Source organism: Notechis scutatus, chromosome 15 (genome assembly GCF_049901735.1).
Source record: "Notechis scutatus isolate UNSWTSFEM ecotype Mainland chromosome 15, rNotScu1.2, whole genome shotgun sequence".
NCBI classification, from domain to species: Eukaryota; Metazoa; Chordata; class Lepidosauria; order Squamata; family Elapidae; genus Notechis; species Notechis scutatus.
Genome location: NC_142023.1, coordinates 162 through 128,797, shown reverse-complemented (window position 1 = coordinate 128,797; position 128,636 = coordinate 162). Strand labels below are relative to the sequence as shown.

Here is a 128,636-nt window from a genome sequence, read left to right as displayed (position 1 = left end):
AATTAACCCGATTAAGGGTGCGGTTAGAAGTTACAATATAAGGAAGCATTAGAAGCTGGAAAGCTTACTGTGACTAACTGTGAATACTGATTGTACTGTGCCTGTGACTGAGATGATCCTGTCTGCTACTGTTTGCTGATTTACTGCAGAATTCAACTGTTCTACTGTTTGAGCGTCTTGCTGAATATCCAGCGATTGTTCCTCTGGAGAGAGAGGCACCGGAGGAGGAGAAGATATCTTTATCGGCTGATAAAGATATTGTAAGGACTCTTAACTTAGACTGTAATAGTGAGTCTTACTGGATGGAAATATAGTGAATGACAAATGGACTGAATGACAATGCTTTAAACTCTAAATGGATTAAAAACTATTTAAACTACAAACAGTGTTTGTGTTCAGTGTGTGTATACTCTGGGGCCCTTCCACTCTCGTTTGGCTGCCTGGCTTGACTACTGCTGCAATACTCTGCTAGGGGTTAATCCCCAAACACTAACATTGGTTATGGGCCCAGCAGCATAGTCTAACTAACCAGGATATAGCAGAGAGAGTTGGTGTGAGTTGCACATTACTGTAAAAACAAACTGTTTTAATTAGTTTAAAATAGTCAAAATATCTGAAGAGTAATGGCACAAGTAAATTTGTCACAACTGTCCATGATATCCAGGCTGGATGGAACAAACTATGTTTCATGGTCAATGAAATGTAGTTTACTTCTACGCAGAGAAGGTTTGTGGGACATTATAGCAAACCCACCAGATGTGAGTAGCTGGGATCCTGCTGATGATGATGATAAAGAAAAGTTACAAGACTTTAAACTGAAAAATGAGCAGGCTTTATGCATCATAGGACTGACTCTCTGTGATCAGCAGCTTGTCCATATTCATGGAGAAGAAAATGCTGCAAACTGCTGGGAGAACCTCAGGAAGATTTATGTTCGGGACAGTGTAGGAGCACATATAAATCTTACACGGAAGCTTTTCGAACGCATCTTCAGAGGAATGGAGATATGTTAGTTCATTTAAACTGTATGAAGAGCATTTTTCAAGAATTGCAAGAAAAAGAGCTTATATTTAATGAACTGCAACAAGTCTACATCATATTATCTTCATTAGATCAAAGCTATGATGAATATGTGACTTCGTTAGAGGTATTGCCAAAAGAAAGCCTCTCATTAACCGAGATTACAGGCAGGCTACTAGAAGAAGCCAGAAGAAGGCGTGAGCGTGACGAGCTGAGAGAAGATAAGAAAGAAGAGAAATTATCTTCAAAGCTTGAAAGAAACCAGATTAGCAAAGTACAGCACCTGGAAGAAGAGAATTTATCTTCGACGGCATACACAATTAAAAAGTGTTTTAATTGTGGAAGCAGAGGACATCTGGCAAAGTTCTGCAAAAAGAGAAAAAGCCAGAATATAAAAAAGCCAAAGAAAGCATTTGAACTAGCCACGTTTAACAACTCTGATGTGAAGAATGATCTATGGGTGGTTGACAGTGGCGCATCCCACTGCATCACAAGAGATAAGACAAAATTTATAAAAATGTCTAAAAGCTCTCAACATATATCTCTTGCTAACGGCTGGAATCTTAAAGCGAAAGGTGAAGGTCTTGCACATTGTCCGTGCATAAACCAGGATATAAAAATGTTGTATGTACCACAACTAAAGTTTAATTTGCTTTCAGTAAGGGTATTAGATAAATTAGGTTATGTAATTACTTTTAAGGATAATAATTGCATAATTGAAAAAGATAACAAAAGGGTAACTGCAGCTTTAAATGGAACATTATATGTCTTAGATAATAGTAAGAAAGGGGAGGCACAGACTGTATTTAATAATATAAAGCCTCATAATGAATGTATCCATTTATTGCATAGGCGTTTGGGGCATGTAAATTTTAAAATGCTAAAACGAACAGTTGAGTTATCTGAAGGAATAAGGTTAAAACCTTGTGATAAATATTTGCGTTGTAATGTTTGCTGTGAAGATAAGAGCAAAGTATTGCCTGCAAATAGGCTAAATGGTTTCAAAACAAAAGAACCTTTAGAAGTGGTATTTGCAGACATCATAGGTCCAAAGAAACCCAGTATGGGGGTGCTAGATATATACTGAGCATTATGGACCATTATTCTAGATATGGGTTTTGCTATTTAATGAAAAGCAAAACTGAAACATATCAACATTTTTTCAATTGGCTTAAGTTTGCTGAAAGAAAGTCTAAACGGCAACTGATAACCCTGGTGACAGATAATGGCACGGAATTTATTAATAACAAATTCCAGAACAGACTTAAGGTAGCTGGAATAGAGCATAAGAAGTCTGCTCCATACAGGCCAGAACATAACGCTTTTATTGAAAGAAGAGGCCAAACACTACAGGCAATGGTTAGAACAATGTTAAATGATTCTGGGTTACCTGAATATTTGTGGGGGAGGCTACAATGTGTGCTAATAACATATTGAACAACGTTGTTAACACAACAACAGGTGAAATACCATTCACCAGGTGGCATGGCAGGAAACCTGACCTAAGTTACCTGCACACATTTGGTGCACCAGCATGGGTGCATATTCCTGCACAACTCAGAAAAAAAGGGCAACATAGAGCTAAAAGATTTTTCTTCGTTGGTTATCAGGCAAACCATAGGGCATATAGATTTTGGGAGAAAGGCACATCTAAAGTGTTATGTAGTGCTAGTGCCCAATTTCTAGAACATGAAGGATGGGAGAAATTAGAACAGGATACCAATAAAGATGTAATTATTGAATCCTATAGAAATCCCATTAGTTATCCCTGTAACTTTAAAAATAAAGTAAAGAGACAAATACAGGATGAAATAGTGCCCATAAAGGAAGAAACAGATTCAATAGCTGAACAGGATGAGGAAGATGAACAGGTAGTAGTTCAACAAAGTCCTCCTGTAAGCCCTGTAATTCCCAGAAGAACTACACGTGTATCTAGACCGCCTGATAGGTACCAGGCTAACACAGTGTGCCAGATTAATCAAGTTCCTAATTCTGTAGAAGAAATAAAAAAGTATCCTACTAAGGAAAAAGAAAGTTGGTATGCAGCAATGAATAAGGAACTGAATTCATTAAGAGATATGAAAGTGTATGAGAATGCCAAATTACCTGTAGGTAAGAAATCCATTGGCTGCAAATGGATTTTTAAGGTAAAAATAGATAAAAATGGTAATTTAATCCATAAGGTAAGGTTAGTAGCCCAAGGTTTTAGGCAGAATGCCAATGACTACGATGAGGTGTTTGCACCTAGTCTTAAGGCAGCAACCTTGAGAGCAGCTTTAGTGTGGGCAGCTAGTAAAAACTATATAGTTAACCATCTAGATGTGGAAACTGCTTACTTGCACGCCCCATTAAAACATATTATTTATATGAAAAAACCTGTTGATATTAAAAGTGAAAATAAGGATAATAATGATTGTTGGTTGTTAAAGAAAAGCCTATATGGTCTAAAACAATCAGGCTATGAATGGAACCAGTATATTGTAAAGGAACTAGACAATATAGGATTTAAAGCTGGTTTAGCCGATCCATGTTTGTTTAAGAGGGAGACAAATGGGAAAGTATCATTATTATTACTGTTCACAGATGACATTGCATTGATAACTGAAACTAATGATGAAGCAAATAAAATAATAGCATCATTAGGAAAGAGAATAAAGATCAAGCAATTAGGGGAGATAAAGAAGTATCTCGGTTTAAATATAAAGAAAACACGGAAAGGTTTTAAGATATCTCAGGAAGATAAGATAAGCAAATTGCTAAAAGATTACAAGATGGAGCTTTGTAAGCCGGCTAAGACTCCAATGAGTCAGGAGTTTAGCAACACTGATGAACAAAGCCCGGAGTTTGATAAGGTGATTTATCAATCTTTAATTGGTAGTTTGAGTTATATTAGCAATTGGTCTAGACCAGATATATCGTACTGCGTGAATCAGTTGGCTAGATTCAATTCTGCACCATGTGAAAGACACTGGATTGCAGCTAAGAGGATATTAAGATATCTTAAAAAGACAATGAATTATTCATTGTATTTAGAACCAAAGGGTGATTTAATCCTGAGTGCTTATGCAGATGCTAGCTTTGCATCAGAAAGAGACACTAGAAAGTCGACTTCAGGAACAGCCATAATGCTGGGTAAGACATTAATAGGCTGGAAGTCAATAAGACAACAGCATATAAGTTTGTCTACTATGAAGGCAGAATTCTCCTGTTTATCACTGTTATGTACAGAATTAATAATGTATAAACAAATGTTAATTGATATAGGTATAACTGTAGATTATCCTATAATTATACATGAAGATAATCAGGCAGCAATTCAAATGGCCACAAATATTGGAGTAAAAACAAGGAGCAAGCATACAGATCTAAGATACCTAAACGTGAGACAATCTGTAAGAAATAAGATGATTCAGCTAGAGTACTGTATGTCGGAGGACAATTTAGCCGATAATTTTACTAAAGCCCAAGGTGCCAGTAAGCACCAGGAGAGTTGTGAAAAATATGGGGTTAGATTGTAAAGGTATTATATATTTATTTCACCCAAAAGGGAGTATGTTAGGTATAACATTGATACCAAATATGGTTTGGGTGAATAAATATATAAAACTTAGATATCATGGTTTAAGTGCTTATCACTTTAAGCACAATGCTGCAGGCAATTAGCCCGATTAAGGGTGCGGTTAGAAGTTACAATATAAGGAAGCATTAGAAGCTGGAAAGCTTACTGTGTGTTACTGCGACTAACTGTGTCTTACTGTGACTAACTGTGAATCCTGTCTGCTACTGTTTGCTGATTTACTGCGTAATTCTACTGTTCTACTGTTTGAGCGTCTTGCTGAATATCCAGCGATTGTTCCTCTGGAGAGAGGCACCGGAGGAGGAGAAGATATCTTTATCGGCTGATAAAGATATTGCAAGGACTCTTAACTTGGACTATACTAGTGAGTCTTACTGGATGGAAATACTGTGAATGACTTAATGGACTGAATGACAATGCTTTAAACTCTAAATGGATTAAAAACTATTTAAACTACAAACAGTGTTTGTGTTCAGTGTGTGTATACTCTGGGGCCCTTCCTGGCTTGACTACTGCTGCAATACTCTGCTAGGGGTTAATCCCCAAACCCTAACACTCCATTTGCCCTTCTTTTCCCCAGGGGAGCGAACTTTGCTGGGAAGGGATCCAGGCAGCCCTGATCTTTAAGGAGGAGAGAAGTTCAAAGTTCTCAAATTGTTCAATGAAACTTTTTGCCTGAAGCCAAGTTCTCCAGCAGGGAAAGTTTCCATCCAGGGGAGAAGAGAGAAGCTGCCACAGACTCCTGTCTCTGCCCAGAGTCTCCCGGGAGGATTCGGCCACAGAGCAGAGCTGAAACTTTGATCATAATTCTCCCTCTCAGGAGGGATCCCTGGATAAGTCAGCTGGTTCTTGCACTCAGAGTTTGTTGGGCCTTTCTCTGCAGGGAAATGAAAGGGAAATAATCCCATGTGGTTCATAATGACAGGGTCAGAGATTGAATTAAATCCGTCATCTGGAATTGAGAGGTTTGGGAGCTTCATTCTTGAAATTGGCCCCAGAGGGAATACACGGCACCTGTGGATGAAGACAAAAAGAAGTGTGACATTTGTTGGCATCGTGGTTAAAGAGACAATCCCGGGAGACAGTTAATGTCTGAGCATGTCACAGGTGTGAAATGGAAGCAACATTTTCTTTATTTTGAAAACAGATGCTCAGTGACACCTTCACAAAGGGGTTGATGTAATAGTGTGGCCAGATTCCAAGAATAACATGAACTTTAATGAAAAACTAGTTATCAGAACTTTGCATAGTTGAAAAAATTCACACCCAAAAACAAACACATGCACAGAGAGGGAGAAGTCAGAGACAACCAAGTGAAAGGAGATGGAGAAATCAAGGCAGCCTCTCACCCCATGTGGGGAAGGGAGGGAGGAAGGGGAGCTCAGGAGCTTCGTGTTGCAGATGGAAAACAGACATGCAAAATCCTCATTCAACCTCCTTAGAGACCTGGGGATGCAGAAACCCATATCCCATGTTCCCCTGCCTCCCTTTCTTTTGTTTTAATATTTTTATTTTATTTTTATATTTTAAAAAAACATCTCTTGGTGAACAGCGTGGTTCCAGGTTTTTACATTTCAATACAAAATGACCATAGTTAGATATTCATCTTTCGTGTTCAATTTCATATCGTATTATTACTTATTCCATTTTCCTTTAAATATTCTCAAATATTCTTATATTCATTACACTTATCCAATTCCAATTTATATCATAACTTATTTCATTTTTCTTTAAATATTCTCATATCTTGTTTTACAGTATTATCTAAGGTTCTTATTTCATTTCTATATTCACTACATATATTTACTTTTATCTGTCACATTTGCAATTTCATCACATGCTATTATTCCATTCATTGTTCAATAGGTTCCATCCTAATTCTAATAATCCAGATGTCCCCTTTAATTGTCAATTCGAGCTTTCCACCCCTTTGCCTTATACACTCCACCAATTTATTCCCTTTAAATCATTATAAAGTTTTACCATAGTATAGTCATTTTTTAATTATCACATTTTACATTAATAACAATCTAACTACTATATATCACATGTATGTATATATATGTATATGTATGTATATGTGTGTGTGTCAGATTCCGCGTGGTATTTTTTTTCTCAATTACATTCTAAATCATCTATTTCAAAAATATTTATTCAATTTTAGAAACTGATAATAGTCTTTCCATTACAATTCTCATCTCATTTTAACTTTATTCATTGCTTTATTAAATATAAATTAATATTCTTACAGTAAATTCCCATTTCCATATCTATTTCAATTAAATCTATGTCTGGTTTAACTATAATCCTTAAAAGAAAAATATCAGTTCCATTCTTTTCCATTTTTAAATCTATGTTCTTATATGTCACGACACGTTACCTTGCAGAATCTCCCTTCCTGTTCTTCTTCTACCCATTGTCTCTCATTCTCCTGACTGTATAATTTTTTTCATTGTTGTTTGCTTTCTACTTCCCATCATTTTCTGGTCCTTTCTCTTAATTCCCCCTTTTCTCCTTTATAATTTCTCTCCATTTCTTATTCCAATTATTTATTTTATCCCCCTCCCTCTCTTGATTTCTCCTCTGTAATTCCCTCTTCTGCTGTTTCCTTTTCCTTTGTTTAATTTTCCAAACAATTCCCCCTTTAATTATCACATCAAACCTCACATTTTTAACTTTAATTCTTTTTTTCTTGTTTTAATGTTGTTCCACTTGTTCTTTAGGGCTGGTTTCCTCTTTATTTCACTCCTCCCCCTCTGTTTCTCTTTGTTCTTCTTTAATCTGTATTACCATTTCTAATTTTTGTAGTATAATGCTGTACATTTCCAAGCTTTCTTTCATCATTTCCTTCCTATTTTGTTGTTCCAATTTTATTTCCACACACATTTCTCCCATTTTGTACACTACTTCTTCTTTTATTTTCCTTTCTTTAATATTTATGTCCAATCCAATTGTCTAGTAGTTTATTGCAACCAGCGTCCTTTATATTAAATTTCAACAATCAGTGTCCATAAATCTTTGTTTCCAGCTTCTTTCTGTTGATTTCTTTTCCAACTTTTTCCCAAAGTCACCAAATAATCCCAGGGCAATTTCTTCATGTATCTTTTTTCCCTTGTAATATTCTAGTGTTTTACTTTTCAGGGTTTTTATTTTATTATAATGGAATTCCTTTTGTTTCCTTTCAAATTCCAATTTTAAAAAGACCAAGCACTTTTCAAAGAGTCACTGAAATTTTCCCTTTGCCATTAAGTGGCGGGCTCAGTTCTGTTTCCACGTTCCACCCTTTCTTTTCCCTTTTTCCCTTTTTAAACTTTCATTAATTTCATTAATTCCAGTTATTAGCTATTCTTTCTTTTTAACACGTTCAACTTCAGCGTTTAATTATGCCTATTTAGTGCCAAAATCCAAATAGTTCCCCTGCCTCTTTTTCCGATGTAGAGGCCAGGCAAGTCCTGGGAAGAGGGAAGCCCAAGTCCCATGTTCCACTGCCACTTTTTTTCATACATGGGGCACTCAGGGGAAAGCAAAGCCCAGATCCACAGAGAGGGCTAGGAAAGAGGAAGGGATTTGAGGGAGGCCCCCACTTCTGGGAAGAGACTAACCTGGTTTATGAGTCCCTGGTTGAATGCTGGGGGGATGCAGCCCCGGGGTTTCTCCAGCCTCACTTGGGCTCCGTGTCTTTTCAGGAGAGGCTCCTGTCAGGAAGAAGCCAAGCAGGGCCGGGTCTTCAGAGGGGGATCTGGGGTTACCTGGGAGGGAGAGTGGGAGAGGGAGGGAGGGAGACAGAGAAAGAAAGAAAATAGATTGAGCAACCTGTGAGTTAGCCAAGTCTTGGTGCAGGGCTTTAACTCCTCACCTAAGGGAAAAAGGTAGACATGCATTTTCCAAACTTGGAACTTGAAGATGAAGGGACTTTAATTCCCAGAATTCCCTGCCCAGCATGATGAAGTCCATGCATTATTGGGTGGGGAACTCTGGAACCCGTATATATTGTCCCCCAGAATGACCCGTTGGTCCGAATTCTTGGCGGCCTACAACTACACCTTGCAACACCGCCCGGGGAAATCGATTCTCCACGCTGATGCGTTGAGCAGAACACCGCTTCCAGACTCTGTTGTGGATCCAGCCCCAACCATCTCAACGCTCCAGATCGAAGCTCTACAGGCACCACCCTTGACGGCTAGAGACATTCCTTTTGAAATGAAACGCGACCCAGTTCTGCGACACATACTCCGCTGGGTTGAACGGGGGTGGCCGACGGACCAAATAGCACCTGAATGGGCGCCTTTCAAAGCCCGCCAAACTGAGCTGTTTTCCCAAAAAGGCTGTATCTTGTGGGGCGATCGAGTCGTAATCCCTGACAAATTGCAACAGACTGTTTTGGCGGTATTGCATGAGGGACATCCGGGTATTGTGCAGATGAAATCACTCGCACGCAGCTAAGCTTGGTGGCTGGGAATCGACAAAAGAATCGAGGCCTGGGTCGCTACTTGCCAACGTTGCCAGGACGTCAGCAACGCCCCACCTAAAGCAAGCCCAACAGAATGGGAAACGCCGAGGGGACCGTGGTCCCGTATTCATATTGACTTTGCGGGGCCTACCAAAGGGCACACTTTCCTGATTACTGTCGACGCCTATTCTAACTGGCTCGAGATTCATCGAATGCACACAACTACAACAGACTCAGTTATTAATAAATTAAACAGATTATTTGCCACACACGGGTTTCCGGACGTGTTGCTCTCGGACAACGGCCCTCAGTTCACTGCATTGCCCTTTGAGCAATATCTTGCCGATCGGGGCATCCGCCATGCGTTAACCTCGCCCGCGCACCCTGCGGCGAATGGACGTGCAGAACGCATGGTACAATTCGTAAAAAAGACCCTTCACAAAATGGAATTTGGCAACATCGACGAGAAAATCAATCGAATTCTCTTGTTGCAACACATCACGCCTCACAGCGTGACCAACAAAACGCCCGCTGAACTTCTTATGGGGCGGAAACTCCGATCGCACCTTGACTGGCTCCACCCCGCTTTCGCACCAGAAAAGTCTTTCAGTTCCAGCAGCAAATGCCGGGAATTTAAGGTAGGCAATTTAATCTTTGCCAAAAACTTTTCCGGCGACCCGCTATGGATACCCGCAACCGTTACCCACCTCACCGGGCCTAGATCTTACCGCCTGCTTACAGACGATGAGAGGGTGTGGAAACGCCACATAGACCAGCTCCGGTCGAGATTACCACCCAGCGGTCATGGCCCCCTGGTTTCTCCAACTCAAGGGGGAGGAAGCATCGAGGAGGGTGACTTTGATACAATTAATAGCGGGCCAACGGAGGCCCTATAGCCCAGCGAAACACCAGAGCGTGAAGCGGGAAGGGAGTTGACTTTTCCTGGGAACTTTAATACGGGGGAAACTGAACTGCTAAACCCCGAAGAAACACGGAGTAGCAGAGACAACCACAGCGAAGGCAGCACGGAATCGCCGTGCAGCGAAATAGAATTTAATAAAGGTCATCCAAACGCTCCACCGGAACCGGACATTAGACAAAACCCGGTGGAGCCTCGGAAATCATCCAGGCAGACCAAACGGCCTGCCTATCTTGAGGATTTTATTACAGCTCCCCTCAAACGGAACCCAAGGGGGAGGGGTGTTGTGAATCAATAAAAGTTGATGCTCTAAATGCAAATCAGGGGTTGAGAACCTGCAGACTTGATTGGTCCTTGTACAACAACTTGGGATTGGGCCAGAACTAGACCCTGATTGGCCACTTTGGGAACACTTCTTATTGGTTAGTAATTTGAACCTGTTGCAAGTTCATTGGTTAATAAGTTAGCAGCTAACCCTATAAAAGGGTTACTGCTGCCCATAGCTTTTCTCTGTTCCATTCTGATTCCTGTTATTATTAAAGAGTTGAAGTCACTGGTCAGATGTCTGGTCTCCTTATTCTCCAAACATAACAAAAACTGCTGCAGAAATGCCTGGAAACACCTGGATGCCCCCAGCAATAGCTGGGAACTTGGCCCACTCAAGGCAGCCCAGGAAAGAGGGTTCCTTCCTTCCCAAAGCAGGTGAAAGAGGACTCAAACTCCCATGATGCTCAAAGGAGTTGGGCTCACTCAGCTCAATGGAACTGAGCCCATGAAGCCACCTGGAGGGACCTTCACCCAACCCCCTTGCAGGGACTCTGCCTGGGGTCCTGCAACGGGGACTGAGGGGCCCCACCAGTGCTGGGCTTGGCTGGAGGGCCAGGTCCAATCCTGAGCCCCCAAAAGGCACCGGAAGCCCCGTGAATCTCCCAAGAGACTCTCCTCCGGCCTCGGCCCTTCCTTCTGGCCTGGACCAAGCTGGGTCGGCTTCACACAACCCCTGACCCCTGCGGGAACAGCAGCCCCCACCTGCCAGGTGCAAAGCTGGCACACCAGACTCGGATCCTGGCAAGAGATGCAACCTGGGCCCCCATGGAGAAGATTCCCCCACTTGCCCTGAAAGGCCCGAGGGAGCCCTCTCCACGGGGCGCCCCACTTCCCAAGGCAGGAGGAGGAAGAAGCCCCTGGCTGCCCCAGGGGGAAATTGGCAGCAGGGCCCCAGGCTGACCTCCGCCTCCACCTGGACCCCACCAGCCCCACCTGGCCTGCAGGTGCCCAAGGCTCACCTTGGAGCTCTACCTGTCCCCACCTGTGATGTCAGAGCCACTCTCCCTTTCAGCCAATCCCAGGGAGGGCCCCTCCCTCAGAGGTGGGCTTTCTGACAGCACCTCAGCTGCCCAGACCAGATTGGGGGCTCCCCTGCCTCCCTCTCCCCAGCCCCCTCCCTCCCTGCCCTCACTAGGGAGGGGCGGACCCCTGCAGACCCCCCAGCTCTGCAGGACCCCTCCATGCCCCCTCCTCACAGCACAACCCCCCTGCCAAACCCTCCCCAAATCCAGCCCTTTGGAGGCTGCTTGACCGGCAAGGAGGAAGCCAGGCCCAGAGAGGCCCCCCAGCCTCGGCCAGATGGGTGGGAAGGTGGTCCGGAAGCCCCCAGGGGAGGCCGGCCCAGAGATCTTGGCCAGGCTGCTCAGAAGCCGTTGCCATTGCCTCTTTCCCAGGGCTCCGAGAGAGCGGCTGGCCCAGAGCCTCCTAGCTGGCTTGGCTCCCCAGGCAGGACTGGAACTCAGCTCCGCCCCCCCCCCCCGGATTGAAGCCCCACTCACCCAACCGACACCACTAGCATCCATACGACCCTCCGAACCTGGTCTCTTCCCCAGGGTCTCGGCCCCAGAAATTGGGAAGGTCAGAGGGGTCCCTCCCCCCTAATAGAAGATCTCCACAACAGAGGAAGAGCCACCAGATGTCCAGAAATCCTGTCGCTAGAAATCAGGTTGCACCATCCACCACACTGGGCATCACCGCCATCTTTGTAGGGTTTCCCTGTGATAAGATGGGTGGCCACTAAATTGGATCGATGGATGGATAGATGGACGGACGGACGGACGGACAGACAGACAGACAGATTTGGATTGATAGATCTCAGCTGCAGACTTTACAGTCCATTCTTTATTTAAAAAACTAAGAAACATCACAATGCAAAGAATCTTGGTGTATTGTAGGAACATTGTAAGATAACACAGGAATGACAAGAAAATAAAAATAAAAAATTCCATCCATTCTATAATTTTCTCCCTATGTATGCAATGATCTAGTCCACAAGTTGGCACTTTCCTGCTTCTTAATGAGCTCTTATCCCAAAATTAATATTGCTAGAAAAGATGGGAAATGAAATTTCACTTCAGGCACAAGCAATTTTAAAATCAGCTGCAATTAAGATCAATATATAGGATTATGACATAGAACAAAATTCCAAATACTCTTAACACTGGGCAGAGATCAAGGGTGCCGATTGTCATTAGAAGACAGGCAACACTACAGTTAAATGGCATTAACTTAGAAGTGGCACCAAACTCCATAGCTCTGGGTGACCTTCCCCAGCAATCTCTAGAGACAAGAGGCCATGTTGAAGGACAGCAGAAGTCAATTCCCTGGGTGCTGAATTCTCTTCTCCAGCATCACTTTCTGGACTTGCCCTGACTGGGAGGAAGGACCACAACCACAACAGAACAATGATCCCAGGGGTGTATCTGTAATTTTTACTAACATGGTTTATTCCAGCCTCTCCTCTGCAGATGGAGCCCAGAAAAAGTTGGATCCCAAGAGGAGAAGTTGCTTCTCACTGTAATTATGACCATCTGGGCCTTTGAGACCTGTGATGCTATATCTCCAGTTTTAGACTTTGATGTAGACATCAGATTGAAGCCACATGAAAAGGATTTTATATCAGAAAAGGATAAATTCCTTGGATGAAGCTCTCTGGGACCAAGTTTTGGGACAGGTATAGACTCTGCTCTTGATTGCACCTTTCTCTCCTTTGCAGATGAAACTGAGTGGTTCTCTGTTTAGATCAGGAAAGCCACTGGCACTTCTCAGAGTCTTTGAATTTTTCCAACTGTTCCTATTGTTTGTGTTAGAAACAGGAAGTGGATTGATTAATGCCACGAATGATGGACTTTCTGCTTCTGCTTCTGCTGCTGGTGGTGTCCCTATCAGTCTGTGGGAAGCTGAGAAGGAAATGCCCATTGAGTTTGGAGCACCAGGATGGGAACAATCCATGGAGCTTTTACAGGCCTGGAGACCATCTCATTGGTGTGGTCAAATCTGAAACATATGTGTCGCCTATAATGTGGCCTTTCAACAGCCCTCCTATACCTTCTCCTTCGTAAGTCATGCAGGGTGATGGAGTTGCACTCCCTCCATGTGCAATTCTAACACTCTCCTTTTCTTCTTATTTCACTTATTTTTGTACCTCAGGACCTGTCTAAATTCCTGAATGATTGTTATTTCCATGGCTTCCCTCTTTTGCTTTATTTTGCTTTATTCCTGTCAAGCAAGAGACCCTACACCATTTCTGACAGATGGCAGTCCAATCTCTTCTTGAAAGTCTCAAGTGATGGTGCTCCCACGACTTCCGAGGGCAATTTCTGTTCCATTGATTGATTGTTCTCACTGTCAGAAAGTTTCTCCTTATTTCCAGGTTGAATCTCTCCTTGTTCAGTTTCCATCCATTATTCCTTGTCTGGCCTACAGGTGCTTTAGAAAATCGCTTGACGCCCTCCTCCTCCCTGTGGCAGCCCCTCAAATATTGGAAGACCTCTATCATGTCTCCCCTGGTCCTTCTCTTTACTAGACTAGCCAAGCCCAGTTCCTGCAACCGTTCTTCATATGTTTTAGTCTCCAGTCCCCTAATCATCCTGGTTGCTCTACTCTGTACTCTTTGTAGAGTCTCAACATCTTTTTTGTAATCTGGTGAACCAAACTGGATGCAGTACTCTAGGTGTGGTCTTACTAAGGCTTCATAGAGTGGTATTAGTACCTCACGTGATCTTGATTGTATCTCTCTGTTAATTAGCTTTTTTGGCTGCTGCTGCACACTGCTGGCTCATATTTAACTGGTTGTCCACTAAGACTCCAGGATCCCTCTCACAGTTACTGCTATTGAGCCTGGTTTCACCCAGTCTATATGTGTACTTTTGGTTTTTCTTGCCTAAGTGTAGGATTTTACTTTCCTCTACATTGAATTTCATTTAGTTAGATATGGCCCAGTGTTCTAGTCCATCAAGATCCATCTAAATCTTGAGCCTATCTTCTTGGGTGTTAGCTATTCCTAGATCATTGGATTTGGATCAATGTTGGCCTAAGGCTGAGCAGGTTTGTGAAGGATTATATATTATAAAAGTATTTGTTGTTGCTGTTCACTATAACATGAACATTATTTTTACAATAGGGAGATTTCTGATTTTAAAAGTGCCCTACAATTAATTTTTGCAATTCAAACGGTCAACAAGAATTCCCAGCTCCTGCACAATCTCACACTTGGCTACAACATCCATGACAACTATATAAGCACCTTCCTCACTTCAGATGCCTTGCTGGACCTTCTTTCCAATGGAGAAGCCAATGTCCCCAACTACGGCTGTGGGAGGAAGGACAACCTCCTGGCTCTGATTGATGCAGCTAGAAGCGACATCTCCATCCAGATGTCAATGTTTGTAGGCACCTACAAAGTCCCACAGGTTTGTGTGTGTTTTTCTATATCTAAGGTGAGTGGGGTGGTGGGGATAAACAACAAATCCAATATCTTCATAGAATTTAAGAGCTGTTTTTCAGAATATTAGGGAACATAACAACTATGTCTTAGCCTACTATGTTCATCTTCAAGTTCACCATTAAAGATCTGAAGAGCCATAAGGTCCCTGTAGAGGATATTCTACTGAATATTCTACTATTGAAAAACTATCCAGGTTTTGAGGTCCTCCATTACCATATTCATTTTCACATATCAATAATATCTGCCTTATCAAATTGGAATCAAGTTGGCAATAGTCCTGTCTATGTATAAAAAATATTCAGACCAAGAAGAGTATCTTTGGGATGGATAAAAGGAGTTCAGCTCCTGCCCTCATAGATAATTGTTAATGTACACAATTTCTGCTTTGTATAAATTCAGGGTATATCATTATTGGGTTAAAATTAAAGTGATGAAACAGACATAGTCCCCAAACAAACAAAATTTCAATTAAACATTTATTGGATTTTACAACTGTCAATTTGTGTTAGCAGTTGTGGTCTCTTAGTCTCTTGTAAAAAGCTGAAAAATTGCTTCACAAAGAATTTGGGATATAGAAGCTGAGAAAGAGGTTTTACTACTCAAAAATAGCATATAATACAGCCCTATATCTTAGACCCAGGCATTTTATCTAACATCTGCAAATTTGAATCTAATTGTTGAAATTGTATGGGTGACACAGAATATTTACCGTATTTGCCGGCGTATAAGATGACTGGGCGTATAAGACGAGCCCCCAACATTTCCACTCAAAATATAGAGTTTGTTATATACTCGCCGTATAAGACGACCCCCTCACTTGGAGGCATGTTTTTCAGGGCAAAAACGTCGTCTTATACGCCGGCAAATACGGTAATGACATCTAGGAAGCAGACAAGAAGGAAGCAAGTGTTCCCAAGCAGTTTTTCTCAACCTCAGCAACTTTAAGGTGTCTGAACTTCAATTCCCAGCATGCAGGCTGGGGAATTCTGGGAGCTGAAGTCCAGACATCTTAATCTTGCTAAGGATGAGAAGCACTAAGATAGAAAAGGCGGGGAGAAGAAGATGATTCAGCCTGTGTGCTTTATGCAGAATATATGATATGCTGGGCAACAAGGAAAGGAAGGAGTGATTCAGTGGAAACAACAAGGAACTTGGAGAAGCCTTCTAGGATTATGGAAAGAATGTTAAAGTTTCCTTACAATTGTAGCAACTCTATTTTCCAGTCTTCATAAGGCTTCCTAACGTTTAAGTCTTCATAACGTTTAAGAATCGCCGTTGAATTCAGAGCTTTTGCTGAAACTCACATGTAGTTCTACCTACTAAAAGGGCAATCAATGGCTGGAATATATTTGAATCCTCTGCATGTTAAATGGGGTTTGGTATAATAGGGTTAACTATGATTTCTGTAGTAAAAGTTTCTGTGAGAGGCATTGGCAAAAGTATGGAAGTAGTGACTCTGTTACCACGCCAGTGAGTCATACAGCATGACTCACTCGACACAAAGCCACATACTGATTTCATTATTATATTCATATAATACTTGTTACAGTATGCCTATGCCACAACAACACTTGCGATAAATTGATCGAAAGTACCCGATACAACTCTGAATATACAGAGACTGCAAATGATAATAAACACAAGCCTGAAAACTACGAGTCTTGGATCGGCACTTTAATACAAACTTACTCGTACTTCGCACCCATTTAAAACATGCACCGAAGACGCCCCTCCCAATGAGCAACGCTCCAAAGCTCCTCGGAGTTCAAGCTCTGCGGAATTCCGCTAAACGCTTTTCCTGTCAGGAACCGGTGCGAACTTGCGCGAAACCCACAGAGGCTTTAGAGACCGAACTTCGCGGTCTCGCAAGTGGGCTTCCCCGGCTCAAGCGGGTCTCTTGCCTTAGCTCGACTGGCCGGGAAAGGAGCTACTGACCTGGTATTATGCCGGCAAGGTGGGAAGCGTCTTTGTCCCGCAGCTGGCGAGCCCTGCCTTCCGCGCTGCCTAGGGGGCGTCTCTTGAGCCTTCCGAGAAGCTAGGAGGCCCCCCGGCTGCGCGGCTCTGATTAAAGGACGGCCTCGTCCTCGCGGCTTTCCTGCAAGCCTACCAGAAGCTGCGGAGGAGGAAGTGGGATAGGAGCCGCCACCCGGCCAGCAAGTTTCTTTCCTCCCCGCTTGTCCTCCCAAGACCTGGCCTGGGGATTGGAAAAGCCGAGTTGAAACTCTCGCATTCCGCCTCGCGGCTGGCTCTGAAGCGTTGCTGTTTTGGATCTACAGAGAGAGAGAAACGGAATTCTGTTCCTTCTTTAAGCTTGTTTAAGGCTTGTTTAGGAGACAAACTGTGTACCGTATTTGCCAGCGTATAAGACGAGCCCCCAACATTTCCACTCAAAATATAGAGTTTGTTATATACTTGCCGTATAAGACGACCCCCCCACTTGGAGGCATGTTTTTCAGGGCAAAAAAGTCGTCTTATACGCCGGCAAATACGGTACATTGCATTTTTATTGTTTTTTTTTTTTTTAAATATGATTTTGCATTCCATTTTTATATACAATCTTGTTAATATTCTGTCTTAAATATTTTAAACCGTGACTAAGGAGCAAACTATTCTTATAAATTCATCAAAACAAAATTGGGTTTGTCAATAAGTACCGTGTTTCTCCAACAATACGGCCTCCACCAATAGGAAGGCCCAGCATGTTTTTTGGGCATAAAATCAAATTAAGCCCCTCCCCCCAAATTTAGGCCTATTTTAAAATATGCAAAATAAGGGGAAGGGCGGGGAGACTTGCCGTTAGGAGCGCCGGCGGGCAATTCCTCGCCACCAGCCGCTCTAATGGGACGATCATGGCCAAGCACAGAGAGCTCCCTACTCCCACCTTTGCTGCAGACACCTTTGGCACCCGCCGCTGTTGCTTTCCCTTCTGCCCATTACGCTGCCACGTTTGGAGCTGCCGCTTCCGTGTTTGGAGTGCCGTCGCCATTTGGAGCTCAAACGCGGAAGTGGCAGCTCAAACATGACGGCGGCGATCTTTTATTTTGGTCCACGCAAGTTCAAAGCGAGCAAGAGGGAGACTGCGATGCCTCCATCCGAGATGGCAACCTCACTAGTGGATCACAATGTGGCTGGAAGCCCAAATCGGCAGGATACGATGGCGATCTTTTTGGAGCGAGAGGAAAGGGAGATAAGAGTTGCAGGCGTAATTTGCAGAAGGAAGTGGGTGTACCCACGGCAGGAGCCCAGGAAGAAGGGCGTGGCAACGAGAGCGTCCGTAGCTCGGAGCAGCCTAGACGCGCCCGAGAAGAGCGCAGATGCTGCCTTATAGTCCCCAAGCCAACTGCGTGCGCCGCCTTGTTATGTGCGCTCCGCGCTTTGGGCATCTCCATGTGATCGCGACCCTGTCCTTTCCACCTGGTGCCCTTGCTGCTTTCTGGCTCTTTAGCAAGGCATCGCGGTCTCCCTCTCATGCTCGCTCTGAACTTCGAGCGGACCAAAATAAAAAGATCGCCCACCGTCATGTTTGGAGCTTCCGCATTTGGAGCTTCCGCCGCTTGGAGCTCCAAACAGCGGCAGTGCTCCAAACACGAAGCTGGTTGCTAAAGAGCCAGAAAGCAGCAAGGGCGCCAGGTGGAAAGGACAGGGTCGTGATCACACGGAGATGCCCAAAGCGCGGAGCGCACATAACAAAGGAGGCGCACGCAGTTGGCTTGGGGACTACAAGGCAGCATCTGGGCCTCTTCCGGGCGCGTCTCTAGGCTGCTTCCGGAGCTACGGACGCTCTCCGCTGCCTACCAGCCCTTCTTCCTTGGGCTCCCTGCCGTGGGTACACCCACTTCCTCCTGCAAATTACGCCGCAACTCTTATCTCCCTTTTCTCTCGCTCCAAAAAGATCGCCATCGTATCCCGCCGATTCGGGCTTCCAGCCACGTTGTGATCCACTAGTGAGGTTGCCATCTCGGATGGAGGCATCGCAGTCTCTCTCTTGCTCGCTCTGAACTTCGCATGACCAAAATAAAAAGATCGCCCGCCGTCATGTTTGGAGCTGCCACTTCCGCGTTTGGAGCTCCAAATGGCGGCTGCACTCCAAACACGGAAGCGGCAGCTCCAAACATGGTGGCAGAATGGGCAGAAGGGAAAGCAACAGCAGCGGGTGCCAAAGGTGTCTGCAGCAAAGGTGGGAGTAGGGAGCTCTCTGTGCTTGGCCATGATCGCCCGTTAGGAGCGGCTGTTGGCGAGGATGCAAGGGGGGGAATTAAGTCACCCCCCGAAAAGACGGCCTAGCCGTTTTTTCGGGGCTCAAAAAAAAATAAGGCCCGGCCTTATTATGTGAGAAACACGGTAATATTTTGGAGTTGATCTGGACCACATTATAACACAGCATTCTTCATTACTTTTTCAGATCACTACTGGAATTCCTTCAGAGGCTCTGAGAGATAAAAGGAGATTCCCCTTTTTCCACCCATTGCTCCCCAAAGAACGATTCCAATACTCAGCAATTGTCCAGCTGCTCCTCCATTTCAGATGGACCCTGATTGGCCTCTTTGCTTCAGACACAGAAAAGGGAGATTATTTCATGAGGACTTTCCCTCCGATGCTTGTCAGGAATGGAATTTGTGTGGTTGTATCAGAACGATTCACAACAACTGGACAAACAGCACCCCTCAGGGAGGCCCTCTCTAAGTGGAGACAAATCAATGTCTTTGTCCACTTCATAGAATTTATTTCCATCTGGAACAGAATTATTCCTTTCCATGAAGCACTTATGCATTTGCCAGGAGCCATTGAAGGGAAAGTCTGGATCCTCACAAATTTTGCACTGTATACAATAAAGAAGGACAGACTTCTCAAATACATCCATAGTATTTGGAACTTTGCTTATCTGATAAAAAAAAGGCCAACAGATGCTGCCTTTGAACCCCATTTCTTTGTGAAAGATCCGTTTCAAGATCATTATTTCCGCTGTTCCCTTTCCAAGCACGTCTTTTCTGTCAAAGGCCGCAGAAGATGCACCCAGAAAGCCCCACTGGAGACCCAGGGTAAAAGGAACAGGAAACGGATCATAACTAAATATCAATGGTACAGTATCATTCAGACTTTGGCCCAGGCCATGAATGCCGCTTATTCCTCCAGATCGAGAAGGGGAAGGAAGGAGAGAGAAAAGAGGTTGGGGGCTCCGAGATTGCAGCCGTGGCAGGTATGGGGTCCCGATAGGGATCCATTAATCTGAGATCCTTTTGGAGAAGGAACCCAAAGGAGAAGGAGGGGAACATATCAACCTTCTTGTGCTGCAAAAGGTCAAGAGATTTGCACCATCTAATTGCTCCTGTCTGACGCTCCGGAATAACAGGGAGCAGATCTGAAGTTTCTGTCTAGCCTCTGTTGGAAGAAATCTCCTTCTGGGTTCAGTTCCAGGCGGGGAATAAAGATGCTGGAAACATGGTGACTGCTTGGAAGATGGTTTAATGGTGGACAGGAGCACATGCCTTGGTTGAGGAAAGAAGGGCTGAGATGCTGAGAGTGAAATTGTTTGATGCCCTCTGTTGGGATTTGAATTGGAGCTTGTATTCTGATCGGTTGTCAGGCTCCCATGGGGCCATGCAGGGGCAACTCTGTAGGCTGTCCTGAGTCCCAGGCTTGGTTGAGCCTGGCTGGATGATGGTGATGGCTTTGGGTAATTCCTATATAGCTTTACCTGGAGTAGAACTTTGTTATGTAAAATAAACTGGCCTAGGCCAGAGTAATGGTCCATTAGCAAAGGTGGGAGGGGGGCGGAGTTTCAGCCTCTCTGAGTTTCTACTTTTCTTTTTAGGGGAAATATATTCTCCCTTTTTAGTATATCCTAAAATATTTCATTTTCCTAGGAGAGGGGAGGGTTTTAACTACTCCCAACACCTCTTTCAGTCATTGGAAGAATGTTGAATCCTCCCTTGTCCAACTGAGAGATTTTGAAAGTTGGAGAAGCTTCTCTCATAATCTCCTCCTTGTCTTCTCTCAAGACTCAGTTTCAGGTTGCAGTCAAGTACGATTTTGAGATTGTTTTCTTAAACATGTATTTATTTACACATAACTCAAGATGGCAAATGTCTCCAACACAGCTTCCTACTTCATCCAGTCCACTTTTAGTACAGTCAGAGACCAGCATTACAATTAATAATAATAATAATGGAGAAAAATAAAAATAAATGACAGTCAATGGGCAGTTAGAGTCTGCCTAATGCTGAGTCATGTGCGAATATGTGGCAATATAAATATCCTAAATAAATAAAGACATAATTTTGCATTACAGCAGAACAGAATTTCGCCCCATTCAGAGAAACTCCTTCGTACTGATCTGATAACTGCAGTTGCACGTAAAAGAGTTCCGTATTTCCCAGATATTAGGAGAGGTGTCACAAAGTGAATCCCTGAGTCCTGATAGGAGATGCCGCATATCAGGCTGTGAACTCACTGGTGGGATTCAAATTTTTTTACTACTGGTTCTGTGGGCATGGCTTGAATTTGTGGGCGTGGCTTGGTGGTCACGTGACCAGATGGGCGTGGCTTTGTGGCCACGTGACTGAGTGGGCTTGGCCAGTGGGCCATGTGACTGGCAAACCAAATACAATTGGTCCTCGTTTAATGGCCGGTTACTTAGCAAGTGTTCTAATTTATGACTGATCTCCCCAGAGCTACTTGTCCTGTTTTTGACAACCATAAACACAAACACACAAACACACATGCACACACACTCACTCAAACACAAACACACAGAGCTTTCTAACCCTGCTATTTTTGATTCTGTAAAGATCTCCTGCTGGAGCAGGGGGTTGGACTAGATGACCTCCGAGATTCGTTGCATGCAAGCCCTAGATTGTTGTGCTGCTTCAAAGAGTCTTCTGAAGCCAGGGTTTGTGTCCTAACTTCTCCTTTTTTTCTCTCTCCCTCCCTCCCTCCTTCCATGTATTTATCTATCCATCCATATATCTCATTCACTTTCTCCATTCTCCCTCTCTTTCTTTCTCTTTCTCTCCCTCTTTCTTTCTTGCTCTTTCTTTCTTTCTTTCTTCTCTTCTCTTGCCCCCCCTCATTCTCTCTCTCTCTCTCTCTCTCTCTGTCTCACACACACAGACACACAGACACACAGAGTGGGGGAGAGAGAGGGGAAGATAGGGACCCGGACTCTTCGCTATCCCCCACCGTCCCCCTTAACTTCTCAGGCCAGGCGAGGGAGGGGAGGGTGAGGGGCAGGGCCAGCTGCTTCAGGCAAGGTGAAGAGGCGTCGACCAAGCATGGGAGTGTAGAACCCTGGGAATGGCGGCTCCCAGCTCAGCTGGCCTGAGGGGCTCCTGCAGGCATATCGCGACAAGGAAGAAGAGAAGACCCGGGACAATCGTGCACCCACCTGCTGGCTGGCCGGGCCGGGCTGGGCTGGAAAAGGCACATCCGCCAGGAGAAGTAAGAAAACGTAATCTGGGAGGGTGGGCAGGCAGGCAGATGTCCCAGGGCTGCTCCACGCGTGCACTGCATCTGTAGCACACGCACGGCTGCACACACAGTGCGCATGTGCAACAGCCCTGGGACATCTGCCCGATCTGCGAAACAGCCACCACGTGGTAGGGAAAGCTAGGAGAGCGACTGGGACAAGTGGGCGACCCGGTTCAGGGGTGTGGCCAACCAGGGGTGACCACCGGTTCGTCCTAGCCGGTGAGAACCGGTTGAATACCACCTCTGCGTGAGCTGCAGTTCGAGTGGCCCCTTGTCCTCAGGGGCCCAGTTTCAGCTCAGGCCTAGCTCAGGTTTCCTGTCTGGGCTTCCTGGGAGAGGATCACCCTGACAATTTTCTTCTTCAGAAATCCGTATTTCTGATAACCAGCCTGTTGCTTTCAGGGAGTTCATAAATCTCCTTTTTTCTGTTGTTCAACTATATTTTGTCAAAATCTATATTGTCAAAATATGATCGACAAATTTTTGTGAACTTTTTCCCTTCACTTGTAAGATAGTGGTAACACCCATTTTCCTAATGAAGCATGTCTGTAAATTAGACAACTACAGAAGAAAGATGCAAATGTGAAAAAGCGTCTGGGATAAGAAACAAAGTTTTCTCCTTTAAAAATTGCTGCATGTTCCCATTCTAGTTCCATCCTTTCCTGGAGAAGAATGAGTTTCTCAATATTTCGAACTATAAACTCTACATGGACCCAAATGGAGATGTAGTAGCAGATCTGTTCATTTGGGGCTTCTTGGTTCTTCCCAGGGATGATCCCAAGACAGAGACTCTGGCGTATTTTAAAAGAAACAGACTTTCTATCAGGCAAGATGTTCTTTCACGGCTAAAGTTGCTCAACAAGGTAGGAGAAAGTTTTGATGTCCTTCCTCTGTTTTCCAAAGCCTGAGGTCCCATTTCAAGAGGGCTGATGCTATTCCCCAAAGGTGGTTGACCTTCACCGAGAACTGAATCTGGGCAGTAAAAACCGGATTTTTCCCTTAGGCTGCTTGGGAGGCTTTGATATTGTTCCATTTTGTGGACCACGTACAATTAAGGGTCTCCATCAAATGGGTGAGAATCCCACAAGGGCTGGGGAATGTGTCCCTAGTAGCTTCTGGTTGTTTGCTCCTTGTGCCCAGAAGAGCAACGAAGGCGGCAATTCTGCTGACCGGAGCCTGAATCCAGGCTTGGACTGTATCGGATGGGATTGAATCGTGATTGGACGGAGGTCCTTTTGGCCCCATTGGGGGAAAGAAGCTTCTTCTCGTCCTGCTTGGGGAAATGTGTCCCCTGAAGGGGCAGCTCCATAATCTGGGAGGCTCTTAAGGAGGCTGGACCTGGCCAGAGCTCTCCATGCCTCCCTTTCACCCTCCCTGGGATGGAGCAATGGGCCTTCTGCTCCTAGGAAGCAGCTCCAAGGCTTTCAGTTCACCTGAAATTATCAAGATTGTTCTGATATCACACCTTAAAATTATGGGTGTGAGAAGAGGGGAGAAATGCGTGTTAATGGGGTCATACGAAGGAATCGGCTGGTTATCAATTAATGCTGAAATCTTTTCTCAGTTCCATCCAGGGCTGGGATTCAAATTTTGTAACAACCGGTTCGGTGGGCGTGGCTTAATTTGTGGGAGTGGCCTGATGGTCACCTGACCAGATGGGCATGGCCAGGTGGCCATGTGACTGGCAAACCAAATACAAGTGGTCCTCGCTTAATGGCCAGTTGCTTAGCAAGTGTTCTAATTTATGACTGATCTCCCCAGAGCTCCTTGACCTGGTTTTGGAGTTTTGACAACCATAAACACAAACACACAAACACACACACGCACACAGCCTTCTGACACTGCTATTCTTTGATTTTGTAAGGATCTCCTGCTGGAGCAGGGGGTTGGACTAGATGACCTCCAAGATCCCTTGCAACCCAGCCCTAGATTGCTGTGCTGCTTCAAAGAGTCTTCTGAAGCCAGGGTTTGTGTCCTTCCTTCCTCTCCTTTTTTTCTCTCTCTCCCTCCCTCCTTTCATGTATTTATCTATCCATCCATGTATCTCATTCACTTTCTCCTCCCTCCATCTCTTTCTTTCTTTTTCTTTCTTTGTCCCGTCCTTCCATCTATCCCTTTCTTTTTCTCTCTTTCCCCCTCTCTGTATCTCTCTGTATCTCTCTCTCATTCTGCCTCTTTCCCTGTCTTCCCCTCCTCCCCCCCTTTGTGTGTGTGTGTGTGTGTGTGTGTGTGTGTGTGTGTGTGTGTGTGTGTGTAAAAGAGAGGCATGGATAAGTCTGACCAGGTCTGGTCTCTTTAAGAACCTCCCCAACTATGAACCTGCCCTTTCAGGGGACACTTTTCCCCAAGCAGGATGAAGCTTCTCTCCCAAAGGGACCAAAAGGACCTCCACCCAATCATGATTCAAATTCATCTGAATTCAGGCCCTGGTCAACAGAATTCCCTTTTTTTCTTTGCTATTTTGGGCACAAGGAGCAAACCAACCTGAAGCTCTTAGTGACACATTCCCCAGCCCTTGTGGGATTCTCACCAGTTTGAAGGAGATACTAAACCATAGGTGGTTCACAAAATGGAGCAGTGTGAGAAGGTAAGGGTGATGGTGGGGGATAGCGAAGAGGCCGGGTCCCTATCTTCCCCTCTCTCTCCCCCACTCTGTTTGTGTGTGTGTATCTGTGAATGTGTGTGTGTGTGTGTCTACCTGAAAGACGCGGCATGGCGAAGCCAGCAAGCTCTCCTTGGCGCTCTTCGCTACTTCTTTCATTTCTTCTTTTTTGAATCCAGACTGGCTAAACAACGATTGCCAGACTGCGGTGGAAGCGTCCATTCGGGTGACCCTCCTCCTCCTCCTCTTCCTCCTCCTCTTGCACCCGGCAGCTGTGGATGGATCAAGAGGGTGCAGTTGTGTGGGGAGACGCTCACTCCTCAAGTGAGCAGCCACCTGCCCCGTACTTGGTTTTGCTGTGCTTTGGCATTTGCTTGAGGAGCATCTCCCCGTGTGCATGCACCCTCCCAGCCCTGCCACAACGGCCGGTTATGAGAGGACACTGAACTTGTGTTTGTACGAAGAATGTAACCCGGGATTACGCTACTTTCAAAAAAGATGTTTTATTTGTATTTTTTTTCTCTTTGTGAAAACTCAAATAAAATTTACAAAAAAAACCTGACTGGGCACGGAGGGGAGGGGCAGGTGGAGAGGGGTGGGGCCAGTTAGTGGTGATATTTGCCGTTTCTCCGAACTGTGCAGAATCATAACAACCGGTTCTATAGAATAGACAGAACCAGTACAATCCCACCACTGGTTCCATCTCTCCAGACTTTTCTATTTAATAAAGTCCTTTTTTTTTTTTCTTGGCAATGTGAGATGCCAAAAGCAAAAGAGAGGAACTAAAGGAAGAATCTTCCAGAAGTTATATCTCCAAACATTTGTAATTAGTGAGAGATTTTGTATTTACTTAAGTGAAGACCAGAGGCTAATATCTAATATCTTATCTAATATCCATTTTTACCTCCATTTTCCATGGATGGAGAATCCTCACACATTTCCTTTGGCAATCTTGTTTTTTTTCCTGCTCAGTCCTTTCCTCAATCTGAATGTGTGGAAAGTTGTCATCCTGGATTTGTCAAGAGGGCTCGAGAAGGAGAGCCAGTTTGCTGTTATGACTGCGTTCCTTGTCCGGAGGGGACCTTCTCCACTCAGAAAGGTGGGTGACACCAGAGGAAAATGGGAGGCCTGGTGGAACTGGATCCATCCAGAGCATTGTCATGAAAGTGTGAATTGAAACACACTTTGAAGCTTAATTGTTTCTGGTTTATTTCCGAAATGCCTCATTTCTTATCTAAACAGAAGAGCAAAAAGACTGTGAAGGAAGGGCTGGATAGAGAGACGTGGCTGTGGCAGATTGGACAAGCTTTACTACTGCCAGAAAAAATATTTCTTCTTTATAGGTTGGATGTGTCCTTCCTTCCACATACTTCTCTAGGAACACCTGAGTTCCTTGAAATGTGAGGAATTGGTTTAGGTCCATCTCCTGAAAGGAGGATTGCAATGCAGTCTACATGGGTTCACTTTGAGGAACACTGAAAAGGTATTGCTGATGTACGAGATACACAATGTGGTGGCATGGATAGTTATGCCTGTATGTCTCTGCACCCGTAGCACCACTGCTCCAATGGCCATTCCAAATTATTTGCAACAGTCACTTGATCTGCCAGCCACCTGTGAGGCAAGTATGACAAGAATTGCCATCTTCCACATAAGTTTCTCTAGAAAGATTAATTGATTCATTATTTTCCTTTAGTAATGGAGGTTTCTATCGATATTCTGAACATTACAAAGGAAATATTTCAAGTCCAAAGCTTCCCTCAATTTCATAGCCTATCAAAAATATACTGTAGCTATATTTTTTTAAAAAGTGATACACTTATTTTTTGTCTCTGGAGATATTAAGAAATCAATCCCGGAAAATGCTCCTGGTAATCACTTGTTCCCAAAGAATGTACAATATATCTTGAAATGCAAAGGACAAAGAAATATGGGGCTGTTGTTTTTTTCTCAGATACAGAAAAATGCACCAAATGTCCGGATGATAAATTCCCAAATAAAAAAAGAGTCCAATGTATCCCCAAAGTTATAACCTTCCTGTATTATGAAGAACTTCTGGGCATCATCCTGGTTTCTTTTGCCCTATTCTTGTTCCTAACCACAGGCCTTGTTTTAATCGTCTTCATTAAATACCAAGAAACTCCCCTTGTCAAAGCCAACAACCGGGACCTCTCCTACATCCTCCTGGTCTCCCTCCTGCTTTGCTTCTTGTCTCCTTCTCTCTTCATTGGTCAACCAAGGAAAGCCACCTGCCTTCTCCGACAAACGGTCTTCAGCATCATCTTCTCAGTTGCCGTTTCTTCTCTCTTGGCCAAAACCAGCATGGTGGTGCTGGCTTTCCTGGCCACAAAACCAGGAAACCGAGCAAAGAAATGGTTGGGGAAGAGCTTGGCCAACTCCATCATCCTGTCTTCTTCTGGTGTCCAAGTTATCATCTGCTCCATCTGGCTGGGAGTTTCTCCCCCCTTCCCTGACTCTGACCTCCTCTCCCAGCCTGGAGAGATCATCCTGCAATGCAACCAAGGGGCCGTTGTCATGTTCTACATCACCCTCAGCTACATGGGCTTCCTGGCCGCCGTCTGCTTCACGGTGGCTTTCCTGGCCAGGAATCTGCCTGGGGCCTTCAACGAAGCCACGTTGATCACCTTCAGCATGCTGGTCTTCTGCAGTGTCTGGGTGACTTTTGTGCCCACCTACCTGAGCACCAAAGGGAAACACATGGTGGCTGTGCAGGTCTTCTCCATCCTGGCCTCCAGTGCTGGTCTGCTGGGCTGCATCTTCATCCCCAAGTGCTACATTATCCTTCTGAGGCCAGAGCTGAACACAAAGGAGCATCTCACAGCCAGAACAAATGTAAAAACATGAGATATAACATCATTATAATAGTGGAAGAATTGTTCATGTTTCTTTTATTTGATTTCCATTTTGATAGTATGCAGGAGTCAAAGAAAATGATATCTATATGTTTCAAAATGGGGAATTGTTGAACGACTGGAATTCTCCCCTTTCAATAAATATTGCTAAAGAGACCACTGTAAAATTCAGAGGAATTCAGCTGTTCAGCAACAGCTACTGAACATGATAACTTATAAAAAACGATTGACGCACTTGTTCCCACTGACAGCAGCTAAACATGTGGGTGGGTGGTGAGAGAATGTGTAGGAAAAGAGATCAGGAGGAAGCTGTGGGAACCAAACACCAGCCTGGTTGCCTGATCCTCTCCCTTAAAATGCCAGAATGATGTGAAATGCCATGCTTGACTGGCTCCCAGCTGAGGAGGGAAATCTTCATCCCTCTTATATGAGTCTTTCTTGATTTCCTGATAAAATCTCCTTTGCAGAAAGAATTCAGCAGAACAGCTGTCTGGGATTTCAGTTTGGGATTGTATGTACAGCACAGCAAAAAAAAAAGAAGGAAATAAAATAATGAAGTGTGTAAAGAAATTTCCACTGTATATTTTTTTCTTTCATCAACCAGAGAAATAAAATAGCCGTTTTCAGGCTCTTTAATTTTCCAATCTACAATCTGTACCTAAAGCATTTCTCTGCTCCTCCTCCAAGCCTGTCTCGTCTGTTAAGGGCTGGAGAAGATGTCCAGAGAAAGGGGACCTTGGGACTCTTCCCAGAAGGAGGTTACAGGGATCCTGTCTCAAGGCAGCCACATCATTGACACGTCACAAACCTCCAATGCTGCGTAATGTTCATCCAGGTCCAAAAAGGGGTTGAATAAGTGGGGGGGACTTCTAGGTTTCTAGGAAGAGGCACCCATGGAAGCTGCTCTGCTCTCCAACCACAGAGATTGCTGATCAATTGGGAATTAATGTTTATGTCTCATAATGGTTCCTAACTGCGAATAGGATCCCTTTGCAAATTCCATTTGAAGGAGATAAGAAAAGCTCTGTTGGATCAGAAGAAGGTCAGTCTAAGATTCACACAAATCCCTCTGGTTCTCGCACAAGCAGTAGAAGAAGGCAGAGACTTGTGGCTTTGTGCCACATGGAAGAGCCGTTTATCCAGAGGTGGAATTCAGTAGGTTTTGACCAGTTCTGGAGAACTTGTAGTGGAAATTTTGAGTGGTTCGGAGAACTGGCAAATACCACCTCTGACTGGCCTCGCCCCCATCTCTTCTCTGCCTCCCACTGAGTCCCAGCTGATTGGCTGGATTGGTTGCCCTGCACAGGAGAACGGAGCTGGAAAGCAGGTTAGTTGGGAGAGGTAGGAATGGGCTTTTGAAGTAACTTTCCACTGCCACGCCCACAAAGCCACGCCCACAAAGCCATGCCCAGAAAGCTATGCCCACAGAACCAGTAGTAAAAAAATTTGATCCCCACCACAGCGATTATCCCACAATTTCACTTTCCTCCATCACTACCCACAACATTGGACACTCGGCCATCTCACACTCTAGGAATCTCCAATTTTAGTTTCTCACATTAATCTGAGAAAATGTTTCCAAATTTACCACCCCAAATTCAATAAGAGTTAAGGCAGGACTGGAATTCAAAAGTCTCCTAGTGATCCGCTCAAAGTCCCCCAGGAAGTTTTCCTGCCTGAGGGAGGATTAGAACTCAAAGCCTCCCACTCTTCCGGTTTGCTAGCTTTCGGCGGCGGCAGGGATTTGCCATTGTGCGATCCCTGCTGCGTTCATCACAAGGTTCCCCGATCCATTTGGATCTGGGGGATACAGCTGCCCTGTAGAGGCAGCGGAAGATAGGGGGATCCGGCAAGGGGTTTGGGGTGCCGCAAACCCCTCCCCAGCCGGCTAAACTCCCTTTTCCCGAGGCGGAGGAACGGCGGTCAGCAATGGCCGCCATGAAGAAAGCTGCAGCCGGGTAAGCAAGTGCAGGAGGGAGAGAGCTGAAAAAGAAGTGAAAGTTGCTTCTGGCTGGGACAAGACGGGAGAAAGTTATTTGGAACCTTGAAAGCTGTTAAGTATCTATTGTTCCTTGCGAGAGTTACAAGCTGCAAATACCCTAAAGGGAAAAGTTTTTTTCTTTGTTCGACTCTCCTTCCTAAAGTGACACCGAAAAAAAAATCTTTTTGGCTGTGAGTGGGAAGGGAGAGTGAAAAAAAATCTGAGCAAAATTTGAAAATAAGGAGAAGATTGCCTAGAATTGCAAAGAGTTTAAAAACTTCCAAAAAATATATTTGAAAAGGATTTGTGATTACTTTAACCCCAGAAAGAGAAAGTCAAGAAGAAGAAGGTATCTAAAAGAAACAGTCTGTTTGGATTGTTTGGTGATTTTGGAACCTTTGGAAATTATTTCTGATTAAATCATCTGGGTGGTTGTTTGGAAAAACTTTTCTCTACACAATGGCATCATCTATGGATGAATTGGAACTTATATATCAAAAATTTGAAAGAGAAAAACAAGGAGGTGAAGATGGACTTGGCACTATTTTCCAATACTTAGAAATGGCGGTTTATATTTATGTGAAGCAGAATGAGGATGATGGGGATAAAGAAGAAGGAGAAGCCATCTTTGATGAGAAAAGGACTTTGATTGGAGAAGGGAAAAAGCGGAGGTCTTTAAGATCTGGAAAAACAGCCCAAAAAGAGAAGAATAAGGTGGAAAAGGGACATGTTAAGAAACAACAGAAAGGGGGAAAGCAGAATAAGAGGGAGGTGGGGAGACAAGGGGTTAAAGAGTACAAGGAGAAGAAGAAGCAAGGGAGAAAGGATGGTGGGGAGCAAGATATTAAGAAGCAAAAGTTTTTCAGAGATAATGGATAAGTCTTATTGTTAATGGGATTCTAGAAGGTACATAAGATTGCATTTTTATATCTGTATTTAGAAGTAATTATAGAAAATTAGAAATAATATATAGTTTAAAATGTGATAAAATATTTAACATAAACAAGTGAAATTTTTGTTAAGAAAAAGGGAGTATTGTAATGAAATATGATCCAAGATTGTGATGTGGGGGGTGGTAATAATCGTGGAAAGCATAAGTGTTCCCCCAAAGCATGACATTCAATTGAAATGGATAAAATGTTTAAGATATAAATGATTGTTAATATTAATAATTAGAAGATGGTATATTAGCAAACCTTTTGTGAAATGAGATTTGAAGTAGAAGAAGGAGGAACATTTCAATGAAATATTGAGCTATAATATGTGATGTGGGGGGGGGGAATAATTTTGAAAACTAGGGCTCTCATAAAAGCATGTGATATAATTGAAAAGTAATGAGTTAAATATCTAAGATATGAATGAATATCAATATTAATGAATAGATTTGTATTATTTTTGATAATATAGTATAATTTTAGAATGTACCAGACAGAATCCCAATGTAGGTTATGTATTTTATATTAAGTACTATAAATATAGGGGAAAAAGACAAAGGCATCATACTCCATATAGTGTATAGGAGAAGTTCTTCTTTTTTTTAAAAGAAGAAAAATAAATGATTGGCTGGAATAGAACAGACAAAGAATAATAAATATTACGATATGAATTGAGAGGAGATAAAAAAATAAAAATGAAATAAAATTGAGAAAATTTAAAGGAGAGGAGAAGTTATATAGAAAATTGAAAATGTTAAGAAGATATGAAATGGTATGTAAAATGAATATGAAATTGAACTTGTGTCTGTACCAAGAGTTTTAACCCGGGACTAAGCAACTTTCAGAAAAGAGATTTTTTATACTTTTATGTTTTGTGTTTATGTGTATTTATGTATTGTTTGTCTTGAAAAATAAAACTTGTTTAAAAAAAAAAAAAGAACTCAAAGCCTCCCAAATCTTGGCCAAAACAACCAACAAGCGCTAAATCAATTATTGTCAGGAAGCTCACTCAAATTGACCGGCAATTCATGCAAAAAATTAGGCTGTGCGTTTCCCAGAAGATGGGTAGGCTCCATAAACAATGCCATTGTTTCATTTGAGGAATGAAGGCGGAGATGGAAGGTTCTGGAAACGCCATTTTACAGGATGCACCTTCTTTAGGCCGACTGCCCCTGTTTTTCTTTGTACAACACCTGAGCTAAGGAATCTCTGAAACATTGTCTTGGGTTTAGGTCCAGGGGCCACAGGAGAAGTCTCCCATCCTAAAATGTATCCTGATCCCTTTTTATTTTGAGTGCACCATGGTGGGTCTGTCCCCATTCTTGGGAAGGGGACATATTGTGAGGGTGTGTTTGCTGTGTATATTGACAAAACGCAAGTTTTAGGGGAACCTTTGAAAGTGAGCTCAGTCTGCTCCTAAACTGTGAGCCCTATCTGACCATCACAACACCCAAAAGACATCCAGATATACACAAAGCCTTGTTTTTCTATGCTTCAAGCATGGACATCAATCTGATCATCGGTCCACTCATATTTTATCTTTTTGGAATGTGCAGTAAGTTTAACACATAGTAAATCTCACACATGCTCATTTTGCCATTCTAGGCCCTTTTGCTTGTTTTCTATCAGCTGCCTCTTGTCTTTCCGCCTTATTCCTTGGATGGCTCCAAAGACCACAAAGCTAGAACTTCTTGGACAAATCCATCACTTGTTTATACCAAGAACAATCCAAGTTCATTTGCTTAATTTTCATGGTCCAACTCTGCCCTTTTCATCCCAGTTTCATGGTGGGCAACACCCATTCACCAAGGAGACGTAATGGTGTAGCCACTGGATGCAGATATTTGCTTGTTATGATACAAGAGTGTTGCGTTGGTCTGGCGTGAGTGAGCAAAGAGATGGGATTCCCCTGCTTCCTCCCTAAAATATCTTTAAATAAATACTTTTCTTCCTTATCTGCATGATTGGCCTTCAGTGGACATGATTGTAGATGACCAGGGAGAAAAAAGGGAAGATTTCCAGGTTTATGCAGTAATCCTCAGATGTAGCTTTGCTTTCGCTGTGACCACTTGGCTTTAGTGAAAGCATACCTTTTACTAGATGCAAGTTGACTGCAAATGGAGACGAGTCTTTCTTTCCTGAAGGTCCAAGCTGGGCCGGGCCTGATAACGGCTCACCTGCTTGGCTGCAATGCCTTCTCTTTGGCTGTGGGTGGTTCTCTTGTGGATGTCCATGCATCTGGGAAGGGTGAGGAGACAGGAGATATCGGAATATCTCGGAATATCTTGGCTGGGCCGAGGAGTTTCTTGCCACTCGTTGCCTCTTCCTTCTTCTTCTGAAAACATTGTCAGAAAACTCAAAAGGCCAACAGTAACAATGATTTGGGTCTTATTAACCAGAGCTGGGGAGGAGAGAGATGACTGGAGAATATTGGAGGGCCTCTTCTAGAGGAAAGGATGAAAACAAACCAACAAGAAAAGTGAAAGCTTTCAGGCTTTCTACTGCCCACCTCTTCATTTGTGGCCCAAAATGTCTTCACCATCAACGTTTGCTAGGCCAGCCCCTTTTGGCACCCCAGGGACCCCCACAGTTGCATTCAGCAGGCAACTTGGAGAAGAAGAGGGTGTAAGTCCATGAAGGGAGATTGGACTGCCACTTGTCTGACATGGTATAGGGCAGGGGTGGTGTGGTGGTCTCCCATGGAAAGAATGAGACACAAGCGTGTGTACTCGAGATGGGAGTCCAGAGCAAATCCCAGTGCTCCCTTTTATTGAGAATTTTGTACATAGTAAGCATTCACATTGTGGATTACAATAATTAGATATAGTACATAGAATTATTTATACTTGTCTGAGCTGCTTAATTGTTTCTCGTGTTTGCTTTTAATTTCCTTGCTTTATCTCGGTGACCTTTAGGCAGACATGTATGTATAAGGTCTTAGACTAATCATTACCCAATACTCAAGTCAAAGTTTATTCCCACATCTCCCCTGTTTTAGTTTTTTGATGATCACGGATGCCTCGGTAGCTTTTCGCCATCTGCAACAACAGTTCTCCTTCCGTAGGCTTCACCCGACACATTCCTAAAAGTCAAGGGAGACATTGGATACAACAGCATACACAAAGAGAAAGTATAAAAAGCAATATCACTCCAACAATTAGGTGATGAATCCATGAACCATCTGGCAACCAGGACCAAAGTGTAGACCACATGTCCAGTCCCTCGTCCTCTGATTGTAATGGATTCTCATTCAGGGTTTGTTCCATATGCTGTATAGTAGCTGTAATGTTTGGAGAATAATCAGAGATATACATGCAACAATGCGTATGAATCACAGCGCAAACTCCCCCTTGCGCTGCCAAAATAGTGTCCACCGCATATCTGGTTTGCAGGACAAAGTCAAGGATTTTTCCTTGCTCTTCTTCAAGCAGCTTTAGAGTTTTATTGGTGTCTTTAAACATAGTAACTGTCCAATTGTTTAAACGATGTAAATCTCTATAGTTCATCATGACTCCTAAAGGAGGAATAACTCCCCTTGATATTTGTGTCCAGTAGTCATGAGTCAAAACAGAGTTTACTTCCGCTGCGGAACGCACATTGCGGATATGAGCAGTCCCCAAAGATTTTTGAATGAAATGAGATGGGATTACTTTCCCAAAGGTGCAGACTCCTTTCCATCGTGCTGGCATGCGATCATAGGCCATCCGTCCACACAGCAACCATAGATTTGCTCCCAGGAGATGACCAACTGTATTTGGTTCAGCATAGATTAATTGTGCAAAGGATTCCATTAACATAGCCAAATAAGTGGATGATGGTGTGTATTTCCCATTCGCACATTTGTACAACTGGTTTTCTCTCGTGGTGGGACAACATGTGGCAGGAATATATGGACACCTATTTTCATTGATCAAAGATGTGATATCATATCGAGAAATGTTATGTACAAAGTAAGTGAGATTTTTAGTTTTCATGTCATTCGAATAAACCTGACTTCCATTGCTAATAACAATTGTTTTGTTGCAAAACGGATATGTCCCCAAGTAAGTCATATTTTCTACTGTCTCATTGTGGGTCCAACAGATACCCGCCACCTCTTGGATCCGGCTTCCAAGGTGTAAGGTATTTATGTTACTTGTAGTCCAACTGTTAGACCACGTCCCTGAACAACCATAGCATTGTCCCTTATACCAGTCACCTTCATCCAGAGGTACTGCAACCATTGGAAGCCCTGATGTTTTGTGAGTTGGCATGTGCATACATATCCAACAATCAGTTTTATTATGAAGGTTTGCTAGCTTCCCCATGTCCTGGATCAACGTGTTTTTTTTTCCATTCCCCCAAATCCATCCCCTTGCCCCTTTGGCTGATGATAAGGACGCACACAGCGAGCAGGAACCCAAACAACTGTCCCCTCATCTTCAACAGCAGCGTATCCTCTGCCCCAAGTTATCAGCAGGACAGGTCCTCTCCACGTTGGATCTGGTAGTCTCCTATACCGAACTTTTGGTCTTGGCATACCCGCAGAAGGGGAGGAAGCAAAATGCCTATTGGCTGCCATAGCAGCGGGAGATCCTGTCATGTTTAAAAAATTTAAAGTATATAAAGTAATATTAAGAATGTTTTGTATGTAAGGCAAGCCATATCCATCCACTTCCCCTGCTTTTGTTTTTATGTGAAGGAGTGCTTGTTTGAGCGTCTGATGAGCTCGTTCCACAATGGCCTGACGAGTGGAATTGTTGGAATTTTGATGAAAATAGCTATGTGAGTCCTACGGAGTAACGGGAAAGCGAGAGACAGGACATGGCTGAGGCAGCTGCGTCAGCCACGTCATTCCCTTTCTCCCCGGGAAGTGGCTGGTGGCTGCGAATGTGTGCGATATGCAGAAAATGTGTGCGAGAATGAAGACAGCTTTGCAGGGCTAAAAACGAACTCATAAGATTAGCATCAACAGAAGGAGAAAGATAAGCAAATTCAATGTTAAGTATCAATTGATAAATGTAAAGAGAATCTACAATAAGATTTAGCGGTTCTTGTGCAAATTCCTGTAAGGCCAAAATAGCAGCAACTAATTCAGCCCTTTGTGCTGATTGCTGAGGAGGGGTAATCTTTGTTTTCCATACCCCTTCCTGTCTCCATGCACAAGCACCGTAGGTCTTACCACCGTCCGCATAAACGGTCACTCCCTCAACTGGCTGCTTAGCAATAACTGAATTAAAATTTACAGATACGTTTCGAAGCAACTGGAAACGAGGGTCACTGGGGGTGTGGCAAGAAATCTTCCCTGGCCAATTTTCAAGAGCAATTTGCAATTCAATGGATTGACTATACCAAGTTTCCCACAAAGTGAGGGAGATAGGTAAAAATAACTGAACTAGATCTATGCCATATAAATGCATACTGCGATTTCGGCCTTTGATGATTAACTCACTATAAAAAATAGCCATAGTAGAAACTGTTTTTCTGGGAGTGTTTTGCAAATGCAACCATTCAATGATATAAACCTGCGCTTCATGTAATTGAAATAAAGCTGCAGTAGGCAAGGCTGGAGTTTGTATAAAGCTATAAGCTTTTCTTTTGGAAGTGGCCATTGGTCAATCCAAACTGGCTGAGAGGTTAACAATTGTAATTTTTCCATTATCCAATAACAATTTTTGTGCGAAATTGTGATAGCAAATCTCTACCCCACAAGTTTATATGCAAGGGCAACACAAGAGGTTGAATCCTTGCAGTCTCACCAGTTTCTCTATGCAATGCCTTCAACCAATGTACACTACTTCTTGCAAACTGCATACCACCCACTCCACGAACAGCCGGAGAGTCCTCAAGCGCCCATTCATTTGGCCATTCCTTTTGGCGTATCACAGAGACATCTGCTCCGGAATCTATAAGGCCAGAAAATGATTTTTCTTGAATTTCAATTGTCATTTTTGGTTGGTCTGTAGTCAAATTTTTTGTCAGCGCTAGCAATTCTGTAGCAACTGGAGAACTGGCCATTTCAGTGGACCCAAAAACGCCAGTTCGTGGGATCCCAATTAAAGGATTCATAGGAATGTATGGAAGCAATAATAACTGGGCAATAGATTCACCGGCCATTAATGATGTAGGAGTATTAGTGTACAATTGTATCTTAATAACCCCTTTAAAATTTTGATCAATAACTCCTGGAATAACAAAAAACCCTTTTTCTGATGCAGAAGACCTGGGAAGTACCAATCCCACTGTTTTTTCTGGCAGTGGCCCATGCAAATGAGTGTCCTCAATGTACACTTGATTAGGAAAAGTCACATCAATTGAGTTCAACATTTTAAAACTCAAACCTGCACTCCTAGTAATTGCAGGCAATGCTTTTGTGACAGCCTTGGGAGCGGGGCTAGCTGCACGCCCCAAATTTAGTTTCCCGGATTTTGGTTCTGATCAGAGCGACATTGATTTGCCCAATGAAACCCTTTTTTGCATTTTGGACAGACCGATTTCGGGCGAACGTCCCTATTTTTGGTTTTGTTAAATGCCACCCCCCCCCAGGGGCACGGCACTGAGCTTTAAAATGGCCAGGTTTCCCACAATTAAAACAATTCCCTGTAGGTTTCATCCCTTTTTGTAATGCCATAGCCAAAGTCTCCATGTTGTAAGCCTGAGAACCCACCACTGCACATTCCTTTAACAGATCAGCCAGAGTAACCTCACCTCTAGCCACCAAAGGCTGTAAGATACGCTTGCAGTCAGCGTTTGCATTTTCAACTGCTAATCTCAGCAAAAGTTCCTTTGCTGCTTCCTCATTAGAGATTTGTCTGGTAATAGCCAATTGTAGCCTTTCCACAAAATCGTTATAAGACTCAGATGCTGTTTGCTTAATTTGAGAAAAAGACCGTGCCGGGGTTCCCACAACCTGGATGCGGGACAATGCCCTAAGGACAGCTGCCATAACCACTGGAAATACATGATCAGGCAAATTAGCAGCTTGATCAGCAGTGGATTCAAACAAGCCTGCCCCATAGATTTGGTCTGGCGTATACAGCCCCCCTGAATTCCTTCCCCTAGTGATAGCTTCTCTTTGGTATTCTGAGTCAAAGACCACATACTGAGTAGAACTCAATATCATTCTCATTAAATCTTTCCAGTCATTAGGAATCATGCGTGAGGTAGCCAAACTTGTCAGAAGCCCCTTTGTAAAAGGACTTTGAATACCATAATCTTTAACTGCTTTTTTAATTTCTCTAAGAACAGCTAAAGGAATCGGAATCCATTCAATTTCTATATTGCCTTGAGCATTTATTTGCCTATTAACTGGAAACAAATTCATCTGGGTAATCTCGTCAGCCTCTAATTTCTCTTCATTGAAAGCCTGATGCATCATTGCTTGAACTTTCCCCGTTTGTGATTGGATTTTCTCCTCTACAGGCGTAAGCGCTGTTGGGGTTGAGGAGGCATATTCCAATTTAGAAATTGGGGGGTGCAACACAACTCCTTCATAAGCAGGAGGTTCAACTAAAGTTTTTAAAAGAGGTTGCTGCTGTATCTCTAAAGCAGTCATAACAACCTTCCAATATATCAAAATTTCAGCTGTTGCCCGTGGCTCTTCATGAAGGATAGTTCCAATTCTCCTCCATGTGTCTAACTTTAAAGATCCCTTCTCTGGATAGCAGGGACACTGCTGCCAGATCTCTTGCAGCAGCTCTTTCACATTACCTTTTGAAAGAACTATTTGCTCCCCCCAGAGGGTTTAAAGATAAAGAAGTTTGTCCTGACTAACCTCAGCAGCTCACTAACATGCCGTTCCTGTGGCTGAGAGAGTTTTCCCCCCATGCTCCCTGAAAAAAATCCTATTGTCCAGCAATAGTTAAGTACGTACTTTACCTATTCCAGGCGAGGAAACACGGAGGTCCGGACACGTACCACCTGCAGTGGATCACGTCGGGGTCACCACTTGTGGTGGACTCCCATGGAAAGGATGAGACATAAGCGAGTGAACTCGGGATGGGAGTCCAGAGCAATTTCTAGTGCTCCCTTTTTATTGAGAATTTTACACATAGTAAGCATTCACATTGTGGATTACAATAATTAAACATAATACACGGAATTATTTACAATTGTCTGAGCTGCTTGATTGTTTCTGGTGTTTACTTTTAATTTCCTTGTTTTATCTAGGTGACCTTTAGGCAGACATGTATGTGTAAGGTCTTAGATTAATCATTACTCAATACTGGAGTCAGAGTTATTCCCACATGGAACAATATTAAAACAAGAAAAAAAGAATTAAAGTTAAAAATGTGAAGTTTGATGTGATAATTAAAGGGGGAATTGTTTGGAAAATTAAACAAAGGAAAAGGAAACAGCAGAAGAGGGAATTACAGAGGAGAAATCAAGAGAGGGAGGGGGATAAAGTAAATAATTGGAATAAGAAATGGAGAGAAATTATAAAGGAAAAAGGGGGAATTAGGAGAAAGGACCAGAAAATGATGGGAAGTAGAAAGCAAACAACAATAAAAAAATTATATAGTCAGGAGAATGAGAGACAATGGGTAGAAGAAGAACAGGAAGGGGGATTCTGCAAGGTAACGTGTTGTGATATATAAGAACATAGATTTAAAAATGGAAAAGAATGGAACTGATATTTTTCTTTTAAGGATTATTGTTAAACCAGACATAGATTTAATTGAAATAGATATGGAAATGGGAATTTACTGTTAAGAATATTAATTTATATTTAATAAAGCAGTGAATAAAGTTAAAATGAGATGAGAATTGTAATGGAAAGACTACTATCAGTTTCTAAAATTGAATAAATATTTTTGAAATAGATGATTTAGAATGTAATTGAGAGAAAAAATACCATGTGGAATCTGACACACACACACACACACACACACACACATAAATACATGTGTGATATATAGTAGTTAGATTGTTATTAATGTAGAATGTGATAATTAAAAAATGACTATACTATGGTAAAACTTTATAATGATTTAAAGGGAATAAATTGGGGGAGTGTATAAGGCAAAGGGGTGGCAAGCTCGAATTGACAATTAAAGGGGACATCTGGATTATTAGAATTAGGATGGAACCTATTGAACAATGAATGGAATAATAGTATGTGATGAAATTGCAAATGGGACAGATAAAAGTAAATATATGTACTGAAAATAGAAATGAAATAAGAACCTTAGATAATACTGTAAAACAAGATATGAGAATATTTAAAGAAAAATGAAATAAGTTATGATATGAATTGGAATTGGATAAGTGTAATGAATATAAGAATATTTGAGAATATTTAAAGGAAAATGGAATAAGTAATAATACGATATGAAATTGAACACGAAAGATGAATATCTAACTATGGTCATTTTGTATTGAAATGTAAAAACCTGGAACCACGCTGTTCACCAAAAGAGATGTTTTTTTTTAAATATAAAAATAAAAAAAATATTAAAACAAAAGAAAGGGAGGCAGGGGAACATGGGATATGGGTTTCTGCATCCCCAGGTCTCAAAGGAGGAGGTTGAGAGAGGATTTTGTATGTCTGTTTTCAGTCTGTAACATGAAGCTCCTGAGCTCCCCTTCCCTCCCTCCCTTCCCCACATGGGGTGAGAGGCTGCCTTGATTTCTCCATCTCTTTTCACTTGGTTGTCTCTGACTTCTCCCTCTCTGGGCATGTGTTTGTTTTTGGATGTGAATTTTTTCAACTATGCAAAGTTCTGATAACTAGTTTTTCATTAAAGTTCATGTTATTCTTGGAATCTGGCCACACTATTACATCAACCCCTTTGTGAAGGTGTCACTGAGCATCTGTTTTCAAAATAAAGAAAATGTTGCTTCCATTTCACACCTGTGACATGCTCAGACATTAACTGTCTCCCGGGATTGTCTCTTTAACCACGATGCCAACAAATGTCACACTTCTTTTTGTCTTCATCCACAGGTGCCGTGTATTCCCTCTGGGGCCAATTTCAAGACTGAAGCTCCCAAACCTCTCCATTCCAGATGACGGATTTAATTCGATCTCTGTCCCTGTCATTATGAACCACATAGGGATTATTTCCCTTTCATTTCCCTGCAGAGAAAGGCCCAACAAACTCTGAGTGCAAGAACCAGCTGACTTATCCAGGGATCCCTCCTGAGAAGGGAGAATTATGATCAAAGTTTCGGCTCTGCTCTGTGGCCGAATCCTCCCGGGAGACTCTGGGCAGAGACAGGGAGTCTGTGGCAGCTTCTCTCTTCTCCCCTGGATGGAAACTTTCCCTGCTGGAGAACTTGGCTTCAGGCAAAAAGTTTCATTGAACAATTTGAGAACTTTGAACTTCTCTCCTCCTTAAAGATCAGGGCTGCCTGGATCCCTTCCCAGCAAAGTTTGCTCCCCTGGGGAAAAGAAGGGCAAATGGAGCCCCCAAGAAGCCCCTTTTCCATCTCTGCTTCCTTACAATTCAAGGGCTGAAAGTTTCTCCTCCCCCCACAAGTCCCCTCTTTATGCCCAGGAGGGTTGGGGGTCCTGGCTGTGGTTGGGCAACTCCTTTCCCCCTCTTCCCATTGGGGCGATGGCTGGGCAAACCACCTTTGGGGTCCCTGCAGAGGCGGAAGTGGGAGGCCGCTGGGCAGTCCAGCTAGGTTGGTTAGCATTAAAGTTGGACTGATCAATTTGTGGTGAGTGTGTGTGGGTGGGTGGGTGAGTGTGTGTGTATGAATGCTTCATTGGCCAAGTGTGACTGGACACACAAGGAATCTGTCTTGGTGCAAATGCTCTCAGTGTCCATAAAAGAAAAGATACTTTCATCAAGAATCATCAGGTACAACACTTAATGATAGTCATAGGAAACAATAAGCAATCAAATTATACTAGGAAACAATCAAAAAATCATTAGGATACAAGCAACAAAGTTAAAATCATACAGTCACAAGTCTGTGTGTGTGTGTGTGTGTGTGTGTGTGTGAGAGAGAGAGAGAGAGAGAGAGAGAGTCCAACCTCCAATAGACATTCTACCCATCCTATAGAGTCTATGCAGACAGTATATATTCTATACATCCCAGGATTTCTCCTCTCCCCCCAGGGTGGAATCTTGCCAGGCGTGGGAAAATCCGCCGCTCCTTTCCCACGGGGAGGGGCACCCAGGCCCTTTTCCCACCGCCTTCCACACTCCTCCCCCCCCCGCCCAAGGGGGGAACCCCGAAAGGCCCTTTGGTTCCCCCCCAGGAGCCTCTAGGACACCCCTCCCAAAAAAGACCCGGCCCTGCCTGCGCACAAAGTCCCCCACCATCGCTCCAGGGTCCCCACCCGAGCAGTTCAAAGGCGGGGAAAGGGGAGGAGCCCAATCCTGGCCCCGCCTCCCCGCAGGGGAGCAGAGCAGACCCGATTTCCATCGGGTGACCCCCCCCTCCCCCGCGGAGACGCCCCCCCCTTCCCGCCCCGGGGAAGCCTCGCAGCGTCAGGCGCAGAAAGCCGGGAGCAGCAATTTCAGAGGAAGGGCGCATGCGCGAGCGAACGTTGCCCGTAGCTTCTGGATGGAGACCCTCTGTGGCCGGAGCAGGAGAGCCCCCCCGAGGCTCAGGTGGGGGGTCTGAGGGTCCCACTTGGATCCCTTCCCGGCCCCACTGTCCCTGGAGACAGGAGCTGGGTTTGGGGTGGTGGAAGGAGGCTCCTTCCTGGGGTGCAGAGCTGCTCAGGCCCCCCGCCTGTCCTGGGGCCGAGACCGGACGGAGCAAAGGCCTCCCTTCCCCTTCCCTCCTCCCGGCTCAGGGCTGGCCAAAGGGCCACAGAGGGAGGGGATTCCTTGGCTCCCAGGCCAGGAGGGGGAGGCGGCCCTGGAGGAGCAACAGTGGCCTCAGCCCAGAACTCCAGCCTCCCCCGGAGATCCGGGACCACAGAACCCATCACTCCCTCCTAACGCCAGACTCACCCCTCCCCGTGGGAGAATCCACCCCTCCTTTCCCACGGGGAGGGGCAGCCAGGAGTCTCTCCCTCCCCCTCACCCCACCCCCGCTCTGCCAAAGGGGGGACCCAGAAAGGCCCCTGGCGCCTCCCGCAGCCCCCATAAGGTCCCCGGCGGTGCCTGCACGCCAAGTCCCCCAGCGCCCCCAGCAGTCCAAGGCGGGGCAAAGGGAGGGGCCAAGTCCGGGGGAGAGCAAAGCAAAGCCGGATTGCCTCCTGCGACCCCCCCGCCCATCCTGAAGCCTCCGATCCTGGGCGGCTTCAGAGGGCGAACAGAGCATGCGCGAGAGGACGTTGCCCGCAGTGATTTATGTACGGGGAGGAGAGAGAGAATTCCACGCGGAAGTCAGCGGGTCCTCCTTTCCGCTCTAGGATGTCACAACTCTCTGGGCTTAACCCTTGCGCTGCACTCTGCTCTGGCAGGCGGAGATGAGAGAGACGAACTCTCTATCACCCATGAAGTACGACTACAGGGCGTCCCTGGGCCTTTCTCGAGGGCTGAGCTCCTCCGTGTCCCATCATCCCCTCCCCGCACCCGTCTAGGTCTCAAGGCCGCTGGGATTGGGGCCAAAGGCGCGTCCCTCGCCTGCCTCCCTCTCGCAAGGGGAGCTGCCGTGGCTGGCCGGGACCACCAGGGGGCGCCCTCCGCAGGCGGCCTGCGAGCCTCAAGAAAGGGACTGAGCATGCGCGTCTGCCTCTTGCGCGCCTCTGCTTCTCTCGCTCCCCAGCCTGATGGGAAGTCCTGGGGAGGGAGGGGGAAGAGGGGTGGGGGAGGGCTTCTTCATGGGTATATTGTGTCCCCCCCACCCTTTGCACCTAGATATGCGCCCCCCAGCCTCCCCTGGGTCCAAGAGGCTGCAAGAGGGTCTGGCAGGGAGGAGCCTCCCCAGGAAGGGGGTCCCACCAGAGGGCAGGCTGGAGCGGGGCGGGGGGCTCGCAAGGAGGTGGGGTTCCTATCCCCTCCGAGCCCCAATCGCAGCCGCTGCAGGAGTTTCTTTCCTTTTAGGCTTCTTTCCCACTTGATGCCAGGAACGTTTGGATGCTCTTTGGGGAGCCCGGGAAGGAATCTCGCCTTTAGCGGTCTCCCCACAAATGCCAAGCAAAGGGAGGGGGAGTGACCACTGCCCTCTCCTCTCCTCCCCCAGACAATCCAGGACTTCCCTGCAGGGGAGCAGCTGATGGCAGCATTGCTGGGGGTCCCATGCACAGACTGGGAGGGGGGGTGTTTTGGGAGTGAGGGATACCAGACTCCCCCCCCATTCTGTTTGTGTGTGTGTGTGTGTGTGTGTGTTGGAGAGTGCTTGGGGGAGCAGGGGGGCCTTGAAGAAAGGGCGGGAACGAGGGGGAACGTGGCAGGGCGGAGGAAGGGCAAAGCGCCACTGAAAGGCCGGAGAGGAGCCGCCGAAAAGAGGGAGCCAAAGGGGCGTTGTTCTGTTCGACGGCTCGGCTGGCAGTGTGCCTGGAGCCCCCCCTCCCGCCTTCTCCAAATCCCTCCCTTTCCCTTTGCGCTGCCCGACGGTGCCAGAAGTCCGCCAGCTCCGAGGCCTCTGCCGCCCCCTACTGGAGTCCTGCTGCAGTGCTGCCTCGCCCTTTCCACAGGGGGCGCTCTTCTTCCCCATCTTCCAAGGGGGATGCGGGGTTGCCGGGAAGGGAGAGCGGGAGAGGGAGGGAGGGAGAGACCGAGAAAAAAAGAAAATAGGTTGAGTAACCTGGGAGTTAGCCAAGTCTTGGTGCAGGGATTTAACGCCTCACAAAAGGGAAGAAGGGAGACCAGCATTTTCCAAAGTTGGAAGTTGAAGATGAAGAGACTTTAATTCCCAGAATTCCCTGCCCAGCATGAGGAAGTCCATGCACTGTTGGGAGGGGAACTCTGGGGGTTGAAGTCCATTCCTCCTCAAGTTTGAAAAACTCGGATGCAGACCAGCCCCTCTCCACGTCCTGCCTCCACTTTGGGGAAGAACAAAGACCCCTGAAGAGACCCCCAGTCATTGGCTAGCTTGCAGAATGCAGGAACCCTGGTTTCTTATGGCCATCAGAAGTGAAACAACCTCTCCCCCAGGCCCCCCTCCCTCCCTGCCCTCACTAGGGAGGGGGCAGACCCCCTGCAGACCCCCCTGGCACTGCAGGACTCCTGTGTGCCCCCCTCCTCACAGCACAGCCCCCTGCCAAACTCTACCCGAATCCAGCCCGTTGGAGGCCGCTTGACCAGCGAGGAAGAAGCCAGGCCCAGAGAGGCCCCTCAGCCTCGCCCAGCTGGGCGGGAAGGTTGCCCGGAAGCCCCCAGGGGAAGCTGCTCAGAAGCAGTTGCCAATGCCTCTTTGCAAGGGCTCCGAGAGAGCGGCTGGTCCAGAGCCTCCTAGCTGGCTTGGCACCCCAGGCAGGACTGGAACTCAGGGCCCCCTGGGATTCAACTACCACCCCACCCGACTGACTCTTGTGAGATCCACACGACCCACTGAACCCGGTCTCTTCCCCAGTGGCTGCATTCACACCTGCACCTTTTAACCGTGATGACCCAAAGGGGCGTGGCCCAAAGGCAACCCAGTCAGATAATCAGTAGGAGTCCCTTTATTAGCTCCAACTTTGCCCCCAATGTTGTGGTTACCTTCTGGGCTGGAGGAAAACTCTCCCAGGAACAGCCTTGGGCTGCAGAGAATCAAGACCAAAACGTGGTCAACAAACACTGTAACTAGAAGTCCAATCAAGGCAAGAGGAGGTCATTAGTTCGGCAGGGCAGGAGAAGGAATTCCAGACTTGAAGGCATGGCAATAACTCAACACGGTTGGGAAGATGCCAGGAACACAGATAAGCCAAGTCAACACAAGATAAACTCACCTTTGCTCCCAGCAGACACCGCACTCAGCTTGCATCTCTTTTACAACAGTCAATGGGGTGAACCTGCGGGGCCGGCACCTCAAACACCCCCCTGCCATCTCTTAGTGGCAGGAGGATGCTGCAACGGCCATAAGGGTCATAAGTCACTTGGTTCAGTGCCGCTGTAGCTTCTCATAGTTGTAAGTCGAGGACTGCCTCTTTCATGAAATGATCGGTTTTTTCAAACAATGTTTGAAAACCCACCCTGAACAGGAAGTTCTTGAAGAATGGAGACGGTGATTTGCCTGCCCACCAATTCTACAATCTCTCTCTCTCCCCCCCTCTCCCTCTTTCTCTCTCCCTCTCTCTCCCTCCCTCCCTCTCTCTTGTCCAGATGTTGCAGTCAGATTTGCGAGTCAGGAGTCTTTTTGAGTTTGGAGGTCTAGGGGAAGAAGAGGCAGAACCTGGGGATGGAGTTAAAAGAGGAATCGCCTAGAATCTCTACATAGCCACAAGCAAACAGTCCAACTCTCCTTGAATACCTGCTGCAATGCCTCAAATGAGATGCCGTCTCCAATTGTTGAATTCCCCTGTGTGGAAATATGTTGTTAAATATGAGTGTTAAAAACAAAATCCACATTTTAGTCCAAACCCCTAGAAAACCACAATACCGGCATTTGCAGTAGTCAAGAAAAGTGGCAGACTGGTCATGCCATGCTTGCATCAAACTCTGCAGACTTTATCTTGGGAGTCTTCATCACTCAAGTTTGAAGTAAGACATTTTTGTGTAAGAGGGAACTTTTGGGCCCCAGAAGAAAGCATCTCTCTGTTAAGTTTGGAGAGTAATGGAGACCAGACATCTGACCAGTGACTTCAACTCTTTAATAACAATAAATAGACAGAACAGAGCAAGGCTATGGGCAACAGCAACCCTTTTATAGGGTTAGCTGCTACCTTATTAACCAATGACATGTGCAACAAGTTCAAACTTATAACCAATGAGAAGTGTCAAAATAGCGGCCAATCAGGGACTAGTTATGGACCAATCCCTAGTTGTTGTATAAGGACCAATCAGGTGTGTAGGTTTCCAAACCTTGATTTGCATTTATGCTAGTAACTGTTATTGATTCACAACACCCATCCCCCTTGGGTTCCGTTTGAGGGGAGCTGTAATAAAATCCTCAAGATAGACAGGCCGTTTGGTCTGTCTGGATGATTTCCGTGGCTCCACTGGTTTTGGTCTAAGGTCCGGTTCGGTGGAGCGTTTGGATGATCTTTATTAAAGTCTGTTTCGCTGCACAGTGATTCCGTGCTGTTTTCACTGTGGTTGTCTCCGCTACTCCGTGTTTCTTCGGGTTTTGCACTTCGGTTTCCCCGTATTAGAGTTCCCTGAAAAATTCAACTCCCTCCCTGCTTCACGTTCCGGTGTTTCGCTGGGCCGTAGGGTTTCCGTTGGCCTGCTATTTGTCATATCAAAGTCAATTTCTCGATATTTCCTCCCCTTGAGTTGGTGAACCCGGGAGTCATGGGCGCTGGGTGGTAATCTCGATCGGAGTTGGTCTATGTGGCGTTTCCACACCCTCCCATCGTCTGTTAGCAGGCGGTAAGATCTAGGCCCGGTAAGGTGGGTAACGGTTGCGGGTATCCATAACGGGTCGCCGGAAAAGTTTTTGGCAAAGATTAAATCGCCTACCTTAAATTCCCGGCATTTGCTGCTGGAGCCGAAGGGCTTTTCCGGTGCGAATGCGGGGTGGAGCCGGTCAAGGTGCGATCGTAGTTTCCGCCCCATAAGAAGTTCAGCGGGCGTTTTGTTGGTCACGCTGTGGGGCGTGATGTGCTGCAACAAGAGGATTCGATTGATTTTCTCGTCGATGTTGCCAAATTCCATTTTGTGAAGGGTCTTTTTTACAAATTGTACCATGCGTTCTGCACGTCCATTCGCCGCAGGGTGCGTGGGCGAGGTTAGCGCATGGCGGATGCCCCGATCAGCAAGATATTGTTCAAAGGGTAATGCAGTAAACTGTGGGCCGTTGTCCGAGACCAACACGTCCGGAAACCCATGTGTGGCAAATAGTCTGTTTAATTTATTGATAACTGAGTCCGTTGTAGTTGTGTTCATTCGATGGATCTTGAGCCAATTTGAATAGGCGTCGACAGTAATAAGGAAAGTGTGTCCTTTGGTAGGTCCCACAAAGTCAATATGAATACGGGACCAAGGTCCCCTCGGAGTTTCCCATTCGGTTGGGCTTGCTTTAGGCGGGCGTTGCTGACGCCCTGGCAACGTTGACAAGTAGCGACCCAGGCCTCGATTCTTTTGTCGATTCCCGGCCACCAAGCGTAGCTGCGATGCGAGTGCTTTCATCCGCACGATACCCGGATGTCCTTCATGTAATACCGCCAAAACAGTTTGTTGCAATTTGCCAGGGATTACGACTCGATCGCCCCACAAGATACAGCCTTTTTGGGAAAACAGTTCGGTTTGGCGGGCTTTGAAAGGCGCCCATTCTGGTGCTATTTGGTCTGTCGGCCACCCCCGTTCAACCCAGCGTAGGATGTGTTGCAGTACTGGGTCACGTTTTGTTTCAAAGGCAATGTCTCTAGCCGTCAATGGTGGTTCAGTTTTTCTCGGTGTGTGCCGAAAAATCCGGAAGACTGGCATTCGGCCTGTCGGGGTTTGGAATTTTGTTTGCTTCTGCAAACCTTCGCGATGTGACCTCGTTTCCCGCAAATGCGGCAGAGTGCATCGAGGAATTTGCAGTTGGATCATGGGTGATTCGCCCCACATCCTGCACACGGTCGGAATGCGGGTTGTGTGAACTGGTCTCGTTCCATTCGGAGTCGGTTGACCTCTTCCTCATCGCTTTCTGATGGGGATTCTAGGTGTTCGTGGTGAGTCGATACCGAGTGTCTCTCTGAGTGAGGCGAGGTATCTTTTGTGAGTGGACGTAGCGGTGCGTTGGTGCGGCGCATTCGGGCTGCCGACTTCTTGGTCGCCTCCGCTGCCGAGGCTTCTTTAAGGGCATCGGTGAGGCTGATGTCCCCCTTAGCCATAATTTTGCTCTGGATCGCGCCGTCTTCTAGGCCCAGAAGCAGGCGGTCCCGGAGGGCTTCTTCTAAGTCGGAGAATCCGCAGAGGCCCCCAAGGTTTCGGAGGTCCGCGATGTAATTGGCAAGGCTTTCGCCCTTCCGTTGGTCCCTCTGGTAATATTCGTGTCTTCTGACTAAGGTTGGCATGGGGGGCGCGTAGTGAGCCCGTAGCAAAGGTTCGAGGACGTACCAGTCCATCGCTTTTACTTCGGCTGGTTTGGCAAGCGATTTTGCCATTTTAAACACGGTAGGCCCGCAGTGAGTTAGAAAGATAGCTCTTTTTTTTCCGGTTGTTGCATCTTTCAAATTGTTGGTCTCCAGAAACATCTGGAACCTATCCATGTACGCTTCCCAGTCTTTGGTTTCTGGGTTGAAGGGAGCGGGTGGTATGGCACCGCTGGCCATGTTGCCGTTGATGGTGCGTGTTCGACCACGTGCTCAGTTGGTTGCTCTGTAGATTAGTCAGCTCTTCGGTCTCCCAATCCCACCCTCGTCGCCAGTGTTAAGTTTGGAGAGTAATGGAGACCAGACATCTGACCAGTGACTTCAACTCTTTAATAACAATAAATAGACAGAACAGAGCAAGGCTATGGGCAACAGCAACCCTTTTATAGGGTTAGCTGCTACCTTATTAACCAATGATATGTGCAACAAGTTCAAACTTATAACCAATGAGAAGTGTCAAAATAGCGGCCAATCAGGGACTAGTTATGGACCAATCCCTAGTTGTTGTATAAGGACCAATCAGGTGTGTAGGTTTCCAAACCTTGATTTGCATTTATGCTAGTAACTTTTATTGATTCACAACACTCTCCATCACTGCTTCTTTGGGGCATCTCTTTCCTCCGGCATGAAAAATCTGGGCTTCTGGCTCAGCTCCTAAGAAGAGAAAATTAAAATAGCTGTTCACCTCCTTTCAGGAATCTATGAGTATTTGCCTCCAAGTTTACTGAATTTAACACCAAGAAAGTACATAGTTATACAAGATGGCTAGCAAAAAGCAAGGCTGGGAACAGAAGGTAAGAACAGAGGGGTGTCTGTGTGTGTGTGTGTGTGTGTGTGTGTGTGTGTGTGTGTGTTGTGTGTGGCGTGGTAGAATGAAAGGGATACAAATATAAATAAAGAGAAGGAAGGAAAGGGAACATTTTTTACAAAAGAAAACCTCAGGAATGAGAGGAATTCTGGTTGAGACTTTTAGGTGGGACTGTGCTCTTTCCTTTTTCTTTCTTTCTTTCTTTCTTTCTTTCTTTCTTTCTTTCTTTCTTTCTTTCTTTCTTTCTTTCTTTCTTTCTTTCTTTCTTTCTTTCTTTCTTTCTTTCTTTCTTTCTTTCTTTCTTTCTTTCTTTCTTCATTCTCGGTGAGTCTCCAGCTCCCTTTGCTGGACTTGGCCCTTTATTAACCAATCAGAATAGAGCTGGAAGGGTCCTTGGAGGTCTTCTAGTCCAACTCCCTGCTCAAGCAGGAGACCCTATACTGGAGGTGGGATTCTACCGGTTCGGACCGGTTCTATAGAACTGGTTGTTATGATTCTGCACAGTTCAGAGAGCTGGCAAATCGTGCACCTGGCTGGCCCTGCCCCTCTCCACCCTCCCCTCCCAGTCAGTCTTTATTGCGCCTGCCCAACATCACTGACTGCGTCCTTCCCCACCCAGTCACTCCTGAAGGAATCTTTTCAGGTTCTTTTTCCCTTCCCGATGATCAGCTGTGCCGGGATCCCCCTCGCTGTCTTACTGCTTTGCCCAGGATGCTTTCCCTGAGGCCCAGGAGGCAAAAGGGGGTGTGGGATGTGTATGTATGCTGCGCGCCCCACCCTGTGCTCCGTTTTGTGCCTTCTGGGCCCCAGGGAAGACTTCTGGGAGCAAAAACGCCCCCAGGAGGCTTCCCTGAGGACCAGGAGGCCCAAAAACAAGGGGGGTGCTGCAAAAAAGAAGAAGCCACACCCACCCAGCCACGCCCACAGAACTGGTTGTTAAAACAATTGAATCCCACCCCTGCCCTATACCATGTCAGACAAGTGGCTGTCCAATCCCCATTGATGGACTTACACCCTCTTCTTCTTCAAGTTGCCTGCTGAATGCAACTGTGGGGGTCCCTGGGGTGCCAAAAGGGGCTGGCCTAGCAAACGTTGATGATGAAGACATTTTGGGCCACAAATGAAGAGGTGGGCAGTAGAAAGCCTGAAAGCTTTCACTTTTCTTTCTGTTTGTTTGTTTTCATCCTTTCCTCTAGAAGAGGCCCTCCAATATTCTCCAGTCATCTCTCTCCTCCCCAGCTCTGGTTAATAAGACCCAAGTCATTGTTACTGTTGGCCTTTTGAGTTTTCTGACGATTTTTTCAGAAGAAGAAGGAAGAGGCAATGAGTGGCAAGAAACTCCTGGGCCCAGCCGAGATATTCCGAGATATTCCCATATCTCCTGTCTCCTCACCCTTCCCAGATACATGGACACCCACAAGAGAACCACCCACAGCCAAATAGAAGGCATTGCAGCCAAGCAGGTGAACGGTTATCAGGCCCGGCCCAGATTGGACCTTCAGGAAAGAAAGACTCGTCTCCATTTGCAGTCGAGTTGCATCTAGTAAAAGGTATGTTTTCACTAAAGTCAAGTGGTCACAGCGAAAGCAAAGCTAGATCTGAGGATTCCTGCATAAACTTGGTAATCTTCCCTTTTTTCTCCCTGGTCATCTACAATCATGTCCACTGAAGGCCAATCATGCAGATAAGGAAGAAAAGTATTTATTTAAAAATATTTTAGAGAGGAAGCAGGGGAATCCCATCTCTTTCCTCACTCATGCCAGACCAATGCAACACTCTTGTATCATAACAAGCAAATATCTGCATCCAGTGGCTACACCATTACGTCTCCTTGCTGAATGGGTGTTGCCCACCGTGAAACTGGGATGAAAAGGGCAGAGTTAGACCATGAAAATTAAGCAAATGAACTTGGATTGTTCTTGGTATAAACAAGTGATGGATTTTTCCAAGAAGTTCTAGCTTTGTGGTCTTTGGAGCCATCCAAGGAATAAGGCAGAAAGACAAGAGGCAGCTGATAGGAAAAACAGAAGGGCCTAGAATGGCAAAATGACCATGTGTGAGATTTACTATGTGTTCAACTTACTGCACATACCAAAAAGATAAAATATGAGCGGACCGATGATCAGATTGATGTCCATGCTTGAAACATAGAAAAACAAGGCTTTGTGTATATCTGGATGTCCTTCGGGTGTTGTGATGGTCAGATAGGGCTCACAGTTTAGGAGCAGACTGAGCTCACTTTCAAAGGTTCCCCTAAAACTTGTGTGTTTTCAATATACATAGCAAACACACCCACACAATGTCCCCTTCCCAAGAATGGGGACAGACCCACCATGGTGCACTCAAAATAGAAAGGGATCAGGATACGTTTTAGGATGGGAGACTTCTCCTGTGGCCCCTGGACCTAAACCCAAGACAATATTTCAGAGATTCCTTATCTCAGGTGTTGTACAAAGAAAAACAGGGGCAGTCGGGCCTAAAGAAGGTGCATCCTGTAAAATGGCGTTTCCAGAACCTTCCATCTCCACCTTAATTCCTCAGATGAAACAATGGCATTGTTTATGGAGCCTACCCATCTTCTGGGAAACGCACAGCCTAATTTTTTGCATGAATTGCCGGTCAATTTGAGTGAGCTTCCTGACAATAATTGATTTAGAACTTGTTGGTTGTATCGGCCAAGATTCGGGAAGCTTTAAGTTCTAATCCTCCCTCAGGCAGTAAAACTTCCTGGGGGACTTTGAGCGGATCACCAGGAGACTTTTGAATTCCAGTCCCGCCTTAACTCTTATTGAATTTGGGGTGGGAAATTTGGAAACATTTTCTCAGATTAATGTGAGATACTAAAATTGGAGATTCCTAGAGTGTGAGATGGCTGATTGTCCAATGTTGTGGGTAGTGATGGAGGAAAGTGAAATTGTGGGATAATCGCTGTGGTGGGGATCATTTTTTTTTTACTACTGGTTCTGTGGACATGGCTTTGTGGGCGTGGCTTTGTGGGCGTGGCAGTGGAAATTTACTTCAAAAGCCCATTCCTTCCTCTCCCGACTAACCTGCTTTCCAGCTCCGTTTTCCTGTGCAGGGCAACCAATCCAGCCAATCAGCTGGGACTCAGTGGGAGGCAGAGAAGAGATGGGGGCGAGGCCAGTCAGAGGCGGTATTTGCCACTTCTCCGAACCACTCAAAATTTTCACTACCGGTTCTCCACAACTGGTCAAAACCTACTGAATTCCACCTCTGGATAAACGCCTCTTCCATGTGGCACAAAGCCACAAGTCTCAGCCTTCTTCTATTGCTTGTGCAAGAACCAGAGGGATTTGTGTGAACCTTAGACTGACCTTCTTCTGATCCAACAGAGCTTTTCTTATCTCCTTAAAATGGAATTTGCAAAGGGATCCTATTCACAGTTAGAAGCCTTTATGAGACATAAAAATTGATTCCCAATTGATCAGCAATCTCTGTGGCTGGAGAGCAGAGCAGCTTCCATGGGTGCCTCTTCCCAGAAACCTAAAAGTCCCTCCCACTTATTCAGCCCCTTCTTGTACCTGGATGAACATTATGCAGCATTGGAGGTTTGTGACCTGGTCAATGATGCGGCTGCCTTGAGACAAGATCCCTGCAACCTCCTCCTGGGAAGAGTCCCAAGGTCCCCTTTCTCTGGACATCTTCTCCAGCCCTTCACAGACGAGACAGGCTTAGAGGTGGAGCAGAGAAATGCTTTAGGTACAAATTGTAGAGTGGATAATTAAAGAGCCTGAAAACGGCTATTTTATTTCTTTGGTTGATGAAAGAAAAAAAATATACAGTGGAAATTTCTTTACACGCTTCATTTTTTTATTTCCTTTTTTTTGCTGTGAAGTACATACCAAAATAAAAACAATCCCAAACTGAAATCCCAGACAGCTGTTCTGGTGAAATCTTTCTGCAAAGGAGGTTTTATCAGGAAATCAAGAAAGACTCATATAAGAGGGATGAAGATTTCCCTCCTCAGCTGGGAGCCAGTCAAGCATGGCATTTCACATCAATCTGGCATTTTTAGGGAGAGGATCAGGCAACCAGGCTGGTGTTTGGTTCCACAGCTTCCTCCTGACCTCTTTTCCTACACATTCTCTCACCACCCACCCATATATTTAGCTGCTGTCAGTGGGAACAAGTGCGTCAATCATTTTTTATAAGGTATCATGTTCAGTAGCTGTTGCTGAACAGCTGAATTCCTCTGAATTTTACAGTGGTCTCTTTAGCAATATTTATTGAGATGGGAGGGAACTGCAAGAATTCCAGTCGTTCAACAATTCCCCATTTTGTAACATAGATATCATTTTCTTTGACTCCTGCATACTATCAAAATGGAAATCAAATAAAAGAAACATGAACAATTCTTCCACTATCATAATGATGTTATATCTCATGTTTTTACATTTGTTCTGGCTGTGAGATGCTCCTTTGTGTTCAGCTCTGGCCTCAGAAGGATAATGTAGCACTTGGGGATGAAGATGCAGACCAGCAGACCAGCACTGGAGGCCAGGATGGAGAAGACCTGCACAGCCACCATGTGTTTCCCTTTGGTGCTCAGGTAGGTGGGCACAAAAGTCACCCAGACACTGCAGAAGACCAGCATGCTGAAGGTGATCAACTTGGCTTCGTTGAAGGCCCCAGGCAGATTCCTGGCCAGGAAAGCCACCGTGAAGCAGACGGCAGCCAGGAAGCCCATGTAGCTGAGGGTGATGTAGAACATGACAACGGCCCCTTGGTTGCATTGCAGGATGATCTCTCCAGGCTGGGAGAGGAGGTCAGAGTCAGGGAAGGGAGGAGAAGCTCCCAGCCAGATGGAGCAGATGATAACTTGGACACCAGAGGAAGATAGGATGATGGAGTTGGCCAAGCTCTTCCCCAACCATCTCTTTGCTCGGTTTCCTGGTTTTGTGGCCAGGAAAGCCAGCACCACCATGATGGTTTTGGCCAGGAGAGAAGAAACGGCAACTGAGAAGATGATGCTGAAAACCGTTTGTTGGAAAAGGCAGGTGGCTTTCCTTGGTTGACCAATGAAAAGAGAAGGAGACAAGAAGCAAAGCAGGAGGGAGACTAGGAGGATGTAGGAGAGGTCCCGGTTGTTGGCTTTGACAAGGGGAGTTTCTCTGTATTTAATGAAGACGATTAAAACAAGGCTTGTGGTTAGGAACAAGAATAGGGCAAAAGATGCCAGGATGATGCCCAGAAGTTCTTCATAAGACAGGAAGGTTATAACTTTGGGGATACATTGGACTCTTTCTTTATTGGGGTATTTATCATCTGGACATTTGGTGCATTTTTCTGTATCTGAGAAAACAAAAAAAACAAAAAACGTATTTCTTTGTCCTTTGCATTTCAAGATATATTGTACATTCTTTGGGAACAAGTGATTATCAGGAGCATTTTCTGGGATGGATTTCTTAATATCTCCAGAGACAAAAAATAAGTCTTAACACTTTAAAAAAAAATATAGCTACAGTATATTTTTGATAGGCTATGAAATTGAGGGAAGCTTTGGACTTGAAAGATTTCCTTTGTAATGTTCAGAATATTGATAGGAACCTCCATTACTAAAGGAAAATAATGAATCAATTAAACTTTCTAGAGAAACTTACGTGCAAGATGGCAATTCTTGTCATACTTGCCTAAGAGGTGGCTGGCAGATCAAGTGACTGTTGCTAATAATTTGGAATGGCCATTGGAGCAGTGGTGATACGGGTGCAGACACATACAGGCATAACTATCCATGCCACCACATTGTGTATCTCGTACATCAGCAACACCTTTTTAGTGTTCCTCAAAGGGAACCCATGTAGACTGCATTGCAATCCTCCTTTCAGGAGGTGGACCTAAAACAATTAATCGTGTTTCAAGGAACTCAGGTGTTCCTAGAGAAGTAAATTTGTAAGGAAGGATACATCCAAGCTAAAAAGGAGAAATATTTTCTCTGGCAGTAGTAAAGCCTACCCAATCTGCCACAGCCACCTCTCTCTATCCAGCCCTTCCTTCACAGTCTTTTTGTTCTTCTGTTTAGATAAGAAATGGGGCATTTTGGAAATAAACCAGAAATCAATTCAGCTTCAAAGTGTTTTTTAATTCATACTTTCATGACAATTCTCTCAGTGGATCCAGTTCCACCAGGCCTTCCTTTCCTCTGTTGTCACCCACCTTTCTGAGTGGAGAAGGTCCCCTCCGGACAAGGAACACAGTCGTAGCAGCAAACTAGCTCTCCTTCTCGAGCCCTCTTGACAAATCCAGGATGACAACTTTCCACACATTCAGATTGAGGAAAGGACTGAGCAGAAAAGAAATAAGATTGCAAAGGAAATATGTGGAAAATGGAGGTTAAAATGGATATTAGACAAGTTACTAGTCTCTGGTCTTCACTTAAGTAAAGACAAAATCTCTCAATATTTCCAAATGTTTGGAGATATAACTTCTGGAAGATTCTTCCGTTAGTTCCTCACTTTTGCTTTTGGCATCTCACATTGCCAAAAAAAAAAAGGACTTTATTAAATAGAAAAGTCTGGAGAGATGGAACCAGGGGTCAGATTCTACTGATTCTGTCCAGTTCTATCAAACCAGTTGTTATGATTCTGCGCAGTTCAGAGAACCAGCAAATTGCACCACTGACTGGCCCCGCCCCTCTCTGCCCGCCCCTCCCCTCCGCTCTCAGTCAGTCCTTAACGTGCATGCACGGCATCGCCTGCAGCCTGCTTTTGCCCACTCGCCAGTCCAGCCATTACTGCATGCCTTCCGCTGTGGCCCTGCCTGATCTCCCTGGGTGAGTGAGGCTCTGCAAGCTCTTGGGCCCAGTCACCTACCTGCCACTGCCGGTCACCTTTACCCCTCCCGCCCCACTTGCCTTTTGCTGCCACCACCCGCCGCCCTCACCCCCAGCAGGGAAGGCCCAGTATCTGTGGTGAATCCAGGCGGGGGGGTGAGATGCAGACTGGTGGGGACCCGAGCTACATTTCGCTGTACTGGAAGACATGTGGAGAGGCTCTGCTGGGAGAGCAAGAGAGTCTTTCCCGGCACAGCTCCGGGTGGCAGAGATAAACTGGATTCAAGCGGGCTGCTTCTCTGCCGCCCAGAGCCGCCCATTTCCCTATTGGAGAGGAAGTTGCAAACTTTTCGCTGTGCCGGGAAAGACTCTCTTGCTTTCCCAGCAGCAGGAGAACATGAGCCTCTCCACATGTCCTCCGGTACAGTGAAATTACCTGGGATTCACCGCAGGTGCTGGGCCTTACCTGCTGGGGGTTAGGGGTCCAGGTGGCAGCAGCAAAAGGCAAGTGGGGTGGGGGGTAAAGGTGACTGGCAGCCCGGTTGTACCCATGTCGGCAACAGGTGTCACCATTTCGAAGTTGAGGGAGAATGTGGAGAAAGAGATGGAGAGTCCTGCAGTGGCCGGCACAGGAGCGCCATTGAGAAGCAGGGAAGTGGCCTTCTGGTGGTCCAACCTGGTGTTCAGGCTGGAGGCGAGCCACAGGAAGTCAGAGCACTGAGGGAAAGGGGAACTGCCAGGGGGAGCTGCCCTCTCTGCACCGAATTGGGACCATTTGGGGTAGTCCTAGGAATTGGGTGAGTCGAGCCTTAGCTCCTTGCCTTCTTAGCTCAAGGAATGGCCTTTTTGTGCAGGAGGAAGACTGCGGATGGGGGAGGTCTACCTGAGTGACTCCTCCGCCGTCTTCACCAGATTATTTGGACACATACTTCTTTTTGGAATCCAGACTGTCTGAACAATTGCCAGATCGCCGTGGAAGCATCCCTTCGGGCCACCCTTCTCCTCCTCCTCCTCCTCCTCCTCCTCCTCCTCCTCCTCCTCCTCCTCCTCCTCCTCCTCCTCCTCCTCCTCCTCCTCCTCCTCCTCCTCCTCTCATAACCGGCCGTTGTGGCGGAGCCGGGAGGGTGCATGCGCACGGGGAGATGCTCCTCAAGCAAATGCCAAAGCACAACAAAACCAAGTATGGGGTGGGTGGCTGTTCGCTTGAGGAGCGAGCATCTCCCCACACAACTGAACCCTCCTGGTCCATCCACAGCTGCCGGGTGCAAGAGGAGGAGGAAGAGGAGGAGGAGGAGGGTTGCCCGAATGGACACTTCCACCGCAGTCTGGCAATCGTTGTTCAGCCAGTCTGGATTCGAAAAAGAAGAAATGAAAGAAGTAGCGAAGAGCGCCAAGGAGAACTTGCTGGCTTGGCCATGCCGCGGCTTTCAGGGAGACACACACACACACACACATTCACAGATACACACACACACAGAGAGTGGGGGAGAGAGAGGGGAAGATAGGGACCTGGCCTCTTCGCTATCCCCCACCGTCACCCTTACCTTCTCGCACTGCTCCATTTTGTGAACCACCTATGGTTTAGTATCTCCTTCAAACTGGTGAGAATCCCACAAGGGCTGGGGAATGTGTCACTAAGAGATCAGGTTGGTTTGCTCCTTGTGCCCAAACTAGCAAAGAAAAAAGGGAATTCTGTTGACCAGGGCCTTGAATTCAGATGAATTTGAATCATGATTGGGTGGAGGTCCTTTTGGTCCCATTGGGAGAGAAGCTTCGTCCTGCTTGGGGAAAAGTGTCCCCTGAAAGGGCCGGTTCATAGTTGGAGAGGTTCTTAAAGAGACCCGACCTGGTCAGACTTACCCATGCCTCTCTTTTACACACACACACACACACACACACACACACACAAACACAGAGAGGAGGGGGGCGTTAGAGAAAGAGAGAGAGAGATACAGAGAGGGGGAAAGAGAGAAAAAGGGAGAGAAAGAGTAAAATAGAGGGAATAAGAGAAGAGGAAGAGAGAGAGAAGGAAGAAGAGAGAAAGAGAAAGAAAAGAGAGAAAGGAAGCAAAAGGAAGGAAAGGGATAGACAAAGAAAGGGAAAGATGGAAGGAAGGGACAAAGAAAGAAAAAGAAAGGAAGAGATGGAGGGAGGAGAAAGTGAATGAGATATATGAATGGATAGATAAATACATGGAAGGAGGGAGGGAGGGAGATAGAAAAGAAAGGAGAGGAAAGAAGGACACAAACCCTGGCTTCAGAAGACTCTTTGAAGCAACACAAAAATCTAGGGCTGGCCTGCAAGGGATCTCGGAGGTCATCTAGTCCAACCCACTGCTCCAGCAGGAGATCGTTACAGAATCAAAGAATAGCAGGATGAGAAGGCTGTGTGCATGTGTGTGTTTGTGTGTTTGTGTTTATGGTTGTCAAAACTCCAAAACCAGGTCAAGGAGCTCTGGGGAGATCAGTCATAAATTAGAACACTTGCTAAGCAACTGGCCATTAAGCGAGGATCAATTGTATTTGGTTTGCCAGTCACATGGCCACATGGCCATGCCCATCTGGTCACGTGACCACCAAGCCACGCCCACAAATTAAGCTACTTAATTGTACGGGGTCCACAAAATGGAACAATACCGATGCCTCCCAATTAGCCTAAGGGAAAAAATCCGGTTTCTACTGCCCAGATTCAATTCTCGGTGAAGGTCAACCACCTTTGGGGAATAGCATCAGCCCTCTTGAAATGGGACCTCAGGCTTTGGAAAATGGAGAGAAGACACCAAACTTTCTCCTACCTTGTTGAGCAACTTTAGCCGTGAAAGAACATTTTTTCTGATAGAAAGTCTCTGTCTTTCAAAATACGCCAGAGTTTCTCTCCTGGGATCATCCCTGGAAAGAACGAAGAAGCCCCCAATGCCCAGATCTGCTGCTACCTCTCCATTTGGGTCCATGTAGAGTTCCTGGTTTGAAATATTGACAAACTCATTCTTCTCCAGGAAAGGATGGAACTAGAATGGGAACATGCAGCAATTTTAAAAGCAGAAAACTTTGTTTCTTATCCCAGACGCTTTTTCAATATTTAATCTTTCTTCTGTAGTTGTCTAATTTACAGACATGCTTCATAAGGAAAATGGGTGTTACCACTATCTTACAAGTGAAGGGAAAAAGTTCACAAAAATTTGTTGATCATATTTTGACAATATAGATTTTGACAAAATATAGTTGAACAACAGAAAAAAGGAGATTTATGAACTCCCTGAAAGCAACAGGTTGGTTATCAGAAACACGCATTTGTCAAGAAGAAAATTGTCAGGGTGATCCTCTCCCAGGAAGCCCAGACAGGAAACCTGAGCTAGGCCCACTTTGCTGTAATGCTGCACTGACAGGATTTGGGGAGTCAGAAAGTACAAATCTCCCACCGACCCTGTTGTAGAGCGGCGGTTACAGAAGGGAGACGGAGCCAGGATAACGCTAACAGCTTTATTCAGGGAATAAAGGGTCGCCGCGGCTTCAGATGCAATCTGACAGCCAGCTGGCGGCGACAGCTGATGCCGTTTGACAGCTCCCTTTTATAGCCGGCTGTCAAACGGCATCAGCCAATGGGAGCGTTCGGCGCTCCCGCTCAGGCAGCGGACCAGAAGGAGAACTGCTGTCAAGTGCTAAATACATAACACTCCTTCCCCCTGGTCGCGCGCATGCGCAGTCCATAAATTGTAATGGCAGTCTTCGTTCGCGACCGGACCTTCGCGGTTCTGGAGGCTGGGCGGCTGCAGCACAGTCCTTCTTGCCTTCTGCGGTGCCAGGCGTCTGTGGAGGGACGATGGCTGTTCCGGACCTGTCATCTGGCGGCTGCTCTGGTAAGTCTACGCGCGGTGGATGGTTGGCTGGAAAGTCGGGCCTCTGGTAGACCGGGTAGTGCTGCGGGGCGGCTGCGGCAGGCGGTGAGTAGACCGGGTAGTTCGGCGGCGGGTTGCCTAGGCTCTCGGCGGCGGGCGAGGTCCAGCGTCTCCGGAGTTGGTCGATGTGCCTTCTCCAGGTTCTCCCATCTTCCAGGAGGACTTTGTAAGACCTGGGCCCTGTAACAGAAACTACCTGCCCTGGCAGCCATAATGGTTGCCCTGCATAGTTCCTGGCATACACCAGGTCCTGCAGGGCAAAACCCCTGGCATGGCTGTCAGATGCCAGGGGTGTGCTGGAGGCGTAGTAGGGGTGCAACCTGTCCAGGGTTGTCCTGAGTCGCCTGCCCATTAAAAGTTCAGCAGGTGACTTGTTGGTGGTCGGGCATGGTGTGGCATGCTGTGTTAGCAGGTACGTGGATAACTTGGAGTGCCAGTCTGCCATGCTCAGCTTGGCTAAAACCTCCTTGGCTGATCTAACGGCCCTCTCGGCCAACCCATTACTAGCAGGGTGAAAGGGTGCTGTGAGTGCGTGTCTGATGCCAAGGTTGGCTGCGAAGATGGCAAACTCATTTGAGCTGAACTGAGGCCCGTTGTCCGACACCAGGGTGTCTGGCAGTCCATGCGTAGCAAACAGCTGGGTCAGAACCCTTGTGATGGCTTGTGTTGTGGTGGAAGTCAGCATGGCCACTTCGGTCCATTTAGAAAATGAGTCCACAACCACCAAGAAAGTCTTTCCCAACATGGGACCAGCTAGGTCAATGTGAACCCTGGCCCAGGGTGCTATGGTGGACTGACATTCGAAAATGAGACACAGGGAAATGTCTTGAGAAAATGCCAGCCCTGAGTGAACTCAGGTAGCAGTATTTATTGAGAAAAACACAAGCAAAAATACAGTATGCATATTCAGAAAACAATGACCTCAACAGGAGATTACTTCACCAGCATGAGAACACACAATCTTGGAAAGTCCCAGATGTTACCTTACTAGGATGAGATCATACAGCCATGGAAAGTCTCATGGGAAAGTTTGGAAAGTCCCATGAGAAAGCACAACTGTGTACCTTGAACTTTCACCCATTTTCCTATTCCTTCTAAACTTGCAGAATCAAACAGGATGAGACACTCATGAGCAAAGGTACTCCTACCCCCACCAAGAATGCCCACATCTCCCTAGACTTACTGCTAGTTATTCAAAGGCCTTACAGAAAATGATAAAATGATCAATAGATTATATTACCACATTCCCTCCTTTTTTATTTATTCAAAGATAGGGGGTGTTTTAGTGGCATAGTACACAGTTCCCTCATGACCTGATCCCACACGCCGGAAGACTGAGGTACACATTTGTAATAGATTAGGAATACATTGAATAAAACAACATAATAAGATACATATAGCAATAATAATAACAACCCCTTGCAATAAGGAGCGAAACCATGATCCATCAGGAAGCCAGGACCACAGACTGTCCCAGAATGATGCATTAAACCCATCGGCTCCAGATTGATGCTGAGCAATACGATCTTCCATGTCCTGAACAGTCTTTGTAATGTTTGGCTCATAATTATGTATAAAAACACAACAATGTGAATGAATTAAAGCACAAACTCCTCCTTGAGCAGCTAACATAATATCTAAAGCATATCGATTTTGCAAAGTAACTTTACGAATTTCAGACATTTCTACATTAATCATCTTAATATTCTTTATAGTATCATTAAACATAGCAACAGTAAAATTATTTAAAATATGAATATCCCTATAGTTCATAGCAAGAGAGTCTGTATAATGTAACTTAGGCAACTCCAATTGACACTGATATTGTCCATAGTCTGAAACAGAAACATTAAACAGGATCAGAGTTGTTGCACAGGCTGAAGATATAATATCCTTATCAGGTCCCGAGTAAAGAATGTCTTGATCCTTATGCCAGGACCAATATGCTGGAAAAACCAAAGGATACCGCTGTTTGCAGATTAATTTAGTCCGGTTCCCCAAAGAAACCTGCTGCATACAAGTTGGTAATCTCAGGTAAGCAGTCATCTTTTCCCAGTCTTCACAGCGCCGCGTCCGAGCCATCGGCATCAAGAGAATCAGGAACCACAGATACACCATCCTGCTCCTCCGAAACTTCCTTCACAGGTGCCTGCGAATGATCAGGTCGAACACACCGACCAGGAACCCAACGAATTTGACCAAGATGTTCAACTGCTGCATAACCACGTCCCCACGTTATCAGCTCAGCAGGAACCCATGCCGGATCCGGAAGGAACCGCACCAACACCCGAGGTCTCACTGCATCTGTAGAAGGAGAAGAAAAATGCCTGCTGGCCGCGCCGCAGGGGTTACCAGACAAATTTAAAAAATTTAAAGTATATAAAGCTAGATTTAATTGATCTTGAATCGCCGGAAGCCCCAGGAGCTTCCCTCCTTTTTTATTTAATTTAGTTAACATGGTCTTGAGCGTGGCATTATGACGTTCTACAATAGCTTGCCCAGTAGAATTGTATGGAACCCCAAATTTATGTTCCACGGACCATTGTTTGCAAAACTGATCAAAAACGGTGCTCCGATAAGCCGCACCATTATCAGTTTTTAAAGTTTTAGGTGTACCAGCAACTGAAAAAGTCTTAATGCAATGATTGATGACATGTTTAACCATCTCACCTCTTTGAGGGGTAGCCATTAAAAATCCTGAGTAAGTATCCACAGTCACATGTATATACTTCCAGGGTGCAAATGACGGATATTGAGTAACATCCATTTGCCAAATCATTGAGGGTTTCAACCCTCTGGGGTTAACTCCCATAGGTATAGTTGTGCCCTGCTTTGAACAAGTTGGACATTGTTGAATTATGGCAGCAGCTTCTGCAGTAGTAAGTTTGAATTGCTGTGCCAATGCTTTAGCGTTTTGATGAAAATAACTATGACTGTCCCATGGCTGGACAGTGAGAACTGAAGTTACAGCACTGTCAGCTTTGGCATTACCTTGTGATAAAATTCCAGGCAAATTACTATGACTACGAATGTGAGCAACAAAACACACATTCACACGCTGCTCCAAACATCCTTGTAACAGCAAAAGCAATTTTAAAATATCAGGTGATATTCCAGGAGACAAATAAGAACCTGCTACAAAGGGTAACAAATTATACACATACAATGAATCCACTATTAAATTAAAATCCTGATTGTGAAAATTTTGAAAAGCCAAAACTACAGCAGCAAGTTCTGCCTGCTGGGCAGACTTCTGCTCTGAAGTCACTTTTGTATGCCAAATTCCAGATTTATCTTTCCAAACACAAGCACCAAAAACTTTCCCTCCATCAGTAAAAACTGTAGGAGCATCTGATTTGCCCAATGGTATCCTTTCTTACATTTTGGGCACACTGATTTAGGACGAACACCCTGTCCCATTGATCTCTTATTTTGCTGACTTTGACCCCCTCCAGGAGCCCGACATTGTGCTTTAAAATGTCCAGGCTTCCCACAATTGAAACAATTCCCCTTTTGAGCATGTCCTGTTTGTAAAGCCAGAGCTAAAGTCTCCATGTTAAAAGACTGACTCCCAACCTTCCTACATGCATTAATCAAATCCGCGATTTCTCGCTCTCCACTTGCTACAAGTGGATTTAAAATCTTTCTGCAATCTGTGTTAGCTTGTTCTACTGCTAACTTAAAAAGCAACTCTTTCTGGGTGAATTGATTATCAATTTGTCTTTCAATAGCCAATTTCAGTCTGCTAATGAAATTTTCATAGGGTTCATTGTTCCCTTGTTTGATGTTAGTAAAGGTCTTCTCACCACCTTCGCCGTCAGGGAGAGCCCCTATGGCTTGAAAAATTAATTGTGGGAGAAGAGCGAACCCTTCCTCAGGCATACCATCTCTCTGTTGTTCCACTGTTGTATAATTACCAGCTCCGTAAAGCTGATCTGGGGTAACATTTGCTGTTCCCCTCTGGACTGCCAGCTGTCTCCATTTCTGATCTAACACCAAATATTGAGCTGGAGTTAAAATCATATTCAACAGAGCTTTCCAGTCAGCCGGAATCATTTTATTTCCATAACCAACTGCTTCTAACAATGCCTGAGTATATGGCGATCTAACACCATATTCTTTTGCTGCTTGCTTAACTTCCCTCAAAATCCTGAGAGGTAAAGGCTTCCACTCCCGCTGCGGATTCAACGCAGCGTCCATGACAATTTCCACTGGATTAAGTTGAACTTCTACTCCAAACTCCACCAAATCATCTCCTGATAATTCCCCTCTATTCTTTGCTTCTTGAATAGCTGCAGTAACTGCATCCACCTGAACCCTTAAAGGTAAACTCTTATCCTCTGACAAAGTATTTCTAGCGCCGGACAGTCCCCCAGATTTATCTGGAGGTGCCGTCGGCGGCAACAAACGATCCCGCATGGTAAAGCGGCAAACCTTCTTCAGGGGGTGCTAGGAGCGGTTGTTCATAAGTAGCTAACGCATCCATAATCACCCTCCAGGTTAACAAAATTGAAGAAGGGCACGAGGTTCCTCGTGCAAAAATTTCCCTATCTTTTTCCAGGACTCTACTTTAATACTACCTCCCTCCGGATATGACTTAATATTTTTCCAAACATACTGTAGTAAGTCCTCAATTTCTTTCTTTCCTACAGCACAACCCCTACTGCCAATTCCAAATCCAAAACTATTCCCAATGATCCCTCTCAATTCCCTGATGTGCTCTTTCTGAGCCTTCGAGAGATCTCCCCCATACTCACGAAAAGAATCTATCTTCGTCCAGCGAAGAAGATGAGGGCCAGTCGGCGTCCGCGACGATGAGTATAGGATGCGGGAAACGTATAGCCTTCCAAGCTATCACGTCGGGGTCACCATTTATGGTGGACTGACATTCGAAAATGAGACACAGGGAAATGTCTTGAGAAAATGCCAGCCCTGAGTGAACTCAGGTAGCAGTATTTATTGAGAAAAAACACAAGCAAAAATACAGTATGCATATTCAGAAAACAATGACCTCAACAGGAGATTACTTCACCAGCATGAGAACACACAATCTTGGAAAGTCCCAGATGTTACCTTAGTAGGATGAGATCATACAGCCACGGAAAGTCTCATGGGAAAGTTTGGAAAGTCCCATGAGAAAGCACAACTGTGTACCTTGAACTTTCACCCATTTTCCTATTCCTTCTAAACTTGCAGAATCAAACAGGATGAGACACTCATGAGCAAAGGTACTCCTACCCCCACCAAGAATGCCCACATCTCCCTAGACTTACTGCTAGTTATTCAAAGGCCTTACAGAAAATGATAAAATGATCAATAGATTATATTACCACAGGGTGCCCCCGCGTCCTCCCACCTGGTGGGTGTGGCTGTGGGTGGAGCTGCCCTTGTCGCCTGGCAGGCCTGGCATGCGTTGACCCAACTGGTAATTTGGGCATCTAGTCCAGGCCACCAAACGTAGCTTCGGGCCAAGGCCTTCATCCTCACCATGCCCGGATGTCCCACGTGCAGTGCCCTTAGAACTGGTTCTTGCAATGAGGCAGGAATGACTACCCTTGTCCCCCACAACAGGCAGCCCTGAATTTCTGACAACTCCTGCTTGCGGGTCCTAAAGGGAATTAGCTCAGGGGCAAATTGTATATCCGGCCACCCCCTTCCCACCCAGTCCAGGACTTGCGAAATCAATGGATCTTTTTTTGAGTGTGCAGCAACATCCCCAGCTGAAACTGGGAGGTCCAGTCCCGTGCACTCGAAGAGTGCGTGGATGGGAGCTGGGTCCTCGACTGGCGAGGCAGGGGCATCTGCTGAGGGCATCTGCGTGGCTCAGGTTTATTCCGGGCGATGGATCAAGGTATATGAATAAGCGGCCAAAAAAAGAGTCCATCTGGTCATTCTTGGGGAAAGTACCTGTGGGGTTTGCTTGTCTCCAGCTAAAAGTCCTAGAAGTGGTTTGTGGTCTGTGACCAGTTCAAAATGATGGCCATAGAGAAACTCATGGAACTTTTTTACAGCAGCTACAGCAGCCAAAGCCTCCTTATCTATCTGGCTGTAGTTTCTCTCAGCAGGAGAGAATGTCCTAGAAAAGTAGGCAATGGGTGCCTCTGATCCATTTGAAAGTCTGTGGCTTAGAACTGCTCCTATCCCAAAAGGTGAGGCATCAGCTGCGAGTACTAGGGGCAAGTCCTTGTTAAATTGCACCAGAACTGCGTTTGAAGTCAATAGGGACTTCACTGCTCGGAAAGCGTTGGCTTCTACCTGCCCCCAGTGCCAGGGAACATTCTTGTCTAGGAGCCTATGCAGGGGCTCAGCTACAGAGGCTTTGTGGGGTAAGAAGGAAGCATAGAAGTTTAAAAGCCCTAAAAAGCCCTGTAGTTCTACCTTGTTAGAAGGTGTGGGTGCATCATGAATGGCTTTGACTTTGCTTTCAATAGGGTGAATTCCCGAGGAATCAATTCGATAACCCAGGAAGTCTACTTGACTGGTAGCTATGGTGCATTTTTCTTTTTTCAATTTGAGCCCATTTAGTCTAAACCTGTCAAGAACAGACCTAACCCTGAGTAACAACTGTGACTTGCTGGAGGCTGATACTAATATGTCATCAAAGTATGGGACCACCCCGGGTAGGCCCTGGAGGATTCTTTCCATGAGTGATTGGAATATGCCAGGGGCTACGCTGACCCCAAACTGTAAACGCTTACATCTAAACGCACCCCTGTGTGTTACTATGGTTTGAAGGTCAGCTGTTTGTTGGTCCACAGGGAATTGTTGGTATGCCTGGGACATGTCCAATTTAGCAAAGATTAGGCCTGGCTCAAATGTGTGAAGCAGGTGTTGAATAACCGGTACTGGGTATGTGCTAACTTGAAGGAAACGGTTGATGGACGTCTTATAGTCCGCGCAAATTCTCACACTGCCATCCTTTTTAAAGGTGTAACTATGGGTGTCTCCCACCTTGCAAAGTCTACCTGTTCTAAAACTCCTTGATTTATGAGTTTGTCCAGCTCTGAGTCTAATTTGGGCCTAACGGCAAAGGAACTCTTCGAGGTTTCAAACGGACTGGGGTGGCTTGTGGACCCACATTGAAGGATATGGGGGTGCCTGTATAACAGCCCAGGTCACTGCTGAAGACATTAGCGTAGTCGTTAAAAAGGGCATCAACTTCAGAGTTTCTGACAGTGTGAATCCCTGTTATGCTAAGCCCCAGGGCAGGGAACCAATCCAGTCCTAGCAGACTAGGCAGGGCACCATCAACAACTACCAGTGGCAAGTAACCTCTAAAGTTTTGGAATTGAATAAGGAATCTTCCCTTACCCAGGACGGGGATGGTCCTTCCCTGGTAGTCCCGAAGGTTCAGGTGGCAGGTGGTCAGCTTCCTCCTTGGGAACGAAGGCAGCATCTTCTTTAACGTGGACCATGCAATGATGGAGAGGGTTGACCCGGTGTCCACCTCCATATGGCAGGTTTTACCTTCTAAAAGAAGAGAAACGCTTATTTTGTTAGGGTTAGTGGAGACACTGCCTGTGTGATAACAAGTGTAGCAGCTTTTTACTTGCCTTTGGAAAGAGGCAGAGGTTCGGGATCTTGGGACAGGGGCTTGTTCAGCTTGACAAACTCTGGCTATATGCCCTTGCATCTGGCAGTTCAGACAAATAGCATTTCTGAATCTGCATTTGGCTCTAGGATGGTTTCCCCCACAACTCAAACAAGGGGATTGTTGTTTGGTGAACTGGCTGTTGTTTCTCCTTGGTGGAGCTAAAGGTGCTCTAGGGCGTGTGAGGCGATTTATTTCTAATGGCTCCTCTATTTCCTCCTGGGAGGCTTCATCGTAGTGGACTGTAGCCGTCCCTTGTCTAATGGAAGTACCTTGAATCTCAGCTGCAGACACTTCTGATAGCTCAGCAGCTTGAGCTTCTTCTAGGGCTAGGGCTAGGTTGAGATCTTTCTTGGCTAATAACCTACATTGCAGCTTTAGATCTCTAACCCCCCCACCACTTGGTCAAGTAGCATATCATCAAGGTAGTCCCTGAACCCACAGTGGATGGCAGCAGATCTTAAAGCTGCCATATATTGGCTTATGGTTTCTCCCTCAGCTTGAACCCTTCTCCTAAAAGCTAGCCTCCTAGCTATCTGAGAGGGTTTGGGGGAATAATGGTTGGCTAGAATATCCTTCAGCTCTTCCCAGGGGATAGACTTAATGGGTCGTGGTGACACTAATGCTGAGGCAGTGTCAAAAACTGTAGCCCCACAAAAACTTAAAAAATAAGACCTTTTCCTCAGGTCTGTAGCCCTAGACAAGTCTATAGCGTTTAAAAAACATTCAAATCTATTAATGTAGGATTCCCAAGTCTCTGTTCCGGGCTGGAAATGTGGGAAGGTCGGCGTAGATGCCATTTGAGCGATAACCGTGGGTGTGCTAGGTGAGGAAAAATCAGCGGTCGCTTTTAAAAAAGCATTTCAGCAGGGCCTGTCAGCGGCGTTCGGCTCCTCAGCTTTGGAGCTTTGAAGTTCGCGCTCTTTTGGAGAGCGCCGGCGGCGGTGACTTCACTCAGTAATTAGCGGCTTCAGCTCTTTCTCTGTGTGACTTCGGCTCAATTGTTTCGCCTGGACGTCTTTACTGCATCCCATCCTCGTCGCCAGTGTTGTAGAGCGGCGGTTACAGAAGGGAGACGGAGCCAGGATAACGCTAACAGCTTTATTCAGGGAATAAAGGGTCACCGCGGCTTCAGATGCAATCTGACAGCCAGCTAGCGGCGACAGCTGATGCCGTTTGACAGCTCCCTTTTATAGCCGGCTGTCAAACGGCATCAGCCAATGGGAGCGTTCGGCGCTCCCGCTCAGGCAGCGGACCAGAAGGAGAACTGCTGTCAAGTGCTAAATACATAACAGACCCTTTTTTTTTTATGCAGCTGTAGGTGTCCTCCTCTTATCTGCTTCTTCCCCAGGCAGAATCTCTCCTCCACCCCCCAAAAGTCATTCCCTCCTATCACTGCCCTTTCTAAATGGGTTGTGGGAAAGGGGGGGATATAATTTATGTGCTCTATGCAAGTCATCCTCACATATTATTTCATTTCCCAAATACATTATGGAAATACTGCTGATATAACTCGATCTCAGGAAAGAGTAACAAACAATTTTGTGATGTGATCAGAAACCCAGTTAAGTGAGGGGTGGATGGTATGATAATTAAGTGGATAAAAACTGATTTAAAAATGGTACTCAAATAATCTTTAGTTTTTTTTAATCTTTGTCATGAAAGTGGGAAGATACAACATTTTGTCGTTAAGTCAGCAATTTTTCTATGTTGTCATTAATATAATAGGGTTGATAAATTGCTATTATACAAGATTTATAACAATTCTCAGGCAAATATACTTTTATGTTATTTAAACATTACCAACTTTCCAGAAAAATATTTATGATTTCCTCCTAGAAACAACTGTATGACTAAAAAGCAATAGAAAACTATCTGGGTTTTAGGATTTGATAAATTATAGTATCTCATATAAGAACATTAATGATGCACTGGATGAAGGATTGTGCCAAGCTTGATAAGTATGTAAGGGAGCCAGTTTGGTCTACTGGTTAAGCCCCTGAAGTAGAAAGCAAGAAGATGTGAGTTCAAGTCCCGCCTTGGTCATGAAGCAGGGTGGGGGATTTGGGTCCAGTCTCTCAGCCCAACTCAACTCACAGGGTTGTTGTTGTGGGGAAAATGAACACACAACTACTCATTGGTACTCAGCCCCCGTGGCTTCTGCAGAGAAGGGCTTTTAAGGATGGGGGATGAGTTAGTGCACTTAGTGAACTCAAACAAGGTCTCAAAGATCTGGAAATCCAACAAGATGCGGCTGCTCTTCCCAAGAATGTTTATTTGAGCAGCCTTTAGAGCAACGAGATATTTATATCAAATTACCCTGCCAAGAGTCCAAAGGGAATTAACTTCCGAGAGCTGCAACGGAGTTCCCAGAGCCGTTTCAGGGGGCCGATACAAAGAAAGAGCGCCTGAGCTGAGACTGGGCCCCTGAGGACAAGGGCCACTCATACTGCATCTCACGCAGAGGTGGTATTCAACCGGTTCTCGCCGGCTCATGTGAACCGGTGGTCACCCTGGTTGGCCACACCCCGAACTGGGTCGCCCGCTTGTCCCAGTCGCTCTCCAAGCTTTCCCTACCACGTGGTGGCTGTGGTGCAGCCTGGCTTCAGAAGACTCTTTGAAGCAACACAACAATCTAGGGCTGGCATGCAACGAATCTCGGAGGTCCTGCACTTCCCAAGCCACCAAAGGATCGTGCAATCGTAACCAGGATACGCCGAGAACCAAAGGGAGATGAAGGTTCGAGGTGATATAGAAACTTATCGCCTCCTCGTGATCCCCAATAACCATACGCAACGGCTGGGTGGCGAAACGAATGGGCCCAGACCAAAGCTCACGCCCATCCACGGTTTCCACTTTGATGGGTGGATCCACAGCAACCAATGGTACATCAAAATGCGTTGCAAAGGCCCGATCCATAAAACTAGAAGTAGCCCCTGAATCCACCAATGCCACCGCTGGAATCCCTCCTTCTGGGACTGTAAGAAAACTTGGGTGTCCAACAATAAATGCCGAGGAGGGCCAGGGTTCACCTCAGCAACTTGAGGTGTTATTCGGGTTTCTCCCAGTAAAATGAAACAGCCAAGCCCCCACCCAGTCAAGTTGCACTCCCACTGGCAGTTAAAAGAAAAAACAGCTGCAAGCTCACATTACTCCAAGAAGCACAAAGCTGAAGACACAAGCCTGAAGATAATGAATCAGATTTAGTTGAAACGTCACCAAAATACTTCCAACTTTACATGGGAGAAAACCCGAATAACCAAAGATCCACATACAAATACCTGCGAAAACCTCAGAAAACAAATATATATATATATATATATATATATATATATATATATATATATATATATATATATATATATATATATATATATATATATATATATATATATATATATATATATATATATATATATATGTTATGTCCCACCTTCTAAAATAAACAGTTAAGGCTGAAAGCAGCAGTCCTTGTAAAGAAAGGCAGCAAACAGGAAAATGTTATGTCCCACCTTTAAAGTAAACAGATAAGGCTGAAAGCAACAGTCCTTGTAAAGAAAGGCAGCAAACAGGAATTTTCACAGATAGCTCCAATAAGTAAAAGTTCCAACGAACTAAATCCAAGACTCAACAAGATTCTTCAGATCAAAATCCTTCACAAAATAATTCCAATAAGTAGAAGTTCCAACGAATTAAATCCAAATCCCAACAAGATATTTCAGATCAAAATCCTCCAAACTGTGCTCTTCAGTTCTCTCTTGCAAATAGACACTTTGTTCCGGACAAAGTGCAAAGTCATATCTCTCCCTTTATAGAGTAACTAATTAGTCTAATTGCTGGTCTGCCCTCCTACTGTATCCTCGTTGGTTCCTCCTTGTCAGGAGCGTCTTGTCCTGACATCTACCCAGCAATCATCCAAATTATCATCTTCTTCACCTGAAGATATCATCTGTTCCTCAGTATATATATATATTATGCCTCACAAAAAAAAAAAAAAAAAAAATAATATATAATATTATGTATCCACAGGTGAGCAATCACAATTCTGAAGTTCCAAAAATATAAGCAACCAAAAACAAACCCCAAACAAGATAACTGCTGAAGTTTTTCCAGTCCTCAGCAGTAATTCCGATATCTGTTTGGCAAACCTGAAGTGCCTATAAATCACAATGCCTCAGAGAATCTTCATAGGACTTTTGCTCTAACAAGACACTTTGCTTCTGGCAAATTTCTCAAGCCAATCCGTTTCCTTTTTATCCCCTAAGGGGCGTGTTAGTCTCATTAATTAATCATTGGCTCGACGCCTCCTTCCCAATTGAGATTGACGTCTCAATCTCCGTCTATTTCTCACATCAAGCCAGGATCCCTCAAAGTTCTCCTCTTCTCCTGAAACCTCTCGCACGTTTTCCTGATTATCTGCCACCGGCTGCTGCGTAATCAGAGATGGAGACTCAGGGGAGGTAGAAGACTCCGACAGCTCCAATAAATTAGGTTCGTCTCTCATAGCCAAGTCCACCTCCTCATCCTGGCTACCCTCAAAATCACTCAGCAATGCAGGCTCAAATCTCACTGCCATATCCTCTTCACTTGAGCTCACATCTGCCAAAAGAACAGATTCAAAACCCGGAGTCACAACACATTTGGATGTGTGACTGCTTCCAATGTAGATAGCCATAATGGAACCTTTGGGTAGTGGGTTTTTTAAATCTTTCCTCAGATATTGAACAACACATTTCTTACATGGTCCCTTTAATTGACCAATTTTGTTAATTATATTTTCTCTATATTTTCTCAGTGTATGATTGACAATTTTTTCTCAAACTTTTTCATTCATTTATGAAGATAATGGCAGTATTTGTATCTTAATTAAGCATATTTGGAAATTAGACAATTGTAGAAGAAAGATTCAATGTGGGATAAGAAACCAAGTTTTCTCTTCAAATTCCTGGATGTTCCCATTTTAGTTTCATCCCTTTCTGGAGAAGAATGAATTTTGGAATATTTCCAACTTTAAACTGTACTTGGATCAAAATGGAGAGATAACAGCAGATCTGATGATCTGGGACTTCTTGGTTCTTCCCAAGGAGGATTTTGAGACCAGGACTCTGGCATATTTTGAAAGACAGAAACTTACTATTGAACAAGATGTTCTTGCTCAATAAGGTGGGAGAAATTTTGGTGTCTTTTCTCTGTTTTCCAAAGCCTCAGGTCCCATTTCCAGTAGTCCAAGCCTAGAGTCTCCAGTGTTGTTTGCCTTCCATGCCAGTTGGTGTCTTCTAATGGAAGTTCTTCAAGAGACAAGACCTCAGTGGGGTGGCTTTGCAATGAAATCTTTCAAGATCTTACTGGTCAGAGGTTTCTTTCTTCATCACAGTTTAATTTTATATTTAAAAATCTAATGAAATGAAAGTTTCCTAAATCTTTTACAGTAAACGTTATTCTCAGTTTTAATATGACTGTATCATCATACTTAAATCTTTTTCAATTCCATCCCTCCAGACTTTATTAGATAGAAAGTACTTTATTGTAATGTTAAAATCCAAAAGCAAAAGGGAGGAACTAAATGAAGAATCTGTCAGTTGTTATACTTCATGGATCTGTTTAAAAGTAGTCAGAGATTTCATATTTACCTCAGTGAAGACCAGAGGCTACTTGGCTAACATCCCTTTCTCCCACCATTTTCCATGGATGGAGGGTCCTAACGTCTTTTCTTTCGTATTCCTATTTTTTTTCTGCTTAGTCCCTGCCTCAGTCCAGATGTGTGGAAAGTTGTCCTCCTGGATTTGTCAAGAGGGCTCGAGAAGGAGAGCCAGTTTGCTGCTACGACTGCATTCCTTGTCCGGAGGGGACCTTCTCCACTCAGGAAGGTGAGTGACACCAGAGCAAAGGAAGGTTTTGTGGAACTGGATCCATCCAGAACATTTTCATGAAAGTTCAAGTTAAAAGACAGATTGAAACTCCTGCTTTTCTTTTTTTTAACCTGCACAATTTCATATCTAAAAGGAGGTAAATCAAAAAGACTTCGAAGGAGAGGCTGGGAAGAGATAGGAGGAGGGGGTGACAGACTGGGCAAGCTTTACTAACAGCAGAGGAAATATCTCTTCTGCTTTTTAGTTTGGATAGGTGCTGCTAAGTTTACCTTTCTAGGAACACCTGAGTTCTTTGGAACTTGGTGAATTGTTTTAGGTCCACCTTCTGAAAGACCTTGCAATTTCCTATTTATTGGCCTCCCCTTGAGGATCCCTGAGAAGATGTCCCTGGTCCATAATGGGGTGCTGTGGATAGTTATGGGGGGGAACTCATTTCACAAATATTCTGCAAGTCATGTAGATGAATCAATCAATCAGAATAGAGCTGGAAGGGACCTTGGAGGTCTTCTAGTCCAGCCCCTGATCAAGCAGAAGAAATTATACCATTTCAGGCAAGTGACTGTCCGGTCTCTTCTTAAAAACCTCCAATGTTGAAGAACCCCAAACCTCTGAAGGCCAGCTGTTCCACTGGTTAATTGTTCTCACTGAAAGGAAGTTTCTCCTTAATTCCAAATTGCTTCCAGATGTTACAAGATACTGTAGGTATCCTCCAAGTCCAGTATATTAACTGCCATGTGGCATGACTCAGGTTCTTTGCCTAAAAAGATTATATGATTCATTGTTAACTTCTAATAATGTAGGTTCCTATGAATATTCTACACATTACACTGGAAATAATTACCACCCTAGCACTTCCCTCAACTTCATAAACCTAGCTACATTTTTTTTAAAAATTATATCCTTCTTATGCTCATTTTAATGAAATTGTTAAGAAATACTTTTGGAAAATACCCAAGGTAACAGTTGTTATCCAAAGAACGTATTTCTTGAAAGATAAAAGCACAAAATATTAATGAAATATTGCTTTTTCGCTTTCTCAGATACAGAAAAATGCACCAAGTGTCCAGATAATAAATATCCAAATGAGGACAGAATCCAATGTATCCCCAAAGTTATAACCTTCCTGTCTTATGAAGAACACCTGGGCATCATCCTGGTCTCTTTTGCCCTGCTCTTCTTCCTAACCACAGGCCTTGTTTTAATCATCTTCATTAAATACCGAGAAACTCCCCTTGTCAAAGCCAACAACCGGGACCTCTCCTACATCTTCCTGGTCTCCCTCCTGCTTTGCTTCTTGTCTTCTTCTCTCTTCATTGGTCAACCAAGAAAAGCCACCTGCCTTCTCCGACAAATGATCTTCAGCCTCATCTTCTCAGTTGCCGTTTCTTCTCTCTTGGCCAAAACCATCATGGTGGTGCTGGCTTTCCTGGCCACAAAACCAGGAAACCGAGTGAAAAGATGGTGGGGAAGAGCTTGGCCAACTCCATCATCCTTTCTTCTGCTGTCCAAGTTATCATCTGCTCCATCTGGCTGGGAGTTTCTCCCCCTTCCCTGATTCTGACCTCCACTCCCAACCTGGAGACATCATCCTGCAATGCAATAAAGGGGCCGTTGTCTTGTTCTACGTCACCCTCAGCTACATGGGCTTCCTGGGTCCCTCTGCTTCATGGTGGCTTTCCTGGCCAGGAATCTGCCCGGGGCCTTCAACGAAGCCAAGTTGATCACATGCTGGTCTTCTGCAGTGTCTGGGTGACTTTTGTGCCCACCTACCTGAGCACCAAAGGGAAACACATGGTGGCTGTGCAGGTCTTCTCCATCCTGGCCTCCAGTGCTGGTCTGCTGGTCTGCATCTTCATCCCCAAGTGCTACATTATCCTTCTGAGGCCAGAGCTTAAAACAAAGGAGCAGCTTAGAAATGTGGAGGTGTGAGACTGATGAATTTCAGCTCCAAGCTATCTTCCATACATGAGTGGAGCAACAATTTTTATTCAAATAAATAAAGAGTGTCCGGAAGAATATGAGGAAACCAATTTCTTGGAGGAATGAGAATGTGTTACCAAGATAGAAATAAAGAGTTAATGCATGTGCAACCTTTTATTTAGACAACATCTGTTTCTTGAGGATGGTAACAGTGGGTGGGCATGAAGGTACCTTGAGGTGTGCTAATTATGAATATTCTCAGTTATATCATCTATTAGATATTCAAATTGATGGTTATCACTTTATTCTCTTTTCCACAAATGTATAAATATGAGTGTCTCCTTTTGTCTGTGGGAATCTGTCCTGCCATTTTCTAGAGGGAAATTCCTCCAGTGGACACTGAATAAATAATTACACCAGTGAACTTTGATTATTGGGGTTTTTGGGTCCTGCATTTGATTCCACAGAAACTGGTGTCAGGAATGGGACTCACAATCTTCCATCTGCCACCAGGGATAATAGCTAGGCCCCCCCTATAGGGTGAGGGTTGTGAGGTTGATCCCATGTTCCTTCCTGATGCCACATAAAGGCACCATTTAGGACTGTGTGTGAGGCCACAACCTGTGTCTGAAAATCTGTTGTGGTGGGGAGCTTTGTTGAGTCTATGTGGCACCTTCTATCCTGATTCTCAGCCACCCTGGCCCTGCTGCGACCTCAGCCATGCAGTGGCTGGAGGGATCCAAGAACCGAAGGGGAATTTGGCTTTGAGGGGCAAGTGTGACCTTCCTGAGTTGAAGAACGTCCAAGCTCCCTTTTTCCTTTATCTGAATGGAGGAATTGATGCCAGGCAGGGAGGGAAGTGGATGATGGGGCTCAGGCAGACTCTGATTGGGGAAGGAATCTTTCCCCAAGAGACAGCGAAACCTGCTGTAGCCCAGGGCTGGGAGGGGGTCCGATGCCCCCACTGGGGCCCTCACAGGCAGAGAAAGAAAGGGAGGGTGTGAACTTGGAGGGGATCATAGAAATACTTTCCCTCCCGGGTGGGAAGAGAAATGGCCCCAGATGTGAATCCAAGGACCACAGTAACCAGTGCAGGGAAGGAAGAGGGGAGGCCGGCCAGGAACAGCCTCCAATTCCAGAAACAGACAGATCATGATCTGAAGGGGAAACAAGAGAATCTCTGGGAGAAAAGCGAGGTGGTCTTGCAGGGGGATCCACAGGGGCTCTGGCTGGCTTTGGAAACACCAGTGGGGAACTCCGTGTCTGGCTGAATACCTGAAGCTGTGGACAGAGCCAAACTCAGCAGTCCTCTTCTGCCCAGGGGAGTGGACAACTCCTCCTGACCAGGGGTAGGATTCAAATTATTTAACAACTGGTTCTGTGGGCATGGCTAGGTGAGCTCCGTTTTTGGGTTTCCTGGGCCTCAAGGAAGCCTCCAGGGGGCATTTTTGCTCCCAGGAAGGTTTCCTGGGGCTCAGGAAGGCAAAAATTGAGGGGGGGGCATGCAGCACCTCTCCGTGCTCCATTTTTGGGCCTCTTGGGCTCAGGGAAGCCTCCTAGGCAAAGCAGTGAGACAGCAAGTGGGATCCCGGCACAGCTGATCATTGGAACAGCTGATTGTTGGGAGGGAATAAAAAAAGAAATGTCTTAAGGAGTGACTGGGTGGGGAGAATGCAATCAGCGATGATGGGCATGCGCGTGATGTTGCGCATGTACGATAAGGGCTGACTGGAGGTGAGGGGAAGGGTGGGCGGAGAGGGGCATGGCCAGCCAGGGGCACAATTTGCTGCTTCTCCGAACTGTGCTGAATCATAACAACCGGTTCTATAGAACTGGTCTGAACCAGTAGAATCCCATCCCTGCTCCTGATGCCTTTTGGGAGTGGAGAGGGGGTCGCGGTGGGACTCCTCTTGGCTTGAGATGGCTGGAGACAGTGGAGGTCTGGTCCAATGGATCCTGTTTAAAGCAAAATGTGAGAGCTTCCTGATAGCCTTGGCCATGTTTCGTCCACAAAACCTTTAATAGAAGCCAAAGAGGTTTCAATGTGCTGGCAAAGATGCTAGCAAAGATGTAAGTCTAAACTAGGCCTCATTTCAATCTGATGCATCAGGTTTCTCCCTCTCTCTCTCTCTCCCTCACTCCCTCCCAGACTGGCTTTGCTCTACTTTCCCAATGTGCCTGCAGGGCCAGCGCCTCGAACATGGATGGATGGATGGATGGATAGAGACAGACAGAGAGAGACAAATAGGTAAGTAGATAGATCTATTGATAGATAGGTAGGTAGGTAGGTGGATAGGTAGGCAGGCAGACAGGTAGAAAGGCAGGCTGGCAGGCCTTTTGGATGGATGGATGGATAGGTAGGTAGGTAGATAGATGATAGTAGATGTATGTATGTATGTATGTATGTATGGATAGATAGATAGATAGATAAATATATTGGTAGATAGGTAGGTAGGTAGGTAGACAGACAGAAAGACAAACAGACAGACCTTTGGATTGATGTATAAATGGATAAATAGTAATAGAATAGGATAGATAGATAGATAGATAGATAGATAGATAGATAGATAGATAGATAGATAGATAGATAGATAGATAGATAGATAGATAGATAGATAGATAGATAGATAGATAGATAGATAGGTAGGCAGGTAGGTAGGTAGGCAGGAAGGTAGCCAGGCAGACAGACCAGAGTGGCTTTGCTCTACTTTCCCAACTGCTGCTGCATTTGAGACACCGCCCCTGCAGGCACGTCAGGAAAGTAGAGCAAAACCACTCTGGCTATGCTCTGCTTTCCCAACATGTTGCTGCTGCCTGCCCTGGGCTTCCTCAACCCTGAACTGTACTGGCTCTAGGAAGGAGGGAACAGCACCGCCCTCTAAGACGTGAATGCCCCTGGAGGGGAGCAGCTTGGGAGGGGCAGCCTGTGAACTTGCTGTCAGGCACAGCAACTACAAAGAGGGGCGGGCTTGGCTGAGCCTGGATATTGGGCATGTGGTCAAAGCCCCCTTCCTCTGCCTCCCCTAGGTGATCCACAGATGCCATTGACTATTGTACCAGAACGGTGCAACAGTCAGTGGGGTGAGGCTGCAGGGCCGGCACCTCAAACGCTCCCTGCCGCCTCTTAGCACCCCCTGCCACCCCCTTGCCTCTTAGCACCCCCTAAGGCATCCCATTGCCCCCAGGGGGCAGTACCACCCACTTTGGGAACCACTGCCCTATATCACCAGGCTTGAGATTTTGGGCTTGGACAACCTTAAACTACGCCACCTACGGTTAGACTTAAGTGTAGCGCACAAAATTATCTGCTACAATGTCTTACCAGTCAATGACTATTTCAGCTTCAACCACAACAATACAAGAGCACACAACAGATACAAACTCAACGTTAACCTCTCCAAACTTGATTGCAGAAAGTACGAAATTAGGATGCCTGGAATGGAGGCAGGTGGGAAACCCGCTCAGGGTCCCCCAACTCCCAGCAGAGGGGAAGAAATCGGGGGGGGGGGTCAGAGAGACCCACAAAAGAGGTGGATGGGTCTCTCCCCCTTGTCTTTCCATGGGAACTGAGACTCCCCTGAGGATAGTTCGAAGTCACCCATGGAGCTTTTCTTTTGAAGACAGGATTAGAATGGAAATCAATAGGAGGAGGAAAGGAAAAGGAAGAAGAAAAGGAAGATGGGAAGGAACTGAAGTCAATAGATGAGGAAGTAAGGAGGAAAAGGAATAGGAAAGGAAGGAAAGGGAATAGGAAAGGAAAGGAAAACGAATAGGGAAGGAAAGGAAAACGGACAGGGAAGGAAAGGGAAGGATAGGGAAGGGAAGGAAAAGAATGAAAAGAAAGGAAATAAATAGGAGGAAAGGAAAAGGAAGAAGCAGAAAAGGAAGATGGGAAGGAACTGAAGTCAATAGATGAATGGAGGAAAAGAATAAGAAAAGGGAAGGGAAGGATAGGGAAGGGAAGGAAAGGAAAGGAAAAAATAGGAGGAGGAAAAGAAAAGGAAGAAGCAGAAGAGGAAGATGGGAAGGAACAGAAGTCAATAGGTGAGGAAGGGAGGAGGAAAAGGAATAGGGAAAGAATAGGGAAAAGAATAGGGAAAGAAGGAAAGGAAAGGGAAAGAAGGAAAGGGAAGGGAAAGGAAAGGACAAAGAATAGGGAAAGAAGGGAAGGGAAGGAGGATCCCAGAAGGAACCAGCATGGTTGCACAAAGACCCCCGATAACCTGAAAGAAGACAAGAGAGACAAATATCAAAGGCAGAATCAGGGAGACGCAACTCAAGCAGAGCCCCCATTTTGAGGGAAACCAGGAAATCGGAGGCTCCGAATGAACGAAGCCAAACGCTGAAAGGAGGAAAAGAGATTTCTTTCCAAAGGAACGGGGGGCTGGGGGGCGGCAGGGATGGTCGGGCGCCTGGGGAGAAGCGTTCGGGGGCAGGGAGAGCAGGGGGGAGCCTGCCTGGGGAGGGGGAGGGGAGCCCACCCTCTCTTAGGGGAGGGGGTCAAGTGTCACCCCCCCCCCCACCCGCTTCCCTGCCAAGAGCTCCCAACTGCCCTCCCCAATGCTCTGAAAGGACCCCGGCCTTCTCTGCCCCCCAGTCTCTCCTCCGGGGCGGCGGGGCTGAGCAGCCAGGAGGGGCAGCTGAGGGACCCTCCTTCTGCCTTTTGCCCTGGCTGTGGGGCTGAGGGGCCCCTTGGCTGCCCCTCCTCCCCCAGAGTTGGGCCCTTCTTCCTCCCACCAACCCCAGGAAGCAACCCGGAGGAGGCGAGGGAGCCTCAGGGGCGGAGAGAGAGGGAGAGAAGCCACTCCAGGGGAGAGACCTGCCTTGCATTGGGGTTCAGGTCGGCGGATCCCTCCCCATCTGACCTCCACGGGCTCCAGTCACCCAGGCAGCCCCGGAAACTGGCCCATCTGAGCAACAGGAGGACCCCCACCCCCACCACATGAGACCTCCGTTTCCAGGTCTGCGAGGCCATCCAGACGATCCCCTGGGGCCCGGAAGCTGTGAGGGTCCGGCGGGAGAGGAAGCCGCTGCCCACCGCTCGGAAGGCCAGGGACAGGACGGGCCGGGATACTTGCAGGAGCCTCCCCCTCCTCTCCGAGGGACCTCCCTGCCTGCCCCACCGAGCCAGAGGGGGCTGCCTCCAGGACTGCCATCCGGGAGATCACCTGGTGCCCCTTTTCCAGAGCAGCCCCGCCGCTGAGGAAGAGGCTCCTCCGGGGATTCAGCAGCCCTCCGCCCCCCCCCTATTATTTAGGGAATTGTGTTTGTGGCTTTTTGTGCTTTTTCCACAGAGCAAAACATTTACTATGGAATCCATTATAAGACATGCTGGTGGCTATTGACTTGCATGGATTTTAAAAATTATTTTATTCCTGTATCGTACATCAGGTTCCATTTCTGCAGCGACAGTGCACTGTCTGTGTCGGGTCTTTTTAAAAAATATCCATCATATTTTATGCCCCGATTATGACCGTTATTCTCCTCATTGTACAACAGAGCCTCTTTGGAAGAGACTAAGATGGGGCGCCGTCATTATTTTATTTATTTATTTGATTTATTTATTTGATTTGCCAATTGTTTACAAGATAATAAGTATAAGTGTATACATAGTTGTGAATACATGAAATGGGTACATATAAGAAAAATAAAAGAATAAGAGAAACAATAGGACAGGGACGGTAGGCACGTTGGTGCGCTTATGCACGCCCCCTACAGACCTCTTAGGAAAGGGGTGAGGTCAATAGTAGACAGTCTAAGGTTAAAGTTTTTGGGGTTTGGGGAGGAAACTACAGAGTCAGGTAGAGTATTCCAGACATTGACCACTCTATTGCTGAAGTCGTATTTCCTGCAATCAAGTTTGGTGCGGTTTACTTTGAGTTTGTATCTATTGTGTGCTCTTGTGTTGTTATGGTTGAAGCTGAAGTATTCACTGACAGGTAGGACATTGCAATGTATGATTTTATATACCATGCTTAAGTCAGACCGAAGACGGCATAATTCAAGGTTTTCTAGTTCTAGAATTTCAAGTCTGGTGGCATAAGGTATTCTACAACGAGTAGAGGAGTGGAGAACTCTTCTTGTGAAATATTTCTGGACTTTCTCAATTGTGCTAATATCAGATACGTAATGTGGGTTCCAGACTGATGAACTGTATTCGAGTATTGGTCTAGCAAATGTTTTGTATGCTCTGGTTAGTAGTGTGATATTACCAGAGAAAAAGCTACGTAGGATTAGGTTAACAACTCTTAATGCCTTTGTGGCTATGTAGTTGCAGTGGGCTCTAGCACTTAGATCATTAGAGGTGAGGATTCCAAGGTCCTTTACAGAGCTTGGGTCATCAACAAGTTCTTGACTATTCAGCTTGTATTTTATTTTCTGATTTTTTTGCCAATATGTAAGACAGAGCATTTATTTGTTGAGATTTGAAGTTGCCATTTGTTTGACCACTCTGATACATAGTCAAGATCTTTTTGTAGGGTAGCAGTATTGTCTGTGGTATTGAACAGCTTTACATCATCAGCGAAGAGAACGCAATTGCTCTTAATATGATCACAGAGGTCGTTTATGTAGAGTATGAAGAGAGTTGGTCCTAGAACACTGCCTTGGGGAACACCACTATTGACAGGTACTGGATTTGATAGTACGCTCCCGATTTTGACCATTTGTTGTCTGTTTGACAGGAATGCTTCTATCCAGTTATTCAGTTGTCCAGAGATACCATAGGATTTTATTTTTAGGAGTAGTTTGTCGTGTACCACTGAATCAAAGGCTTTACAGAAGTCTATGTAGATTGCGTCTATTGCTTTGCCCTGGTCGAGTTGTGTCGTCCATATGTTTTTGCAGTGTAAGAGTTGCAGATTACAGGATAGTTTTTTCTGAAAGCAAATTGTTTATTGGAGAGTAGGTTATTTGTCTCTAAGTGAAGGATGATGGATTGGTTAATAATTGATTCCATGACTTTACAGGTGACGCAGCATAAGGAGATTGGCCTGTAATTTTCAACTAGGCTTGGGTCTCCCTTTTTGAAGATGGGGATGACTGTGGCTTGTGACCATAGGTTAGGCAAGGAGCTGGTTCTGAAAGATATTTCAAAGATTATGCTTAGAGGTTTGGCTATGGCAGTGGATAGCTTTCTTAAGAAGTAGGCACATATTCCATCCGGTCCAATAGATAGAGATGGTTTGAGGTTGCGTATTGCTTTTTCAACATTGTCTTCTGTGAAATCGATATGTATTAGATCATTGTTGTTATCTGTGGTACGGCTAGGAAATACTGGGCATGATCCATTGCTGTTTACAAATACTGAGCCGAAGAATGTGTTAAAGATGTTGGCTTTAATGGTGTCGTCGTTGCAGTCTTTACCATCAGGTCCTATCAAGGGAGGGATGGACCTTGAGTCTTTAGTTTGTTGTTTACAAATTGTAAAAAGCACAGGTGGAATTGGTGCTTAGAAGGTTTTCCTCTTGTTTAATGTGATAATTGGTGCATTTGGTCTTTATCTGGTGGCATAAATTTTTGTATCGGTTTTTGAAATTGGCAACGTGACCAGATTTGTTTTTCCGCCAGAGTGATCTCTTTTGGATTGAAGTTTCCTTATTGATATGGGTAATCTGCTTTTTTGTTTTGTTTTGGGAGTTGTTGTTGGTACATATAGTTTGATGACTCTTTTGACTTCAAGTAAAAATATGTTGTAATGGTCTTCAACAGTATTGCATCCAGTGAATAGAGATTGCCAATCAAGGGATGAGAGATCGTTGTGTATAAGATCATAGTTGCCTTTTTGAAGTTACAATTGGGAATTACATCATTGTGGTGATTTTTCTTGGTCTGAATATTTTTATACATAGACAGGACTATTGCCAACTTGATTCCAATTGGATAAGGCAGATATTATTGATATGTGAAAATGAGCATGCTAATGGAAGACCTCAAAACCTGGATAGTTTTTCAATAGTAGAATATTCAGTAGAATATCCTCTAGGGACCTTATGGCTCTTCAGGCATTTAATGGTCAATTTGAAGATGAACATAATAGACTAAAACATCATTGATATGTTCCCTAATATTCTGAAAAGCTGCTCTTGAATTCTATGAAGATATTGGATCTGTTGTTCATCCCCACCACCCCACTCACCTTACCAGATAGAGAAAAACACACAAACCTGTGGGACTTTGTAGGTGCCTACAAACATTGACATCTGGATGGAGATGTCCCTCCTGCTGCATCAATCAGAGCCAGGAGGTTGTCCTTCCTCCCACAGCCGTAGTTGGGGACATTGGATTCTCCAGTGGAGAGCATGTCCAGCAAGGCATCTGAAGTGAGGAAGGTGCTCATATAGTTGTCATGGATGTTGTAACCAAGTGTGAGATTGTGCAGGAGCTGGGAATTCTTGCTGACCATTTGAATAGCAAAAATTGAAGTTAGGGTATTTGTTAGAGCAGAACTCTTCCTATTGAAAAACAATATTCATGTTATTATATTCAATAGCAACAACAAATGTTTTTAAAATATATAATCCTTCACAAACCTACTAAGCCTTAGGCCAACATTGATCCAAATCGAATGATCAATTATGCAAATGAGAGAGGCAACTACAATTGTTTCAGTCACTACTTAAACAAAGGTCATTATTCAAGTGATGAACTCAGGAATGAACTGAGAAAGGAAAATCATCTGGATTTCATTCAGGGTTTTTAAAAACTCCATCTTTGGATTTTACTCTCTTCCACAAAGTAAGGCAAAAAAGGGAAGCCATGGAAATCAAAATCATTCAGGAAATTAGACAGGTCCTGAGGTACAAAAATAAGTGACATAAGAAGAAAAGAAGGAGAGTGTTAGAATTGCACATGGAGGGAGTGCAACTCCATCACCCTGCATGACTTACGAAGAAGAAGGTATAGGAGGGCTGTTGAAAGGCCACATTATAGGTGACACATATGTTTCAGTTGTGACCACACCAATGAGATGATCTCCAGGCCTGTAAAAGCTCCATGGATTGTACCCATCCTGGTGCTCCAAACTCAATGGGCATTTCCTTCTCAGCTTCCCACAGACTGATGGGGACACCAGCAGCAGCAGAAGCAGAAGCAGGAGGTCCATCATTCATGGCATTAATCAATCCACTTACTGTTTCTAACACAAACAACAGGAACAGTTGGAAAAATGCAAAGACTCTGAGTAGTGCCAGTGGCTTTCCTGATCTAAACAGAGAACCACTCAGTTTCATCTGCAAAGGAGAGAAAGGTGCAATCAAGAGCAGAGCCTGTACCTGTCCCAAAACTTGGTCCCAGAGAGCTTCACCCAAGGAATTTATCCTTTTCTGATAGAAGATCCTTTTCATGTGGCTTCAGTTTAATGCCTGCATCAAAGTCAAAAAGTGGAGATATAGCATCACAGGTCTCAAAGGCCCAGATGGTCATAATTACAGCAAGAAGCAACTTCTCCTCTTGGGATCCAACTTTTTCTGGGCTCCATCTGCAGAGGAGAGGCTGGAATAAAACATGTTAGTAAAAATTACACATACACCCCTGGGATCAATGTTCTGTTTCGACTGTGGTCCTTCCTCCCAGTCAGGGCAAGTCCAGAAAGTGATGCTGGGGAAGAGAATTCAGCACCCAGGGAATTGACTTCTGCTGTCCTTCAACATGGCCTCTTGTCTCCAGAGATTGCTGGGGAAGGTCACCCAGAGCTATGGAGTTTGGTGCCACTTCTAAGTTAATGCCATTTAACTGTAGTGTTGCCTGTCTTCTAATGACAATCGGCACCCTTGATCTCTGCCCAATGTAAAGAGTAGACCCTGTTTGGAATTCTGTTTTATGTCATAATCCCATATATCAGTGATCCCCAACCTTTTTTACGCCGCGGCCCGGTACCGGCATCAGCGGGGCGCCGCCATCTTGTTTTCATTAAATGACAGCTCTTCAAATTTCCCGCCGTCCGGACCGACCTATCCAAGGTGACTATGCAAATACATAACAATTTCTAATACCAGAGAAGACCGAAGGGGCCATTCAGGCCTTGGATTTTGGGTGCGTCCATGAGGCTGCCTGTGTCAAAAGGGATTAAAATGAGGATTTATTTGAAATTGTCCACCTGGAAATGGACTGAAATGAGTCTTGCAGGAGTGATCTGTCCCCTTTTGAGAGAAACCTCTCAAGGGGGAAAGGGGCCATGAGGGCAGGAGGGCCAGAGCCTGAAATTATGCAGGGACAATCAAGGTCTAAATCTTGGGCCAAGCCAGGAATTCTCCATATTCAGGGCTTCCTGGCTCAGGACAGGACATAATTCTGCGTTATTCCTTGTATTTTTCCATTCACTGGACTGGTTTCCAAGGTGGCGGCTGGAAAACTCCCTGGGGAGCCAAGAGGGAGGAAGAAATAAATCCCCAGCCTTTCCCTTCATCATAGGGGGGAAGAGGCTCCTCTGCAGGGCTGGGAATGAGCCCGTGAAGAAGGACTCGGCTCCAAGTTTCAGAGCTCCAGATTTGGACATTCATCTGTGGGAAGCAAATATGCTTTTCTTGCTGAAAGGAAACAAGGCTGAGATGTGGTGATGAAAGAAGGAGCAATCCTGGCTAGTTCATGCCCAGGTTTCCTGCCCTCCTGAAAGGGCTCCCTGCAGATGGAGACCCTCAGTGGGCTCAGGGTCCCTTCCCAGAGAGCCAACCCTCCCCCAGGTCTCAGGCTGGGTCTCCTCTACGCTTTTCTGGGGAGCATTGGGCCATTTGGGGGGAGTCAAGGGCCCACCCAACCCCCAAAATGGGGGAGACAAGTGGGAGGCGGTCCCAAAGCAGCAGCTGTATCAGACCGAAACAATCCCCAAAATTGGAAGTTGCAGCAGGTGAATGAAAACCAACCTGATAGCAACCTGTCCATCCATGTAGGTCCTGCAGTGAATATGGGAGACAACCTTCCTTCCTCCCTGGACCTTCCCCTCGTCCACCCAGGGTCCCCACCCAAATCACCCCGGATAAAAAGACCCTGGTTGCAACTGGAGCCATGTGGGATCTCCTGCTTGGGCAGGACACGGAGGGTGCAATGGCTCAATGGGTGGCCTTTCTTTTTGTCCATGTTCCAGGAGGTTAATACCTCCAACCCTGTACCTGTGTGAGGCTGGGGGGGTCTCCTCTCTCCTCCCCACCCCACCCCATTCCCAGCTTTCCTGGCCGGGGGCTGGAGGGTCCCCTCGCTCTTGCAAAACTTCCAGGGGCCTCAGGCAACAGAGCGAGGCTCCATGGAAGCAGCAACCCAGGAGAGTCAGCCTGTTGCCAGGATGGCGGCTGGCTTTGCCCCCTCCAATCTGATCCCCGGTGGTCCTGGGGGCCTTGGGAGGAGATCCCGGGGGTCCCACTTGGAAGGAAGCCGGGGGAAGGGGGAAAGACTGGGGTGGGGCAGCCTTTCCTCCTTGGGGCTGCGTGAGAGGCCGGGTGTCCTGGTGTCAGGTGGTGCTCCATTCAAAATCCAAGAAAGAAATACTTAGACTCCTTTAATCAGAGAAAAGATATCTTTTACTGGAAATCAAGTGGTAGCAACAAAAGAATTCTGAATCTGAGAAAATGGGTGCATAAATCACATATACAAAGTAATGGCAATGTTCCCACCCCCAATAGTTCCATTGGCTCATCCAATTAAAAGTTGTGTATATCATCATGTGGGTATCTCCAGGTGGTGATGAGACCTCTGTCCATTGACCTTGACATATTTTGATAAAGAGTTGTAGCTGCACATAGCATAGGATACAAACCTAAGCAAGAATCTACCCCCCCCCCCCACAGCTTATACAGTTCTGATTTGTAACACCTCCAGCTCATTTCCCATAACCATCACCCCTCCTCCCCCTGTTACTTATGACAGCCGAAAGATGCAAAGCAAAGGGAGAAAATCTTGAAGGCTGACATTCAGCCCTCCTACAAAAGAGACGTTAGTCCTAAAAAAGATAAAAATAGAAGGTAATAGAAAATACACATGTAACAGCATCATACTAATTTTTAGGGTTTATCAGGATATTTAGTACGAAATGCCTTGATAAGTGTAGGAGCTCTAACATCCTTCTCATTCACCCACTCAGCCTGGGAAGGAGGAAAATGTTTCCAAGCAACCAAATATTGGAGTTGACCCCTTCATTTTCGAGAATCCAAAATTTCTTAACTTCAAAATGTTGTTCACCTTCAATTAGTAATGGTACAGGGGGATCAACCTGAGTTGGTCTCAAGTCGGGGATATGTTCAGGTTTTAATAAACTAACATGGAAAACAGGGTGGATCTGTCAAAGAGTTTTTGGTAATTTCAATTGGACTGCCACAGGGTTCACAATTTGTTCAATCGAGAAGGGTCCAACATACTTAGGTCCAAGCTTTTTTGACTTTTGTGTGATCTGCAAATATCTGGTAGATAAAAAGACCTTGTCACCCACTTGATATGGTTTTTGTGGAGTTCTCTTTTTATGTGCAAATTTTTTATGAGCTTGTTGAGCATCATCTAATGCTTTACGGGTAACCAGCCAGGTAAGCTGGAGCTGTGTTATCCATTCATCTAATGACTGAATGTTAGGTTTCTCCCGTGGAAGCTCAGGTATGGGTACAAAGTCTTGTCCCGAAGCCACTTTAAATGGAGTAAACCCAGTACTACTATGTACCAAATTATTATATGCCACCTCAGCGAATGGCAATAGGTCAGCCCAATTATCTTGCTGATAATTTATATAACATCGAAGATATTGTTCCAATACTGAGTTAGTTCTTTCACAAGCCCCATTGGTTTGTGGGTGGTGGGCAGAGCTTAAGCCCTGGGCAGAACCCAATAACTTCAGGAACTCCTTCCAAAAGTTTGAGGTAAACTGGACACCCCTGTCTGAGATTATTCGTTCAGGAACCCCATGTAACCTGTAGATATGTAAAATAAACAGTTTAGCCAATGTTTTCGCAGATGGGATTTTTGGACAAGGTATGAAATGTACCTGTTTGGAAAACAAATCAGTTACTACCCAAATAACTGTATTCCCCCCACTTTCAGGTAATTCCACTATAAAATCCATAGAAATTTCCTTCCATGGAGCCGTTGGTCTAGCCACATTTTGTAGTAAGCCTGCTGGTTTACCAGGAGGCCATTTGACTGAGGCACAGATAGAACAGCTAGCCACATAAGTCTCAATGTCCTTTTTCAAGGTAGGCCACCAAAATTGCCTTTTAACCAAGTGTAAGGTTTTCATGAGTCCAAAATGTCCAGCAGCTTTAGAGTCATGAGCTTGCTGTAATATTTGGTTTCTCAGATTTGCTGGTACATATAATTTGGCCCCCACCCATGCCAATCCATCTCTAACCGTACAGTTATTTGAGTGAGCAAGGAACCAATCATCAAGTTTTAGAGCATCTCTTAATTGTGCAGTCAAATCATTTGATAAATCAACCTCCTTCTTCTTCTGGGCTCTGGTAACCACTGGAGCTGCCAACTGTTTGGTTGGGACAATAGGACATAATACTTCTTGCCAAGCACTATTATATTGAGGTGATCTAGATAAAGCATCCACCATGAAGTTCTTCCCCCCTGGAATGTACTTCAATGAAAAATTAAAGTGCTTAAAGTACTGTGCCCAGTGAACTTGCTTGGGAGACAGCTTCCGAGGTGTTTTCAAAGCCTCCAAATTTTTATGATCCGTCCACACCTCAAATGGGTGTTTTGCTCCTTCCAAGAAATGCCTCCAGGTTAACAGAGCCCAGCGAACTGCAAAAGCTTCTTTTTCCCAGATGGCCCATCTTCTTTCGGTTTCCGTTAGTTTACAGGAAGTATATGCACACGGTTGCAGAGTCCCCATCTCATTTGCTTGTAGTAACACTGCCCCGACTGCTACGTCACTTGCATCGGCTTGGATTACAAAAGGAGCGTCCATGTCTGGGTGCTTGAGTTCAGCAGCAAACAGTCGTTTCAGCTTCTCAAAAGCGGCTTGACACTCCAGTGGTTTACTAGGCTTCGGTTTCACCTCCCCTTTGGTTTTTAAAAGATTTGTGATAGGCATTGCAATCTTCGCAAAAGCAGGGATAAATTAATGATAAAAATTAGCAAATCCCAAGAAACTTTGGAGTTTTTTCCTGGTGCGGGGAGGGGCCCATTCCAAAATGGCACAAACCTTCCCCAGATCCATTTCTATGCCATCATGTGAGATGCGATAGCCTAAATAGTCATTTTTTTCCTGGTGGAATTCACACTTGGACAACTTTGCATACAGCTCCGCAGCTCGAAGTTTTTCCAAAACTGACTGCACTAGTTTCACATGTTCATCACAAGTCTCCGTGTAGATAAGAATATCATCAAGAAAAACCAACACCCCTTTATTTAGATGTTCATGCAACACCTGATTGATCATTTGCATGAATACTGCAGGGGCCCCCTGTAGGCCAAATGGAAGAACGTTGTATTGGAAGCAACCCATGGGGCAGTTAAAAGCAGTTTTCCATTCATCCCCTTCCTTAATTCGAACTCGGTAGTATGCTTCTCTCAAGTCGAGTTTTGTAAAAAAAATTCCCTTTGGCCAAGTGGGCCAACATATCCTTCATCAAGGGGAGGGAGTACACGTTCTCCACTAAAATAGCGTTCAGGTTTCTGTAGTCAACACATAAATGAAGGGAGCCATCTTTCTTTTCACGGAACAATACTGGGGCTGCTACCGGGGTCTAGCAGGTTGGATGAAACCACGTTCCAAATTCTTATCGATAAATGACCGCAGCTCTTCTAGCTCCCGTGGTGCCATCAAGTACAGTTTCGGTTTTGGGAGTTTCACCCCGAGTAAAATTTCAATACTGAAATCTGTTGAACGATGAGGGGGAAGCTCATCCGAGGCCTTTTCACTGAATACTTCCTTTAAGTCCCAATATTCCTCTAGAATTTTCTCCTCCCCCTTCAGGCTCTCGGTGCCAGTGGAGGCCAACTCAGTGGGATTCTTGAGTTTCGGTTGAGATTGCCCCTCCCCTTCTGGGCATTGGTCGGTACGTATGCGCAATGACCCTCTCCTCCAATCGACGTGAGGGTTCCATTTCCAGAGCCAGGGCAAACCCAGTATTAGGGGGCGCTCCATCCCAGGAGCCACAATGAAACACAAAGTCTCTCTATGCTTCCCCATCGTCATTTCTATTGGTTCCGTTATGAAATGTGCAGGGCCGCCCCCAGCTACCGATCCATCCAGTGGGCAAAAGGCTATGGGCATTTTTAAAGTCTTTAGCCTTAAGCCCATTTTCTCCACTACCTCAGAGCTGATTATGCACCTTGTGCACCCAGAGTCTAACAAGGCCAGCATTTCCCCTTTGGCTCCTGATGTGGGTACCCTTAATCTCACTGGAATGGTCATAGGGCCCTTGTTTGGACTTACCAGTGAGTCATCTTCCGATTCGGATTCACTCTCTTCAGAAGAGGTTGGAGTTCCCAGCTCCTCTCCTTTCAGAGGAGTGATTTCTACAACCTCCTCTGCTTTAAGCGCCATTTCCCGAGGCTTTGCTGGGGTTTTCTTCCTCCTCCTGGCGCTCCCTTTGGCTCTAGCTTGGCACAGCAGTCTGCACCCTGGTGGCCTTCCTTCCCACATCGAAAGCATCCAGTGGTCTTGGGTTTTGCCGCCATTCCTCCCTTTTGAGGTTTTAAGGCTTCTCGAGGGCTGGTGGGGGAGGACTTGCTCCAACCAAGGCCCCCCCCGGCGTCTGTTTCGGGTCAGATCAATTTCCACCTCTGCTGCCAGCATGTACCACAGCTGCAGCTCACTGGAGTCTCTTCTGGCAATACAGCTTTGATATACCTCTTCATTCAACCCATCTTTAAAAGCTTCTATCAGGGCTCCCTGGGACCAGCCTCGAATATGACACGCCAGCTCTCTAAATTCCTGGGTGTAGTTGGACACTGATCTCTTCCCCTGATTTATGGTCTTCATCCTAATCCTGGCCTTGCATTCAGCAAGTGGGTCTTCAAACCTGGCCCACAGCGCAGTCATGAACAGATCATAATTCATCAGCTGAGGGGCATTATCCTTATGCAAAGTCACCATCCACTTTGCAGCTGTTCCCTCCAGAGCCCTGGTAACACATCTAACTTTGGCTGCTTCTGAGGAAAAATCCCCTCCATATTCCTCCATATGGCTCCAGACTTGTGCCAGGAAGAATCCTAACTCCTTGGGATCCCCCCATATTTTACTTCCAACGGAGGCACCTTTAGAGTTCTATGTCTTCTGGCAATTACTCCCCCTGCTGGGGGGCCCTGGGCTAGTGCTGCCTGTTGCGCTAGCCCAGGTTGATTTATGGGGGTGGCTGCTCTGATTCTTCTGGCTGGGGCTGCCTCCCCCTCCTCTCCCTCATACCTTTGATCAGTTTGAGGTTCTCGGATAGCTTCATTTAGAAGATGCAAGGCTTGAGTTAGTAGAAAATTCTTCCTTTCCTTCTCTTGCCATGGCTCCTCTCTTCCACGCCGACGGGTAGTGGTCACTCCTGGAGGAGGCTTTTCCTCAGGATCCTTCCAACCGACTCCCAGGGACCATTTGGGTTTTACAGCTGGTTTTTCCCCAAGATTTAGTTCTGCTAACAAGTCAGCTTCCCCTGCTTCCTCTAGCAGCAGAGAATCTTGTCCTCCAGTTGCTCCCAGGTCTTCTTGGTCGCTGGCTGGATTTGACATTGTGTTCAGACCCCCTCGGAAGAAAATTTATTAATTCTCCGGGTGGGCTGGTAATGGTCAGATTCAGAATAATGTCAGCTGGTGCTCCATTCAAAATCCAAGAAAGAAATACTTAGACTCCTTTAATCAGAGAAAAGATATCTTTTACTGGAAATCAAGTGGTAGCAACAAAAGAATTCTGAATCGGAGAAAATGGGCGCGTAAGTCACATATACAAAGTAATGGCAACGTTCACACCCCCAATAGTTCAATTGGTTCATCCAATTAAAAGATGTGTATATCATCATGTGGGTATATCCAGGTGGTGATGAGGCTTCTGTCCATTGACCTTGACATATTTTGATAGAGTTGCAGCTGCACATAGCATAGGATAGAAACCTAAGCAAGAATCTACCCCCCCTAGATTATATAGTTCTGGTTTGTAACACCTCCAGCTCACCTCCCATAACCATTTCCCCCCTCCTCCCCACATTACTTATGACAGCCGAAAGATGCAAAGCAAAGGGAGAAAATCTTGAAGGCTGACACCTGGCAAGGCTCTCTCCCCAGAGGAGGAGGACCGAGAATACCGGCCTTTTCTCTGCGTTTTTATAGGGGGGGATGCAAGGATGAAGTCACGGCCTCTCCTGTCCCTCCAGCCGCCCCCTGTGGAGCAGGCCAGAAGCCCTCCATCCCCCATGGACCAGGGGAAGAGGCTGCTTTCAGAAGTGGGTGGGGGGCTCCGTCCCAGGATGTTTTCTCCACTCCTTTGCATGGAATGGTCCGGGGTCTCCTGCTTGGGCAGGGGGTTGGACTAGATGACCCCAAGGTACCTCCGGGCTCCATTCTGATGGGATCTTAAGGGCAGGAGCCTCGCTGTCAAAAACGGCTCTGAGGATAACAGGGAGTCCTCCACTTACAACCATTTGTTTAGGGACTGAAGTTACAACAGCACTAAGGAAAGTGATTTAGGAACAGTTTTCACACTAACGATCGTTGCGCACCCCATGGTCACGTCACCAAAACTCAGGCATGTATTTATGATGCGTGCAGTATCTTGGGGTCATTGGGGTCACTGGAAGACTTGCTTAACGACTGCATGATTTAACTAAACACCACACTCATTTGCTTCACAACCGAGGCAAAAAAGTTGGTAAAATGAGACAGAACTTACTTAGCAACAAAAATTGTGGTCATAAGTGGAGGATTGCCTTTATTGCCTTATAGTTCCTTGAAATTTATCTCCAGAGACGTTCAGGATTTCTTAGTCAGAATATTCACCTTTCTTTTCCCCACTTCTGCTCACTTCCAGGGAGACTGGAGCAAAGTCCTTGGTAGGACTTATTTCTGGGGCTTCCGGGGCTGGAACCACCCCAAGAGGACTGAGGTGAACCCCCAGGTGAAGCCTTCAAGGGTTGCACTGCTGGGCTTCCCACCTTGGAGAGAAAGTGAGAGAGAGAGACCCTCTTTCCTCTGGTGGAGTTTGAGATGCCCCCAAACTCCTGCTTGCAACTATTCACACGGTGCAGCCACAATGAGCCCAATTTCGTCAGGATGCAACCTGACTCTCCCGTGGGGCTTCTCCTCCTTCTGCATCTTCTGGACTCCGGTCTCAACTAGCTCAAGCATTGGGGAAAAGAACCGGCTTTAATCAGGGGATGGAGAGAGGATGGTGGATCTCACGGAGAAGCTTCTTTCACAGGGCAGGAGCAGCTAACTAGGTCTTATTGGAAGAGAACATCTAAGCAAGAGGACCTGGAGACCTCTGCCTTCTCTGGCTTGGTGGGATGGCCAATGGCTCTCATGGAGATTGTCAAACAATATAGTTGGAGCTTGGCTCCCACACAAGCCATCTTACCACTTTTCCTATTCATTCTCTCATAGATACACTTTTAGCTGCTGTCAGTACGACTAAGGTATCAAATTCATTGGCAGTGGCTGAACAACAAATTCCTCTGAATGATTTTCAGAGTTCCCTTTAGCAAGATTTATTGAGATGGAGAGAGTTACAAGGATAACAATCGTTCAAACATTTCCCATTGAAAAATGTAGGCATGATTTTTTTGATTCCTGCACACTATCTAAGTTGAAATAATTAGTGTCTACTTTGAAATAAAACGAAATTTTACAATTCTTTAAATGTCACAGTGTTATGTCTTATGTTTTTACATTTGTTCTGGCTGTAAGCTGCTCCTTTGTGTTCAGGTCTGGCCTCAGAAGGATAATGTAGCACTTGGGGATGAAGATGCAGCCCAACAGACCAGCACCGGAGGCCAGGATGGAGAAGACCTGCACAGCCACCATGTGTTTCCCTTTGGTGCTCAGGTACGTGGGCACAAAAGTCACCCAGACACTGCAGAAGACCAGCATGCTGAAGGTGATCAGCTTGGCTTCGTTGAAGGCCCCGGGCAGATTCCTGGCCAGGAAAGCCACCGTGAAGCAGATGGCAGCGAGGAAGCCCATGTAGCTGAGGGTGACGTAGAACATGACAACAGCCCCTTCGTTGCATTGCAGGATGATCTCTCCAGGCTGGGAGTGGAGGTCAGAGTCAGGGAAGGGTGGAGAAACTCCCAGCCAGATGGAGCAGTTGAGCACTTGGACAGAAGAAGAAGAAAGGATGATGGAGTTGGCCAAGCTCTTTCCCAACCATCTCTTTGCTCGGTTTCCTGGTTTTGTGGCCAGGAAGGCCAGCACCACCGTGATGGTTTTGGCCAAGAGAGAAGAAACAGCAACTGAGAAGATGATGCTGAAGACTGTTTGTCGGAGAAGGCAGGTCGCTTTCCTTGGTTGACCAATGAAGAGAGAAGAAGACAAGAAGCAAAGCAGGAGGGAGACCAGGAGGATGTAGGAGAGGTCCCGGTTGTTGGCTTTGACAAGGGAGTTTCTCGGTATTTAATGAAGATAATTAAAACAAGGCTTGTGGTTAGGAAGAAGAGTAGGGCAAAAGAAACCAGGATGGTGCCCAGAACTTCTTCATAAGACAGGAAGGTTATAACTTTGGGGATACATTGGACTCTTTCTTTATTGGGGTATTTATCATCTGGACATTTGGTGCATTTTTCTGTATCTGAGAAAAAAAAAAAAAAAAAAAAAACCCCGTATTTCTTTGTCCTTTGCATTTCAAGATACATTGTAAGTTCTTTGGGAACAAGGGATTATCAGGAGCATTTTCCAGGATGGATTTCTTCATATCTCCAGTGATAGAAAATAAGTGTATCACTTTTTAAAAAATATAGCTACGGTATATTTTTGATAGGTTATGAAATTGAGGGAAGGTTTGGACTTGAAATATTTCCTTGGTAATGTTCAGAATATTGATAGGAACCTCCATTAGTAAGGGTAAATAATGAATCAATTAATCTTTCTAGAGAAACTTACGTGCAAGATGGCAATTCTTGTCATACTTGCCTCAGAGGAGGCTGATGGATCAAGGGATTGCTCCAAACAATTTGGAATGGCCTTTGGAGCAGTGGTGATACGGGTGCAGCCAGAAACAGGCATAACTGTCCATGCCACCACATTGTGCATCTCGTATATCAGAAATACCTTTTCAGTGTTCCTCAATGGGAACGCATGTAGACTGCACTGCAATCCTCCTTTCAGGAGGTGGACCTAAAACAATTCCTCGTGTTTCAAGGAACTCAGGTGTTCCTAGAGAAGTAAATGTGGAAGGAAGGATACATCCAAGCTAAAAAGAAGAAATATTTTCTCTGGCAGTAATAAAGCTTGTCCAATCTGCCACAGCCACCTGTCTCTATCCAGCCCTTCCTTCACAGTCTTTTTGCTCTTCTGTTTAGATAAGAAATGGGGCATTTTGGAAATAAACCAGAAATCAGTTCAGCTTCAAAGTTTTTTAATTCATACTTTCATGACAATGCTCTGGATGGATCCAGTTCCACCAGGCCTTCCTTTCCTCTGGTGTCACCCACCTTTCTGAGTGGAGAAGGTCCCCTCCGGACAAGGAATGCAGTCGTAGCAGCAAACTGGCTCTCCTTCTCGAGCCCTCTTGACAAATCCAGGATGACAACTTTCCACACATTCAGATTGAGGAAAGGACTGAGCAGAAAAGAAATAAGATTGCAAAGGAAATATGTGGGAAATGGAGGTAAAAATGGATATTAGACAAGTTACTAGCCTCTGGTCTTCACTTAAGTAAGTAAAATCTCTCACTATTTCCAAATGGTTGGAGATATAACTTCTGGAAGATTCTTCCGTTAGTTCCTCTCTTTTGCTTTTGGCATCTCACATTGCCAAAAAAAAAAGGACTTTATTAAATAGAAAAGTCTGGAGAGATGGAACCAGGGGTGAGATTCTACTGGTTCTGTCCAGTTCTATCGAACCAGTTGTTATGATTCTGCGCAGTTCAGAGAACCAACAAATTGCACCACTGACTGGCCCCTCCCCTCTCTGCCCGCCCCTCCCCTCTGCTCCCAGTCAGTCCTTATCGTGCATGCGCGGCATCGCCTGCAGCCTGCTTTTGCCCACTCGCCAGTCCAGCCATTGCTGCATGCCTTCCACTGTGGCCCTGCCTGATCTCCCTGGGTGAGTGAGGCTCTGCAAGCTCTGGGGCCCAGTCACCTACCTGCCACTGCCGGTCACCTTTACCCCCCCCCCACCCCACTTGCCTTTTGCTGCCACCACCCGCCGCCCTCACCCCCAGCAGTTAAGGCCCAGTATCTGTGGTGAATCCAGGCGGGGGGCGAGATGCAGACTGGTGGGGACCAGAGCTACATTTTGCTGTACTGGAAGACATGTGGAGAGGCTCGTGTCCTCCTACTGCTGGGAGAGCAAGAGAGTCTTTCCCGGCACAGCTCCGGGTGGCAGAGATAAACTGGATTCAAGCAGGCTGCTTCTCTGCTGCCCAGAGCCACCCATTTCCCTATTGGAGGGGAAGTTTCAAACTTTTTGCTGTGGCGGGAAAGACTCTCTTGCTTTCCCAGCAGCAGGAGAACATGAGCCTCTCCACATGTCCTCCGGTACAGTGAAATTTAGCTGGGATTCACCGCAGGTGCTGGGCCTTACCTGCTGGGGGTTAGAGGTCCAGGTGGCAGCAGCAAAAGGCAAGTGGGGTGGGGGGTAAAGGTGACCGGCAGCCCAGTTGCACTCGTGTCAGCAACAGGTGTCGTCATTTCGAAGTTGAAGGAGAATTTGGGGAAGGAAGTGGAGAGTCCTGCAGTGGCCAGCATAGGAGCACCGTTGAGAAGCGGGGAAATGGCCTTTGGTGATCCAACCTGGTGTTCAGGCTGGAGGCGAGCCACAGGAAGTCAGAGCACTGAGGGAAAGGGGGATTGCCAGGGGGAGCTGCCCTCTCCGCGCCGAATTGGGACCATTTGGGGTAGTCCTAGGGATTGGTTGAGACGAGCCGCAGCTCCTTGCCTTCTTAGCTCAGGGAATGTCCATTTTCTGCAGGAGGAGGACTGTGGAGGGGGGAGGTCTACCTGAGTGACTCCTCCGGTGTCTTCACCAGATTATTTGGACACTTACAAGTGAGCACAGCTAAAGGCACTGCTGTCACATGTCAGCCCAGACCTCACCCTGCGGCTCCGTAAAGCCAACACCAAAGAAGTGGGAGATCAGGTGAACCTGTGGTGCAATGCTCACTCGGATCTCGGCTGCTCCAGGCCGTCCGACCTCAAAGCCCCTTGGGAGCTGCCGTTCCCAGGCTTTTACTCACTTGTACCTGGTCGCCACCTCTTCATCTTTCTGAAGCGGCTGGCCCTGCCCTCACCCTCCCTCCCTTGCCTGGCCTAGAAGGTAAAGGTGACGGTGTGGGATAGCGAAGTGACCGGGTCTCTATCTTCTCCTCTCTCTCCCCCACTCTGTGTGTCTCTCTGTGAGTGTGCATGTGTGTATGTGTGTCTCCCTGAAAGCCGCAGCTGGCCAAGCCAGCAAGCTCTCCTTGGTGTTCTTCGCTACTTCTTCATTTCTTCTTTTTGAAATCCAGATTGGCTGAACAACAATCACCAGACTGGTGAAGCATCCTTGGGTCCCTCTCTCCTCCTCCTCCTCCTCCTCCTCCTCCTCCTCCTCCTCCTCCCCTCCTCCTCCTCCTCCTCCTCCTCCTCCTCCTCCTCCTCCTCTCACACGGGGTTGTGGGGGCCGGGAGGGTGGCATGCAGGGAGATGCTCCTCAAGCAAATGCCAAAGCACAGCAAAACCAGGTACGGGGTGGGTGGCTGCTCACTTGAGGAGCGAGTGTCTCCCCACACAAGTGCACCCTTCTGTCCCCCACCGTCCACCTAGGGAGGAGGGAGGAGGAGGAGGAGGGTGCCCAAAGGATGCTTCCACCGCGGTCTGGCAATCGTTATTCAGCCAGTCTGGATTCAAAAAGAAGAAATGAAAGAAGTAGCGAAGGGCGCCAAGGAGAGCTTGCTGCCTTGGCCCAGCTGCGGCTCTGAGGACACACAACACACACACACACACACAGAGTGGGGGGAGAGAGGGGAAGATAGGGACCCGGCCGCTTCGCTATCCCCCACCGTCACCCTTACCTTCTCGCACTGCTCCATTTTGTGAACCACCTATGGTTTAGTATCTCCTTCAAACTGGTGAGAATCCCACAAGGGCTGGGGAATGTGTCACTAAGAGCTTCAGGTTTGTTTGCTCCTTGTGCCCAAACTAGCAAAGAAAAAGGGAATTCTGTTGACCAGGGCCTGAATTCAGATGAATTTGAAATCATGATTGGGTGGAGGTCCTTTTGGTCCCATTGGGAGAGAAGCTTCATCCTGCTTGGGGAAAAGTGTCCCCTGAAAGGGCCGGTTCATACTTGGGGAGGTTCTTAAAGAGACCAGACCTGGTCAGACTTACCCATGCCTCTCTTACACACACACACACACACACACACACACACACACACACAAACACAGAGGGGGGGGGAGTAGAAAGATTAAAAGAGATATATATATATATACAGAGAGGGGGAAAGAGAGAAAAAGAGAGGGAAAGAGTGAAATAGAGGGAATGAGAGAAGAGGAAGAGAGAGACAAGAAAGGAAAGAGAAAGTAAAGAGGCAAAGGAAGCAAAAGGGAGAAAAGGGATAGAGAAAGAAAGGGGAAGATGGAAAGAAGGTACAAAGAAAGAAAAAGAAAGGAAGAGATGGAGGGAGGAGAAAATGAATGAGATATATGGATGGATAGATAAATACACGGAAGGAGGGAGGGAGAGAGAGAGAAAAAAAGGAGAGGAAGGAAGGACACAAACCCTGGCTTCAGAAGACTATTTGCAGCAGCACAGCAATCTAGGGCTGGCCTGCAAGGGATCTTGGAGGTCATCTAGTCCAACCCCCTGCTCCAGCAGAAATCTTTACAGAATCAAAGAATAGGAGGGATAAAAGTCTGTTTGTTTGTGTGTGTGTGTGTGTCTGTGGTTGTCAAAACTCCAAAAACAGGTCAAGGAGCTCTGGGGAGATCAGTCATAAATTAGAACACTTGCTAAGCAACCGGACATTAAGCGAGGACCACTTGTATTTGGTTTGCCAGTCACATGGCCACCTGGCCATGCCCATCTGATCACGTGATGACCAAGCCACACCCAAAAATTAAGCCACACCCACAGAACCGGTTGTTACAATATTTGAATACCACCCCTGGATGGAACTGAGAAAAGATTTCAGCATTAAGTGATAACCAGCTGGTTCCTTCTCATGACCCCATTAACACGCATTTCTCCCCTCTTCTCACACCCATAATTTTAAGGTGTGATATCAGAACAATCTTGATAATTTCAGGTGAACTGAAAGCCTTGGAGCTGCTTCCTAGGAGCAGAAGGCCCATTGCTCCATCCCAGGGAGGGTGAAAGGGAGGCATGGAGAGCTCTGGCCAGGTCTGGCCTCCTTAAGAGCCTCCCAGATTATGGAGCTGCCCCTTCAGGGGACACTTTTCCCCAAGCAGGATGAGAGGAAGCTTCTTTCCCCCAATGGGGCCAAAAGGACCTCCGTCCACTCACGATTCAATCCCATCCGATACGGTCCAAGCCTGGATTCAGGCCCCGGTCAGCAGAATTGCCGCCTTCGTTGCTCTTCTGGGCACAAGGAGCAAACAACCAGAAGCTACTAGCGACACATTCCCCAGCCCTTGTGGGATTCTCACCCGTTTGATGGAGACCCTTAATTGTACGTGGTCCACAAAATGGAACAATACCGATGCCTCCCAAGCAGCCTAAGGGAAAAAATCCGGTTTCTACTGCCCAGATTCAATTCTCGGTGAAGGTCAACCACCTTTGGGGAATAGCATCAGCCCTCTTGAAATGGGACCTCAGGCTTTGGAAAAATGGAGAGAAGACACCAAACTTTCTCCTACCTTGTTGAGCAACTTTAGCCGTGAAAGAACATTTTTTCTGATAGAAAGTCTCTGTCTTTCAAAATACGCCACAGTCTCTCTCCTGGGATCATCCCTGGGAAGAACCAAGAAGCCCGAAATGGCCAGATCTGCTGCTACCTCTCCATTTGGGTCCATGTACAATTCAATGTGTGAAATATTGACAAACTCATTCTTCTCCAGGAAAGGATGGAACTAGAATGGGAACATGCAGCAATTTTAAAAGCAGAAAACTTTGTTTCTTATCCCAGACGCTTTTTCACATTTGAATCTTTCTTCTGTAGTTGTCTAATTTACAGACATGCTTCATTAGGAAAATGGGTGTTACCACTATCTTACAAGTGAAGGAAAAAGTTCACAAAAATTTGTCGATCATATTTTGACAATATAGATTTTGACAAAATATAGTTGAACAACAGAAAAAAGGAGATTTATGAACTCCCTGAAAGCAACAGGTTGGTTATCAGAAACACGGATTTGTCAAGAAGAAAATTGTCAGGGTGATCCTCTCCCAGGAAGCCCAGACAGGAAACCTGAGCTAGGCCCACTTCGCTGTAATGCTGCACTGACAGGATTTGGGGAGCCAGAAAGTACAAATCTCCCACCGACCCCTTTTTTATGCAGCTGTAGGTGTCCTCCTCTTATCTGCTTCTTCCCCAGGCAGAATCTCTCCTCCACCCCCAAAAGTCATTCCCTCCTATCACTGCCCTTTCTAAATGGGTTGTGGGAAAGGGGGGATATAACTTATGTGCTCTATGCAAGTCATCCTCACATATTATTTCATTTCCTAAATACATTATGGAAATACTGCTGATATAACTCGATCTCAGGAAAGAGTAACAAACAATTTTGTGATGTGATCAGAAACCCAGTTAAGTGAGGGGTGGATGGTATGATAATTAAGTGGATAAAAACTGATTTAAAAATGGTACTCAAATAATCTTTAGTTTTTTTAATCTTTGTCATGAAAGTGGGAAGATACAACATTTTGTCGTTAAGTCATCAATTTTTCTATGTTGTCATTAATATAATAGGGTTGATAAATTGCTATTATACAAGATTTATAACAATTCTCAGGCAAATATACTTTTATGTTATTTAAACATTACCAACTTTCCAGAAAAATATTTATGATTTCCTCCTAGAAACAACTGTATGACTAAAAAGCAATAGAAAACTATCTGGGTTTTAGGATTTGATAAATTATAGTATCTCATATAAGAACATTAATGATGCACTGGATGAAGGATTGTGCCAAGCTTGATAAGTATGTAAGGGACCCAGTTTGCTCTACTGGTTAAGCCCCAAGTAGAAAGCAAGAGGATGTGAGTTCAAGTCCCGCCTTGGTCATGAAGCAGGCTGGGGGATTTGGGGCCAGTCTCTCAGCCCAACTCAACTCACAGGGTTGTTGTTGTGGGGAAAATGAACACACAACTACTCATTGGTACTCAGCCCCCGTGGCTTCTGCAGGGAAGGGCTTTTAAGGATGGGGGATGAGTTAGTGCACTTAGTGAACTCAAACAAGGTCTCAAAGATCTGGAAATCCAACAAGATGGGGCTGCTCTTCCCAAGAATGTTTATTTGAGCAGCCTTTAGAGCAACGAGATATTTATATCGAATAACCCTGCCAAAAGTCCAAAGGGAATTAACCTCCGAGAGCTGCAACGGAGTTCCCAGAGCCGTTTCAGGGGGCCGATACAAAGAAAGAGCGCCTGAGCTGAGACTGGGCCCTGAGGACAAGGGGCCACTCGAACTGCAGCTCACGCAGAGGTGGTATTCAACCGGTTCTCACGGCTCGGACGAACCGGTGGTCACCCCTGGTTGGCCACACCCCGAACCGGGTCGCCCGCTTGTCCCAGTCGCTCTCCTAGCTTTCCCTACCACGTGGTGGCTTTGGTGCAGATCGGGCAGATGTCCCAGGGCTGTTGCACATGCGCACTGTGTGTGCAGCCGTGCGTGTGCTACTGATGCAGTGCGCACATGGAGCAGCCCTGGGACATCTGCCTGCCTGCCCGCCCTCCCAGATTACGTTTTCTTACTTCTCCCAGCGGATGCGCCTCTTCCAGCCCAGCCCGGCCCGGCCAGCCAGCAGGGGGGTGGGCGGTGTCCTGGGGCTTCTCGCCCCCTTGTCGCGATATGCCTGCAGGAGCCCCTCAGGCCAGCTGAGCCAGGAGCCGCCATTCCCAGGCTTCTACACTCCCATGCTTCGTCGACACCTCTTCACCTTGCCTGAAGCAGCTGGCCCTGCCCCTCACCCTCCCCTCCCTCACCTGGCCTGAGAAGGGAAGGGGGACGGTGGGGGATAGCGAAGAGGCTGGGTCCCTATCTTCCCCCCTCTCTCCCCCACTCTCTGTGTCTGTGTGTGTGTGTGTGTGTGACAGAGAGAGAGAGAGAGCAGGGGGGCAAGAGAAGAAAGAAAGAAAGAGCAAGAAAGAAAGAGGGAGAGAAAGAGAGAAAGAAAGAGAGGGAGAATGGAGAAAGTGAATGAGATATATGGATGGATAGATAAATACATGGAAGGAGGGAGGGAGGGAGAGAAAAAAAGGAGAGGAAGGAAGGACACAAACCCTGGCTTCAGAAGACTCTTTGAAGGCACAGCAATCTAGGGCTGGCCATGCAATGAATCTCGGAGGTCATCTAGTCCAACCCCTGCTCCAGCAGGAGATCCTTACAGAATCAAAGAATAGCAGGGTTAGAAAGCTCTGTGTGTGTGTGTGTGTGTGTGTGTGTGTGTGCATGTGTGTTTGTGGGTTTGTGTTTATGGTTGTCAAAACTCCAAAAACAGGACAAGTAGCTCTGGGGAGATCAGTCATAAATTAGAACACTTGCTAAGTAACCGGCCATTAAGTGAGGACCAATTGTATTTGGTTTGCCAGTCACATGGCCCCCTGGCCAAGCCCACTCAGTCACATGGCCACCAAGCCATGCCCATCTGGTCACGTGACCACCAAGCCACGCCCACAAATTCAAGCCATGCCCACAGAACCAGTAGTAAAAAAATTTGAATCCCACCAGTGAGTTCACAGCCTGCTATGCGGCATCTCCTATCAGGACTCAGGGATTCACTTTGTGACGCCTCTCCTAATAAAATATCCGGGAAATACGGAACTCTTTTACGTGCAACTGCAGTTATCAGATCAGTAGGAAGGAGTTTCTCTGAATGGGGCCAAATTCTGTTCTGCTGTAATGCAAAATTATGTATTTATTTATTTAGGACATTTATATTGCCACATATTCGCACATGACTCAGCATTAGGCAGACTCTAACTGCCCATTGACTGTCGTTTATTTTTATTTTTCTCCATTATTATTATTATTTATTGTAATGCTGGTCTCTGACTGTACTAAAAGTGGACTGGATGAAGGAGGAAGCTGTGTTGGAGACATTTGCCATCTTGAGTTATGTGTAAATAAATACATGTTTATGAAAACAATCTCAAAATCGTACTTGACTGCAACCTGAAACTGAGTCTTGAGAGAAGACAAGGAGGAGATTATGAGAGCAGCTTCTCCAACTTACAAAATCTCTCAGTTGGACAAGGGAGGATTCAACACTCTTCCAAGGACTGAAAGAGGTGTTGGGAGTAGTTAAAACCCTCCCCTCTCCTAGGAAAATGAAATATTTTAGGATATACTAAAAAGGGAGAATATATTTCCCCTAAAAAGAAAAGTAGAAACTCAGAGAGGCTGAAAACTCCGCCCCTCCCACCTTTGCTAATGGACCATTACTCTGGCCTAGGCCAGTTTATTTTACATAACAAAGATCTACTCCAGGTAAAGCTATATAGGAATTGCCCAAAGCCATCACCATCATCCAGGAGGCTCAACCAAGCCTGGGACTCAGGACAGCCTACAGAGTTGCCCCTGCATGGCCCCATGGGAGCCTGACAACCAATCAGAATACAAGCTCAAATTCAAATCCCAACAGAGGGCATCAAACAATTGCACTCTCAGCATCTCAGCCCTTCTTTCCTCAACCAAGGCATGTGCTCCTGTCCACCATTAAACCATCTTCCAAGCAGTCACCATGTTTCCAGCGTCTTTCTTCCCCACTTGGAACTGAACCCAGAAGGAGATTTCTTCCAACAGAGGCTAGACAGAAACTTCAGATCTGCTCCCTGTTATTCCGGAGCGTCAGACAGGAGCAATTAGATGGTGCAAATCTCTTGACCTTTTGCAGCACAAGAAGGTTGAGATGTTCCCCTCCTTCTCCTTTGGGTTCCTTCTCCAAAGGATCTCAGATTAATGGATCCCTATTGGGACCCCCCATACCTGCCATGGCTGCAGCCTCGGAGCCCCCAACCTCTTTTCTCCCTCCTTCCTTCCCCTCCTCGATCTGGAGGAATAGGCGGCATTCATGGCCTGGGCCAGAGTCTGAATGATACTGTAGCGATCAGGGTCATTTATGATCCGTTTCCTGTTCCTTTTCTCCTGGGTCTCCAGTGGGGCTTTCTGGGTGCATCTTCTGGGCCTTTGACAGAAAAGACGTGCTTGGAAAGGGAACAGCGAAAATAATGATCTTGAAACGGATCTTCCACAAAGAAATGGGGTTCAAAGGCAGCATCTCTTGGCCTTTTTTTTGACAGATAACCAAAATTCGAAATACTATGGATGTATTTGAGAGGTATGTGCTTCTTTATTGTATACACTGCAAAATTTGTGAGGATCCAGACTTTCCCTTCAATGGGTCCTGGCAAATGCATAAGTGCTTCATGGAAAGGAATAATTCTGTTCCAGATGGAAATAAATTCTATGAAGTGGACAAAGACGTTGACTTGTCTCCACTTAGAGAGGGCCTCCCTGAGGGGTGCTGTTTGTCCAGTTGTTGTGAATCGTTGTGATATAACCACACAAATTCCATTCCTGACAAGCATCGGAGGGAAAGTCCTCATGAAATTATCTCCCTTTTCTGTGTCTGAAGCAAAGAGGCCAATCAGGGTCCATCTGAAATGGAGGAGCAGCTGGACAATTGCTGGGTATTGGAATCCTTCTTTGGGGAGCATCTGGTGGGAAAAAGGGAATCTCCTTTTATCACTCAGAGCCTCTGAAGGAATTAGAGCAGTGATCTGAAAAAGTAATGAAGAATGCTGTGTTATAATGTGGTCCAGATCAACTCCAAAATATTACTTATTGACAAACCCAATTTTGTTTTGATGAATATATAAGAATAGTTTGTTCCTTAGTCACGGTTTAAAATATTTAAGACAGAATATTAACAAGATTGTCTATAAAAATGGAACGCAAAATCATATTAAACAAAACAAAACAATAACAAATGCAATGTAAATTTCTGTGTCACCCATACAATTCCAACAATTAGATTCAAATTTGCAGATGTTAGATAAAATGTCTGGATCTAAGATATAGGGCTGTATTATATGCTATTTTTGAGTACTAAAACCTCTTTCTCAGCTTCTATATCCCAAATTCTTTGTGAAGCAATTTTTCAGCTTCTTCTCTAGATGTACAAGAGCACAACTGCTAACAGAATAGTTATGAGTACATGAAATGGATACATATAAGAAAATAAAAAGAAATAGTAGGACAGTGACGGTAGGCACATTGGTGTGCTTTATGCACGCCCCTTACAGACCTCTTAGGAAAGGGGTGAGGTCAATCGTAGACAGTTGTACAATCCAATAAGTCTTTAATTGAAATTTTGTCTGTTTTGGGACTATATGTCTGTTTCATCACTTTAATTTTAACCCAATAATTATATACCCTGAATTTATACAAAGCAGAAATTGTGTAAATTAACAATTATCTATGAGGGCAGGAGCTGAACTCCTTTTATCCATCCCAAAGATACTCTTCTTGGTCTGAATATTTTTTATACATAGACAGGACTATTGCCAACTTGATTCCAATTGGATAAGGCAGATATTATTGATATGTGAAAATGAACATGCTAATGGAGGACCTCAAAACCTGGATAGTTTTTCAATAGTAGAATATTCAGTAGAATATCCTCTAGGGACCTTATGGCTCTTCAGGCCTTTAATGGTCAATTTGAAGATGAACATAATAGACTAAAACATCGTTGATATGTTCCCTAATATTCTGAAAAGCTGCTCTTGAATTCTATGAAGATATTGGATCTGTTGTTCATCCCCAACACCCCACTTACCTTACCAGATAGAGAAAAACACACAAACCTGTGGGACTTTGTAGGTGCCTACAAACATTGACATCTGGATGGAGATGTCCCTGGTAGCTTCACCAATCAGAGCCAGGATGTTGTCCTTCCTCCCACAGCCATAGTTGGGGACATTGGATTCTCCAGTGGAAAGAATGTCCAGCAAGGCATCTGAAGTGCGGAAGGTGCTCATATAGTTTTCATGGATGTAGTAACCAAGTGTGAGATTGTGCAGGAGCTGGGAATTCTTGCTGACCATTTGAATAGCAAAAATTGATTTTAGGGTATTTGTTAGAGCAGAACTCTTCCTATTGAAAAGCAATATTCATGTTATTATATTCAATAGCAACAACAAATGTTTTTAAAATATATAATCCTTCACAAACCTACTAAGCCTTAGGCCAACATTGATCCAAATCGAATGATCAATTATGCAAATGAGAGAGGCAACTACAATTGTTTCAGTCACTACTTAAACAAAGGTCATTATTCAAGTGATGAACTCAGGAATGAACTGAGAAAGGAAAATCATCTGGATTTCATTCAGGTTTTTTAAAAACTCCATCTTTGGATTTTACTCTCTTCCACAAAGTAAGGCAAAAAAGGGAAGCCATGGAAATCAAAATCATTCAGGAAATTAGACAGGTCCTGAGGTACAAAAATAAGTGAAATAAGAAGAAAAAAGGAGAGTATTAGAATTGCACATGGAGGGAGTGCAACTCCATCACCCTGCATGACTTACAAAGAAGAAGGTATAGGAGGGCTGTTGAAAGGCCACATTATAGGCAACACATATATTTCAGTTGTGATCACACCAATGAGATGGTCTCCAGGCCTGTAAAAGCTCCATGGATTGTTCCCATCCTGGTGCTCCAAACTCAATGGGCATTTCCTTCTCAGCTTCCCACAGACTGATGGGGACACCAGCAGCAGCAGAAGCAGAAGCAGGAGGTCCATCATTCATGGCATTAATCAATCCACTTCCTGTTTCTAACACAAACAACAGGAACAGTTGGAAAAATTCAAAGACTCTGAGAAGTGCCAGTGGCTTTCCTGATCTAAACAGAGAACCACTCAGTTTCATCTGCAAAGGAGAGAAAGGTGCAATCAAGAGCAGAGCCTGTACCTGTCCCAAAACTTGGTCCCAGAGAGCTTCACCCAAGGAATTTATCCTTTTCTGATAGAAGATCCTTTGCATGTGGCTTCAATCTGATGTCTACATCGAAGTCTAAAACTGGAGATATAGCATCACAGGTCTCAAAGGCCCAGATGGTCATAATTACAGTGAGAAGCAACTTCTCCTCTTGGGATCCTGAACTTTTTCTGGGCTCCATCTGCAGAGGAGAGGCTGGAATAAAACATGTTAGTAAAAATTACAGATATACCCCTGGGGTCACTGTTTTGTTGTGGTTGTGGTCCTTCCTCCCAGTCAGGGCAAGTCCAGAAAGTGATGCTGGGGAAGAGAATTCAGCACCCAGGGAATTGACTTCTGCTGTCCTTCAACATGGCCTCTTGTCTCCAGAGATTGCTGGGGAAGGTCACCCAGAGCTATGGAGTTTGGTGCCACTTCTAAGTTAATGCCATTTAACTGTAGTGTTGCCTGTCTTCTAATGACAATCGGCACCCTTGATCTCTGCCCAAGGTTAAGAGGTAGACCCTGTTTGGAATTCTGTTTTATGTCATAATCCCATATATTGATCTTAATTGCAGCCGGTTTTAAAATTGCTTGTACCTGAAATGAAATTTCATTTCCCATCTTTTCTAGCAATATTAATTTTGAGATTAAAGCTCATTAAGAAGCAGGAAAGTGACAACTTGTGGACTAGATCATTGGGTAAATAGGGAGAAAATTATAGAATGGATGGAATTTTTTATTTTTATTTTCTTGTCATTCCTGTGTTATCTTTAAGGCCATGAGTATCTGTGGTGAATCCAGGCGGGGGCGAGATGCAGACTGGTGGGGACCAGAGCTACATTTTGCTGTACTGGAAGACATGTGGAGAGGCTCGTGTCCTCCTACTGCTGGGAGAGCAAGAGAGTCTTTCCCGGCACAGCTCCGGGTGGCAGAGATAAACTGGATTCAAGCAGGCTGCTTTTCTGCTGCCCAGAGCCACCCATTTCCCTATTGGAGGGGAAGTTGCAAACTTTTTGCTGTGGCAGGAAAGACTCTCTTGCTTTCCCAGCAGCAGGAGAACATGAGCCTCTCCACATGTCCTCCGGTACAGCGAAATTTAGCTGGGATTCACCTCAGGTGCTGGGCCTTACCTGCTGGGGGTAAGGGGTCCAGGTGGCAGCAGCAAAAGGCAAGTGGGGTGGGGGGTAAAGGTGACCGGCAGCCCAGTTGCACTCGTGTCAGCAACACGTGTCGTCATTTCGAAGTTGAAGGAGAATTTGGGGAAGGAAGTGGAGAGTCCTGCAGTGGCCGGCATAGGAGCACCGTTAAGAAGCGGGGAAGTGGCCTTTGGTGATCCAACCTGGTGTTCAGGCTGGAGGCGAGCCACGGGAAGTCAGAGCACTGAGGGAAAGGGGGATTTCCAGGGGGAGCTGCCCTCTCCGCGCCGAATTGGGACTATTTGGGGTCGTCCTAGGGATTGGTTGAGACGAGCCGCAGCTCCTTGCCTTCTTAGCTCAGGGAATGGCCTTTTTGTGCAGGAGGAAGACTGCGGATGGGGGAGGTCTACCTGAGTGACTCCTCTGCTGTCTTCACCAGATTATTTGGACACTTACAAGCAAGCACAGCTAAAGGCACTGCTGTCACATGTCAGCCCAGACCTCACACTGCGGCTCCGTAAAGCCAACACCAAAGAAGTCGGCGATCAGGTGAACCTGTGGTGCAATGCTCACTCGGATCTCGGCCGCTCCAGGTCATCCGACCTCAAAGCCCTTTAGGAGCCGCCGTTCCCAGGTTTCTACTCACCTGTGCTTGGTCGCCTCCTGTTCACCTTGCTGAAGCGGCTACCCCTGCCCCTCACTCGCCTGGCCTAAGAAGGTGAGGGTGATGGTGGGGGATAGTGAAGGGCCAGGTCCCTATCTTCCTGATTCTCTCCCCACTCTGTATGTGTGTGTCTCCCTGAAAGCCATGGCATGGCCAAGCCAGCAAGCTCTCCTTGGCGCTCTTCGCTACTTCCTTCATTTCTTCTTTTTGGAATGCAGACTGGCTGAACAATTATCGCCAGGTCGCAGTGGAAGCATCCCTTCGGGCGACCAGTCTCCTCTTCCTCCTCCTCCTCCTCCTCCTCTCATAACCGGCCGTTGTGGCGGAGCCGGGAGGGTGCATGCGCACGGGGAGATGCTCCTCAAGCAAATGCCAAAGCACAGCAAAACCTGGTATGGGGCGGGTGGCTGCTCAATTGAGGAGCAAGCATCTCCCCACACAACTGCACCCTCCTGATCCATCCATAGCTGCCGGGTGCAAGAGGAGGAGGAAGAGGAGGAGGAGGAGGGTCACCCGAATGGATGCTTCCACCGCAGTCTGGCAATCGTTGTTCAGCCAGTCTGGATACGAAAAAGAAGAAATGAAAGAAGTAGCGAAGAGCGCCAAGGAGAGCTTCCTGGCTTGGCCATGCCACGGCTTTCAGAGAGACACACACACACACAGAGTGGGGGAGAGAGAGGGGAAGATAGGGACCCGGCCACTTCACTATCCCCCACCGTCACCCTTACCTTCTCGCACTGCTCCATTTTGTGAACCACCTATGGCTTAGTATCTCCTTCAAACTGGTGAGAATCCCACAAGGGCTGGGGAATGTGTCACTAAGAGCTTCAGGTTTGTTTGCTCCTTGTGCCCAAACTAGCAAAGAAAAAAGGGAATTCTGTTGACCAGGGCCTGAATTCAGATGAATTTGAATCATGATTGGGTGGAGGTCCTTTTGGTCCCATTGGGAGAGAAGCTTCGTCCTGCTTGGAGAAAAGTGTCCCCTGAAAGGGCCGGTTCATAGTTGGGGAGGTTCTTAAAGAGACCAGACCTAGTCAGACTTACCCATGCCTCTCTTTTACACACACACACACACACACACACACACACACACAAACACAGAGTGGAGGGGGGGAGTTAGAGAAAGAGAGAGAGAGATATAGAGAGAGGAGGAAAGAGAGAAAAAGAGAGGGAAAGAGTGAAATAGAGGGAATGAGAGAAGAGGAAGAGAGAGAGAAGAAAGAAGAGAGAAAGAGAAAGAAAAGAGAGAAAGGAAGCAAAAGGAAGGAAAGGGATAGACAAAGAAAGGGAGAGATGGAAGGAAGGGACAAAGAAAGAAAAAGAAAGGAAGACATGGAGGGAGGATAAAGTGAATGAGATATATGGATGGATAGATAAATACATGGACGGAGGGAGGGAGAGAGAGAGAGAAAAAAGGAGAGGAAGGAAGGACACAAACCCTGGCTTCAGAAGACTCTTTGAAGCAACACAAAAATCTAGGGCTGGCCTGCAAGGGATCTCGGAGGTCATCTAGTCCAACCCACTGCTCCAGCAGGAGATCCTTACAGAATCAAAGAATAGCAGGGTTAGAAGTGTGTGTGTGTTTGTGTGTTTATGGTTGTCAAATCTCCAAAAACCGGTCAAGGAGCTCTGGGGAGATCAGTCATAAATTAGAACAATTGCTAAGCAACTGGCCTTTAAGCGAGGACCAATTGTATTTGGTTTGCCAGTCACATGGCCACCAGGCCATGCCCATCTGGTCACGTGACCACCAAGCCACACCCACAAATTAAGCCACACCCACAGAACCGGTTGTTACAAAATTTGAATCCCACCCCTGGATGGAACTGAGAAAAGATTTCAGCATTAAGTGATAACCAGCTGGTTCCTTCTCATGACCCCATTAACATGCATTTCTCCCCTCTTCTCACACCCTTAATTTTAAGGTGTGATATCAGAGCAATCTTGATAATATCAGGTGAACTGAAAGCCTTGGAGCTGCTTCCTAGGAGCAGAAGGCCCATTGCTCCATCCCAGGGAGGGTGAAAGGGAGGCATGGAGAGCTCTGGCCAGGTCCGGCCTCCTTAAGAGCCTCCCAGATTATGGACCTGCCCCTTCAGGGGACACTTTTCCCCAAGCAGGACGAGACGAAGGTTCTTTCCCCCAATGGGGCCAAAAGGACCTCCGTCCAATGACGATTCAATCCCATCCGATACAGTCCAAGCCTGGATTCAGGCCCCGGTCAGCAGAATTGCCGCCTTCGTTGCTCTTCTGGGCACAAGGAGCAAACAATCTGAAGCTACTAGGGACACATTCCCCAGCCCTTGTGGGATTCTCACCCGTTTGATGGAGACCCTTCATTGTACGTGGTCCACAAAATGGAACAATACCGATGCCTCCCAAGCAGCCTAAGGGAAAAAATCCGGTTTCCCCTGCCAAGATTCAATTCTCGGTGAAGGTCAACCACCTTTGGGGAATAGCATCAGCCCTCTTGAAATGGGACCTCAGGCTTTGGAAAATGGAGAGAAGACACCAAACTTTCTCCTACCTTGTTGAGCAACTTTAGCCGTGAAAGGATATCTTTGTCGATAGAAAATCTCTGTCTTACAAAATACGCCACAGTCTCTCTCCTGGGATCATCCCTGGGAAGAACCAAGAAGCCCGAAATGGCTAGATCTGCTGCTAAATCTCCATTTGGGTCCTTGTACAATTCAATGTCCGAAATATTGACAAACTCATTCTTCTCCAGGAAAGGATGGAACTAGAATGGGAACATGCAGCAATTTTAAAAGCAGAAAACTTTGTTTCTTATCCCAGACGCTTTTTCAATATTTAATCTTTCTTCTGTAGTTGTCTAATTTACAGACATGCTTCATTAGGAAAATGGGTGTTACCACTATCTTACAAGTGAAGGGGAAAAGTTCACAAAAATTTGTCGATCATATTTTGACAATATAGATTTTGACAAAATATAGTTGAACAACAGAAAAAAGGAGATTTATGAACTCCCTGAAAGCAACAGGTTGGTTATCAGAAACACGGATTTGTCAAGAAGAAAATTGTCAGGGTGATCCTCTCCCAGGAAGCCCAGACAGGAAACCTGAGCTAGGCCCACTTTGCTGTAATGCTGCACTGACAGGATTTGGGGAGCCAGAAAGTACAAATCTCCCACCGACCCTTTTTTATGCAGCTGTAGGTGTCCTCCTCTTATCTGCTTCTTCCCCAGGCAGAATCTCTCCTCCACCCCCCAAAAGTCATTCCCTCCTATCACTATCCTTTCTAAATGGGTTGTAGGAAAGGTGGAGATATAACTTATGTGCTCTATGCAAGTCATCCTCACATATTATTTCATTTCCAAAATACATTATGCTGATATAACTCGATCTCAGGAAAGAGTAACAAACAATTTTGTGATGTGATCAGAAACCCAGTTAAGTGAGGGGTGGATGGTATGATAATTAAGTGGATAAAAACTGATTTAAAAAATGGTACTCAAATAATCTTTAGTTTTTTTAATCTTTGTCATGAAAGTGGGAAAATACAACATTTTGTCGTTAAGTCATCAATTTTTCTATGTTGTCATTAATATAATAGGGTTGATAAATTGCTATTATACAAGATTTATAACAATTCTCAGGAAAATATACTTTTATGTTATTTAAACATTACCAACTTTCCAGAAAAATATTTATGATTTCCTCCTAGAAACAACTGTATGACTAAAAAGCAATAGAAAACTATCTGGGTTTTAGGATTTGATAAATTATAGTATCTCATATAAGAACATTAATGATGCACTGGATGAAGGATTGTGCCAAGCTTGATAAGTATATAAGGGAGCCAGTTTGCTCTACTAATTAAGCCTCCGAAGTAGAAAACAAGAGGATGTGAGTTCAAGTCCCTCCTTGGTCATGAAGCAGGGTGGGGGATTTGGGGCCAGTCTCTCAGCCCAACTCAACTCACAGGGTTGTTGTTGTGGGGAAAATGAACACACAACTACTCATTGGTACTCAGCCCCCGTGGCTTCTGCAGGGAAGGGCTTTTAAGGATGGGGGATGAGTTAGTGCACTTTCTGAACTCAAACAAGGTCTCAAAGATCTGGAAATCCAACAAGATGGGGCTGCTCTTCCCAAGAATGTTTATTTGAGCAGCCTTTAGAGCAACGAGATATTTATATCGAATAACCCTGCCAAAAGTCCAAAGGGAATTAACCTCCGAGAGCTGCAACGGAGTTCCCAGAGCCGTTTCAGGGGGCCGATACAAAGAAAGAGCGCCTGAGCTGAGACTGGGGCCCTGAGGACAAGGGGCCACTCGAACTGCAGCTCATGCAGAGGTGGTATTCAACCGGTTCTCACCGGCTCGGACGAACCAGTGGTCACCCCTGGTTGGCCACACCCCCGAACCAGGTCGCCCGCTTGTCCCAGTCGCTCTCTCCGGTTGTCCTGGGGCTTCTCGTCCCCTTTGTTGCGATATGCCTGCAGGAGCCCCTCAGGCCAGCTGAGCCGGGAGCCGCCATTCCCAGGCTTCTATACTCCTATGCTTGGTCAACGCCTCTTCACCTTGCCTGAAGCAGCTGGCTCTGCCCCTCACCCTCCCCTCCCTCACCTGGTCTGAGAAGGTAAGGGGGACGGTGGGGGATAGTGAAGAGGCCGGATCCCTATCTTCCCCCTCTCTCTCCCCCACTCTCTGTGTCTCTGTGGCAAGAGAAGAAAGAAAGAAAGAGCAAGAAAGAGAGAAAGAAAGAGAGGGAGAATGGAGAAAGTGAGTGAGATATATGGATGGATAGATAAATACATGGAAGGAGGGAGGGAGGGAGAGAGAAAAAATGGAGAGGAAGTTAGGACACAAACCCTGGCTTCAGAAGACTCTTTGAAGCAGCAGAGCAATCTAGGGCTGGCATGCAACGAATCTCGGAGGTCATCTAGTCCAACCCCCTGCTCCAGCACGAGATCCTTACAGAATCAAAGAATAGCAGGGTTAGAAAGCTCTGTGTGTGTTTCTGTGTGTGAGTGTGTGTGTGTGCATGTGTGTTTGTGTGTTTGTGTTTATGGTTGTCAAAACTCCAAAAACAGGACAAGTAGCTCTGGGGAGATCAGTCATAAATTAGAACACTTGTTAAGTAACCGGCCATTAAGCGAGGACCAATTGTATTTGGTTTGCCAGTCACATGGCCACCTGGCCAAGCCCACTCAGTCACATGGCCACCAAGCCACGCCCATCTGCTCACGTGACCACCAAGCCACGCCCGCAAATTAAAGCCATGCCCACAGAACCAGTAGTAAAATAATTTGAATCCCACCAGTGAGTTCACAGCCTGCTAAGTGGCATCTCCTATCAGGACTCAGGGATTCACTTTGTGACGCCTCTCCTAATAAAATATCTGGGAAATACGGAACTCTTTTACGTTGAACTGCAGTTATCAGATCAGTAGGAAGGAGTTTCTCTGAATGGAGCCAAATTCTGTTCGGCTGTAATGCAAAATTTTGTATTTATTTATTTAGGACATTTATATTGCCACATATTCGCACATGACTCAGCATTAGGCAGACTCTAACTGCCCATTGACTGTCATTTATTTTTATTTTTCTCCATTATTATTATTATTATTATTATTATTATTATTATTATTATTATTATTTGTAATGCTGGTCTCTGACTGTACTAAAAGTGGACTGGATGAAGGAGGAAGCTGTGTTGGAGACATTTGCCATCTTGAGTTATTTGTAAATAAATACATGTTTATGAAAACAATCTCAAAATCGTACTTGACTGCAACCTGAAACTGAGTCTTGAGAGAAGACAAGGAGGAGATTATGAGAGCAGCTTCTCCAACTTGCAAAATCTCTCAGTTGGACAAGGCAGGATTCAACACACTTCCAAGGACTGAAAGAGGTGTTGGGAGTAGTTAAAACCCTCCCCTCTCCTAGGAAAATAAAATATTTTAGGATATACTAAAAAGGGAGAATATATTTTCCCTAAAAAGAAAAGTAGAAACTCAGAGAGGCTGAAACTCCGCCCCTCTCCCATCTTTGCTAATGGACCATTACTCTGGCCTAGGCCAGTTTATTTTACATAACAAAGATCTACTCCAGGTAAAGCTATATAGGAATTGCCCAAAGCCATCACCATCATCCAGCAAAGGCTCAACCAAGCCTGGGACTCAGGACAGCCTACAGAGTTGCCCCTGCATGGCCCCATGGGAGCCTGACAACCAATCATAATACAAGCTCAAATTCAAATCCCAACAGAGGGCATAAATCAATTGCACTCTCAGCATCTCAGCTCTTCTTTCCTCAACCAAGACATGTGCTCCTGTCCACCATTAAACCATGTTTCCAAGCAGTCACCATGTTTCCAGCGTCTTTCTTCCCCACTTGGAACTGAACCCAGAAGGAGATTTCTTCCAACAAAGGCTAGACAGAAACTTCAGATCTGCTCCCTGTTATTCCGGAGCGTCAGACAGGAGCAATTAGATGGTGCAAATCTCTTGACCTTTTGCAGCACAAGAAGGTTGAGATGTTCCCCTCCTTCTCCTTTGGGTTCCTTCTCCAAAGGATCTCAGATTAATGGATCCCTATCGGGACCCCCCATACCTGCCACGGCTGCAGCCTCGGAGCCCCCAACCTCTTTTCTCCCTCCTTCCTTCCCCTCCTCGATCTGGAGGAATAAGCGGCATTCATGGCCTGTGACAAAGTCTGAATGATACTGTAGTGATGACGGTCATTTATCATCCGTTTCCTGTTCCTTTTCTCTTGGGTCTCCAGTGGGGCTTTCTGGGTGCATCTTCTGCGGCCTTTGACAGAAAAGACGTGCTTGGAAAGGGAACAGTGAAAAGAATGATCTTGAAACGGATCTTTCACAAAGAAATGGGGTTCAAAGGCAGCATCTGTTGGCCTTTTTTTAATCAGATAACCAAAGTTCCAAATACTATGGATGTATTTGAGAGGTATGTGCTTCTTTATTGGATACGTTGCAAAATTTGTGAGGATCCAGACTTTCCCTTCAATGGGTCCTGGCAAATGCATAAGTGCTTCATGGAAAGGAATAATTCTGTTCCAGATGGACATAAATTCTATGAAGTGGACAAAGACGTTGACTTGTCTCCACTTAGAGAGGGCCTCCCTGAGGGGTGCTGTTTGTCCAGTTGTTGTGAATCGTTCTGATATAACCACACAAATTCCATTCCTGACAAGCATCGGAGGGAAAGTCCTCATGAAATTATCTCCCTTTTCTGTATCTGAAGCAAAGAGGCCAATCAGGGTCCATCTGAAATGGAGGAGCAGCTGGACAATTGCTGGGTATTGGAATCCTTCTTTGGGGAGCATCTGGTGGAAAAAAGGGAATCTCCTTTTATCACTCAGAGCCTCTGAAGGAATTAGAGCAGTGATCTGAAAAAGTAATGAAGAATGCTGTGTTATAATGTGGTCCAGATCAACTCCAAAATATTACTTATTGACAAACTGAATTTTGTTTTGATGAATATATAAGAATAGTTTGCTCCTTAGTCACGGTTTAAAATATTTAAGACAGAATATTAACAAGATTGTCTATAAAAATGGAACGCAAAATCATATTAAACAAAACAAAACAATAACAAATCCAATGTAAATTTCTGTGTCACCCATACAATTCCAACAATTAGATTCAAATTTGCAGATGTTTGATTTTTATTCTATTGTTTCTCTTATTCTTCTTTTATTTTTCTTATATGTACCCATTTCATGTATTCACAACTATGTATACACTTATACTTATTATCTTGTAAACAATTGGCAAATCAAATAAATAAATAAATGTTAGATAAAATGTCTGGATCTAAGATATAGGGCTGTATTATATGCTATTTTTGAGTACTAAAACCTCTTTCTCAGCTTCTATATCCCAAATTCTTTGTGAAGCAATTTTTCAGCTTCTTCTCTAGATGTACAAGAGCACAACTGCTAACAGAATAGTTATGAGTACATGAAATGGATACATATAAGAAAAATAAAAAGAAATAGTAGGACAGTGATGGTAGGCACATTGGTGCGCATATGCACGCCCCCTACAGACCTCTTAGGAAAGGGGTGAGGTCAATCGTAGACAGTTGTACAATCCAATAAGTCTTTAATTGAAATTTTGTCTGTTTTGGGACTATATGTCTGTTTCATCACTTTAATTTTAACCCAATAATTATATACCCTGAATTTATAGAAAGCAGAAATTGTGTAAATTAACAATTATCTATGAGGGCAGGAGCTGAACTCCTTTTATCCATCCCAAAGATACTCTTCTTGGTCTGAATATTTTTTATACATAGACAGGACTATTGCCAACTTGATTCCAATTGGATAAGGCAGATATTATTGATATGTGAAAATGAACATGCTAATGGAGGACCTCAAAACCTGGATAGTTTTTCAATAGTAGAATATTCAGTAGAATATCCTCTAGGGACCTTATGGCTCTTCAGGCCTTTAATGGTCAATTTGAAGATGAACATAATAGACTAAAACATCGTTGATATGTTCCCTAAAATTCTGAAAAGCTGCTCTTGAATTCTATAAAGATATTGGATCTGTTGTTCATCCCCACCACCCCACTCACCTTACCAGATAGAGAAAAACACACAAACCTGTGGGACTTTGTAGGTGCGTACAAACATTGACATCTGGATGGAGATGTCCCTGGCAGCTGCATCAATCAGAGCCAGGAGGTTCTCCTTCCTCCCACAGCCATAGTTGGGGACATTGGATTCTCCAGTGGAAAGAATGTCCAGCAAGGCATCTGAAGTGCGGAAGGTTCTTCCATAGTTGTCATGGATGTTGTAACCAAGTGTGAGATTGTGCAGGAGCTGGGAATTCTTACTGACCATTTGAATAGCAAAAATTGATTTTAGGGTATCTGTTAGAGCAGAACCCTTCCTATTGAAAGACAATATTCATGTTATTATATTCAATAGCAACAACAAATATTTTTAAAATATATAATCCTTCACAAACCTACTAAGCCTTAGGCCAACATTGATCCAAATCGAATGATCAATTATGCAAATGAGAGAGGCAACTACAATTGTTTCAGTCGCTACTTAAACAAAGGTCATTATTCAAGTGATGAACTCAGGAATGAACTGAGAAAGGAAAATCATCTGGATTTCATTCAGGTTTTTTTGAAAACTCCATCTTTAGATTTTACTCTCTTCCACAAAGTAAGGCAAAAAAGGGAAGCCATGGAAATCAAAATCATTCAGGAAATTAGACAGGTCCTGAGGTACAAAAATAAGTGACATAAGAAGAAAAGAAGGAGAGTGTTAGAATTGCACATGGAGGGAGTGCAACTCCATCACCCTGCATGACTTACCAAGGAGAAGGTATGGAAGGAGGGCTGTTGAAAGGCCACATTATAAGCAACACATATGTTTCATATTTGACCACACCAATGAGATGGTCTCCAGGCCTGTAAAAGCTCCATGGATTGTTCCCATCCTGGTGCTCCAAACTCAATGGGCATTTCCTTCTCAGCTTCCCACAGACTGATGGGGACACCAGCAGCAGCAGAAGCAGGAGGTCCATCATTCATGGCATTAATCAATCCACTTCCTGTTTCTAACACAAATAACAGGAACAGTTGGAAAAATTCAAAGACTCTGAGAAGTGCCAGTGGCTTTCCTGATCTAAACAGAGAATCACTCAGTTTCATCTGCAAAGGAGAGAAAGGTGCTATCAAGAGCAGAGCCTGTACCTGTCCCAAAACTTGGTCCCAGAGAGCTTCACCACGGAATTTATCCTTTTCTGATAGAAGATTCGTTTCATGTGGCTTCAATCTGATGTCTACATCGAAGTCAAAAACTGGAGATATAGCATCACAGGTCTCAAAGGCCCAGATGGTCATAATTACAGTGAGAAGCAACTTCTCCTCTTGGGATCCTGAACTTTTTCTGGGCTCCATTTGCAGAGGAGAGGCTGGAATAAACCATGTTAGTAAAAATTACAGATATTTACCTGGGGTCACTGTTTTGTTGTGGTTGTGGTCCTTCCTCCCAGTCAGGGCAAGTCCAGAAAGTGATGCTGGGGAAGAGAATTCAGCACCCAGGGAATTGACTTCTGCTGTCCTTCAACATGGCCCCTTGTCTCCAGAGATTGCTGGGGAAGGTCACCCAGAGCTATGGAGTTTGGTGCCACTTCTAAGTTAATGCCATTTAACTGTAGTGTTGCCTGTCTTCTAATGAAAATCTGTACCCTTGAACTCTGCCCAAGATTAAGAGTAGACCCTGTTTGGAATTCTGTTTTACGTCATAATCCCATATATTGATCTTAATTGCAGCCGGTTTTAAAATTGCTTGTACCTGAAATGAAATTTCATTTCCCATCTTTTCTAGTAATATTAATTTTGAGATTAAAGCTCATTAAGAAGCAGGAAAGTGACCACTTGTGGACTAGATCATTGGGTAAATAGGGAGAAAATTATAGAATGGATGGAATTTTTTATTTTTATTTTCTTGTCATTCCTGTGTTATCTTACCATGTTCCTATAATACACCAAGATTCTTTTTATTTTGATTTTTCTTAGTTTTTTAAATAAAGAATGGACTGTAAGTTCTGCAGGTGCGATCTATCCATCCCTATCTTTCTTTCTTCTTTCTTTCTTTCTTTCTTTCTTTCTTTCTTTCTTTCTTTCTTTCTTTCTTTCTTTCTTTCTTTCTTTCTTTCTTTCTTTCTTTCTTTCTTTCTTTCTTTCTTTCTTTCTTTCTCTTTCTCTTTCCTATCTATCTATCTATCTATCTATCTATCTATCTATCTATCTATCTATCTATCTATCTATCTATCTATCTATCTATCTATCATGTTTCTCACAAAATAAGGCTGGGCCTTATCTTATTTGACCCCCCAAAAAATGGCTAGTCCGTCTTTTCGGGGGTGACTTAATTTCCTCCCCCACCTAGAGAGTTCCATACGCATGTACTTCTCCACGAGGCCATTTCTATCGACCGAAGAAAGCTCCCTGCAGGCAGAGTCCCCAGCCGCTTTGGGGCAAGGCATGGCTGCTCGTGTCCTCTCGCCATTGGGCAATGTCTTTCGGGCGATGGAAGCTCCCCAAGGGCAGTCACCAGCCACTTTGATCGGCCGGTAGAAGCGGCCTCGGGGCTTCCATCGCCCGAAAGATACTGCCTAATGGCGAGGGGACATGGGCAGCCAAGCCACGCCCTGAAGGGGCTGGGGACTCTGCCTTCGGGGAGCTTTCGTCGGACAATAGAAGTGGCCTTGTGGCGAGGGGAGTGTGTGTGTGTGCTCGCCCCAAGGCCGCTTCTACCGGCCGATCGAAGTGGCTGGTGACTGCCCTTGGGGAGTTTCTATCGCCTGAAAGATACTGCCTAATGATGGGGGAACTGGGGGCTGAGTGTGGAGGGGAACTGAAGGGACAGGCAGGCCCACCCTGGCAGGGAGGAGCAGCGGAAGGCCCATATCCCAGGTCCACCGCTTGGAAGTTCTCCCCCTGAACCTCCCTCAGATTCTGCTCTCAGGGCCTGCAGACCAGATCCTGGGTGGCTCCAGGTTCAAGCTGTGGCTTTTCAGGGCCAGGTTGATGTGCCATGAGACTCTCTTCTCCTCCAGGCCACGTCTGACCGAAGCTGGGTGAGGCCCAGAGGGGAGGAAGCCCCTCCTGGGTCAGGAATGAGTCCACCCCAACTTCTGGGTTTGTCCCAGGGAGACCCCAGAGGCTTTTCAGGGCCAGGTTGATGTGCAATGAGACTCTCTTTTCCTCCAGGAGGTTCCCAGCCATGTCTGACCAAAGCCGGGTGAGGCCCAGAGGGGAGGAAGCCCACCCCAACTTCTGGGTTTGTCCCAGGGAGACCCCAGAGGAGGGCGGTTGTGGTCATCCAGGGCTTCTCACAGGCCCTGAGGAGGCTCCACTTGGACCTCTGGCTTCTCTCTGGGGGGCTTCGAGGACCCCGGTCTGGTCAAGCATGTTGTGTGAACGGGGTCCTCGCTAGAAGAAAAGGGTACCCAACACAGGGAGTCCTTGACTTATGACCACAAATCAGCCCAACATTTCTGTCGTTAAGGGAGACATCTGCCAAGTGAGTTTTGCCCCCTTTTATGACCTTTCCTGCCACAGTCATTAAGTGAATCATTGCGGTTAATAAGTTAAGAACTCGGTTGTTAAGTTAATCTGACTTTGCTTGTCAGAAGGTCGCAAAATGGGACCACGTGACTTGGGACACAGCCATAACGGTCATAAACATGAAATTGTGGCCAAGCACCTGAATTCTGATCTCTGCATTTGATGCTACAAAGGTCATTATCTGTGAAAAATGGTCCTAAGTCCCATTTCTCAATGCAGTTGTAACTTGAACCGGTCACTAAATGAATAAGTCTAGGCCTGCTTGTGTATCTCCACTTGTTCAGCTTCTCTTCCAGGAATTCATCTCCTTCCGAGTCTCCATCATCCACTGACTTCTCGGCCAACAGGTTCAACCTCAGGAAACAAACCATGGTTAAGAGGTGCATGTGTGAATGTGGCCCTTGGGGAAGAGACGGGGTTCGGAGGGTTGTATGGATGCTAGTGGAGTCGGTTGGGTGGGTGGGGCTTCAATCTGGGGGGGGGGGATGAGTTCCAGTCCTGCCTGGAGAGCCAAGCCAGCTAGGAGGCTCTGGGCCAGCCGCTCTCTCGGAGTCCTGGGAAAGAGGCAATGGCAACAGCTTCTGAGCAGCCTGGCCAAGATCTCTGGGTCGGCTTCCCCTGGGGGCTTCCGGACCACCTTCCCACCCATCTGGCCGAGGCTGAGGGGCCTCTCTGGGCCTGGCTTCCTCCTCACCGGTCAAGCAGCCTCCAAAGGGCTGGATTCGGAGAGGGTTTGGCAGGGGACTGTGCTGTGAGGAGGGGGCACGCAGGGGTCCTGCAGGGCCAGGGGGTCTGCAGTGGCTCTGCCCCCTCTCCAGTGAGGGCAGGGAGGGAGGGGGGCAGGGGGAGAGGGAGGCAGGGGGAGCCCCTCCCATCTGGTCTGGGCAGCTCAGGTGCTATCGAAAAGCCCACCTCTGAGGGAGGAGCCTTCCTTGGAATTGGCTGGGAGAGCAGCTCTGGCATCACAGATGGGGGACAGGTGGAGCTCCCAGGTGAGCCCTGGGCACCTGCAGGCCAGGTGGGGCTGGTGGGGTCCAGGGGGAGGGGAGTCAGCTTGGGGCCCTGCTGCCAATTTCCCCCTGGGGCAGCCAGGGGCTTCTTCCTCCTCCTGCTCTGGGAAGTGGGGCGCCCCCTGGAGGGGGCTCCCTCTGGCCTTGCTGGGCAGGGTGGGGGGATCTGGTCCATGGGGGCCCAGGGCAGGGGGGGAGTGAATGGGGTGAGGGTCCCCAGGTTGCATGTCTTGCCAGGATCCGAGTCTGGTGTGCCAGCTTTGTACCTGGCAGGTGGGGGCTGCTGTTCCCCCAGGTGTGAAACCCACCAGCTCCTGGTCCCGGCCAGAAGGAAGGGCCAAGGCTGGAGGAGAGTCTCTTGATCCTTTCAGAAGTCAGGAAACGGCTTTCCGGGTGAAAGGAGACCCCAAAATCAGGGAGGTCAGGCTGAACCCCTGGAGCTCTGCCCCCCCTGAATGTCCAGCTCATTTCCCTCAGAACCCCGAAGGGGCTTCCAGGCTGTTTCTTTCCCAGGGAGGTGGAGGAGGAAGATGGATTGGTGGAGGGAAAAGAGGCAGGAGGGGAATCGCATGGAAGGAGGAGGAGGAGGAGGAGGAGGAGGCCGGGAGAAACTTCCCTGCAGCTCTGCCAGGACTTATCAGGGAATCCTCCTCTTCCCTTCCTCCTGTGATGTGTTGTGAATCAATAAAAGTTACTAGCATAAATGCAAATCAGGGTTTGGAAACCTGCACACCTGATTGGCCCTTATACAACAACTAGGGATTGGTCCATAACTAGTCCCTGATTGGCCACTATTTTGACACTTCTCATTGGTTATAAGTTTGAACTTGTTGCACATGTCATTGGTTAATAAGGTAGCAGATAACCCTATAAAAGGGTTGCTGTTGCCCATAGCCTTGCTCTGTTCTGTTCTATTTACTTTTATTAAAGAGTTGAAGTCACTGTCAGATGTCTGGTCTCCATTATTCCCCAAACTTAACACTGGCGACGAGGATGGGATTCGGAGACCGAAAAGCTGACTGAGTTACAGAGCAACCAACAGAGCACGTGGTCGAACACGCACCATCAACGGCAACATGGCCAGCGGTGTCGTACCACCCGCTCCATTCAACCCAGAAACCGAAGACTGGGAGTCATACATGGATCGGTTCCAGATGTTTCTGGAGACCAACAATTTGAAAGATGCAACAACCGGCAAAAAAAGAGCTATCTTTCTAACTCACTGCGGGCCTACCGTGTTTAAAATGGCAAAATCGCTTGCCAAGCCAGCCGAAGTAAAAGCGATGGACTGGGACGTCCTCGAGCCTTTACTACGGGCTCACTACGTGCCCACCATGCCAACCTTAGTCAGAAGACACGAATATTACCAGAGGGACCAACGGAAGGGCGAAAGCCTTGCCAATTACATCGCGGACCTCCGCGACCTTCGAGGCCTCTGTGGATTCGCCGACTTAGAAGAAGCCCTCCGGGACCGCCTGGTTCTGGGCCTAGAAGACGGCACGATCCAGAGCAAAATTATGGCTAAGGGGGACATCAGCCTCACCAATGCCCTTAAAGAGGCCACGGCAGCGGAGGCGACCAAGAAGTCAGCAGCCCGAATGCGCCGCACCAACGCACCGCTACGTCAACTCGCCAAAGATACCTCGCCTCGCTCAGAGAGACACCCGGTATCGACTCACCACGAAGACCTAGAATCCCCATCAGAAAGCGATGAGGAAGAGGTCAACCGAATCCGAACAGAAAGAGATCAGTTCACACAACCCTCATCCCGACCGTGTGCAGGATGTGGGGCGAATCACCCACGATCCAGCTGCAAATTCCTCGACGCGCTCTGCCGCAGTTGCGGGAAACGAGGTCATATCGCAAAGGTTTGCAGAAGCAAACAAAACTCCAAACCCCGACAGGCCGAATGCCAGTCTTCCGGATTCTTCAGCACACACCGAGAAAAACTGAACCACCAATGGGGAAACCACTCCTACAGAAACAAACCGTCCACCACTTCCACCAGGCGTGAAGAAACCAGGCGGGAAGAGACCCACCAAACAATCACCATAGGCCACGCTACATCCCTTGATGCCGGGAAAATCCGAGTAAAGGTCGCCATCGAAAACAAACCTTGTGTGACGGAAGTAGACTCGGGATCTTCCCTCTCGATGGTGTCATGGAAAATGCTCCAACATCTCATTCCAACGATTCGCCGCCAAGACCTTAACCCTCAAAGGGTTATACTCAAAGACTATCAGGGCAACCGAATTCCCGTCGTCGGGTCCCGCAGATTCCAGGTCTCTTTCAAGGACCGTACCGTCGCTCTACCACTGACTGTCATGGACCGCGACAGGCCTAGTCTTTTAGGCCTTCAATGGTTCAGGCCGCTCGGAATCACTGTAGCCGGAGTCCACAGAGCTGAGAGCAGCGATTGGGAGGAGGCACTCGTGCAAGAATTCCAAGACGTTTTCGCGAACGGACTAGGCAAGTACAAGGGGACCCCGATCTCGTTTAACTTGAACCCTGAGGTAGCACCCATCCGCCTTAAGCCATGTCGGGTGCCATTCGCCTTGAAGCCTAAAATCGACGAACAACTCGATAAGCTAATAGCGCAGGGCGTGCTGGAGCCCACCGACCACGCCCGCTGGGAAACCCCTATAGTGACTCCTATCAAGCCTGATGGGTCACTAAGAATTTGCGGAGACTACCGGGCCACCTTAAACCACACACTGCAGCAAAGTGCATATCCAGTGCCGGTAGTGCAACACTTGCTCCATTCCCTGGGTGGCGGGAAAGTTTTCGCTAAACTAGATCTAACCCAGGCGTATCAACAATTGCCTGTAGATCCGACCACGGCAGAGGCGCAAACCATCGTAACGCATAGGGGCGCATTTAAATGCAACCGGCTCCAGTTCGGGGTAAGCGTTGCCCCCGGAATCTTTCAGAGCTTAATGGAACGGTTGTTACAAGGGATAAGAGGGGTCGTACCATATTTCGACAATGTACTCATCACCGCCCCTAACAAGGACATTCTAGAAAAACGACTCAGAGAGGTTTTACAAAGATTCCAAAACGCAGGCCTCAGAGTAAAAAAAGATAAATGCCACTTATGTACCGAAAAAGTAGAATTTTTGGGATACCTCCTGGACAGCCAAGGAATCCATCCCACCGAAGACAAATTAAGGACGATTAAAAAGGCCCCCACTCCAAGGAACAAGGCAGACCTACAGGCGTTCCTTGGACTTATCAATTTCTATAATGTGTTTTTACCCCACAAAGCAACAGTAGCAGAACCATTGCATAGACTATTAGACAAAAAAGCAATGTGGGTTTGGGGACAACAGGAACAATATGCTTACCAACAAGTAAAGAAATTGCTAACTTCTGATTCTGTACTTATGCAGTACAACGAGACTCTTCCACTCACTATCACGTGTGACACATCACCTTTTGGGGTTGGGGCAATTCTGGCCCACGTATTACCAAATGGAGCGGAAGCCCCCATCGCGTTTTTTTTCGCGAACCTTAGCTAAAGCTGAAAGAAATTATAGTCAGCTGGACAAAGAAGCTTTAGCTATTGTGGCTGCAGTTAAAAGATTTCATGAATATGTTCATGGCCGTGCGTTTACGATAATTACCGATCATAAACCACTACTGGGGATCATTACGGGTAATAAACCAACCCCGTATATATTGTCCCCCAGAATGACCCGTTGGTCTGAATTCTTGGCGGCCTACAACTACACCTTGCAACATCGCCCGGGGAAATCAATTCTCCACGCTGATGCATTGAGCAGAACGCCGCTCCCAAACTCTGTTGTAGATCCAGCCCCAACCATCTCAACACTACAGATCGAAGCTCTACATGTACCACCATTGACGGCTAGAGACATTGCCTTTGAAACGAAACGTGACCCAGTTCTGCAACACATCCTACGCTGGGTTGAACGGGGGTGGCCGACGGACCAAATAGCACCAGAATGGGCACCTTTCAAAGCCCGCCAAACCGAACTGTTTTCCCAAAAAGGCTGTATCTTGTGGGGCGATCGAGTCGTAATCCCTGGCAAATTGCAACAAACTTTTTTGGCAGTACTGCATGAAGGACATCCGGGTATCGTGCAGATGAAAGCACTCGCACGCAGCTACGCTTGGTGGCCGGGAATCGACAAAAGAATCGAGGCCTGGGTCGCTACTTGTCAATGTTGCCAGGACGTCAGCAACGCCCCGCCTAAAGCAAGCCCAACCGAATGGGAAACTCCGAGGGGACCTTGGTCCCGTATTCATATTGACTTTGCGGGGCCTACCAAAGGACACACTTTCCTTATTACTGTCGACGCCTATTCAAATTGGCTCGAGATCCATCGAATGAACACAACTACAACGGACTCAGTTATCAATAAATTAAACAGACTATTTGCCAGACACGGGTTTCTGGAAGTGTTGGTCTCGGACAACGGCCCACAGTTTATTGCATTACCCTTTGAACAATATCTTGCTGATCGGGGCATCCGCCATGCGCTAACCTCCTCCAGGCACCCTGCGGCGAATGGACGTGCAGAACGCATGGTACAATTTGTAAAAAAGACCCTTCACAAAATGGAATTTGGCAACATCGACGAGAAAATCAATCGAATTCTCTTATTGCAGCACATCACGCCCCACAGCGTGACCAACAAAACGCCCGCTGAACTTCTTATGGGGCGGAAACTACGATCGCACCTTGACCGGCTCCACCCCGCATTCGCACCGGAAAAGCCCTTCGGCTCCAGCAGCAAATGCCGGGAATTTAAGGTAGGTGATTTAATCTTTGCAAAAAACTTTTCCGGCGACCCGTTATGGATACCCGCAACCGTTACCCACCTTACCGGGCCTAGATCTTACCGCCTGCTAACGGACGATGGGAGGGTGTGGAAACGCCACATAGACCAACTCCGATCGAGATTACCACCCAGCGCCCATGACTCCCGGGTTCACCAACTCAAGGGGAGGAAATATCGAGGAAATTGACTTTGATATGACAAATAGCAGGCCAACGGAAACCCTACGGCCCAGCGAAACACCGGAACTTGAAGCGGGGAGGGAGTTGACTTTTTCAGGGAACTTTAATACAGGGGAAACCGAACTGCAAAACCCCGAAGAAACACGGAGTAGCGGAGACAACCACAGTGAAAGCAGCATGGAATCACCGTGCAGCGAAACAGAATTTAATAAAGATCATCCAAACGCTCCACCGGAACCGGACCTTAGACCAAAGCCGGTGGAGCCACGGAAATCATCCAGACAGACCAAATGGCCTGTCTATCTTGAGGATTTTATTACAGCTCCCCTCAAACAGAACCCAAGGGGGAGGGGTGTTGTTAATCAATAAAAGTTACTAGCATAAATGCAAATCAGGGTTTGGAAACCTGCACACCTGATTGGCCCTTATACAACAACTAGGGATTGGTCCATAACTAGTCCCTGATTGGCCACTATTTTGACACTTCTCATTGGTTATAAGTTTTTACTTGTTGCACATGTCATTGGTTAATAAGGTAGCAGATAACCCTATAAAAGGGTTGCTGTTGCCCATAGCCTTGCTCTGTTCTGTTCTATTTACTTTTATTAAAGAGTTGAAGTCACTGTCAGATGTCTGGTCTCCATTATTCCCCAAACTTAACATGACGGTTTCGCTCTTTCCTGGGCAGAAGGTCCTCGACCTTCAATGTTCTGTTTAGTGACCATTCAACGCCACAGTGGCACTAAAAAAGTGACAGGGCCTGTTGTGAATCAATAAAAGTGAATAACCTAAATGCAAATTAGGGGTTGAAAACCTGCACACTTGATTGGTCCTTATACAACAACTTGGGATTGGGCCAGAACCAGTCCCTGATTGGCCACTTTTGGGACTGTCCTTATTGGTCAGTAGTTGGAACCTGTTGCGCATTTTCATTGGTTAATAAGGCAGCAGCTAACCCTATAAAAGGGTTACTGCTGCCCATAGCATTGCTCTGTTCCATTCTGATTCCTGTTATTATTAAAGAGTTGA

The 128,636-nt window shown here is 45.9% G+C and overlaps 4 protein-coding genes and 4 long non-coding RNA genes across 15 annotated transcripts; 5 read left to right on the top strand and 3 right to left on the bottom strand.

The window, feature by feature from the left end:
- Positions 1–13,862: 13,862 nt before the first annotated feature.
- LOC148129436 (uncharacterized) lies at positions 13,863–20,938 on the top strand. Its single transcript, XR_015745380.1, has 2 exons — positions 13,863–14,705; positions 19,143–20,938. It is a non-coding gene; the product is annotated as an uncharacterized LOC148129436 (long non-coding RNA).
- A 1,976-nt stretch (positions 20,939–22,914) lies between these two features.
- Positions 22,915–28,057, top strand: LOC148129435 (vomeronasal type-2 receptor 26-like). The gene is made up of 3 exons (XM_087944261.1): positions 22,915–23,070; positions 25,782–25,908; positions 26,764–28,057. The coding sequence occupies exons 1-3, from the start codon at positions 22,915–22,917 to the stop codon at positions 27,672–27,674; spliced, it is 1,194 nt and encodes a 397-aa protein (XP_087800387.1). The 3' UTR covers positions 27,675–28,057.
- Positions 28,058–40,309: 12,252 nt separating this feature from the next.
- LOC148129433 (uncharacterized) lies at positions 40,310–42,098 on the bottom strand. The gene is made up of 2 exons (XR_015745381.1): positions 41,851–42,098; positions 40,310–40,655 (listed from the first exon to the last, which is right to left on the bottom strand). It is a non-coding gene; the product is annotated as an uncharacterized LOC148129433 (long non-coding RNA).
- Positions 41,449–41,787, top strand: LOC148129434 (uncharacterized). Its single transcript, XR_015745382.1, has 2 exons — positions 41,449–41,518; positions 41,554–41,787. It is a non-coding gene; the product is annotated as an uncharacterized LOC148129434 (long non-coding RNA).
- LOC148129432 (uncharacterized) lies at positions 42,098–51,002 on the top strand. Its single transcript, XM_087944260.1, has 3 exons — positions 42,098–42,113; positions 42,159–43,389; positions 50,861–51,002. Exons 1-3 carry the CDS (start codon positions 42,098–42,100, stop codon positions 51,000–51,002), a joined length of 1,389 nt encoding a protein of 462 aa, XP_087800386.1.
- Positions 51,003–53,303: 2,301 nt separating this feature from the next.
- Positions 53,304–119,246, bottom strand: LOC148129429 (vomeronasal type-2 receptor 26-like). Of its 3 annotated transcripts, XM_087944150.1 has the most exons (8): positions 118,851–119,246; positions 118,126–118,414; positions 116,105–116,899; positions 112,060–112,272; positions 100,444–100,656; positions 59,043–59,255; positions 55,633–55,759; positions 53,304–54,771 (listed from the first exon to the last, which is right to left on the bottom strand). In XM_087944150.1, the coding sequence occupies exons 1-8, from the start codon at positions 119,063–119,065 to the stop codon at positions 53,861–53,863; spliced, it is 2,976 nt and encodes a 991-aa protein (XP_087800276.1). In that variant the 5' UTR covers positions 119,066–119,246; the 3' UTR covers positions 53,304–53,860. The 3 variants fall into 3 exon arrangements, with proteins under 3 accessions (XP_087800276.1, XP_087800277.1, XP_087800278.1); XM_087944151.1 differs by lacking the exon at positions 112,060–112,272 and having other exon boundaries at positions 118,851–119,244; XM_087944152.1 differs by lacking the exons at positions 100,444–100,656; positions 112,060–112,272 and having other exon boundaries at positions 118,851–119,243.
- On the top strand, positions 70,334–103,845 carry LOC148129431 (uncharacterized). Its single transcript, XR_015745430.1, has 2 exons — positions 70,334–70,398; positions 103,094–103,845. It is a non-coding gene; the product is annotated as an uncharacterized LOC148129431 (long non-coding RNA).
- On the bottom strand, positions 103,633–108,497 carry LOC148129430 (vomeronasal type-2 receptor 26-like). 6 transcript variants are annotated; one of them, XM_087944153.1, is made up of 4 exons: positions 107,724–108,497; positions 107,340–107,587; positions 106,617–106,905; positions 103,633–105,527 (listed from the first exon to the last, which is right to left on the bottom strand). In XM_087944153.1, exons 2-4 carry the CDS (start codon positions 107,555–107,557, stop codon positions 104,865–104,867), a joined length of 1,170 nt encoding a protein of 389 aa, XP_087800279.1. In that variant the 5' UTR covers positions 107,558–107,587; positions 107,724–108,497; the 3' UTR covers positions 103,633–104,864. The 6 variants fall into 6 exon arrangements, with proteins under 6 accessions (XP_087800279.1, XP_087800281.1, XP_087800280.1 ...); XM_087944155.1 differs by having other exon boundaries at positions 107,413–107,587; XM_087944154.1 differs by having other exon boundaries at positions 107,340–107,581.
- Positions 119,247–128,636: the final 9,390 nt, after the last annotated feature.

Coding starts and splice junctions, on each gene's coding strand:
- LOC148129432 (XM_087944260.1), top strand. Junction 43,390..50,860: donor GTCCAAGAGGCTGCAAGAGG/GTCTGGCAGGGA, acceptor CACCCTTCCCAG/ATACATGGACACCCACAAGA.
- LOC148129435 (XM_087944261.1), top strand. CDS start 22,915: ATGGACCCAAATGGAGATGTAGTAGCAGATCTGTTCATTTGGGGCTTC. Junction 23,071..25,781: donor GGCTAAAGTTGCTCAACAAG/GTAGGAGAAAGT, acceptor TTTCCTGCTCAG/TCCTTTCCTCAATCTGAATG. Junction 25,909..26,763: donor GACCTTCTCCACTCAGAAAG/GTGGGTGACACC, acceptor TTTTTTTCTCAG/ATACAGAAAAATGCACCAAA.
- LOC148129430 (XM_087944153.1), bottom strand. CDS start 107,557: ATGATGGACCTCCTGCTTCTGCTTCTGCTGCTGCTGGTGTCCCCATCA. Junction 106,906..107,339: donor CCTCCTATACCTTCTTCTTT/GTAAGTCATGCA, acceptor GCTTTTCAATAG/GAAGAGTTCTGCTCTAACAA. Junction 105,528..106,616: donor GCACCTACAAAGTCCCACAG/GTTTGTGTGTTT, acceptor TTACTTTTTCAG/ATCACTGCTCTAATTCCTTC.
- LOC148129429 (XM_087944150.1), bottom strand. CDS start 119,065: ATGATGGACCTCCTGCTTCTGCTGCTGCTGGTGTCCCCATCAGTCTGT. Junction 112,273..116,104: donor CGAGGCTGCAGCCGTGGCAG/GTATGGGGGGTC, acceptor TTCCCATTCTAG/TTCCATCCTTTCCTGGAGAA. Junction 100,657..112,059: donor GGCTAAAGTTGCTCAACAAG/GTAGGAGAAAGT, acceptor TTCCCATTCTAG/TTCCATCCTTTCCTGGAGAA.